Genomic DNA, 144,179 nt, shown 5'->3' with positions numbered 1-144,179 from the left:
CAGTGGATGGGAGCAGGCGAACAGTGTAGTCGCATTACTTTGAACAGAATGGCAAGCCAGATCTCCAAACCGCTAGACAGAAACTCCTGAGAGGTCCTGCTGAGCTCTCTTGAGCAGCTCAGCCTGGTACAGTGACTAAGACCAGCATAGGATCCTGGGGAATCTCCTTTGCCAGAATAGTAGATGGTGGTTTGGAAAGCGTTGGGTTATAGGGTGCTATTTCCACCTCAAAGTGGAATAAGTCACACCTTTCTTCTCGGATTAGGTAAAAAAAAAATATCTTCCTATGAGCTTAGTGTTGCTCAGAGGACAAGTCAGACAGAAGAGAGAAATGTGTTCCACAAGGCGTGGAACACAGATGATGTCCCAGCAAAATGATGATTCTAGGATCCTTCTCTTCTTGGGTTCAATTTAGGGACAAGCTGGACAGACAGACCATCGACATCACTCACACAGATTCCCTATGTCTGGTGCCATGACATCTTGGGACCATCTAGGGAGAAAAGGACACAAGATGAGATCATACTAATGTGACTGTAGAATGGACAATAATAGCTCCCAGAATCTCTCCCAGAGGATGTGCAAAAGGCCACTTACCGGTAGGAGGACAAGCAACTTGCAAAGACACAGAGAAATGGAAGCATCTTATGGAAGCCACCGTCCCCAGCAGAGAGCAGACTGTGGCTGCCATTAGGCAGGGGCTAGAGGAGGTTGCTGCTACCTCATAAAGGTTTCAGGTTGACCATGATCAGGACATCCATCATTGCCTAACGTTGTGGCAAGTGGTGTTGAGTGCAGAATCCAGTTGCCACTGTGAATTGTGGCCTTGAAGAAGCATGCATGGAGAGGCAGTTGCTGATTAACCAGAGGGTAGAAATAGGGCAGAGAGAAGACTCGGCCGCCCTTGGAGTCATTCCATGGATGAGATTTTCCCAAGCTTTACTCTGAGTGGGGTCTGAGGACTCAGGTATTGGAACTTGCTGTGATGACTTTTGGAGGTTTTTGCAAGTGGTTGGAAGGAGGCGGCCCTCTGGAGAATTCTGCAGGGCTGCCTGCAGGAGACTTTCTCAAGCTGGGATCACACCTTTCTTGTGGCACATGGGACAAGCTGACTGGGAATACTGTCCCTGGGCGAAAAGGCTCACCCCATGGAAAAGACCATATTCCCTGTAAAGGAACAGGGAGCAAAGGACAGTCATTACCCAGAGGGCAGTATGTGATGTTTATTTTCCCAGGTAGGGGAGAGGGCAAGGGGCTATTTTTGTTCCACAAGACCGCCTCAGCCACCTTAGGAACTCTGCCCTGCCCTCTGAACAAGACACCATGGAAAGCCTGCCCCTTCTGCCAGGGATTTTACCTGATGAGAGCTGAGCTGGGGTGGACAGCTGTTCTTCCTTTGCAGGAGGAGCCTGTGGACACTGCCTCCTGGACATCTGGCCTGGCTTCTGTAGGGGCTGTCCACATCTCAGCCAGACCAGTCCCCAACCCGTGGCTCACAAGCCATGGAGCTGGGGCTGGACCTCTTCAGAACTACGAAGTAGAAAGGCACAGGAAGGAGAACCTTAGTGACTTTGGACACAGAGAACTTACTGTGATGGCCCTGAATCATCTAAGCAGCCCACTGGTCCTCCAAGGAATCTCTGCTTCCTTTGCCCATGCCCCCATCTCCTGCTCTCCCTACTCTGATCAGCATCTGTGCTGTCCAATTGTAGCTCAACAAGCCCAAGGTCACACTTGAAGGCATCCTCTGGGATTGTTCTTTCTGTAGGGACAGGTTGTTAAGTTCACAAGGATGCCACAATTGGGCACAGCCATCCTCTGTCACAAAGGAGAGCAGGAAAAGAACGAATAGAGAGGATATTTGCCCCACCTGGATCTGTGGGTGACTGCAGGATCCCGTGTCTTTGGAGCCAGGGTCTTGCAGGAGTCCTGTCTTCTCTTGGCAGGTGGCAGGCAGCAGCAGCACATGTGTCTGAGGCAGTTGACCATGATTTTCTTAGCCCTCTTCCAGCCTGAGCGCCTCCTGTTTCCAGAGGAAGCTGGGCCAGCATCCTCAGGCTGGCCATGGGTGATGGCCTCCTCCTGTGTGATGGTGCGTTCCTGAGTCAGAGCATCCTCAGGCTGGCCATGGGTGATGGCCTCCTCCTGTGTGATGGTGCGTTCCTGAGTCAGGGTCCTTAACTGGGCCACTGTCTCTTCCATAGTGATCGTTGCTTCCAGAATGATATCTTCATGCTTTATGATGGTCTCTTCCTCTGTGATGGACTCAGTCTGAGTCATGCTCACTCCATCATCCATGGTCATTTCCTTTGTCGTGGTCTTCTCCAGAGTCATGGTCACTTCATGTGCCATGTCCTCTTCCTGGGTTATGGTTGGGTCTTGTATTATGGCTGCTTCCTTGGTTATGGTCACCTCCTTTGTTACAGACACTTCCTTGATGTTTGTTGCTTCAAGGCCGCAGTCTCCCCCAGGAGACTGGTGTTGGAGAATCGGGTAAGTGGCCATCACCTGGTTGTACTTTTGGTCTCTCAGAGAATCAATGATTTCTTCAGACTTATACCCCATGACTGTCATGGTGCTGACAATGCCACGGCTCACGGTGCCAGGGTGTTTCTGTGTAGACATAGGTGGTGAATGTGGCTTGCCCTCCCTTATCATGGGGCACATCAGGATTTGGTCAACGGTGGGCCTCCTGTGTGGCTTGATCATCAGCATTTTGACAATGACATTGAAAATATCTCTGGAAACGTGTTCAGGTATTCTTACGTTTGCAGCCAGGATTTGACGCCTAACACCTTCAGAAGAGCTATCCTGGAAGGGAAAGCGCCCTACCACCATGAGGAAGAGGAGGACACCTAAACTCCATATATCTGCGGCGCAGCCATCATAGGCCTTCTCTAACAACAGTTCCGGGGCACAGTAGAGCAGAGTGCCGCAGAAATCCCTCAGCTTCTGCCCTGGGGTCACTTTAGCAGCAAGGTCAAACCCAGAAAGTTTGGCATTACCCCTGCAGTTGAGTAGTATGTTATTGGCCTTAATGTCTCGATGCGCAATATGGTTAACATGGCAGTACTGCATTGCAAGGAGAATCTGGGTAAAGAGCCTTCGTGCCTCGCTCTCCTGTAAGGACCCCAGTTCCAGAATGTGCCGAAGATCTCCCTGTGATGTGTGCTCCATCATTAAGTAGGTGGTGTCTCTTGATTGGACCATACCAAACAACTTAATAATGTCCGGATGCTGGAGAGATTTCATAATGCTGACTTCAACAAGAGAGGCGTTCTTCTTCTTCATTCGAAGAACTTTTACAGCCACACAGGTTACAGTAGGAACATGGAAGGCCAGTTTCATTTCAGAAAAATGACCGTGGCCTACACTCATCATCATCTTATCGTCAGTCATGAAGGACTCCTCACAGGAGTAGCAGACCTCCCTGCCTTGCTCCATGATCAAATCCTTGTTGACTGGCTAGAACCAAATTCACAATGGGGAAGTTGAAAGAAAAGGTTCATATCGGGCCCAGGAGAATGGTGATAGCTGATAATTCCTATGTCCCAAAGAAAGATACTCAGAGACATTGCAGAAAACCTAACCAGGTCCTTAATGCTCACAAGGAGAAGAAAGCACCTTCCACAGCATTGGAGTACAGAATATGACACCAATAGGGTTGGCAGGTATCAACCGGAAACTCATAGAAGTAAATAAAGGTCACAGAAGCTAAAAGCCAACATTGGGGAGGACCATGATCCTCTACCTGTACCCAACACTCAGAGACAAGACTCTAATAAAACCAGAAGCAAGAACAGTTGCCAAGACAACAGATACCCCAAAACCCAGTGTTACTGGGTGGAGAGATGGCTCGGGAGCATTCACTCAGAGAGGAGGCAGCTCCTGAAAACATTAGGATGTAGTGACAAAATCCTGTGTTCTGTGACATCCCAGGGCTTGGGACTAACATCTGTGGTGCTTAAAGATGACATCATTCATCATATGATACCCCTTAGACCTGAAACTTCCCAAGGAAGCCCAGCGGTCTGATACATTCAAAATGATCAAGAAAATATTTGTCAGCCAGTACCCTAAAACAAGAGGTGTCGGAGATGGAGCTATATCCTGGCAGCCTGGGCCCTTATTCTCTCAAACAAAATGACTTAGTTATGTCACTTATAAACAACGGAAATTAGTTGGTTGTGTATCTGGACATTAGCAAAATAAGATCAAGAACCAGGTGACTGAGTGTAACAGGACTGCTCTCTACTCTAACTGGTACTTTGTATGTATTCCCCCATGATCAAGTAAAATCATGAACTCAGCCTATGAAGCCATTTCTTAAAGGCCACCTCTTCTACTGTGTGACAAGTCTTTAATGCTCCTGAGTCCCCATTTGTTAATAGAGTTGTTTTAGGATTACAGTTTCAACAGGGACCTTGCAGAACACAGATATGTATTTATTTATACACACACTACACATAAACTACACACACACACAAAAATACCTCTCTCTCTCTCTCTCTCTCTCTCTCTCTCTCTCTCACACACACACACACACACACACACACACACACACACACACACACTAACACCCCACAATCAGACATGATCCAAATAGCTGTGCCAAGCCTGAGGAGAGCCCTGCAGTGTCAGCTGATACACCTTATATAAGAGCACAAGGGGAAAGCCAGCATACCTAGAGCCTGTGTGAATAAAAATAACCTTGGATCAGATGGTGGAGGCAGGAAATGGTTAACAGGAACTAGCTATAGAGAGGATGGAGAACTCAGGATTAGGGACAGAGAGATGTAACAGAATGAGTAGGGTAGGAGATAGAGATTCAGGTCATTTACTTTGGGAAAGTGGAGAGACACTTTAATTGTAAGGGATTGGCCCAAGTAGGAAGGTCAGCTGGTTGCTTCTCATTCTCTCAGACTTTCCAGATTTCCACCCTATGACTGACTCCCAATTCTTTATAGGTAAATGGAACAATAGAATCTTAATTAATCCTACATTTGGCAGCTACAGACAACCTGGTGACAACAGGACTGGATATCCTGCTAGGCCTAGGTCTGAGAGGTGGGTGCCAACTCTGCGTCCTTTGGTCACCAATGGTAGTTAAAAATATCTGTAGATTTAGGATCGGCTGATAAGCCAACTTAAAAACAACTAGGTGAGTACATGGCAATTATTAAATTAGGAAAGTGAATGCATGAGGACCAGCAGTTCAAGTCCTCTTTGGCTACTCAGTGGCCTTGAGGCCAGCCTGTACTACAGAAGACCCTGTCTCACCAAAACAAAAAGCAAAAGCAAAGAGCAGAAGAGCAAGGACTGCTTTGGTTTTGTACATATTCAAGGTTCTCAATGTTATAAAACGACATTTGCTGTGAGATACAGCTGATGGACTCAAGCTTGTGTGACATCAACAATTGAGTTGACAGGGCTGTCATCAGCCTTTTCCTTGTTCTTGAAGCAAAGCTACTGTTGCCTCCCATCAGAATTCTAACATGAAGTAATAAAATGTCCAGTGACTGATTTTGGAGTTCATATTTCAAGCTGAACATCAGGGAAAAAAGAGCAGGTTGCCACCAGCTTCTCACCTCTTCATCAGGCTGAATGGACTGATCCTGTCTCCATGAGCTCTCACCAAGCCTCTGACTTGTTAGTGGGGCTGAAGAATGAATGCCTCATATTGACTACATGTTCCTGTCTTTTATACACCTCTAGGTCTGGGATTAAATGTGTGAGCTATAATTCCCTTTTAGATTGATTCAATCTTGTGTAGATCTGGGTGGCCTTGAAATCTCTGAGATCCTTCTACCTCTTAATCCCGAGGCCCATTATTAAGATTGTGTTCCAGCACCTCCTAGCTTCTGGCTGCTGGGATTGAAGGTGTATATGACCACTGCGTGATCTGTATAGCTTGATGCTGATTTTGCTTTCTGAGTCCTCAGTCAAGCGTTAATAAATCCTAAACACAGAAGTCATCTGTTTAACACATTAAATGGACCTCACAGGACCTACCCAGAACCAGCCATGAAATATAAACCACAGAAACTGGACAGCCTTTACAACAGGTCAGGCAGATTCTTTCCTGTCAGTAAGACTTTCACACCACTGAAGGTATCCAGTGTGTACACATTCCAGACAAAAGCACTGCATACAATTCTAGCAAGCTACTTCACCACACGGTGAAAGGGAGACATGGGCACTGTCCAGCAATGGGCAACAGAACCCTACTTGCCAGTTCTCTGTCATATATGACATTTTTTTAAAGACACAGAGGATAGAGACTCTCTCATCCTCAGTACCTGGTGAAACCAGGAAAGAAGCTGAAGGACTTCCCTGTTGGACAATGAAGTTCCTTCTACCTAGTGCTTCTCCACAAAGGATGAAAAGATTAATTTGCAGGAGGTGGTAAATGCCTTTAATACCAGTACTTGAGAGGCAGAGGCAGGTGTATCTCTCTGAAATCCAGCCAGCCTGGTTTACAGAGAGAGTTAGAGGACAGCTAGAACTACAAAGAGAAACCTTCTATGGGAAAACAAAAAAAGAAAGAAAAGATAAATAGGAGTTTTGTAAACTCCAGCTTGGCAAGATCAGGAAGAAAGTTTTGTCCATAAAATGTCCCCATTTTTCAAAAGGGAAAGGTGTTTGGAGCAGTGTGGAGTCTCTCTCTCTCTCTCTCTCTCTCTCTCTCTCTCTCTCTGTGTGTGTGTGTGTGTGTGTGTGTGTGTGTGTGTGTGTGTGTGTGTGTGTATGCCGTTCTGGGCAGATGACTCCAACACTAGGTAGTTTTTGTTCCTGGACTTGTCTCTGAGGTCTATGAGCCCCAGAATGGATCTTTTGCTTCAAAACCATTATTGTTTCCACCCCTGAGCATGATAACAAACTAGCTTTAGGACTATAATGCCCCTTAAGATAGAAAATGAAAATGTCCCATGAAAGGACAACTTCAAGTCAACAGAAGACAGGAGATGGTAGAGGGACTTGTCCCACCAAAGACAGTTCTTTTCTTCCTGGAAGAACAGGCTCTCTTTACACTTTCATTTACTCTGTTCTTGAAGTCTTTTAGCTGCTCTGTTCATACATAATATCCAAAGAATGGGATCTGACTATTTCCTCTGACCTTGCCTGTCATGAACTTGAACTGCCAGGGAGATCCTCAGATAACCACCTAACAGGAGGCTTTCTGCCAAAGCACAGAGACATTGCTGCCCTTCTTTAAGACACCATCCAGTGTGGCCTGTCAGTCCTCTGAACAGGAGTCCACATGATTTGGCCTGTACTCAGCAAGTAAGAGGCTGAATAAAAAGGAAAACACTGAGGGACTTGGAAGAGGTGGACAAGAGGCAGTGAGATCAGGGGAATGTGGTCAAGTTTTGTACATGTATATACATGTGACTCTGACAATGCAGTATAGTTGATATAAACTAATATTTTTAAATGGTGAAAGAAAGATGAGTCCAAATAAAATGACACATTAAAATAGAGTAATAGTCTAATAAATTTTCCCACATTGTACCCCAAAACAAGGTAGAAGGAAGGAAGGAAGGAAGGAAGGAAGAAGGGTTATTTTAAATACAGAGAAACAAAGCTCTAAACCCAGAATCTATGAACTTAGAGGGCAACTCACTGTGTTCAGTCAACAGTTCAAGAATATCGACGTACAAGTACACTAATATCCAAATCTAAATTATGTCCAACCAGCTAACAGCTTCTGCACTGTAAGGACTGAAGTCAGCCTAAGCCAGAGCTGTTAGTGCATAGGTGTCTGTCATTGTGAGGTCTCGGCAAGAAATGGACCAATCACAGCTCAGCACACCACACTGGATTTCCTTACATTCTGTCACCAAGGACACAAAAGCTAGTATGGTCAGTGTGGCAGTAGGGGCCTGATTAGACAGGCTACACTCAAATGTTTGTCCCCAATGTTGCCCAGTGAGTCAGTTCTTTCTTTTAGGCCAACTTCCAGATGATGTCACCTGGTGGGAACTGTGTCTAAACACTTGAATCTTGGTGGCACATTGACACCCAAATTTTAACCAGGATGAGTTTCACTTTAATAAGAAAACAGTGAATCATAAGAATAAAAATGGGACCCACAGATTTGGGCCTCCCTTGGTTATGGACTCTGACAGTCTTCAGTTTGTAGGTGGATACTGTTTTGCTTTTCACTCTGACCCTAGTCTTCTGGGACAAGTTTGTAAAAAAAAAAAAAATCAGTATCTCTACAGTCAAAGTTTTTATTTTATTTTTCTCTAATGACAGATTTCTGGTTTCTATAGAATGAATATATTGAGATGTTGTGGCAAAATGCTGTTTCATTTCTCTCTATGGCCTGGGACTAACATCTATGGGGGCTAAAGATGATATCATTCATCACATGATACCCGTTAGCCCTGAGACTTCTCACCAAAGCCCAGGAACCCAGAGGCAGTTGCTTGATATGTTCAGAATTATCAAGAGAATACTTGTCTGCCAGAACCCTAAGACAGCAGGTGTGGCAGATGGAGGCATAACCTAGTACCCTAGGCTCTATGATGGCTCTGCACACCTCACGCCCACACACATGGCCCCATGGACAGGAAGGCTGGTGTGGTCAGAGGGGCAGAGGGACCAAGGAGGCTATTTGCACTCAGTTACCATTCTCTGTACCTCCCATGACCCACTTCCTCTTTCTAGGGTTGATTGCCCAGATTTTCCACAACTTCAAAAACAGGGAAGGCCAATTGATAGGGATCAAAGTGCAATCACAGGATCATTCCTTGGACATTTGACATCTAAACTCTAATACACACCCTCTCAACTTTAATACTTTTAGGTGGAATCATTTGAAGCATAACAGGCTCCAGATGTTGTCCTTCACTGGTCTATGGACGATGTATATCTGCTGCTGTGATAAAACCTCATGACCAAAAGCAATTTTAGGGAGATTTAGGACACTTTCACTTCCCAAATATAAGCTACCAGAAGTGGAGTGCTGCTATTAGAGGTGTGTCTTTCTAGCTTTGGGTTACCTCACTCAGGTTGTTTTTTTTCTAGTTCTGTCCATTTGCCTGCGAATTTTTGGATGTCATTGTTCTTACTACTGAGTAGTACTGCTTTGTGTAAATATGCCACATTTTCTTTATCCATTCTGATCTTTTAATCTTAAAGGTGGCTTATTCTCTGACACTGCTTCTGGGATGAGATTTGGGCCTCTAACTGATGCTGCTCAGGGCCTGTAGCTTGAGCCTACCTCTGACTCTGCTCCTGTGTCTGAGGCAGTGGCCTCCCTCTGAGGTTGCTTCCAGGTTCTGAGGCTTGTGGCTCCCTTGAAGCTGCTCTGGGCCTGTCAATATTGCTTTTTAATAATTTTTATCTTTAACAGACTCTCTCTCTCTCTCTCTCTCTCTCATCATTTTACCTCATATTAACCTCTCTCATCCTTGCTGAACCCCCTTTTCAATTGCAAAGAGCCCTTCTTAATTTAATGTTTTTTTTTCATGATCTGCTAAGTTTGATCAGTATTTCTTGAATAAGCATAGATATGTATGTAGTTATTTACTGGAGCACTAGTGATTATACCATTTACAAAAATTGCTCCCTCTCCTATAGCAGCCACTTACTTCTAATAGTTCCCCAGGAAGGGACAGGGCCTTTTGAGCCTATCCTCCATCCATGATGAAATATTGATGGGCAAGTCTTGTGCAGGTAACCAGTTTCCATGAGTTCATGAATGCAATGGCCATGTCCAGGAGGTAGCTTTTCCTGACATTCCTCCACAACCTCTGACTTTCACATTCTTTCCATCCACTCTTGTGAGATGTCCTCTGAGCCATGTAGGAAGTGATACAGATGAAACACTCAGCATCTACTTTTCTGTATTTTCATCAGTTATGCATGTCTATAAGTAATCGCTTCATTGCTTTCCGCTGCACGCAGAAGCTTCTTTGGCCAAGACTGAAAGCCTTACTAATCTAAAATCATGAACACACATATCCAGAAGGAAGCTTGACAGGTTAAAACAGTTTAGAAAAACAGCATTAGAAGATTCTCTGTAGCTTTTCCAGCTAAAAGTTTTTGACATGGTTTACAGTATCAGGCATGAATTCTATCCTGTAAAGAGTGTCTCAAACCCAACTTTTAAAGCTAGTTGGCTGCCACCCCAATAGTCATTCCCTACCGCACCATTAGGCACAGGTTTTGCTGGAAGATTGGTATTGTAGCTCACAAGGCTCACAGATGGATAAGACCACTGATGAATTTTCTTCTCCAGAAGCCCAAATAGCACTTTTGGTTACTAGAAGAGCTATCCAGCACCGAGGAAGCTTCCAGTTTCATTTCTCAATGTCCAGTGAGAAAAATATATACTGTCCTTGCAGATAGTGTCTACCATCAAGTTACAGTGTGTAATAGCAATAGCCTGAATTGTTTGGAGAGGGGCTCTGGTACCTCCTTGACCAATAACACAAAGGACACAAAGGGAGTCATTCCATATCTGGACTGGGATTTTTATTAAAACATAGTATTTAATGTGGCTTCTGGGAGTAGTATTATCAACTTAAGCAGGATATGTCTAGTCTAACTCTTCTAAAATGTATTATTTTGAGTTATCTTACAAAATAATAGGATTCCATGTTGTGCCATCTAGTTTTATTTTTATTTTTTCAAAGTGACATAAACTAGAGTCATCTGAAAGGAGGGAACATCAGTTGAGAAGAATGCCTCAAATGGTTATCATGCAGGCAAGCCTGTGAAACATGCACGTGCAGACACGCACACGCACGCGCACACGCGCGCGCGCGCGCACACACACACAGACACACAATTGATGTGGATGCGGCAATGCCTGGGCAGGTCCTGGGGTTCACAAGAAAGCAACATGAGCAAAGCATGGAGCACACACTAGGAAACAGCATCCCCCAAACAATATCCCCACGGCCTCTGCATCAGTTCCTGCCTTTTGGTTCCAGACTTAAGTTCCTACCCTGACTTCCTTGGATGATGGATTATAAGCTATAAGCTGAAATAAATCTTTTCCTTCACAAGTTGATTTTGGTCATGGTGTTTGTTTATTCATAGCAATAGAAACCCTAACACATGTGTTTTTTTTTTTTTTTTTGACCATACATACATGGTCTGGTTAACACCCTCCTCCCTCCCAGTGCTCCCCACTCTACTTTCATATAAATTGTTCTACTATTCCTGTCCTTTAAGTTCTCCCCCTCCCACCTACACAGTGGTCCCTTTCTACCCTCCTGACCTTTATGGGCATTTCAAGTTAAACATGCAAATCTAAAACTTTGAGGCTAGGATCCTTAGGGAGAATGTGTGGGGTTTGTCTTTCTTTTCCGGGTTACCTCATTCAGTATAATATTCTTCAGTTCCATCCATTTTCTTTCAACTTCCATTTTCCTTCCAGCTGAATGCGGTCTCACTGTGTGTGTAAACTTCAGTATCGTTATTCATCCTTGAGTTCATGGACATCTAGACTTCTAGACTTTTATTTAATTTAGACTTCTAGACATCTAGACTTTTATTTAATTTAGAAATGATATTATTTTACATATCAATCCCAGTTCTCTCTCCTTCCCATCCTCCCATACACCCCACTGATCCCCCCAATCCCACTTGTTAGCTGTTATGAACAGACTGACAATGAACGTGAATGTGCCAGTGTCTCTATCACAAAACAAAATCCTTGGGAAATGTGACCAGGAGTGCACAGATAGGTCATACGGCATTTCTGTTCTTTGCTTCTTGAGAATCATCCACACTGATATCCATAGTAGCAGAATCAGTTTACAGTCCCACAAACAGGGGATGAGGCTTCCTCTTTCCACACAAGTTCACTAGCGTTTGTTGTAGATGTTTTCTTGATGGCAGCCAGTCCGAGAGGGGTGGGATAGAATTGCAAAGCATTTTTCTGATGGCTATGGATGTTGACTACTTAAGAATATATTTTATGTGTATGGATGCTTTGCCTTCATGTTTGCTTGTGAACCACTTGCATGCCTGATATATTAATGTTAATTTTTACTTTATGAAACATGGTCTAAATGTATCCTCAGATACACAATCAGAATACACAGTTCATAAGAAAAGTGAACTAAACATAAACACAAGGTGGCTTTAATAAAGTATTTTCACTTTCACGGATTTAAATTTTTTATCTGATGTCCTTGAATATTATTCCTTGGGTGCCATTTACCTTGAACTCATATATTTTTATATTTTTATTTAATTTAGAAATGATATTATTTTACATATCAATCCCAGCTCTCTCTCCTTCCCATCCTCCCATACACCCCACTGATCCCCCCAATCCCACCCCCTCATTCACTCCCCAGGGAGGGTGAGGCCTTCCATGGAGGGGAATCATCAAAGTCTGTCACATCATTTGATACTGTATGCTGAGAGAGTATCCCTGCATAGGGAATGGGCTCCCAAAGTCCATTTGTGCACTGGTTCCACTGCCAGAGGCCCCATAGACTGCCCAGGCCTCCTAACTGACACCCACATTCAGGAGGCTTGGTTGGGTCTTATACTGATTCCCCGGCTGTCAGACTAGGATCCATGAGCTCCCACTTGGTCAGGTCAGCTTTAAAGTTATATTTTTAAATTCTTATTTATGTGTATGTTTATGTCTGTATGGGTATATGCCATATGTGTTTGGGTGCCCATGGCATCAGAACCCCTGAAGCTGGATTTACATGCTGTTGTGAGCTATCTGATGTGGGTGCTGGGAACTGAACTCTGGTCTTCTGGAAGAGTACCATGTTCTATTAACGGCTGAAACATCTTTACAGCCCTCCAGCATTGACTTTTGAGACAGAGTGTCTTATTAACCTAGAATGTGTCAAGTAGGCTAGGCTTACTGGCCATCTAGACCCAGGGATAGAACTGTCTCCCTTCCCAGCACTGGGGTTACAAGTGTGCCACCACCCCCATGTACTTTTATGTGGGTTCTGGGGAATCAAATTCAAGTCTCCAAGCTGGCAAGGCAAGGACCCACCTACTAACCTTCTCCACCAGATTTTTCGTATCTTTAAATTATACATTGCAATTCCTAATCTATCAACTCAAGAAGATTAAATCATAAAGAAATAGAAAACATAGGCAGACAAATAATGAAGAACAAGATTGAATATAAAGATTGCTTTATTTATTTATTATTTTAACCAAAGTACATAAAATAAAGTTATTAATTGCTAGCTAGTTCTGTTTTTCTAGAGACTCAATAAAATTAATTATTCCTGTAAAGACAAAATTGACATTTGTACTTTTTAAATATTGCATCGCTGGCTTCTCAGCCATTTGAAACATTAATCATAATTTTTATCAGTTCTGAATGCCCCTATGTAAGAACTTCAGAGATTATATGACCAGAGCAATTAAAATTTTCCAACTAAGCAAAAGAAAGCATGTTTAATTTCTGAGTGCTGGGGGTGGTGGTGGCACACACCTTTAATTTCTGATTGCTGGCTTTCTAATTACTTTCAACACATGGGGAATATACTGGAACACCTACTAATCAATCTTTCAGAAATGAGATTCACTTATCAAAACATTTTAAAATTTTAATTGACATACGATAATGTCGAATACTCATGGGGGTAACATGTATTGTTTCACTACTAGTATATGTTTTACAACGATATCAAATGTGTGCTCTTAGATGCCCACTTCCTCAAACATTAGCATTTCTTTATGGAGGATATTCAGAATCTTTCCTGATAGGATTTCTAAGTATACCTTGTATTGTTAGATAGAATCAATCCTCACAATGGAACACTTAATCCTACCATCTGTGGCTCTGTGGCTATGGTAGACTACAAGCCAAATCTTAATAAACAGAAGCTTGAAATTATTTTCAAATATCTTTGTGACCCACAATTCTATAACACAATTCAATAACAGGAATACCTCCAGAAGCTTTACAAACACATAAGGAGGAAGCATACTACTGAACCACTAACAGTGAGAAGGGAAAGTAAAAAGATATGGGCACATTGTGTAAGAGAGGAAGAAAGACTAAGGAAGAGTCAAAGGCTAAGAAGACTGCACTTACCCCCCACCCCGGAAATTCTCCAGAAAAGGCACCATCATTTCTTGGATCAAATGAGCATGTGTGTTTTGTCATTCTACATTCAAAGGCCTGGATCCTCCATAATTATTAACCATGAGAAATGACATCCATATAGTCCACACATGAGTCTTTGGGAGTCACTTTTCCCTCTCTACAGAACCCCTGGGATGTGTGCCCAGCTCTGAGCAGGGCTCACAGGGCTCCCTGTCAGTTATTACTTGTTTTGGTTCTAACTGCTTTTCAGCCTGTTCCTACCGACAGGCATTTTGTTACTTTCTGCTCTCCCCGACTCAGTATTTCGAACCCAGCAATGTATAAAAGTTCAGTTGGAAACTGAACTCTGGAGCAAGAATTCCAGGGCAATGCACCTCCGGCTGCTGCTTACATGTCCCAGGAGCCATACTGCTTCCTAAAGCGGTGAACGTAGAAGTGCAGGGTTGGAGTCCACGGACATGCATGATACCGTGGAAATCTCCTATCTGTAGCATTTATGTAAAAATTGCTTATACAGTTTTAAATTTGTCATCAGGGTTGGGGGAGACCAGAGTTGAAACTAGGAACCTATAGTTTTCCTCCCAAATCAGAGTACCCATTGATAGGGAGCCAGCAGTACAAACGATTTGCCAGACTCATTTTAGCTCTGAATCCTTTTCTATTTATCTGTGTAGACATATCAGAAAACAAAATAAAATAAAACAAGAAACAAAACAAAACAGAAAACAAAAAACAAAAAGCAGCTGCCAGGGCCAATTCATCTGTAGTGAGATTCCTGCAACCTCATTGTAGGCTAATTGCTGTGATCAGGTCAAATTAAAGCTTTTCATGTCAGGTCCAACACTATCTCCCAAAGCTGATTAGTTCTTAAGTGATTCAAGGATTCATTCTGTAACCTTGAGGCTACTGGTCAAGGTTGGAATAAAAAACATTGACTTCTTTTTTCTTAAAGGAAAGAACACTGTTTTGCAATGCTCCAATCTCAAGTGAAAGGAAGCAATGCATTGAGGTGCAAGGGCATACTGTCAATACATGTTTCCTCTTTCCAGGAAGTCTTGGGAAGCAATAAAAAGTTTCATTATTAAGATATTTAAACCTCCCAAACGTTGCTGAAATATTCAGGTAACTGAGATGACAAAAAGGCCTCTAGTTTGAAATATATACCTTGTTTCTCTTTTCCTTTCAAGGAGAAGGTCAACACCAAATATCTAAGGTAATTGATTATTTACTTACAAAAGAAGTAAGAGAAAAAGAAAACAGAAAGAAGAGGGAAATAACCGTGTTTTTTTTTGGGGGGGGGTGGTATTTTTGTAACTTCAAAATGAAATTGATAGTAACCTAGAGAAAAATGTACATCAATAGGCAGGGTTTTTCATCTCTCTGGCACATTTTCTCCCCAGCACAAATGGGAATTGTTATAGTATCTACTTCTTACAATTCATTTCTTTCAAATACCTTTTCACAATACATGCCATAACTGTATTTTAAATTAATTATTTTTCTTTTTTTATGAGTGCGTGTTCTCTTCTGTTCTCTTATAAAGAAATTTGCCATTGAATATAGGGTCCATATGCATTATCAAGGATAATATCATCCTGGAAATTTGAACTTCATAAAAATCTTCATTTTCCAATGAAGTCACATTCACAGGTTCCAGGTGCTAAGACAAAGAAGGGCATGCATCTATTAAGGGCCACCATTTAACCCACAACACAATCATTTAGAGTCTTCTTCCAATATTCCCAATCCCATCATTCCATACCATCTTTATAGCTCAAGTCCAGTTCAGTCACCAGGTCCCTTGTCTAAACTTTTGCAACCATTTAGTGTGTGTGGTGGGGGTGCTGTTTATGTTTCTCTATTGCCAGTTCTTCCTACATAGTAACTGGCCCTGTCTTTCAAAATGTAAATGGGATTGTCTCTCTACCCTCCTAAGACATGTTCAATGTTTTCCCTTCCAACATAAAGCCCAAAGAAACATCACCCTTTACAATTGCCACAAACAACATAAAATACCTTGAGGTAACGCTAACCAAAAAAGTGAAAGACCTGCACCGTAAGAATTTTGAGTCTCTAAAGAAAGAAATTAAAGAAGATACTAGAAAATGGAAGGATCTCCCATGTTTTTGGATAGGTAGGATAAACATAGTAAAAATGGCAATCTTGCCAAAAGCAATCTACAGATTCAATGCAATCCCCATCAAAATCCCAACACAATTCTTCACAGACCTTGAAAGGACAATTCTCAACTTTATATGGAAAAACAAAAGACCCAGGATAGCGAAAACAACCCTGTACAAGGAAGGAACTTCTGGAGGCATCACCATCCCTGACTTCAAGCTCTATTACAGAGCTATAGTCCTGAAGACAGCTTGGCATTGGCACAAAAATAGACAGGTAGACCAATGGAATAGAGTTGAAAACCCTGATATTAACCCACATACCTACGAATACCTGATTTTTGACAAAGAAGCTAAATTTATACGATGGAATAAAGAAAGCATCTTCAACAAATGGTGCTGGCAAAGCTGGATGCTGGCATGTAGAAGACTGCAGATAGATCCATGTCTATCAACATGCACAAAACTTAAGTCCAAATGGATCAAAGACCTCAACATAAATCCAGCCACACTGAACCTTTTAGAAGACAAAGTGGGCAGTAGCCTTGAATTTATTGATACAGGAGACCACTTCCTGAACATAACACCAGTAGCACAGACACTGAGATCAACAATTGATAAATGGGACCTCCTGAAACTGAGAAGCTTCTGTAAGGCAAAGGACACAGTCAGCAAGACAAAACGGCAGCCTACAGACTGGGAAAAGATATTCACCAACCCCATATCTGACAGAGGAGAATTGGTATTAGCTGTTCCTTGAATTTCATTAATAACTATTTTTGTGGCAGTGCCTCAGAAATGTCAGTGGGGCACAATTTCTGCTTAAGCTAATAGTGTGTAGGCTATCAGCTATTGTCCTATGGATATCTGCAATTATGTGCTTATGATTACAATCTTCGCATGACTATACACACCATTCTGAATAGATCAGGCTTATACTCTCTTGGTTGCCTTGACAAAGTATCTGTCTAACAGATCCCTTGAACTGATGCATTGGTCATGACTTATTAGTTTACACAGTTTTGTGGTGATTCCCATGAGATGAGAATCCATCAAACAAGCATATAGATTCAATTCTATCACATCCTAAATTGAAGCCTCAAAGCTGATTTCTCCCAAATGGTGGTATATCTGGTTTGTTTAGGGATCATTAGTGAGCAGATTAAGCCCATCTATGACTTCATTATCGAATTGCCTGTTTAATCAACAATACCCCTTTATTACTAAAGTCAAGGGAGTCATTGTTTGTATGAATGATCTTCAAACTTGATTACCCATGGTTCATCAGGGGGAATCTGATGTCCACACTCATCCAAATTGGGTACATTAGTATCTCAGAAGGTGGGCTCCAGATTCCTTATGCATTAACAATTCCCTGGTAATTTTAACATGTAGCTGGAGTTGAGAATTACTAAATACAAAAAGAGTGTTAAATGACAATATAATTTAATAATTTTGATAATAATAAAGAATACTCACCATATTTCTGCTATGTATCAGGCAACTGTCTCCTGCTGCCATAAATTACGTCAATATCATCTACTTTTTATATTGTTTTTATATTATTTGTATGTTGTAATTAATATTGGAATACTAACATTCCAATCCTCTTCATGTCCCTCTGGTAATATTGGCATCATCACTTGAGCTGCCAAAAATGAGGCACAGAAATTAGCTTGATTAAAGTGGGGCACATTTTAAGTGAGTCATGCTTTCTTTGCCCACTAGTTTGGCTGTGAAGCCCTATTGTTGCCCCTCTGTTCTTACATCTCCTGGGATGTAGCTTGGCTGTGGTGACAGCAGGCACTCCTGGGATACTCACATGCTTCACATGGAAATGAGCGGAGGATAAGAGAAGCCATCTGACACAAGCCAGCTCTGATTAGAACCTGCTTGGTTTGATGTGATTTATAAATTGTTCTTCCCTGTGAAAAAACCTCTTTCCTTCTCACCTACAGTCTCAGGGTCGTGGAAATTGAAAATCACTTCCTAGGAAATCTGTTTCACATGGCTTGCTTCTTTAGTGTACACTAATTGAAAATTGCCTTTCCAACATTCTCCATGGGCCTCCCATTAGTTTCCTTGACCACCGGGCCTTGAAGCATTGAGAGAGAAGCAAACTGGCTTTTTATTTAATTTCTCTCTCTCTCTCTCTCTCTCTCTCTCTCTCTCTCTCTCTCTCTTCTCTTCTCTTCTCTTCTCTTCCCTCTCTTTCTCTTTTTATTTAGAAACAATCTTATTTTACATATCAATTCCCCCATTCCCTCTCCCTCCCATCCTCCCATGCCCTTCACCGATGCCCCCAACCCACCCACCTACTCCCCAAGGGTAGTGAGATCTTCCACAGGGATCATCACAGTCTGTCACATCATTTGAGGAGGACCTAAGCCCTCCTCTGTGTATCTGGGCTGAAATAGTATCCCTCCATAGGGAATGGGCTCCCAAATCCCACTTTTGTGTAGGGATAAATACTGCTCTACTGTTAGATGTCTCGTAGACTAACAGTACCTGCTAACTATCATCCACATTCAGAGGGTTTGGTTCAGTCCAATGCTGGTTCTCCAGCTTTACAACTAGGGTCTGTGTGCTCTCACTAGGTCAGGACAGCTGTTTTTATAGGTTTCTCCAGCATGGTCTTGACTGCTTTGCTCATCCCCCCTTCCTCTATACAACTGGATTCCAGGAGTATGGCTCACAAACTGGTTTTTTAAAGCCTGCAGTGTGTAATGAAGAAGAAAGGAAATCTCTTGGCTGTAGACTTAAGAACTGGGACCTCTGACTGCCCTTTTTATTTGGGATCTACAGACATGTTCATTTTAGGAAGATGCCATGCTCCAATGAGCCTATTGCAAGTTCACATCATTGCATTTAACATGGCTGCTAGATGTCAGTGGTGAGCAATCCTGCACACTGTAGAGGAGTTGTTAATTTTTCAGATTACAAAGCTGGTGAGCCTTGCTTACTGCACTGCCTGAGACCTACAAAGACAGCACCACATGCTGCCTGCCTGGGAGCTCAATGTACTGTCTCATCTAAGTGGAGCTTGCTTTCTCACCATTGTAAAGTCAAAAGAGGTGAGTGCAACCATGCACAGGGACTGACATAGTTCAATCCACATGTGACATATATGTTCACAGTGCCTTGTGAGTGCCTGGCTGGGTTCCCTAATGTGAGATCCCCTCTGAGGATCCTCAGCTGATGCGAATGAGCTGCAGCCAAGCTGATCCCAGCAGAGCCCAGCTGTGATGCCTGGAGTCAGCCTTCTGTGAAGTGAACAGAACCGCTACTTGGTGTAACTTCACATACACTATGTCATTTTTGATTATGGCTTGTCCTTTGGTCTGCTCTTAAACGGTCTGTTAACTTGTTTCTTTACTATACTTTATATCTCAGCTTTAAGAACTGGGCTTCTATTTCCATTTTCTTGATACTTCCCTTCTTAGTCAAGAGTCTCCCATATCCCTAACCCAAACCAATGGCCCTTTCCTACCCTTTCCTATTCTCTTAAGTCCCATCGGATTCTGTCATCAGAGTCCCTAATTTTAGCTTCCAGGTACCTGCTGCCTGAGCTCCATGAAAATTATTTTTTCATGGCCTTCCTCCTATTGTCATGATATCCATTAGTTCATGGCCATTTATAGGCCTATTTTCATGACAGCCATTGTTTTATGGCCCTACTTCTATTGCCATACCGCTGTGGTCATCTGTGACTTTCTGGATGTTTTTTATTTTATTTTTTCTTACTGTGATTTGTAGCTCTAACTTTGTCTATTCTAAAAGTTACTTATTTTCAGGTATTTCTGCCTGTTGGTGTTCTCTATCAAGACCTACATCCTGGGCCAGTTCAGTCTGAGGTTTGGTAGTCTTCTTTCCACCTAACCTAGGGTTTGTAATAAATTATTTATATCCATATAAAATTTTGTTTTTTACTGAGCTATGTCACATACTTTTAGTCATTTTCCATGCCTCTATAGGGGAAATAGATACAGTTGAATTTTTTACTCAAGGGTCAGGTCCTATTTAGTAAATCATACAAGCACCTTATTTAAAAAGAAAAAAAATGGACAATTGAAATGGCTCAGTGCGTAAAGAACAAGCAGAGGAAACATGACCGCCTTGAGCTAAATGGCCAGAGCCTGGAACCCCCAGTGGAAGAACAGAACTGGCTCATGACTCTAACTTCTATTTGTCTGGTCTGTGGCAAGCTCAAGTCCACATTTATACACTAAGAAAAAGTTAAAGAGCAAATCTGCAGGCAGGCAACAATTCTTAGGGCATTAATATCACAGAGCATCACTTCCTCCCTCGTCCTTTCCAGGACCACTGATGAGAGCCTTCGATATAGGCTCATTATTCACTTTACCACGTGACTCTCCTTCTTGTGGCTTTGTCAAGGTCATTTTCCAACCAGTATTCATTCTTCAGGCTGTGGCTGAGAACTAGAGTGTCACCTGGTTCATTCTAAATGACATCCAAATGCCGCAGGAGAGATTGAACATTGACAGATTGATTCTAATGACCCTCTAAGCTTGGCAACCTTGGACTTAGGAACATTCAGACTTCCTTATTTCACAAGAAAGTGAAAAAAGCTCTGCCACCCAGAATTATCACTCTATCCTTTTATTCCTAATATATAACATTCCATGTGCCATATTTTGGGATGCCCATAGAGGACAGGAAATTACTAAAGGTTCATGGAGAGAGGCTTTAACAGGACCAGAGATAGAATGCACTGGTATAAGGTATTAAAAGGGAGAAATAAATTGTGGAGGGGAGGAAGGGCTGGGACAAAGAGGGAAACTGGGAAGGATAAGTAGAACTGAGGGTATGGGGGAGGGGTCTCGGCAAACATCAGGGCCAGTAAGGTGCTGATCTCCTGGAGGAAAGAAAGAGGTCCTATACAACAAAACTCAGTAGCTGGACTTGGTTCAAACTTCTGGAGTATGACACCAGATGGTTCATTTTAGGCATATTTAAGCACAGCACAATTCTAGGGAAAAGTTTCCTGATGATAATTCAATACCATTTGCACAACAAAGCTTGAGACATGCTTACATAGAAACTTTTTATAAAGTACTTATGACCTCTTCCATAAAATGGCTTATATTGACTGAAAGCAATGCTCAAGGTAAGTGTCCAGGGAGAATGACTAAGATAAACATAAAAGTCTATGGGGGTCAGGAGTGGCTTGACTCTACTGATTAGCGTAGAGATCATCTAGGCTCTGCTCCACTTGTAAAGTACTTGTGACATTTCCCATAAAGATGGGTTCTATTGACTGAGAAACAATGGCAAGATAAAGGTCTAGGATGGAAGAATCTGGAATAAACATAAAAGTCTGGGGAAGTCAGTTGTTACCTGGCCCTGGTCAGCAGGCTATACCATCCATTTCCAGCCTTCTGGGTGGGAAATAGGTTATATATCTCTTCCGTTGAAGAGACAACTTTGCGTGTTTAATATTTCTATTTTCCCCAGTTTATCTCTGTGTACAAGGACCTTATCTCCTCTGTATGAAAACTTTTCAAAAAAGTTATATGGAAGCCTACTACCAAATAAGCTTGCTAAAATGTCTATATACATACAAAATATTAAAAATGGAATTATCCAATAGTGGAGTAATAATGCCCCTACTAGATACAAGTGACTAACAAATAAAAGGACCAGTTCAAGGAATGCATTTCTTCTTTTGGACTTACTGGCCAATAAGATCCACTGACCCCAGAACATGAGAAGCCATTGCCAATGCTCTTGGTTGCCCTCCAGAACATTACGGCAACATCCTACTACAGAAGATATCATAATTTTGAATAACAGAACATGGAAAATCAAGCTGCTACTGACAGATAGACTTTATCTTTACTGGCTACCTTTCATGGTATTGGAAAGTGATGTGTGCATGCGCGTGCATGCGCGCGCGCGCGCGCACACACACACACACACACACAGAGAGAGAGAGAGAAGAGAGAGAGAGAGAGAGAGGAGAGAGAGAGAGAGAGAGAGAGAGAGAACGGGGGGAGGGAGGGAGAGAAGGAAGGAGGGAGGGGGGAGGGAGGGGAGGGAGGGAGGGAGGGAGGGAGGGAGGGAGGGAGAATCCATTTCTGGAGAAAATGTCAAAAAACTAACAAAGTAAATTATTCCAGAGGTCAGACCTAGAAAATTTTTGACCTCTTCTGGCATGTCAGTTCATCTCTTCTGTTTTCATATAGTGAGATGGGCACTTTTTCTTTATATTTTTCTTTTGCTCTCTATTCTCCATCAGAAGTTGTGAGCTGTTGTATGGTGTGTTCCTCTAACTTTTAATAATATCCCCTCTAATTTGAAACTACCTCTGGGATGGAAGGAGAGGCTCTGCTAGCCTGAGGAGGTAAACAAAAGATCACATGTACAGGAATAGAAAAACTTGGAAGATTCTCAAAGGCTCTTGCCAAATATATATAAATTAAATAGTTCCTTGAGGGTAGAGACTCTGGGCAGCTGAACTTCAGGAAGCAAGCAGTGTTGGACTGTTGAGCTTCCTGCAAGCTGTGTATACAGCTCCAAGGTGGCAGGTTTTAGGTGTTCTCACCTGTTGGAGTGGGCTTTCTGCTGATGCACCTGTTTTGACTTATCCCTGCTCCTAATAAGTGACCCCTCACCCACACAACTGCTAGTTATCACAGTAAAAAATGCATTGATTCACAAAATTGTACATGAGCAAAATCATTACTTTGGTCTGTTATGGGTTCCCTTTTTTCAGGACAGTTGACTGTGTGTTGTGTCATTGCAGGAAAAGTCAATTCCTCAATTGCTATAGCTTCCCGTAGATGAGATTTACAGGTAGAATATCTGCCTAGTTTTTGGGCCAACCTTATGTCATCTCCCTCTTTTTCTCTTGTTTTGTCCCTTTGTGTTTTTTAAAACACTTTCTTAGTAGTCAAGACAATGTGGGCTGGAATTTTAAAGGATGAATTACCTGACCTTCCCTGTGTGACCTGAAATAAATTCCAGATGAACTCTGTGTCTTACTTTTTCATCTGTAAGATGAGACTAGCAAAACTGCTGCAGAACAATCTTTTCACACAGCAAATATTCCATTACTGTCATTGCTAATAAAGGGCTGGCTGGCCGATGGCTAGACAGGATTTTGGGGGGCAGAGAGAATGCTGGGAAGAAGGACAGCAGAGTTAGCAAACAGAGAAGCAAGATGAACATGCTGTGTTGAAAGAAGGTACTGCCACATGGCAAAGGGTAAATGGAAATATGGCTTAATTTAAAATGTAAGAACTAGTAACAAGACTGAGCTATTGGTGGATTTTTTATAATTGATATTAAGCCTCTATGTGGTTATTTGGGAGTGGCTGCCAGGCACAGATAAACTCCAAGTACATAAAATGTCCCCTTCTCCCTCAGTATTTCTCTTTATTGAATTTTTTCTTATTCACTTCCTTCTTTGGTGTTTATTTGCATCCATTTTTATTTCAATTAAATATTTTTATAATTATTCTTTTAAATTCTTTTGCTGGGATTTCATTTAAGCCACTCTCATTGTAATCAATTTCTATAGAACTAGTATTTGGTGATTTCTCATTTCTTTTATCTCTGCATTGGGACTTGGTCAGCTGTCATAATCTCACTGGATGGATTTTTTATGTACCAGCTGTACCATTTCAGTTGAGGTATTTGCAATTCTCATTTTAGATTATATTGTAGTAGGCTTTTGGTTTCATTCCTATACAGACCCCTAGAAAATTGAAGAAAGAAAAGTAAATCAAAGGATGGATTTGGTATATTGTATCATCAAAGACTGAAAAATATAAAGCTATTAAAAGTTATATTTTTGTAGGGAAATGCTCATTTTCACAGGGCTCTGGCAGTCTCTATCTGTATTCATGTCCGTAGTCTTCACAAAGTTTCAGACTGGGCCAGTTTGGATGTAATGATTATGGTGGTGGCTGGATTTTGATTAGTTCTAGAGCCGGTTTCTAAGATTCTCATTGTACTAGTCACTAGCTCAAGCAGTGACAGGGCTTCTTGGGGTGTCACTCCAAAGATTTGAAGACTGTTCTGAAAAAGTTTGTTTAGATTATTTTTTATATACTGGAATTTGCCAATCATTACATATTGATAGATATTTATTTTCTTTCTCTACCATAGTCATACTGATGGATATTTTCAAGTCACAGGTGACATATGTATTTTTCAAGAGGATAATATCATATATTTTCTCATCTTTTATTAGTTCTTTGAGCATTTCATACATAATGAATAAATTTAGGTCTGATTAGCATATTTCATTTCTCAGGAGGACTGAGATCTCCAAAAGGAATGGAGATAACATCTAATTCCCAGAGATTTAGCTGCAGCCTGAGTTATCTGGAGAATCAAAGTAGGACCATTAGCACTTTGATGAGATCTTTGGAGGCAAAAATGGAGGAATAATGATATGAAGTACAGTTGAATAACTTCAGCACTTAAAGAAAAACAAACTAACAGCCAGGAGATGGTGGCACATGCCTTTAATCCCAGCACAAGGGAGGCAGAGGCAGGCAGATCTCTATGAGTTCAAGACCAGCCTGGTCTACAAGAGCTAGTTCCAGGATAGCCTCCAAAGCCACAGAGAAACCCTGTCTGGACCACGCCCCCCCAAAAGCTAATGTAATCCAGTTTAGTTCTTAGGGTTATTTTATAGTACAAGACCTGGTAAGATTTCATTTAAATAGGCTGAAGGATTCATTTTGAAGATCTGGTTGGGTTGGGAATCTGATTCTGAACATTTTAGGATTGCTAGCTAAGACACTACAGGTGTGGCTAGACAATGTAGATATCCATTAGCTATTTTTTAAAATTCTACAATAACTGATATTGTGTTAGATTCTGTCAGAGTTACTTTCCAATTGCTGTGCAGACACCATGACCAAAGCAAACTACGGAAGGAAGAGTGTATTGGGACTTAGTTTCAGAGGATTAACTAGAGCACATGACTATCATGTAAGGAAACATGGCAGCAGCCAGACAGGCATAACATGGCACTACAGCAGCAGCTGAGAGCTCCGTGATCCAGGGAGAGAGAGCTAACTGGGAAGTAGTCTGGGCTTTGGAAATGTCAAAGCCCAACACCAGTAATACACTCATTCAAACAAGGTCACACCTCCTAATCTTTCCCAAGCAGTTTTGCCAACCTGGGACTAAGCATTCAGGTATACAAGTCTATGACATCATTCTCATTCAAACCACTACAGAGTCCCCTTTTAAAATATAGACCAGTTTATTTATTTGGTTTTGTATTATTACCAACTACTTCATGTTGTGGTTATTGACTACTATAGGATATTCAAAACCATGTAGGTAACTGGAATTTAGGGATTATGCTTAGCTAATTGGAAAGAGCCTTCTGGGCTCATGTAGGTTTTTTTTTTTTTCCCTACCAGTCCTGTCCTATGTTGTTGAGGGTTATGCAGACCATATGACTTCACTTGGTAGCACTGAGGACATTTCCCTGTGTCATGAACTCCCTCACTGTAAAATGTACTCTCATTAAATTCCAACTTTGGATGTCTCCAGGATCTCCTACTCAAAAGATGGTGACTTCTAGAACATTTTAGAAAGCCCTATTATCCTTTAGAACTGGAATCAGAGTTGAAAACATTGCTTGTCCTTTTTGCCCCTTTGTCTACATAATAGACTTTGACCCTCAAGTATGATGGCTAACACCCAGAAGACCTGTTTTTCTAGTGGTTAAGAAGGTACTGTGGCTTTTAATTCCAGTTGTATAGCATTTAGCAAAAACTTGACAAAAACAATGGCTTTTTCATTAACAAGATTTTGAAAAAATTTGTTTTCTATGTATGAGTGTTTTGCCTTCATATATGTATGTGCACTGCACACATGTCTAGTGTCCAAAGAGGCAGTACATCCCCTTGTACTTAACTTACAGAAGGTTGTGAGCCTTCTATGGGTGCTAGGAACTGAACATGGGTCCTCTGAACATGTCTAGTGTCCAAAGAGGAAGAGCATCCCCTTGTACTTAACTTACAGAAGGTTGTGAGCCTCCTATGGGTTCTAGGAACTGAACATGGGTCCTCTGCAATGACAGTAAGTGTTCTTGACTGCTGAGCCATATTTCCAGCCAGCAGATAGCTTTTAAAGTACATATTGTCTCTGGTAAGACTCGATTTTCTGGTAGTTAAAAGTGCATCCAACTCAGTAAAAAATGTAAGTATTTTTAAAAAAGTACAAAATTACTGAGTTGTTCAATGTTAAGTGGTTTTTTTTTTGTTTTTTGCAAATACCATTAAGAATGGATCAATATTTTAGGACCATTATTTTTGTTCCGCCAATTTTTTAAAATTTAAATTAGAAACAAGATTGTTTTACCTGTCAATCCCAGTTCCGTCTCCCTCCCCTCCTCCTCTGCCCCCCACTAACACACTACCTATCTTATACCATTTCTGCTCCCCAGGGAGAGTGAGGTCTTCCATGGGGTTCTTCAGAGTCTGTCATATCCTTTGGGATAGGGCCTAGCCACTCTCCCACCCCTGTGTGTCTAGGCTGAGGGAGTATACCTCTACTTGAAATGGGCTACCAAAGTCCATTCCTATGCTAGGGATAAGTACTGATCTACTACAAGAGGCCCCATAGAGTTCCGAGGCCTCCTCACTGACACCCATAGTCATGGGGTCTGGATCAGTTCCATGCTGGTTTCCCAGTGATCAGTCTCGGGGCCGAGAGCTCCCCCTTGTTCATGTCAGCTGTTTCTGTGGGTTTCATCAGCCTGGTCTTGTCCACTTTGCTCATCACTTCTTCTCTGCAACTGGATTCTAGTTCATTTCAGTGGTTAGCTGTGGGTATCTGCTTCTACTTCCATCAGCTGCTGGATCTCATTATCAGGGGAGGGCATTTAAGGTAGCCTCCCCACTGTTGCTTAGATGGTTAGTTGGGGTCATCCTTGTAAATCTCTGGACATCTCCCTAGTGCCTGATTTCTCTTTAAAACTATACTGGCTCCCTCTCTGATGGTATCTCTTATTTTGCTTTCCTTTGGTCTTCTCCCTACACAGTCTTAGGACCATTATTCTGAGGAACTTTTAGCAGCAGACTTATTCACAGTTTTTTTGGTTGTATTTTTTGTTGTTTTTTGTTTGTTTGCTTTTTTTTTTTTTTTTTTTTTGAGAAACTGTTTCTCTGTGTAACAGACCTGAAACTCGCTGTGTAGATGAGGCTGTCCTAAAACTCAGAGATCTGCCTGCCTGTACCTCCTGAGTGCTGGGATTACAGGTGTTTAATTGCCAGCACCAAAAGGATTTAATTGCCACCATTCCTGACCTCAAACTTTTAAAAAAAATATTTTTTAGTGTGATATTAAATTAAAAGTATTTTTTTTTACTTTACAGTTATTTTTTATTGGTTATTTGGGAATCTCACATCATGTACACAGATCACACTTAACTTCTAGTCTTCCCATATCAGCCCCCCCTTCCCCCCTCCGACTTCTCCTCAAATTCAGTTTGTGTTGTCCATATATTCACTTGAGCATAGTCAAGTCCCTAGCAGCCAGTCATCTAAAGGAAGACAAGTTTTTCTCTGCCTGTATCTGTGCCAGAAGCCAGAAAAGCTGTGAGATGGCCTGAGCAGGGTGAGGTGATCTCTGCTGTGCCCAGACCACAGCCTGTACCACAGTGTTGTGGGCCGGCAAGGGGTTGAACTAGCTCACCCTCACCAGAGTTGACACCCTTGTGAGGGGCAGGACCAGCTCTCCCTCTCTCAAGGACATTAGCATGGCTTCAGGCGGTAGCCCAGACCACAGACATTCATAGGGCTTCAGTGGTAACCCAGCAGCAGACATCGACATGGCCCTTGGCCGTATCAGGACCACTGACTCACACTCACGGGCCTAGTGGCTGCACAGGCCATGAACCTGGCCGTCGCCTCAGATGGTTACACATGCCACTCATGTCAGCATGGCACCCTGAGTCCATAAAGCCTGAATACATCACGAAGACCTTGGGCAGCATCAAAGATGGCATATGGCCTCTGGTGGCATTGTGGGCCACAGTGGTCCTTCAAGGAAGTCCAATCCAGAAAGTGAATCTTTCCTCATCTTGGGCCTCCATCATTGTCCAGATCCAGGGTCCCATGGCCAGATGGTCAGGTTTGGGGGCTGAGTCTGCATCTTCCATCTTTCCCATCCCCCCCTTCTGTTCTTTGTAGTGGCGCCGCCAGGGCCCTGGGTCACATGGGTGGGGTGAGGTTGGCTGTCTTGATCCCAACCTTTGTCCTTCTCTCATTTTTCATTTTGGAGTATTCCTTAACTTGTAGAACAAAACTATATTTTGCCATGTAAAATATTTGTTATGGCAAAGAAAAATTCCTCTTTCACCAGAAATGTATTATGTAGCTGTAATTGTTTAATTTCTTTCTAATATTTGTTGGTTTTTTTTTTTTTTTTTTTGGTTTTTCGAGACAGGGTTTCTCTGTGTAGCTTTGGAGCCTATCCTGGCACTCACTCTGGAGACCAGGCTGGCCTCGAACTCACAGAGATCCACCTGCCTCTGCCTCCCCGAGTGCTGGGATTAAAGGCATGCGCCACCAACGCCAGGCTATTTGTTGTTTTCTTTCTCCCTTTCCTTTACAAAAATTTTGGTGTAATCTGAGTTTTTAAAGCCATAGTAATCTACACATAGGGCAGGTTGTTTTTTCCAACTAGCTACAGAATCACACTAACCTTTAAAATGCTAGCTAGCTGGTTTACTCTAACACATAATGGGCATTGCCAGGACAAATTGCACACATCAGGGACTTCTACCTTACTGAAATCATTTGTTTAGTAACTTTAAAAAACAATAAAAATATCAATATTTTCAGGTCACTTAAATAGGTTTTCTTTTAAAATTGGGAATAGAAATTGGGACTCAAAATATACCCTCATTTTGGAGGATACTTATGAACAGTGAATCAATGGGCATCCAAGGGGACTTTGCCATCTAGGAGAGACAGAAAGAATGGGAGGTGCACATAAAGAAAGCATGCCTTCTACCTGAGTCTTATAAAAAGTACAAATGGGGCCTGGAGAGATAACTCAGTGGTTAAGAGTACTGGCTGCTCTTTCCGAAGTTGTAAATTCAATTCCAGCACCCTCAGGGCACCTTACAACTGTCTTTTACTCCAGTTCTAGGGGATCTGACACCTGTACACAGATATACATGCAGGCAAAAGACCAATGCACATAAAATAAAAGTAAATAAAATTTTAAAAATAGAAGTGAATGATTAGGTGTCCTTCTGCAGCTTCAGGTCCTGGGAATCATATGTAATGTAGCTTGTGTGATGCTGAAACTTTCTTGACCAACAGAAGTCAACTTCTACAAGCATAGCCCAGGAACCATGTGAAATGTACTTGGCTCAATGCTGAACATTCTTGACTTGTGAGAGTCAAGTTCTGCAAGTAAAACCAATTAAGTATTGTGGCACACCCCTCACATTCAAGAGCTTCATTCATTTATAATTGGGTGTTTGACACCTTGTTTTATATCAGAAATTTATTGGCTGGTAGACCCTAAACTCCCTTTTTAAAATTATTTTATACATGGGAAAAGTAGAGTTAAATGTTTCTGATGTAGTATGGATTTTTCCTGTTAAGCTATGATGATTTCCTGTTAAGACATGAAGATTATTCCTTTCTTCAAAAAGGAAAAACAGTAAAACAAAAGCTTGAATACTCTGGTTAATAACAACAGGAGAATATCTGTACCCTTTCGGGACCCAGACTCACTCAGTAAGCATTTGATGAGTGTAGCCTACATGTTAGGAGGTTAATACCTGCATTAGGTTAGCATGGAGGTACCAGAAGATAGAAGTACCAGTGAAGCTGGAGCAGGTGACCTGAGGCTCATCTGAAGGAAAGAGGAAGAAATCTCAAAGGACATCAGAAGCATAAAGGGACAGGAAATTCCATGGGTTCACCCTAAACAATGTGAGTCCAAAACATGGTAAATACAGAATAAAGATGGCCAGGATATGGGGCAGAGGCTCTAATGGGTGTTGGTGTTTTCTTATTCTTCACTCCTCTTGGCTCCTTCCTCTTTTGCTGTTTGTGAAGAGTAAGAAGTACACAAGAAACACAGAGTATAGATGCAAAGAAAAGCAGAGTTATTGCAATGTGCTGCAGAACACACATGATGTCACATGAGCAGCACATCAGTGGGTGACTGGATGATGCCTAAGGGAACACTGTGCTAATCTATGTTCTAGATGAATACAGGAAAATTTCTGAATCCTTCAGCCCAAGCAGCCTTTTCTGAGAGGCTTGTCTTGTCTAGGTGATTGACAGGCCCATATGATTTGACTCTTACAGGAAACATCATATAAACCTCAGGGTTCCTGGAATCTGGTGTAGATAGTTTGTTTTTGTTTTTGCTTTTGTTTTTCTACCAATGATCTTCCAGGGAGTTCAAGATGTCACATCTCTTTCCAGGACCAGAAAGGACTAAGGTCCCATTCCTCTGAGCAGTAATTAGCATTCTGCTGTTTCAGTCCCCCATGCCCTCCAATCATGATAATATCCAATCAGATAGTAAGCTACAGTTTCATCATCAATTTTTTAAAATAAATTCTATTTAAATTAGAAATTATCTTATTTTACATATCAATCCCAGTTCCCTCTCCCTCCCATGCCCCCCACAAAACCCCCATCCCAAACCCATCCACTCCTCAGGGAGGGTGAGACCCTTCATGAGCTATCATCAAAGTCTGTCAAGTCAGTTGGGGCAGGGCCTAGGCTAAGAGAATATCCATTAATGGGGAATGTGGTCCCAAAGTCTGTTCATGCACTAGTGATAAATACTGGTTCCACTGCCAGAGGCCCTATAGACTGCCCAGGCCGCCTAGCTGACACACATGTTCAAGGGGCCTGGTTCAGTCCTATGTTGGTTCCCCTGCTGTCAGACTGGGTCCATGAACTCCCACTTGCTCAGGTCAGCTGTTTCTGTGGGTTTCCCCAGCATGTTCTTGATCTCTTTGTTTATCACTCCTCCCCCTCTACAACTGGATTCCAGGATTCAGCTCAGTGCTTAGCTGTAGGTGCCTGCTTCTTCTTCCATCAGCTACTGGTTGCAGGCTCTAGGATGGCATTTAAGGTAGTCATCAATCTCATTATAGGGGAAGGCATTATGGAAGCCTCTCCACTATTGCTTAGATTCTTAGTTGGGGTCATCCTTTTGGATCTCTGGATTTTTCCCTAATGCCAGATTTCTCTTTAAACCTATTATGGCTCCCTCTATTGAGGTATCTCCTTTATTGCTCTCCTCTATTCATCTCTCCACTCAATCTTCCTGCTCCCTCATGTTCTCCTCCCCCCTCCTCTTCGCCCCTTCTCTTTCTCCTACCTCTCTCCCACCTCACCTCATGCTCCCAATTTGTTCAGGAGCTCTGGCCCCTTCTCCCAGGGGACCATGTATGTCTCTCTTAGGGTCCTCCTTGTTTCCTAGCTTCTCTGGTGGTGTGGATTGTAGGCTGGTAATCCTTTGCTCCATGTCTAATATCCATATATGAGTGAGTACATACCATGTTTGTCTTTCTGTGACTGGGTTACCTCACCCAGGATGGTTTCTTCTAGTTCCATCCATTTGCCTACAAATTTCAAGATTTCATTGTTTTTTTCCCACTGAGTAGTACTCCATTGTGTAAATGTACCATATTTTCTCTATCCATTCTTCAGTTGAGGGGCATCTAGGTTGCTTCCTCATCACCAATTCTTTATGTGCTGGTCAGCATTCAGAACAGAGAATTGATTCTTCTATGGGAAACAAGTATCCTTTGTCTATCTCAGTACAGTCTTCCTTCTAGACCCATTCATTCTCTGCTTTCTTTATGACACATTTATGCTTTTGTCTTGGTTAGATTCTCAGGCACACCTTTTATGCCTACTCATTGAACTATGGGTATTGATATGGATATGTAACACTCTGTCAGAAGCTGGTAAACATTTTCCGTAATGCTTCAAATAGGAAATATTTTCCACTTTGGGGATCTTCCACAAATGATCAATTAATATACAATTATTATTGTAGACAATGTATGAATTAATTGACAGGGTTTATTCTAATAAAATTCAAATTTTTTTAATAGACATTGAACCTTGAATTTTATGAAACAGAGAATTTGGGACCCACACTTCCAAAGTTGGATGGAATCTTAGATAACTCTGGGAATATAACAAGATTTGACTTTTATATCATCAAGAGACTAGATAGGCAAGGAAACTTAAGATGCATCTTGGCAGCTATTTCCCGATGGTAATGATGCTCTCTTGTGGGTATCCTGGGAATTGCAGTTAAATCCTCATCACAGTACTTAACTCAAGTGCTAAGAGAACTCTCTCAGTTGCCACACATGCACACTAATAAAGGCTTTGCATACTAAGAAGAGCTAGAGCCCTCCCTCCCTCCTTCTCTCCCTCCCTTCTTCCCTTCCTCCTTCCCTCCTTCCCTCCCTCCCTCCCTCTATTCTTTTCTTTCCTTTTCTTTTCTTTTTTTTGAGATAGAGTTTCCCTGCACAGCTCTGGCTGTCCTGGAACTAGCTTTGTAGACCAGGGTGAACTCAAACTCAGAGATCCGCCTGCCTCTTCCTCAGCCTCTGCCTCAGTTATAGGATCAAAAGCTTGACCTACCCTTCTTGTTGCTATCTTTATTTAGAATTTCATTTGCATTGTGTGTACTGTCTCTCCTTTTGGGAAAAAGTACTCTAAAAGGAACTACTGACCCATAATATGGGGGTGGGGGGTGGGGGACACATTACTTACATGAATTTGCCTTCTCATAAATATTCATTAAAGCCCCTTTTGTAATAGCAATCTGAGAGTTCTCACTGTTAGCCACCCTGGATCAGCTGTTTGGAGTATGTTGTCACTTTGCCTAGTGAACTTCTACTTAAAGTGTCTGTCTGTCAACTGAATTTTTTCCTTAAAGAAGACGAGAAATGAAAGAAAACTGAAGGGACACTAGCCTACTCCAGCATGTGGCTCTGGCAGTCCTTGCCCTTCTTCTGGATTCCCTCTGTCTTGCTAAAAACTCTTAGATTACATTCTTAAAACTCTCCCCAATGGTCTATGCTCTTATCTGGCCACTTCTCCTGCGGCTGACTACCAAGGTCTAACAGAATAATGAAATCCAGTCATCAGAAGCCCCCTTTGTCTCACCTAATTAACACCCCCAATTAAAATTAAATACCTCATCCTGACAGGGGGTTTCCCACTTTGCCTTTATAAACCACAATTTGCCTATGCGTCTCCTCTGTCTCCTCTCTATCCAGAGGCAGTCCTTTGTCCTCCAGGACAAATATCCTGCCCCCTTCCCTTTGTTTCCTTCCCCTTCTCTCCCATCCTCTAGCTCCTGTCTTTATCTCTTATCCTCTGCTCTCTGTCCCTGTGGGACAAATAAATTTCATTTGTTCTGAGAAATTGGTCTTGGGGGGTCCCTGAGCTGATACTTTTCCTTTCGAAAATTGTAGCCCTTTAGCAATCAAAGTCCAGAAGCAGAGGAGAAAGAAGGTAGGGCTTTAAAAAATGAATGCAGAGGGCTGGAGAGATGACTCAGCAATTAAAAACTCATTGCTTTTGCAGAGGACCAGGATTTGTTTACCAGCCCCCACATGGTGGTTCACAACCATCTTAACACCAGTATCACAGGGTCCTACTCCTTCTCACCTCCATAGGCATAGGCACTCGTAGGGCTCACATACACACATGCAGGTAAAACATTCAAACACATAAAATCATAAATCTAAAAAAATTTAAAAAGCATGTGAAGAAATAAAGGCTAAAATGCCCAAGATATAGTGACAGATAGGACATTCTGAATTCAAGAGGCTCAGAAAATTCCAAATAGGATAGCCAAAAGAAGTAAGCATGAATATACATGCCATGTAACTGGCATGGCAGGGATGGAGATATTTTGGAGAGATACTTGTGTCCCTAACCCTGGGTTTCAGATTACTGAAACAATGGGCCTTACGAAACTATGATCCCCCAAATAATCTTGTGCTGGGAGAGGAGAAAACCAAAAGACTCTCTTCCACAAGAGACAAAATGGTCACTGGTGAGCAGGATCATGTGTGGACTAGGGGCCACTCATTTAAGCACTACTCTGTCTTCAGCATCATATCAGTACCCTGAGCACAGACTGGGACCTCATTTTTCTTCTTCCCAACTGGATCCCATTGAATAAATCTTTTTTTCTCCTTTTCACTGTTATTTGGCTCATTTAGTTGTTTTGTTTAGAAAGGGTGGTTGAACCTAGCTTGTCAAGACACAGGCTATGACCCCCAAATCTGGTAACACCAGCAAAACTTCTGACAGCCAAGGGCAATAAAGTCTTAAAATAATAGTAAGAGATGATATCACACCTGCAGGAGGATCAATCCAAGTAGCAATAGGTTTCACCTTAGAGACCACAGAAACTGGAGGGAGGTAAGAAAGTTTTTCAAGTGCTGGGGAAAAAAATTAAAAACCTTCCAACCCAGACATAGACAATAAAAATGTCCTTCAGAAACAAAGAGGAAATTTGAGACATTCCTTAGTAAAGAGAAATGGAGTGATTTTGTTTCTAGCATTCTTAAAACAGACAGAAAAAGAATGTCTCCTAAACATAAATAATAATAAAGAAAATTACCAAGGGCCAACAAGGTTCATTGGATAGAAACAAATGCCTAATGACTTGAGTCTGATCCCCAGACTGATTGCACTAGGTGGACAAAGAGACATGACTCTTGAAAGTTTCCTCTGACCTCCCTGTGTGTGTGTGCACGTACACGTGCAAGTGCACATGCATGCACACCCATGTGTTGGTGTGCATGTCTACATTATGTGTGCATATGTGTTAGCATGTGTGAGTGTGCATGTCTATATTGTGTGTGTGTGTGTGTGTGTGTGTGTGTGTGTGTTTTAAAAGGAAAAAAATTATTCAATAAGAAATCCAAACACAAAAAGAAAGAAGAGTAGAAATAAGAAGAATGGGAATAAAGTCAATAGATTTTCCATTTTCTCTTAAAAGTCTTGAATTTTTTAATGGATAGGATCAGGTCATTCTAAATGGCTGTAGAAGAAATACTTGACAGTTATATTTAGAAAAAGCTAAAGCTAAGATTTTTATATTTGGCTCATATTGGTACACCGACACCAGCATACTGTGGTAAGTTATGAATAAATAATGCAATAAACATAATTACTGATCTGTTTGTGTTCCCTATATAGTCCCACTGGAAGGGTACCCCAACTTCAACACCCAATTACCCAACTCAGCTTTAAGAAGTCAGATAAATCAAACTCTAATTCCTTAAATAGCAGTTTGGGTCATAGGGGCAAAGGATGAGAGAAGAACATGGAAACCAGATAGGCAGGTTAGTGCAGGGACCCAAAAGCAGCAAGGTCAGAAATGTCCTTGGTTCTCTAGTCAACAATGCCAGCCAGGAGCTTGGGTTCCTTATCTTTTGTATGAGCATCATGTCTGGAGGCTTTGTGTGAGGGAGTAACCAGAACATCAGTCCAGATACCAGCCCCTTCTACTGAAAAGCCTTGGAACTAGATCTCTAGGTTTTCATGGGAGAAATAGGCTGCATCCTCCTCAACTTTGGGCCATTTCTTAAATTATTTTAGGATGTGGTTGTGTGTGTGTATGTATATGTATATGTGTGTGTGTGTGTGTGTGTGTGTGTGTGTGTGTGTGTGTGTGTGTTACAGTAGCATTGGTAGCATTAAAGTTTTTCTTTTAAAGTTTAAGAGTACCCAAGAGTCCTTTTGAGACTCTTAAATTCCTTTCATGAGGCTAAGAATGCCAAGTGATGACCCTGATTTCACTGGAATGGAATCATCGCAAAATGTATAAAGCATGGTGACCAGAAGCAACATGGGAGGAGGGTTTATTTCAGCTTACAGCTCTCAGGTCACACTCCATCACTGAGGAATGCCAGGCCAGGAATCTGAAGGCAGGAACTAATACAAAGGCATGGAGGAGTACTGCTTACTGGCTTGCTCTCTCATGGCTTGCTCTGCTTGCTGTCTTTTTATTTTTTTTTGTAAATTTTTTTATTAGTTCAAATTAGGAATAAGCTTGTTTCACATATCAATCCCTTCTCCCCTCCCGCCCCAACTCAGACCTACCCCCCACCCCATCCACCCTCCACTCCCCAGGTAAGGTAGGGTCCTTGAGGGGGGCTCCCCAAAGTCCACCACATCATCCTGGGCCGGGCCTAGGCACTCCCGCATGTGTCCAGGCCAAGATGTGGGATGGGCTCTCAAAGTCTCTTCTTTCACCAGGGAAAAATACCAATCCACTACAAGGGGCCCCCTAGAGTGCAAAGGCCTCCTCATTGACATTCATGTTCAGGGGTCTGGATCAGTCCCATGCTGGCCTGCCAGACAGCAGTCTGGGGTAGATGTGCTCCCCCTTGTTCAGACCAGCTGTTTCTGTGGGTTTCACCAGCCTGGTAGGACCCCTTTGAACTTCATTCTTCCCTCTCTGCAACTAGGTCCCAGAGTTCAGTTCAGTAGTATATCTGTGGGTGACTGTCTCTGCTCTTCTCCCCTCCTCTTCTCCTCCTATCATTCTGGCAGCTCTCTCTTTCCTACCCTCCTGCTCCCAATTAGCTCAGGAAATCCTGCCCCTTCCCATTCTCTGGGGTCCATGATTTTTCCCTTAGAATCATTCTTGTTTCCTAGTTTCTTTGTTGAAAAGGATTGTAGGCTGGTAATCCTTTGCTCTATGTCTAAAATTCATATATGAGTGAGTACATACCATGTTTGTCTTTTTGTGACTGGGTTACCTCACTCAACATGGTTTCTTCTAGTTCCATCCATTTGCCTGTGAATTTCAGGATTCCATTGCTTTTTTCTGCTGAGTAGTACTCCATTGTCTAAATGTACCACATTTTCTCTATCCATTCTTCAGTTGAGGGGCATCTAGGTTGCTTCCAGGTTCTGGATATTACAAACAATGCTGCTATGAACATGGTTGAACATATGTCCTTGTTGTATGAAGTGCATTATTTGGGTATATGCTCAAGAGAGGAATTGCTGGATCTTGGGGTAGACTGATTCCCATTTTTCTGAGCAACTGCCATACTGATTTCCAAAGTGGTCTTACAAGTTTGCACTCCCACCAGCAATGGAGGAGTATTCCTTTTTCTCCACATCCTGTCCAGCATAGATTGTCATTGGTGTTTTTGATTTTAGCCATTCTGGCTGGTGTAAGATGGTATCTCACAGTTTCTTTGATTTGCATTTCTCTGATGGCTAAGAATTTTGAGCACTTTCTTAAGTGTCTTTCAGCCATTTCAGATTCCTCTGCTGAGAATTCTCTATTTAGTTCTGCACCCCACTTTTTAATTTCATTGTTTGGTGCTTTGGTGGCTAGCTTCTTGAGTTCATTGTGTATTTTGGAAATCAGCCCTCTGTCAGATGTGGGGTTGGTGAAGATCTTTTCCCATTCTGTGGGTTATCGTTTTGTCTTACTGACTGTGTCCTTTGCCTTACAGAAGCTTCTCAGTTTCAGGAGGTCCCATTTATTAATTGCAGATCTCAATGTCTGTGCTACTGGTGTAATATTCATGAATCGTTCTGCTGTGCCAATTTGTTCAAGAGTATCTCCCACTTTCTCTTCTAGAAGATTCAGTGTGGCTGGATTTATGTTGACCCATTTGCACTTAAGTTTTGTGCATGTTGGCAGATATGGAACTATCTGCAATCTTCTGCATGTCTGAATCCAGTTGAGCCAGCACCATTTGTTGAAGATGCTATCTTTTTTCCATTGTCCAGCCTTTCTGTTTCCAGCATCCCCTCATTCTGTGTTTTCTTTATTGTGTCTATTTCAGCTTTCATGCCTTGAACTGTTTTGATTGCTTCCCTCACTTTATTTTTTCTTGGCTTTCTTTAGATTCTTTAAGAGATTTGTTTATTTCTTGAATTCTTTAAAGGTCTCTATTATCTTCCTAAGGTAAATTTTGAGGTCCATCTCATCCTCATCCTCTGTGTTGGGCTTTTCAGATCTTGCTGGTGTAGATTCCGTAGATTCTGGTGGGGTCACATTGGTCTTTCTGATGTTGAGTGTTTTTATTCTGCCTTCTTTCCATCTCTTCTTCCAGTGGGTGCAGGTGGTGTCTCTCCCTCTCTCCGGTGGCAGACGGAGGCCTCAGCCTCTGGCAGCAGCTGGATGGCAGAGGGCAGTGGGTGGACAAGGGTGGGGTGTGTCGGGATTCAGGGTGGGCCTTCCCTGTCTGGGAAGGTCCACTCTTCCCTGGGTGGGCTCATGTAGTAGCAAGCAGGGATTGATTTGGGAGGTTGGGGAGCAAAGCAGTGCCCAGACTCACCTGAGCTTGGGCACCCACTGCAGGACAGAGGGCGGAGTGTGAACGGGGTGATGTGTGTCCAGACTCAGGGTGGGCCTTCCTGTCTGGGCAGGTCCTCATGTGTGTGGGGGGTTCAGGCAGAATCCAGCAGAGGTTGATGGGGGAGGTTGGGCAGGCAGAGCATCACCCAGACTCACCTGAGGCTTGGGTACCCACTGCAGGACAGAGGGCAGAGTGTAGACAGGGGTGAGGTGTGTCCAGACTCTCTGATTGCTGTATTATGCCATACAGAATTACATGCCTGTGGCGGCTCTGCTCACAGAGAGCTGGGCCCTCCCTTATAAGTCATTAATCAAGACAGCACTCCCCAGACTTGCCTATAGGCCAACTGGTGGAAGCATTTTCTCAATGGTTATTCCCTCTTCTCTGATGATTTTACCTTTGTCAAGCTGATTAAAAAACAAACAAACAAACAAACAAACAAAAAACTAGCCGGGACAACATGACATACTTGACAAACTTCTTGGTGCTTCCTATAATAGAAGTGCAAACTATATCCATTCCAAAACCATAGCAGTTTCATCAGTAATGGGCCAAAGCTGGAGACAACCCAAATGTTTTACAATAAGTTTCTGGGTTTGTACTGCAACCCCAAAATTTTTGAGTTTGTATTGTACTAAACATAGTTGAAGACAAGACAGAGAAAGAAAACTGAGCATGTGTCCGAGATCCTCTTTTTATGACTGCAGCCTCTCTTCTGTAATTACTATTTCAATGCAGAAAATGCTTAACCCCGTTTTGCCATGGGTAGTTGTGGCCCATCCATGATTGCACAAGAGCAGAACCAAGGGGCTTTCATAATCTCTACAGCAGGGAACAGGGTGGCTCTTGACAAGGAAGGATGCTGTATGATGGTTGCTTTGCAAAGGAGACAGCCCTCTAGGGGCTAGGGAGTATGCAGAGGGGCGGGGTTCAGCTCTACTAGGATCCAGAAAACTAGGGACCAAGAGGCACCGCGCCTCAGGAAGCTCTATAAGGTTTCTGCAGTTTCTGAGGACCCCAGCGCCAGGCTGGGAACTTTCTTAGAACTGCCAACTGTTTGGTGGGCAGACTTTGCCTTGGTCACTGCCAGCTTCTCTCGTGCGGCTCGCACCGGGCGTCGCTTCTCTCCTGTGCCTCCCCGGCCTCGGGTGGCTCCACGCGTGGTCGCCGCGTCTGTGGAGCCCAGCATGCAGTGGAACTTGACTGCCGAGCAGCTCTCTGCGCTGCTGCGGCTGCACAACCTGACGCGCGCACAGTTCATCGCTCGCTATGGGCTGCGACCACTGGTCCTCACCCCGCAGCTGCCCGCGCGCGCTAGGCTGGCCCTCCTGCTTGCCGGCCTGCTCATCTTCGCCCTGGCGCTCTTCGGCAACGCCCTGGTGGTCTATGTGGTGACCCGCAGCAAGGCTATGCGCACAGTCACCAACATCTTCATCTGCTCCCTGGCGCTCAGCGACCTGCTCATCGTATTCTTCTGCATCCCTGTCACCATGCTCCAGAACGTCTCTGACACCTGGCTGGGGGGTAAGGAGGTCCTTGTTCCCCTTTCTGACTGCCTTTTGTTTCTTCATCAAGAAAATCCCTGAATTCTTGGAACTTCCCTGCAGGGCTTACTTGCTGAGGAGACATTTGTTGCTTCTGTTGGGGCCAGCATACCTTCTTGTCCCATACATACATTGTTTGAGGTAAGACTTTAAGTGCAGTCCAAGGGGGTGATTCTTCATTTCAGCTCCTCCCTATAATCACACACACACACACACACACACACACACACACACTGTTTAAAATAAACCATTAAAATTTTAGAATAATCTTTCAAATAATAAAAAAAAGCCCAAAGGTGATAATATTTTTCTCCTTTTCCCCAACTTCCAGGCTTTCTTCCAGTTGCTTATGTGGCTTCTAGAGAGGTTCTTGAACATATTCACGAACACACAGACTTAAAACTGTTCACAATAAATATGCACTTCAGAAAAAGGTCTTGTCTTAGTTCTTTCCAGTATTTGTATTCATGGATTTATAAAGAGAGAAGGAACAACATACATGTCCCCTCTTGACTTAAAGGACACGTGGAATTGCCCTTCATTAGATCAAGGGGTAGAGATAGCACAGAAACCATAAAGAGACAGGAGCCGTGGTTGCAATCTAAGGACAGTAGGACACTGGGGCCTCCAAAGACCTTTAACAATGTTCTCCCCACAGCTTCCAGGCCACCTTGGACAGGAAGTGCTATTTCTGCCTTGCTTTCATGAGTGCCTGTATCCTGCAGGTGCCTTAAAATTCTCAGAAAGTGGTTGTGAATGCGTGAGAAATGGATCATTGTGACTTCTCATACTGTCACTTTTGCTCCTGGACTAATTTCTTTAAACACAGGGAGCCTGTCTTTATCTCTCCTTACCTACCTGTAGGGGATACCAGAGAATAATTTCATCAGTTGTGATTTTTATTAATTTGAGTTGCATTTATTGTTGGGGATGTGGATACTAAATTGCTGTCATTTCACCTATGATGTATTTTCTAGAAGGCATCAAACAATGAGTACATAGCATTGGGTTGAAGGTGTTCCAGGGTCTAGATCTTTGTAAATTGATTGTAGATTAGAAACTTCTTGTGTTCTCTGATAAAACAATTATATTTGAGCATCCTAGAGTTACCCAGCACAGCTAATTGCATCAAATTAATAGGAGAAATCATTATTGTCAAATAGAATGTGCTTTTTGAGAAGAAGTTATAGAGCTACTACTTTTCCTGCTCATACACATATTTAGGAACATGTTTGTTCTACTGGGTAGTAGTTATATTGTCATTGTGACAGTGAACACAAGCAGCAAGCATCTTTGCTGACTAATGAGGGAGCAGTTACTACTTTGCCTCTAACATTGGCTAACTGAACATGTCTGGGCCCCAGTTTTTAAATAATATGCTAAAGTTTGGAGAAGTTTTCAAGTAGACTGAGACAGATATACTTCAAGTCCCGTTGAGGGATGATGCTCAGGAAGGCCACAGATCTCCCCTAAAAGGTCACAGGTCAGAGCTGACTGTTCTCTCAAGCTTTCTGCTTCCCCCTCTTCCTACTTGGGGGAAGGACATGTCACTTTAGCATCTAAATACTAACCAAAGGTCATATGTTGCTCTTATATTTTATAGGGATGGTGGAAGAATAAATGTTAGCAAAAGTAGTTTGGAAAAGGTGCTTATCCCAGGTATGGTGTCACACACTTCTAATCCCAAGACTGAGGGAGGTAGACAGTCTGGGTGGCACGGTGAAATTGTCTCAAAAAGCAGAAACAAAACAATCAAGTGGTCATGTCATGGAAGTACAAGTTATTAAGAAGTATTTAATTATAAGTGACCTCTCCTTATTTATCCAGGACAAGACTTATGGAATAAATAATATTCCATATATTGAGTGACCAACAACAAAACTTGAGAGTAGAAGAAATGGCCTACAGAGGGACTGGTCAAGGATGTGAAAGAGAAGTAACTTGCATATTTTAGGTTAGCATAGTATTGCAAAATTCCTTTGACAAATTAACAAAAGACAATCAAAGGTAATGTAATAAGAGCCAAAAATTAATTCCTAATTTATTAATTTGATAAAGTGATTGAGAATCTGCTATATGGCAAACTATATTTCCTTGATAATATAAAAACAAATAAAGCTTATCTAGACCCTTGTGGAGCCTCAGAGAATAGAATATACCCCAAGTGAGCCAAGACAGTAGTTAGTATTTAGAAGATCAGTCTGCTCTTGGAGCGTGGGGGAGTTGGGAAGGCTTTCCTTGACTATGCCATTTGAGCTGGGTCTTGAAGAATGATTTAGGTTATTTTCCACAGAGGAGGATGGGCTATGCGGTAGGAACATGGTCAGTCCATAGTTTGGGGGAGAAAATGTTCTCATCTTTTAAGAACACCATTTCAGGAATACACAGCCAATGTGTGGAAAAATGTAGGAAATAAGAAAAGAAGGCTACAGTACCTGGGGAGGAAAATATGTTATGTAAAAGCCTAAAATATAAAACCTCTCAAATGCGTCAAGGGATGAAGTGAGACAGACAGTGGCAGGAGAAAGGCTGCTTCCTGGAAGGGTGACATAGCCTCCTCCAGAGCTGTGGGCCAGGATGTCACATTTTCTAATATAATCACTATTGCCATTTCTCTTCCTTTTTCCTTCCCTAAGAGAAGTCATGAACATAGATTTTCATAATACTGGCACCTCACTCAGATTTGAGGAGTAAAATGCATTTGGGTAAACTAAAACACCTGTATAGCTTTGGCCTTACCTAACCCACATGCTTTATGAATTTTCTTTTCTTTCTTTCTTTTTTTTTTTTTTTTTTTGGTTTTTCGAGACAGGGTTTCTCTGTGTAGCTTTGGAGCCTGTCCTGGCACTCTCTTTGGAGATCAGGCTGGCCTCAAACTCACAGAGATCCACCTGCTCTGCCTCCGGAGTGCTGGGATTAAAGGCATGCGCCACCAACGCCCAGCTAAGTTATGAATTTCCTAAGACTCTCTTATAGATATTTTTTGACAGCAGTAACCTGTGAATGATTGTCTTTCCTTCTAGTTCACTCCTCTCCTATCCTAGCTTGCCTTCCATTGCTGGGATAAAACACCATGACCATAAGCAACTTGGGGAGGAAAGGCTTTGTCTTACACATCTGAGTCACATTCACCATAAAGGGAGTCAGGAAAAGAGCACAAGGCAAGAGCTTGGAGGAAGGAACTGAAGTGGAGAGCATAAAGGACTACTGTTTGTTTACTAGTAGGTTGCTCTCTGTTTGCTTATATGGCCTAAGAGCACCTTCTCAGGATTGGTACTGTCCCTAGGTAGATCCCTCATATCAGTCTAATTAAGAAGATGCCACACAGACTTGCCTGCATGTGATCTGATAAAAGCATTTTCTCAATCAAGGTTTCTTCATATCAGACGGCTTTCACTTGTGTCAAGGTGACAAAGAACTAAGGAGCACATGTCCCCTCTTAGAGACTGCAGCACTTACTAAGTGTTTTACCAAGCCCCTCAGGTGATAAGTATGCCCCTGGAAGTCTAGTAAGCACCCCTGTAAGCAGTTATTCTCAGACCTGCCTTCATAGAGACTCTCCTTTTGGGCTCCTGGATATTGCCTGTGTCAACCCAAGTCCAGACAGTAACTCTCAACTGAGATTCAGCTTTCTCTGACCTTTGGAGTCTATGTTACCCAACAAGTACCCAGGGATTGTGCCAGGATATCTTGTTGGGGGCCTAAAATGATCCCTGCTAGGAGTATTTACACGATAGAAATCAACTACAAATTAGGCCTGTGAAACAAAGAGCCAAAGAAATGAAAACACCAGGCTGACTCTTGTATCAAATCACAGAGCAAAGACATTATTACCACCAACGACGGCCGAGTCAGTATACATATAAATATGACTTTATTTGCCTGAATTTCATTCCTTAGATGATGCACTGGATTTCCAGAAGTTACATTTACTGTTCAATAGAAGGTGGGCTGGTGTGCAATCCTCTTTATCAATCCGCTTCCCTAGCTGTTGTCTTTGGCTCATTCATCCCCTCCCTAGGAATGCTCAGAGCTAGCAGGAGTAGAGCTTTTCTGCTCTGGGTACCTTCAACAGTACATGTTTATTTGTTTTAAATGTCCTGATATTAGGATTTGGGTGGACAGAAATGGGTCTGGGATGTTCTGTGTGCTTCCTTTGGATCTGTTTGGTCAGATGCCAGGGCTGAATTGACCTGTAACTGTCTTAGGACTTCACATTCATCCGTCCTTATCTTGAGACTCCTCATATCATCTCTTCTTTCATTTTCTATCTTGCTTTACACTGTGTTAGGGATCCCTCTACCATCCCCAACCAAACACATTTTGTTTCTAGCTAAATTCAGAAGAATTGCTTTTGCTCTGAACAGTATACCAGATCTTCTTTCTCTAGTTTTTATTAACTTCCATATTCCATTTATTCCCTTCGCATTTCTATACCTTTTTATTTTTAACCCCTTTGTCTTAATGCATGGCATGGAAGCAGTGTGCCAGCTCTTCTTCATGATTCATTTCTGTGTAGAGGCTAATGCCAGACCTTAGATCTGACAGACTGTTGACTCAGTGCTAGTCATTCCCTAAGGAGTAGTCTTGCACCTGATGTGCAGCAGAGGCATTTACACCAAGATATCCTCTCAGCACCCAGAATTCCCTCATCATACCTTGTACTTCTTCCCAGTCTCAGCTATAATCACTGCAGCATGGACTACACAAGCATTCTGTACTTTACATGTATTCTGTAGGTATGAGAAAGCAGTGTTCTTGTGGACTGGTAAGAAGGGGAAGAAAGTGTTCAAGTAAGAGATAGGAGATGGAGGATTTGTGGCAGTCAGGGTCCCCAAAGCACAGTGCTGGAAAGTAAGGAGCAGGATCAGCAGAGAATGTTCAGAGCCTGATGTAGTGAGACAGGAGACAGGGGTGGGTCTAGGAGAGAGAAGTAACTAAGGGATATAAAAGCTTAAGGCACAGTGGAACTGTTCTGAAGATCTTTCAGAAGGAAATCAGTTCTAAATCCAACTACATTTTATGTTCTAGACATTGATGAGCTGAAATGGGAGTACTTGGGAGGAGCCACAGTGCCCTGTGGCCATTTCATCCTACCATGGTTGCAATGCAGACCAGGGGCTGTGCAATCATCTGAACACACAGAGCTCAATGGCTCCCCCCATAATCTTGTATGGAAAATAACCGTAATTTTTTATGGGAACTGGAAAATCAACTAAAGCAATTTTACAAAACAGATAATCAAAAAGTAGATGTTCCAAAAATGTCCTAATTGATGGTGGCAAACTCAAGGGAGCGCATATCCCAGATGGTCTCTGTTTGAAAGGTGCTTGCAGGGAAAGCATAGGTAGAATATTAAATTTCCCTTTGGCTGATCTGAGAATCCCCACTCAAGGAATGTTCCTAATCTTGACAACACATAGAACTCCTTGAGTTTTACAAGATAAAGATACCTAGTTCCCACCCCTAAAGATGCTAAACTAAGTGGTTTGATTGTGAGTATTGCTATCATGCTTTCCAAAGTTCCAGAGATCTGAAACCATTATAATTTACAGCTAAGACTGAGAACCATGGAGGCAGTGTAGATACCGATGGCACAAACACAGTTAAAATAAAGAAATGGTGGCTGTGGTGGCTTTAAATAGCACGGTCCTGTCCGCATGTACCAGGGAGGTTTTGATTTTAATTTACTTAAGGAATAGAACTTAAAACTGCTTGTAAAATTCAGAAAGTAGTATGTAAAAGAAACCCAGCAAAGATTCATGGCAATGGCATTGCATGCAGTTGTATCATTTTTTGTGGTCTTTCAAGATGACTTTGGAGTACTCAACTCTGTCTCTGTCCTCCACACATAACATACATCGGTGAGTGAGCATATTCCTATATACACATGCACAAATATACCACAACACCACATGTATATCATATGCACACACCATATGCTGTATACCCCCCTACACACATACACACATAAGTGTGCTCACATAGACAGGTTGGAATTCTAAACACACAAGTAGAATCATTATTTCCCTTTCTGGAGAACATGACTTCATTATAAACAAGCACACACCTCATATCAAAGATGTCCAGTCTATTTTACTCACAGCCACAGCTACTACTATAGGTGAATGGTGAAGAAGGATGACCCCCAGGCTTCATCAGAACAGCACCTGCCTCTCTTGTTACCAAGCAGAGCCTTGCATGTGCCTTTATGTGACATATGTAAAGGGATTTCACTAAAAGGGAGGGAGGGAGGAGAGGGGAAAAGAAAGAGTTAGAGCACAGTGTCCTGCATCAGGTTAGTGTTTAGAAATTGTATGACAATGAATGTCAAAGTTTGTTTAAAAAGTTGATGCTTATTAAGTAAGTGGCATTAATGAATAACCCATTAAGAGAGAGAGTCTGAGACTTTTCCAGCTTTATTACTGAGTTAGGGATTACAAAGCATCAATTATATTGGTTACAAGTGCCCTCTTTCTATATTTCAGAAATTTACATATGGTGAAATTGTTGTAATGTCAGGAGTACTATAGGTTTTTCTTTTTAAATCTAGCAATGAGAGTGCTGGTAACTGTTGGAAAGCAGTCCAGTCTCATTTTTAGAGAAGTATTAAAAAATGAAAAAATCAAAAGACACCCTCAGGAGTGACTCTGGATGGGAAGTGAGGATGTGTCATCTGGTGAGCCTCTGGGTGCGTTTGCTAGCATCAGTTCGGTACACATTTGGAAAGAAAATGGCACTATCAGCCAAGAGAACACTACGTTTTTCTGAGAGATAGAAGGGCAGCAGCAGCAGCCACCACTGCTGCCACAGGTTATATTTGGGAGAACCTCTCAACTTGGGTCAATAGTAGTTACAGTTGCATCATAGGAAAACTCAGCAATGATAACGCCTCAAAGATTTCCTTGTATACTGAATTTGTGGCCCAAACTATGGGGCCCTATTTTCAGATATCACTCCTGCGTTCTCTGATGGTGATGAGCTGCAGGAGGGATGGTGGGGAGGGCTTGGCTCACTCCTACCTGAGTAACTTGGGTAGAATAGATAGAGTAGGCAGGGTGTCTTTGCTGTGGCACTCTGGACGACTTAACATGTGTTCATCCAGACTAACAGGCTTTGCCATTCAACCTGAGTCTTCACAGAATTCCTAGCGATACCCCCCCTGGAGAAAGACACTACCCAAGATGGTTTCTTATCCCTTTCTTGTGGCAAACTGTTTCCAGCCATCTCCCCACTTTGGGTTAAGTTGATCTAAGAACTTCTCCCCTCAGTACAGGCTGTGCAAGAGTATGGGATACTTGGCTTCAGTATGCTCCGCTCCAGCAGAGTGAATCATGGACTATGTTACTGGTCATCTTGACCTTCAGGTTTATTGTCTTTGTCTGAGATCAGGAACACAAAGAGCTGATACCGTGCAGATATTACTTATTCTTTCTGTATAAGCAATAAACTCCCTGAATCTAGGTGATTTCATGAATGTGGGCTCATCACATTAAATGACTATATGGATGGCAAGTGTGCAAGCCAAGCTAACAGCTGCAGTGGAGACATGTGTGATCGCTCAGCCACGAAACTTCTGGGGAGTGCTTGGCTGCTGGACAAGAAGTTTTTCTGGAGGAGGAGGATGTGTAGGGCAGTCCAATTGTCACGTGCATCTGTGGGGATTAATTCAATTGATGGGGCTCTACGATCTTTGAATACACTGTCTTTATTTTTTGATGTTCTTCTTCATAGCCTAAGTTCCAAAGTAGGCTATTTGAGATCAAGATGGGACCCTATCAAGCTCTTCGGGTCTGGAATAGACATCACTCTCTGCCATTCCTTTTATGTTTATGTCCTCTGTGATGGACAGTTTTCTTGACTGCCTACTCTGCTGAGGCATCATGGTGGATGAAGTTAATACCTTCTTTGGCCAGTTCCCTTTCAGGTTGTGGTGCCAAGAAAGATGCAGCAGAAGCTGTGATCACATCTGTTCACATCTGAAGACTGCTGGTCCCCAGTGATTAGTACTGAAGTGCTCAGGTACAAGCTTCCTCTTTAATTAGATTTTTCCAAACTAAAATTAAAATAGAATTTGTTCATTCTTCCTGTAACTGAGTTTATAAGGCATTTTTTCTCATAGCAATGAAACTGTAAGTCATTGTGTAATGGAAATCTGAAAAGATAGTGTGTCTGCATCTTTCCTGGGAGAAAGACAAAGATGGTGTGGTGTAGGAAAACAAATGTGTCCTGTGGAATCACACAGCCTTTGCTGACAATTCTATTCCCCCATTCATTAGTTGCTGTATCAACCAGAGTCGACAATAAATGTCTTGACTTAAATCATCCCCAATTAGAAGACAAAGCAGAGAAGAGTCATATGATAATGCCCGATACTGCTCCTGCAGTGTTAGATGAAGCTGCAGAAGAATTATATGGCAAAGAAGTAAGTTGTACAACTTGCTGAATTTTAGCAAAACATATTAGTACCTATCCAGTTCTTAGGATTCCAGCTTGATTTTCACAAGCCTGTAAGAGTTACACCTCGGAGCTGGAGAGATTGCTCAGTTGCTAGTGTCTACTTGTTCTTACAGAGGGCAGGAATTGAGCTCCAAGCAACCATGTTGGGCCGCTCACAGTCATGGCTCACCGTAACTCTAGCTTCAAGAGATCCAACCCTCTCTTCTGGCCTCTGAGTACCTGCACACATGTGGCACATGCACACATACAAACACATACATAGACTCAATTAAAAACAGAAAGTAAATCTTAAAGGGTTATTTGTATTTTTCACCTACAAATCTCTTTCAAAGCCAGGTATGGTGGCTCATGCTTACAATTCAAGCACTTGGGAGGCCAAGGCAGCAAGATTGATGCAAATTTGAGGCCATCCCCAATTTCTGGGTGAGATACTGTCTAAATAAATAAATAGAGGAAAATCTTTAGTCTATTCACAAAAATAAATCAATACTTAAAAAAAATTATTTGATGGCATAGTCTTGTACCTGATCTGCAGCACAGGCATCCAGAATTCCCTCATCATACCTTGTACTTCTGCTCAGTCTCAGCTATAATCACTGCGGTATGGATCACACAAGCATTCGGCACTTTGCATGTATACTGTAGGTATGAGAAAGCGGTGTTCTTGTGGACTAGTAAAAGAGGGAAGAAAGGGTTCAAGTAAGAGATAGGAGATGGGGGATTTTGGTGGTCAGGGTTCCCCAGTGCACAGTGCTAGAAAGAAAGAGCAGGACTCAGCAGAGAAAGTTCAGAGCCTGTTGCGGTGAGCCTGGGCACAAGGGTGGGTTTAGGAGAGAGTGGTAACTAAGGGAAATAAAAGCTTAATGTACAGTGGGACTGTTCTGATGATCTTCCAGAAGGAAATGAAAAATCAGTTCTAATTCTAGCTGCATTTTAGATTCTAGACATTGATGAAATAAGATGGATCCAGACTTGTTGTTTGTACTGAGAAAATAGAGCACAGTGCTGCTTTTATTTGCTGTAGAGACAGCGGCAGATCCCTAGGGAGGGGTAATGGAGTGGGCTGTGGGGTCTTTGCTGGGGCTGGCACTGCTTTGATAATTAATACCTGCAAGGCTCATGTGGCTTTCCAAGTCACCCCAGACTTTAGGGATAATGTTGACATACCAGATCAGAATAAAGTGACCCTACTGACTTGTTACCCTGCCTTTTAATTCAACTAGTCACTTATGACAACGCTGTCTCTTTTCATTATGAGCACAAACCGTTATTTTCCTGTGAACGTCCTTGCTGTCTGATTCTTGGCCAGGAAAGGAGATAAGGTCTTGCCACTTTGACCACCAGGTCCAGGGGTACTGTGACACAGTAATACTGGTCCCATGGTTTGGACTGCTTTCCCCACTACATGGATTTTCTCGATCTGGACAGTCACAGGCTATGCTGTGAACTTCAGAGCAGAGGGGATGACAAGAGTGACAAGGATAACCAGCTCTGCATGGAGAGTTTCCCATGTACTAGGTAAATTATCTTCATTTCACAGGCAAGAAAAGGATGCCCAAATGTACTATTTTATCAATTATATGTTCTGTGCTATAAGCCACTCAGAAGTAGGGTGGTAAATGAAACCACTGTTCACATTCTGCAGGTCAGCATTGTCATCTTGGCCCAAATAGGGGTTCTCTGATATCACTCCCCATACTACATTCATCTAATGACCTGTTAGGCACTAAATATGTTAGATGTCCTAAGCAAGGAACAAGCCATCTCTGCCGCAGGTGGTTTCCTCCATCAGGAGAGCCCAGAGTTCTTTTCGTGGAGATACTTCAAGGAGGCTAACACAAGGGCTTTCACAGTGTCTTCCATCCCAGAATTAGAAGTTTCACAGTGTCATCTTGTGACAAAGAAAGTCATATTTGTGTTGCAGATTAAGAGATCTGAGGAGCCTGCCCTGCTTCTTCATGAGAAAGGTAGCCAAATCTACAGAGGAAGGGTGGAATTTGTAGCCGGCTCTTTCTTTGTCCTGTAGTAAATAGCCTATGCTCACTCAGGAAGTAAGTGCTTATGGCAGGATTTGAACCCAAAGAGTCTGTTTCATTGGAGTTTAACTACAGTGGCTTTACTAGAAAGCTGTCTGTAGCTGTTCTGCCTCTTGCAGTCAGGTGCTAGCTGTGGATCTAGAAGAAAAATTCCTGAAATGAAGAATTTACATATTCTTAGAAACTTACATGCAATGGCTTTCTGTTGACTAGCTTCTCTTGGCCCTGCTCAGGCAGGGATTCCAGCATTTGGACATGTCTGTATAACTTTGTGTTAACACAGACACAGAGGTAACCATGTGCTAGTTAGTATGTAGTACTACATGCTTCATTTTAAAGAGTTTCTTTACTGCAACATCCAGAAACAATAAAGGATTTATTGTTAATGGTGGGTATTTTATTGGATTAAAAACTAATTTGAGTATCACGATGAGCCTGATTCAAGCAGTGGCTTCCTCAGTAGGTTCTAAGGAAGAGACATGAGTAGACTTTGAGACTTTCTTAATGGTAAAGTAACAAAGCCTTGGAAACTAGCAATGGCCCCTGTTAAAAAATCATTTAATTTAATGAAACCAAATAAAACTCCATTTAAATTTATATTGTAGTACAATCACAAAGTATAGTAAGTTGGCAAGATGCTGGCAAGGAGCTGGTTGATTTGGTGAACACATTAAAAATTCAAATTAAACTTACATTTTTGGTATTGAGGAAAAACACATGTGGATAATTTTATGACCTTGTGATCATTTGCTTCTCTAGTTTGCATTTCACTCCCCACCCCCAGCATATAAGTACTGCAAGGCCAGAAGCAGGTCTGTTTAATCTAACAAGCCCATTGAACAGTTTTTAGCATAGACCCTAGAAGCTAGTTCGAATGAATTAATGAATATCATTTTCTATTATAATCACATTTGAAGGTTTTGTGGGATCAGTATTCATTTCCATGATGGCGTATAAAATTGCACCTACTTTTCCTGTATTTTGTACAGGCTTTATTGGGTCATGAGGAACAAAAAATTCAATTTACTTCAAGTAATTGATGTCATATGATGGCTTATTTTGTGACAGTCATGAAGGAGGCCAATGTCTTTTGAAAATAAGGTGAGAAGCAGATAGCTGTCATGGAAACTGAAGTAGAACTCAGGGTAACAGCTCCATGAAGCTCAGCAGAAAGAATTCACCACCTCTAGGCTCAGCTGTCAATGCAACTTTTGTCCTCCTCTAGAGTGAACCGAGGACTACTTATTAAAGTTGACTGCTTTCTATCACCAATTTCTACTCTTTTGATTTATTCTGTCTCATTAAATTTCCTAGCTTCTGCTTTCCCTTTTATTCATGGAAGGGTGAGTAAAACTGTGCCCTCAAGAATTTGCTAAAGCACGATTTAAATTCAACTAAATGTGGTTCAATGAACAACACTATGTAAATTAATTGTACTGTTTAATTATTTATTGAAAGGAAATTTACAGGGCTTTCAATTGGTTTCTCACCAAAATCTATTTTAATAACACAATTTTTATTGATTCTTTGGGAATTTCACATCATACATCCCAACCCTACTCACCTCTCAGTCCCTCCATGTCTGTAGTATCTCTCCCAAAAGAACCCCCCCAAATTACTTTAAAACAAAACAAACAAAACTCCCATCTCAGTCCATCTTTCCCATCTCTCCAAGCCCTCTTTATTTGTTCTAGTGGAACTGGGAGCTGTAGTATGTCACGAGGTATATATACCCTTCTGTCTAGTCAGTTCCACCAGCAAATGTTCATTGTAATCAGTCATTGGTCTAGTTGTAATTCAAATATATAATATAAAATAAATAAAAATCAAGGCCTTTGACCTCTAGCACACCACCATCACCAGACCCTCACCAAAACTCCTTTCGGATATCCTGCAGCTATGGTTCCACAGGACCAGTCCCTTCAGGCACTCCAGCAGGTCATATAGATGGGATAGATGTTAGGGTGGACCTACTCAAGGCCCAGGTTGTGGGTCTGGGTGGTAGCTGAGTTGCTTAGTTTAGGCCACTGAGACCACACCTCTCAGGTGAGGGGTAGAGCCAGCTCTCTTAGGCCCATGTCATTGGGGCCAACACACCCATACCTGTGGTGAGGCAGAGGGCCATCTCTATTGCATGAGGTGGGCCAGCTCTCTCATGATGGGCATGGCTAGCTCTCCTGCTGCAGTGTGAAGCAAGGGGCAAGGCCATCTGTCTTAGGACCAGTGAAGGGTGGGGCCAGTTCAGCACAGCCCTTGGATTTCAATGTGCATGGTTCCTATGACCACCTGTATAAACTATAGAAATTTCATAAAACTGCTTCCATGTTGGAACATGGAACTTGGTGTAGCCAAAATCTGTGTTCTTGGGTCATGGTCACTCAAAATGACTCCAGAATAAACTCTCTCTATTCCCTTAAGATGAGAACTGTGGTCCTAGCACCAACATATCAGTACCTCATGTCATCAAGTATTAATGCTTATTTAAATTGTGTTTTCTGCTCCCAGTAGTGCCTAGCAGAAGTGCTTAGCTTCTCTAAAGGTTAAGGCAGGAGGATTGCTGGAGTACAGGAAGGAGAGATTATACAACACAGTTACTGTATAACTTTCCACTCTTACTTTCTCTCAAGAAGAATTGGATTTCTCCCCCTCAGATAACAAGTGTTTGGGGAGGGAGTCAAAAGAGAAAAGACAATTAGGAAAGGAAGATCTCTTCTTGATGAAACCATCTTGCCTCCATTAGAGCACATAGATAGTCAAGGGGCTTGAACACTAGTTTGTGGCCCAGTAACTTTGGTTATAAAAACACTTGGGCTTAGAAGACACTTCTTGGGAGCAAGTAAGAAGTCTCAAGTATACCTCACATTTTTCCTTTATTACATGATGTGGGACTGAGTGGTGTTCACAGCAAATAATTTTATTTAGCTTGCCATCCTGAAGGCCCAAGGACCTACATTTGGAAATGGTGTTCTTCCTCACAAATTCTCCAGATGAGTATGGTATTGTAGGGGATATTTTTCTCTCTCTCTCTCTCTCTCTCTCTCTCTCTCTCTCTCTCTCTCTCTCTCTCTGTGTGTGTGTGTGTGTGTATGTGTGTGTGTGTGTGTATTCTGTGATCTGTCTCCCTCAAGCTATCTCTAGTCAGTCATGGAAACTTACCCTGATGGCTTTATGGAATTGTAACCACCTAGGAAGGCCCCACTTTTACATACTATCGTCAGATTTGTTCCACCTTCTCAGTACTTCATGATCAACGTGAACTTGAACATGAGCTTCTGAAGGGAAAAATTACAGCTTATTTTAGAGAATTATCATTTCTCATAATTATAATTAAAGAGACAGAGTGTTTTTTCTCCATTCTATAGCCTTTATGCAGGTGCTCAGGTTGGTGTTCAAGAGACATTGTCAGAGTGTATTCTTCTGAAGATGTTCTGGTAGACATCAGTAATCTGGATCAAAGAGTTTAGAGCGAGGAGTTATAATGTGTTAAGGAGTTAGGAAGTCTTTTGATGAGCATTATGAGCATTAGCCATTTTTTTTTAAAAAAGAAGTGTCTAATAACAGAAAACATCAGAGCATATTCATGTAAAATTTTAACTATGAATACACATTGCTACATATTTGCTAAGATTTGAACTTCAAATATCCCCAAAACACTAGTCATGTGTTAAAGGCTTGGTCCTTAGGTTGTCACTCTTTGGAGATATTAGAACCTGTCTGAAGTGGGAGCTAGTGGGAGATCTTAGGCCACTGAGAGCATGACTTAGAATGGGTAGTGAGAGCTCAGCTCCTTCTTACTCTGTAGCTAATTTTCTGGCATGAGGTAAGCAGATTTGTTTTGCAATATATTCCCAATGTAATGGGCTGAGTGGGCTGATATACCCCAAAATCAAGGTGGGGCAATTCTTCATGGGCTAGAAGCTTCAAAATGAGCCCAAACAACCCTTTATCTATTATCTTAGGCATCTGTTCGACTCTAACAGTTTGAGTGATATAAAGCTGGCAAGCACTGGGTCATAATCAAACCCCAAAAGGGAGTTAGCAAACGCAGTTGACTGTAGCAAATTAAATGTGGTGGTGATAGTTTAGCAGGAGGCACAGCCCAGAACTACTGGCAGCAGACTGTAGGAGTTCCTTTAGCCTTTACAGACCTCTACTCGGTTAAAGCTGCTTCTTCACTTGACCACAAAAAGGAATTTCAGGACAAGTTAAGATGAAGAAGATTTGGAGTTTATTAGGAATAAAGTTTAAAGAAGATTTAAGGAGGGGGTGGTTAATAGAAAAAGAGGCTCTCAGAAAGAATAGGGCACCCTCAAGAAAGCAGTTGTGGGCTTCTCAAAGGGCAGTTATACTTGAATGATTTAAAAGTGGTTATTTGTGGGCTTTGGGGGATTACATTGTCTCTGAAGGACTTTACCCCACATCTTTTTCCCTTTTCTATAAGCAAAATTTTAGGGTGGCTCTAGAGCTGCCTTAGGTAGGACTGTAATCTTATGATAAAACCATGGATCATAAAAGTGCAACAGGAGGCTTAATACTGGTATTTTACTACAAATTAATTTTTTATGAGATAACAAGAAAATCAGAGGATCTAAGCTGGAAAATGAGGAAGAGAAAGCCATACAAGTTTAATAGTTAAGCATAATTTATTGTTACTTTAAGTCTTATTTTAAGTGTCTCCTGTCTTTATATGCTGTCTTTTGCAGCAAGTGCTGTTAATTGTCTTGGAATTCATGACTTTCAACTGATTCAGCAGACTCCAGGATGAGGAACTCATTTCCTTGCCATGTCCCTATAACTTTGACTGTCTTCCTCTTCTGAGATCCTGATCTCTTTATCTTAAAGATGGCTGATTGCTGAGGATCCATTTTCTATAACTTCTCTATGCTGCTGGGGACTGATCCTGCCTGTCCAGGGATTGAAAGTATCAGCCTGCTTGGTCTAAGTGGGCACCAGAATATATGAGGATCTAGGAATCAGTGGATTCTCATTCAACCAAATCTGGAAGACATGATGTCATTACTCAAGACACCAAACCACATAAACCATCCACTGTGTAGCAGATTGTTATACCCAATGTTGATTGTTGTTCAAAATGTCAAGATATATTCTACCATAAGATCACTGAAAACTGGAGTGCTAGTAAAAGCCACCATAGCATAAGGCAGATGCTGACATAGATTTGAGTATGCAGATCTTAGAGAACTGAGGACATGTTTCTGGAAATGCCAGGTATATGTATCCAGCTCTTAATAAAGTCACAGGTTCCCTCTTGTGCTGCAGTCAGTATATGTAGGCAATTTGATCTTATAGTACAACTATCTTTAACATTTGTGTTTAGGTATGGGATCCCTTGAGCTATAAATAAACACACTGATGTTTGTGTATTGGGAATGTGCCAAGCATAAAAGAATAATTCCAAGAAACAACTCAAGGGTGGAAGGGACAAAAAGAAATGGAGTATGAGATTTTAATTATTGGACACATACTATGCCAGTAATGCTTAAAAGGAAAAAAATTAAGCAAACAAAAACAAAAATCAAGAATACTACTGATAAATATATTAAGTGAGGCTTCTGGGATACTACAAATATTATTGGCAATTGAACCTGCTGTTGGTTGCCTGCCAGAACTAGGTAGTAAGAATCCATCATTGAAGATACCAAATACCTGGGTTGCATGACATGGAGAGATCAAGCTGGAAATGAGCTTGAATTTTTATTCTTTCTTATTAGCCCCCATATCGCCAGAGAGTACTATATAGGATAACTGTCTTCAGCAGTCTAATTCAGGTGTGGTCCCTGCATACTACACTGGTAACCAATCAGGCATGATGTGTCCATGGGGCAATAGTGACAAACCTTATACAGTAAGAAACCATGTTCTAATTGGAAGCAAGGCTTATACAAAGGAGATATTTCATGTCTGGTGCTAGAAACCTAATCAAAAATCCCACAGCTAAGAGATCACAGGCCCTACTGTGGAAGCCATTGCTGCTGATTTGGAAAATTGGCAGAATACTTCTGTCAAGCTGCCTTCTAAATAATTAGCTTTATGGTCATAGACAGAGCTGTTGTCACCTTTGGATAGAGAAGCTTCTTATTGCAGTGGACATTATAGCTCAAGAGACTCATAACTTGTGCAAGTGCTATGAATTAGTAATTGCTGAATGCCTAGCCATGAGTGATACATCTCTGTCACTCTCTGCAAGGTTCAGAGGACATTATGTAAGAGGAGACAGAGTGAATGTAAGAGCCAGATGTAGGGGTAGAGTGTTGTCAAGTCTCCATGTCAAGTGTCTCAGGCAGAGAGCTGTGACATAGGCTGCTACCAGGAGCCTCAAATCTCAACACCTAGGCATTCAAGCAAGCTGCATCACCAAGTATTGTTAGCAGCTACAACCTTGATTTCTAGCTCCAAATAAGATCTGTTGCCTCTTGGGCTCAGGGTCCTAGTATCTCATACTTGGACGTTAATTGCAACACTAGAGGGCACCATGTGATGCCACTCTCACCAGCCTAAGCCCAGCAAATTGAGACTGTCTCAACTTGCACCTGTGCACAGCCAGATAATTAACAATTGCAAACTCCACATCCTTTATTGCTCTCATTAGAAAACAAACAGGCATCTAAAGTAACAATAACAACAATGAAAAATAAAACAAACAAACATGAGTAGGATAAAACAAACATTCGAACAGAAAACAAAGCCAAAGTAGAAACACAAAAAGACATATAGATGCAGACACACACACACTGGCATGCACAGATATCCTCTAAAAACACAAAACAGGGAATCACAGTGTATAAGCAAAACACCTGTAGGGTGAGAAAGAAAAGAGAGAAAGAAGAAAACAATGCCTAAACAAAGCATTATGAGATAAGAAGCCTCCAAAGATACCATTGAGTTTGTTCTGCGTTGGCTATCTAGTACTAGGCATGGGGTCTGGTTTGTATAATGAGACTCTACAAAATGCAGTGAGACTCCATTGGAGAAAACTAAATTTTAATTTGTGAGTGGTTGGAGATAGCTTCTGAGTTAAGAATGTGGGCTTGTGTCCACTTGTCCTCTCAGCTTTGGGGCCTCATCTGGTGCAGACCCGTGCAGGCTCTGGGCATGCTACCACAGACTGTGAGCTTATATGTGTCCTGATGTATTTGGAAGGTCTTGTTCACTTGGCATTCTCCATCCCCTATGGTGCTTACAATTGTTTTTCTGCCTCATCTTCCACAGGGTTCTCTGAACTGTGAGGGGAGGGAAATGATTAAGATATATGTTGCAAGGTCTCTTAGTTTCTGCACCAGCTGTGTGCCTCTGTTTCTATCCACTAAATCAGTACAGTAGATTGTCATTAGGAGTCATTTGTTGCTACACTCCTTTAGCAGAACAGTAGTATTTAGTTTTCTAGTCTCAGGTTCTTGGTCATCCAAGCAGTGTTGGATACAGATTCTAGCCCATGTAGTTGGCCTTAAGTCAAATCAGATATTGGTTTGTTAGTCCTACAAGCTTTGTACCCTACTAGCTCTCTAGCACATTTTGCAGGCAGGGTCACCATTAGAGATCAAAGTGTTTGTATCTGGGTTGGTGTTTACCTTTCTCCTTTGATATCATGCTGAGAAACTTTCAGTAAACAAGTCCCTTTCTATGAAAATAAGTCAGTAGGAATGAAGGCTCTACCAATGTGTGTTAAACTGAAAGAAAATGACCCCTCATAGGCCCATAAGGATTGGCACTATTAGGAGGTGTGGTCTTGGAGCAGGTGTGGATTTGTTGGAGGAAGTGAGTCATTTGGTTGTGGGCTTTGAGGTCTCAGAAGCTCAAGCCAGTTTACTTCCTGCTCTGCTGCCTGCCAATCCAGATATGGGACTCTCAGGTCCTTCTTCAGCACCATATCTGACTGCTGCCTGTCAAGTTTCTCATCATGATGATAATGGACTAAACCTTTGAAACGGTAAGCCAGCCCCAGGAAAATGCTTTCTTTATAAGAGTTGCTCTAGTCATGGTGCCTCTTCAGAGCAATACAAACCCTAGCTAAGACAGTAGGCATTAGTTCAACTTGTCCATGTTTCATGAGTTGTGTAGGTGTTGTCTTCAGCAATAGGGCCTTACCATCAGTTAGTGGAGAGCAACCTAGAGTTGGCAATAGTCTGGGTTGTTTGGGGATGCCAATTTGGCCCTTTTTACCAACCAGTTGGTTAGATGTAATCCATTTCCAGAACTGGAGGCTTGATTTGTTGACAAGAGATGTATAGTTGGGGCTCCATTTCCTCCATTATTTGGTGATTCAGTTTAGACCACTTCCATATGTGTAAATATTTTAGGGAGCTTCCACTCTATTAGGCTTCTATACAAGGCCTCAAAAGGCCCTTCGTTTTAACTATCCCTTCTCGAATTCCCTCAATAGCCCCATTTTACCTACTCCTCCATGGTATGATCTTCCTATTCCAACCCCCTCTGCCCATCTATGCATAATTGTTTCTCATCCCTAGAGTGACCCAGTTCTTTTCCTAGTCCCTAACTGTATAGTTAACCTTTGTGGTTATATGGATTATAGCCTACTTACCAATGATTTAACAGCTAACATCTCCATATAAGCTAATACATGCCATGTTTGTCTTTGGGGGTTTGGGTTACCTCATTCAGGCTGACTTTTTTCTAGTTCTATTCATTTACATGCTAACTTCACACTTTCATTTTTTAACAGCTGAGTAGTATTCTATTGTGTAAATGCACCACATTTTCCTTATCTACTCATCTGTTGATGAACATCTAGTCTGTTTCAAATTGCAGGTTATTATGAATAGATCAGTAATGAATATGGTTGGGCCAGTGTTTCTATAGTAAAAAGTTGAATCCTTTGGCTATATGCCCAAGAGTGGTATGGCTGGATCTTGATATATACAGATTCCCAACTTTGAGGACCCACTATACTGATTTCCATGGTTGCTGTACAAGTTTGCATCCTTACCAACAATGGACGAGGGTCCCTTTTTCTGCACATTCTTGCCAGTGTGAGCTGTCATTTGTCTTATTAATCTTGGCCAACGTGATTGGTATAAGATGAAATCTCAAAGTAGTTTTGATTCACATTTCCCTGATGAGTGAAGATGTGAACAGTTCTCTAGATGCTTTCAGCCACTTAAGCCCCTTCTTTTAGAATACTGTGTTTGAATCTGTACCCCATTTTTAAAATCAATTATTTGTTTTATGTTCAGTTTTTCTGAGTTCTTTAAATACTTTAGATATTAACCCTCTATTGAAATGCATAGTTAGTAATTTCCCATTCTGTAGCTTGCTGCTTTGTTCAATGATGATGTCCTTTGCTGTACAGAAGCTTTTCAACTTGTAAATTTTTAACCTTGATCTCATATCAGTGTTCTGTTCAGAAAGTCCTTTCTTGTGCCAATGAGTTGAAAACTATTCCTCACTTTCTCTTCTTTCAGGCTCAGTCTATCTGGACTTATATTAAGGTATTTAATCCATTGGGAGTAGAGTTTTGTGCAGGGTGATAAGGATGGATCTATTTGGATTCTTCTACATGTAACCATCAAATTTTACCATACTATTTGTTGAAGATGCTATCTTTTTTCCAGTGTGTATTTCTGAATACTTTATAAAAAAAAACAGGTGTCCTTAGATACTTGGATTTATGTCTGGGTCTTTCATTTGATGTCATTGATCAATGTGTCTAATTTTATGTGAAAACTACTGTTTTTATTTCTATGACTCTGCAGGAATAGAGTTGTTCTTTTAATCAGAAAAAGTGAAACCACATGCAAAAGGCATGGGATCTTATAGGACTTATTAGGGGGAAGTTTGGGGACAGAAGAGTCCATCTGCAGGCCAGCTCCTCTACAGTCAAAAGTGGCAGGTGCCAGTGGGTTTGGTATGTTGATCTCCTCGTCAGAAGATTCCACGTGTGTTGCTTTATTTACTCTTCACTCTTTTGGGGGCCCACTACCCAGCTCCCAAATAAACACACGGAGGCTTATTATTACTTATAAATGCCCCGCCTTAGCTTAGATTATTTCTAGCCAGACGTTCTTATATTATCCCTGTCTGTCTTTTGCCTCTCAACTCTTACCTTTCTCTTCTGTAAATCTTACTTTCACTTTTATTCCCATGGCTGGCTGGGTGGCTGAATGACTGCCCCATAATATCCTTCCCTCCTTTTTCTCTCATTCCTCCTTTTTTTCTCCCAGATTTCTCCTTCTATTTATTCTCTCTGCCTGCCAGCCCTATGTATGTTTTCCCCTGCCTCATGATTGACTATTTAATTCTTTATTAAACCATCAGATGTTTTAGACAGGCAAAGCTTCACAGAATTAAACAAATGGAACATAAAAGAATGTAACACATCTTTGCATCATTAAAACAACTTTTCCACAGCATAAACAAATGTAACACATTTTAAAATAATATTCCACAACAGCTAGGCATTGTTCTGGAGTAGTAGCTGAGAGTTCACATATTGAACCATAAGTAGGAAAGGGGGAGAGATAGCTGGAATGGCTTGAATCCTTTACAACTTCAAAGTCCACCTATAGGAACACTGGGTAATGGGTGTACACTATTGTGCCTGGCAGTTATGTGGGTGATGAGACTTCAAACTCAGAGCTGTCAGGTTTGCTCAGTGAGAGTTTTATTCATTGATCCATTTCCCCAGCACTGGATGTCTTCAAAAAAGAATTTGGAGGACATGGGAGATGACTCAGTAGTTGAGAGCATTTGCTGCTCTTGTATAGGATTTAGGCTTTGTTCACATTGCTTTCATGGCAGCTCACAACCATTTGTAACTCCAGTTCCAGGGGATCTGATACCCTTTTTGGACCTCTAAGGGAACCAGGCACACTCATGGTATACAGACATGCCTGTACACCCATACACATAAAATAATAAATAAAAATTAAATTATTTGGACTGAGGCATAGTTACCTACTATGCTGTGTGTGTGTTTGTTTTTTTTATTTTTTCAGTTTATCGCTCTTTTGAGCTCTAAGGAGAAAATGAGATCTACATGCCAATTGTGGCTGGAATTCTGGCTGGATTTAGTTCAGTAACAGAAAAATCCACTAGAATTCAATAAAATAGAATAGAGCCTAGGAAGGTTTCTTACAATGGACTGTACTCATTTGTCTGCCAGTGTTTCTGGAGACAGTTTGATTTCACTCAGGCAGGGTGAGCTCCTGGTAAAGATGCCCATCCTTACAATATATTGGCATGATGGTGAAGTTGTCAGCTCTCTGAGAAACATTGTTTATATATACAATATTTATTTCATATTTAATTCCTAGAGCAGTGTTTGTTTCGTGTTTTTGTTGGTGTGTGTGTGTGTGTGTGTGTGTGTGTGTGTGTGTGTGTGTGTGTGTGTGATGTGGTGATGATGTCGCACGTCTCTGTGTGTGCCCCGCCCATTGTCACCGGGAGGGGTCAGCCTGGTGATTCAGCCCCCAACAATCTCATCTCTTGTTATCATTAAAAGGTGGAGTTATCTTGTTATCATTAAAAGGGAGTTGGGCGTGGCAGGTTAGGGAGCAAGGACATTGAGTTCTCAAGACTGCTTCCTGCTGACCTGGGGGTGGGGCATTGACAATCTTTGGGGGACCTGAGAAAGTTGGGGTGTTGCCACATCCTTGGGTAGCTGATTGTTTCATCACAGTTTCAGCACCAAATGTGATCTTGTTTATGTTTAACAATATAAAAGAAAGGCACAAGAGATGAGGCATGGAAACGAGAGATACATTAACCATAGTGTTTTATTCCAGTGAGGGAAGGGGAGAGCGGGAGAGAGGAAGGCAAGAGAGAGAAGTAAGTAAGAGAAGAGAAGAGAGCAAAGAGAGCATAAGGGGGCAGGGATCTGTCTTTTAAAGGAGTCCTTTACACCTCCCTGCAGACTTAGTTCCCATGGAACTCTGGACTGACCAGGATACTGCCTGAGTGGATTCTGCTAGGAAACAGGGCCAAGCCAAGTGTAATGCCTGAACCTTTCATTACCCACATAAAGAAGGGGACACACTGGTCCACACCTAGAATCGCAGCACTCCTAAGGTGAAATGGAAAGTATACACAAAAGAATTGTCTAGTAACTCTTGAGCCAGCTAGTTTGGAGTGTACAGTTTGGCAGGAACAAGAGAGACCTGTCTCAAAAGCAAGGTGGAAGGAAAGAAAGTTGTCTTCCAATTGACACTCATGCCATGTTGACACATATTTACACTCGAATCATGTACATTCATATCATATTTCTGCATACACACATTAAAATAAAACATTTAAGTTGGAAAACTCAAGCAACTATGTTTTCACTATTCATCTCTCATTAAGATTTTATGTCTTCCTTCCCTATAATTTAAAAGAATAGTATTTTCTACTCTGCCTCCAACTCAATTATACTTTAAAATAGTACTTCTATTTGTTAGGAATTTAGAAAATAATCCAGAAATGACAATCACTCAGCATTCTTTTTTTGATTTATTTATTTATTATGTATACAGTGTTAAGCCTGCACCCCAGAAGAGGGTACCAGAAGAGGGTACCAGATCTCATTATAAATGGTTGTGAGCCCCCATGTGGTTGCTGGGAATTGAACTCAGGACCTCTGGAAGAGCAACCAGTGCTTTGAACCTCTGAGCCATCTCTCCAGGCCCCATTCAGCATTCTTGTAAAGAAAAACCACTCATTAGCATCGACTGTAGTCTCTAAGAGTTTGATATTAGACACTGTAGAGTAACTTCATTTTACTGAGTATGCAGCTACTTCAGAACTTTTTATAAATGATAATGAAAGACCCCCCAGGTCTTCTAAATATTTAAATTATATAGATAAGTATTTAACAAAGTAGACAATATAAGATGGTCATGCAGTGCTATCATTCATGATGGCCAAATAACGCACTGATTTCTTTAATTCAAACACATTAGATTCCCATTCCCATGTTTTTGCTTAAGGCCTTAGGTGTGTTAGGTTTCCTCTGATTAAAGAAGCCTCTCTCTGTATAGATCCAAAGCAGTCATTTGTGTGCTGTGGATTTTGCTGGTTTTGATGAATAAAGACCTTCCTTTCCTGTAAGTGAGGGAACAGTGAAACCACAGAACAGGATCACTCTATGCATACATGAAAAGAAAGGTTTATTGTAGATATGGAACTGCAGCATGGCTATCTGTTGGCTTGTAGGGAGAGAACAGCCAGAGGTGTTTGGGGAGTCAAGAGCAGTCATGGTTACCTCTTGAGGACAGATAGAGAAGCAAAATGGGGGAAAGCCTTGTTGGTTTAAAAGAACAGGTTGTGGGAGGAAACTATAATCTGACACAGCCTGGAGCTAGTATAGTGGGGGAGACAAGAAGAGCTTGGTAGTGTGGGGGATTTAATATGTGTTCCAGGTACTAATTAATAGGATCCTGGAGGTTAGTGTGGGGCTTTATATGCAACTAGATGCCTCATTTCCATGAAGTAGGAAGATATCAGGGAAGTAGCTCTTCTTGACAGACAGAATCTCATTTCACAGGCATAACATGCCTGAGGAATGTTGAATGCAGGTTTTTATCTCTCCACCAGCAACCCTGTGTCAGCCTGAGACTGTCATCTTGAGACCCAGTAGACCCAGTAGACCCAGTCGGTGATACCGACTTTTGGAGTTTGGGACCTAGCACTTACTATTTCTGTCATAGAGAAGTTTCTGTTGGTTCTAGTAAATGTACAATTCACTCAAATTTGCATCTCTAGAGAAAAATCCCATTGCTTTTAGACTGATGAAAAGAAATAATTTGTGTTCGGGGACAAATTTGACTCATTAGCACTTTAATTTAGTTAGCCATTCTTCTACTTTTGACATTAATTCTGTTGGCACAAAAACTATACCTTCCGTTTTAAAGAGAATATAAAGTAGTTTTTTCTGGAGCCATTCTGAGTGACAATGGCCCAGGAACACAAATCTAGTTTACCCCAAATTCCATGTTCCAGTGTGGAAGAAGTTTCATGGAGTTTTATAGTTTCATAGAATAAAGAAAGTTATAAATAAAGGTAAGTTTAAAATATACTGGTATTCACAGAAGAGTTGAACATACAATGAAACGGGGAAGTTTTTCCATAGGTTCAAGATCACTCTTCTAGCTTTTGGGTCAGTGGAAGCTAGTGGTCTGCTAGATTCTAATTTGTTTGTTTGTTTTGTTTTTGTTTCTATTAGTCACAAGATATTAGTTCTGACACACAGGTGACACGGAAAGGATCTTCTGGAAGGCTAGAGCTAGCCCAAGATGTTGAAATTAGTCTCTGGATCTGCAATCATGATATAGCAGTTCTAATCAGTCTCTGCAAGACAGAGAGTTGTATATTTGGTAAATGTAAATAATGAGTTACATAAAATCCCTATGCAATCCTATATCTTAAGGCATTACTGACGGTCACAATATAATACATTTTGTTGACTCAACAAATTCCTTCTAATGCTTACTCTGAGAATTTCTGTTCATTTCCTAGTATACAAAAAGTTAATTCCCTCCCCATTACTTCACAATGGGTTACTTTAACATTCTCAACATAATGAAACCATTATGTCTGATTTTTGTATTATTGACTTAATGTTTAACCTGAGCTCATTTTAGTCTGTTATTTTATGGTCTAATTTTTGGTCATCAGTGGGAACTGGAAAGCAATTCAGTTATTTTCAATAGCATTTTTAGCTATTGGAATGACAAAAATTAGAGGCTACTATTATAGTTTCATTCTGCTGAATTAGTCTTTTGGTACAGATCCATCAGAGACATTTATTTGCAATTGAAGGAGCACCCTGAGGAGAAATACAGAATTCTAGTGAGCTGCAGGCTCACAAGCTGAAAACCTCCTGGTCTGGAACCCCTGAGGCCCTCAGTGTGGGTCCATCTGCCTAACCTGGCTTCTCAAAGAGAAACACTTCTTTGTCCTGCTTTTAGACACATGAGTGTTGTAGGTGTGTCTGAGTCTGGAGAACAGGATCCAAGGGGGTAGAATGGGGGTCCCAGATTGGTAAGACAAGATCTGTAGGAATCTGTTATGCATCATTAATGTAGGACTTGCATCTCCCAGGTTCATATAGTGTGAGTTTTTCTGAGCATGTACCTTTGGTTGAATGAAGCCTAGGTAAGGAAGGACTTTCAGGCTTTTCACTGGTGCAGCTCTTCACACTTCCTATTCTGCTGTCTCATGAGAACAGCAAGAGATTGTTGGACAAAGAAAGAAACATTTCAGAGTCAAAGAGAACAAGACAGACAAATGAAGCCTGGAAAGGAGAGATTTCATTTGTTTGGTTTTTACAGAAGGAAATTTAGAAGCAAACATTAATTTGTGATTTTACTTCAGTGAGAAATTTTAATAGGTCTCTCCTTAGTTGATATTTTCCCAATGGGATAGTAGAGTTCTTGTTATCTTCTGAGATGAATGTGTCATCCAGTGTTGATGAGTATATAAGACTAATATGGGGCCCGAAAGATGGCTCAGCAAATAAAGACTCTAGCTGCTATAGTTGACGGACATGCTTGATTGGCCACAAAGTGAAAGGAGAGAATGGCCTTACTCAGTTATTCTATCATTTCCCCCCACACACCCACACACAAAATTAAAAAATAATAATAAAGAAAAAGTGCCCGCCAAATTAATAAAACATTCTAACCAAAATTACATATAAGAACATTCTCAATCTATCTTCCAAATGAAGGTGCAATAACATCCAGATCACAAGTAATTGTTTTGGAAAACATGTCTGATGTTCTCAAAGGGAGGTCTGTGCTTAGGGTTAATGAGACAAGAGGAGGATGTGCTACCTCATTTGACTCAGTGTGAGATGTTCTTTGCAATTGTTATTTAGTAAAAAAGACTGGCTTTAAAGGAGTCAAAAAATTGTAAAGAATGGTTCAGTGTCATGCTGGGAAACCAGATATTCAACTTCCTTTAGAACACCTAGCTGCAAAAGTTAGGCACAGTGATAACCTGGGATGTATCAAACCAATGAACCTCACTTGTGGGCTACACAGCTAGAGTGACAAATTTGTTCTGAACTTAGTAGCCTACAATTGCTTAATTTTCCTTATACCAATATTCAATGAATTCTATAAGCAAGAGTTTGAGGCTAACTTAAAAGTAGCTCTTTAGTTTTTCAGTCTTAAATGACAATGACTTCTGAAAAATCTATCTAGAGGTCTCAATTATGATGTAAAGAAGGTAAGGAATGTGTCCCTGCTTGAGGTTCATTAATTTGCTCCCTTCTATCCAGTTACACATTGCCACCCTTCATACCTATTACAAATGAGAAAATCTTGACTTGTTCCAACTTCTCCTTTCAGGCTTTCAGTTTGCTTTCCTTTACATGAATTACAGGCCACCTGTTGCCCTATTTCAATTGCAGGTTTTACCTGGATCTCATGACATGTTTATTAATTGCTGTGTGGTCACTGTTCTGCCTTGTTGGAAACATGTTACTAATATAGAACCTCAAATTATTTTATTTTATTCTACTTTTTAAATTTAAATTAGAAACAAGCTTGTTTTACATGTCAAGCCCAGTACCCTGTCCCTTACCACCTCCCCCACTAACTCCTTATCTCATCCCCATTCTGCTCCCCAGGGAGGAGAGGCCTTCCATGGGGATCTTCAAAGTCTGGCCTATCATTTGGATTATGGCCTAGGCCCTCCCCCTTGTGTCTAGGCTGGGACAGTATCCCTTTATGTGGAATGGGCTCCCGAATACTTATCTACTACAAGAGGCCCCATTGATTGTCAAGGCCTCCTCACTGACACCTAATTTCACAGGGTCTGGATCAGTTCTATGCTGGTTTCCCAGCTATCAGTCTGGGGTCATGAGCTCCCCCTTGTTCAGGTCAGCTGTTCCTGTGGGTTTTACCAGTCTGGTCTTGACCCCTTTGCTCATCACTCCTCCCTCTCTGTATCTGGATTCCATGAGTTCAGTTAAGTGTTTAGCTGTGAAAGTCTGCTTCTGCTTCCATCAGCTATTCAATGAAGTCTCGAGGATGGCATATAGGGTAGTCATAAATCTCATTATCAGGGAAGGGCATTTCAACTATTGCTTAGATTGTCAGGTGGTATCATCTTTGTAGATCTCTGGACATTTCCTGAGTGCCAAATGTCTCTTTAAACCTATAATGGCTGCATCTATTATGGTATCTCTTACCTTGCTTTTCTCTATTCTTCCCCTGACTCAGCATTCCTGATCCCTCATGTTCTCCTCTTCTCTCCTTCTCTTTCTCCTAAATCTCAGTCTCCTCCCACAGGCTTCCAATTTGCTCAGGAGATCTTGTCCCTTTCCCCTTCTCCTGGAGGCCATGTATGTCTCTCTTAGGGTGCTCCTTGTTCCCTATCTTCTCTGGTGGTGTGCAGTATAGGCTGATAATCCCTTGCGCTATGTCTAAAATCCATATATGAGTGAGTACATACCACGTTTATATTTTTGTGACTGGGTTACCTCACTCAGGATGGTTTCTTCTAGTTCATCCATTTGCCTGCAAATTTCAAGATTGCATTGTTTTTTCCACGGAGTACTACTCTATTGTGTAAATATACCACATTTTCTCTATCCATTCTTCAGTGGAGGGGCACCTAGGTTGCTTCCAGGATCTAGCTACTACAAATATTGCTGCTATGAACATAGTTGAACAGTTGTCCTTGTTATGTGCATCTCTTGGGTATATGCCTAAGAGAGGAATTTCTGGATCTTGCTGTAGACAGATTCCCAATTTCCTGAGGAATGTCCTTATTGATTTCCAAAGTGGCTGTATGAGTTTGCACTCCCACCAGCAGTGGAGGTAGTAGTTGGTGTTTTTATTTTAGCCATCTGACAGGAGTAAGATGGTATCTCAGAGTTGCTTTGATTTGCATTTCCCTGATGGCTAAGGATGTTGAGCAATTTCTTCTTTTTTCTTTTTCTTTTTGGTTTTTTGAGGCAGGGTTTCTCTGTGGCTTTGGAGACTGTCCTGGAACTAGCTCTTGCAGACCAGGCTGGTCTCTAACTCACAGAGATCTGCCTGCCTCTATCTCCAGAGTGCTAGGATTAAAGGCATGTGCCACCAATGCCCGACAGGATGTTGAGCAATTTCTTATTTGCCTTTTAGCCATTTTAGATTCCTCTATTGAGAATTCTCTATTTAGTTCTGTATCCCACTTTTTAATAATTATTTTGTGTTTTGGAGACTAGCTTCTTGAGGTCTTTGTAAATTTTGGAGATCATCCCTCTGTGGGATGTAAAGTTAGTGAATATATTTTCCCATTCTGTGGGCTGATGTTTTGTCTAGGTGACTGTGTCTTTTGCCTTACAGAGAAGCTTCTCAGTTTCAGGAGGTCCCATTTATTAATTGTTAATCTCAGTGTCTGTGTTACTGGTGTTATCTTCAGGAAGTAGTCTCCTGAACCAATTCATTCAAGGGCACTTCTCACTTTCTCTTCTAAGAGGTTAAGTGTGGCTAGATTTATGTTGAGGTCTTTGATGCATTTGGGCTTAATTTTTGTGCATGGTGATAGATATGGATCTATATGCAATCTTCTACTTGCTATCATCCAGTTATGCTAGCACCATTTAAAGATGCTTTTTTCTATTGTATAATTTTAGATTCTTTGTCAAAATCCAGGTATTCATAGGTGTGTGGGTTAATATCAGGGTTTTCAATTTGATTCCATTAATCTACCTGTCTATTTTTGTGCCGATACCAAGCTGTTTTCAGGACTATATATAGCTCTATAATAGAGCCTGAAGTCAGGGATGGTGTTTCCTCCAGAAGTTCCGTTATTGTACAGGGTGGTTTTGGCTATCCTAGGTCTTTAGTTTTTCCACATGAAGTTGAGAATGTTCTTTCAATGTTTGTGAAGAATTGTGCTGGGATTTTGAGGGGGATTGCATTGAATATGTAGACTGCTTTTCAAAAGATTGCCATTTTTACTATGTTGATTCTACCTATCCAAGAGCATGGGAGCTCTTTCCATTTTCTAGTATATTCTTTAATTTCTTTCTTTAATGAAAGAAATTAGTTCTTGCTATATTGGTCTTTCACTTGTTTGGTTAGTGTTACCCCATGATATTTTAAGATGTTTTTGCTATTGTAAAGTGTGATTTTTGTCTGATCTCTAAGCCCATTTATCAAATGTATATAGTAGGGCTACTGTTTTTTTATTTTTTTGTTAACCTTATATTCTGCCACTTTGTTCAAGGTGTTCACCAGTTGTAGGAGAGCCCTGGTAGAGTTTTTCTGGTCACTTATGTAAAGTATCATATTATCTGCAAATAGTGAAAGTTTGACTTTTTTCTTTGCAATTGTATCCCCTTGATCTCCTTTTGTTGTCTTACTACTCTAGCTAGAACTTCAAGTACAATATTGAAGAGATATGGAAAGACTGGGCAGCCTTGTCTTGTTCCTGATTTTAGAGGAATCCATTTGAGTTTCTCTCCATTTAGTTTGATGTTGTCTGTTGGTTTACTGTATATTGATTTTATTATGTTCAGGTGTGTTCCTGGTATCCCTGATCACTCCTGGACATTTATCATGAAGAGGTGCTGGATTTTGTGAAAGGTTTTTTCAGCATCTAATGAGATTATCATGTGGTTTTTCTTTTTCAGCTTGTTCATATAGTGGATTACATTGATAGATTTTCATATGTTGAATCATCCCTGCATCCCTGGGATGAAGCCTACTTGAACATGGTGGATGATTTCTCTGATGTGTTCTAGGATTCGTTTGTCAGTATTTTATTGAACATTTTTACATCAGTGTTCATGAGGGATATTGGTCTGTAGTTCTGTTTCTCAGTTGTGTCTTTGTGTGGCTTGGGTACCCAGGCAATTGTCTCTTTGTAAAAAGAGTTTGGCAATGAACCTTCTCCTTCTATTTTGTGGAACAATTTGAGGAGTATTGGTATTAGCTGTTCTTGGAATTTCTGGTAGAATTCTACACTGAAACCATCTGGCCCTGGGCTTTCTTTTGTTGTTGTGAGACTTTTGATGTTTGCTTCTATTTCATTAGGGGTTATGGGTCTGTTTAAATTGCTTATCTGTTCTCGATTTAATTTTGGTAAGTGATATCTATTCAGAAAATTGTCCATTTTCTTTAGATTTCAAATTTTGTGGAGTACAGGTTTTCTAAGAATGACCTGAAGATTCTCTGGATCTCCTCAGTGTCTCTTGTTAGGTCCCCCCTTTTAATTATTGTTTATTAGTTCTAATTAGGAACAAGCTTGTTTCACATGCCAATCTTTTCTCCCTCTCCCTCCCCTCACCCCACCTCTACCCCCTATCCACGACCTTCCCCCCACCCCATCCACCCTCCACTCCCCAGGAAGCAGCGTAGGGCCCTCAACAGGGGCTCCCCAAAGTCCACCACATCATCCTGGGCCAGGCCTAGGCCCTCCCCCATGTGTTCAGGTGGGATGGGCTCTCAAAGTCCCTTCTTACACCAGGGAAAAATACTAATGCACTACCAGTGGCCCCCTAGAGTGTAGAGGCCTCCTAATTGACATCCATGTTCAGGGGTCTGGATCAGTCCTGTACTGGCCTCCCAGACAGCAGTCTGGGGTCCATGTGCTCCCCCTGTACAGGCCAGCTGTTTCTGTGGGTTTCACCAGCCTGGTGGTGACCCCTTTGATCTTCATTCCTCCCTCTCTGCAACTAAGTTCCCGAGTTCAGTGTATATCTGTGGGTGTCTGCCTCTGCTTCCATCAGCCACTGGATGAGGGCTCTAGGATGGCATAAAAAGTAGTCATCAGTCTCATTATAGGGGAAGGGCATTTAGGTTATCCTCTCAACCATTGCCAGTCTGTGTCATCCTTGTAGGTCTCTGGAAATCTCCCTATTACCAGATCTCTCCTCGGACCTATAATGGCTCCCTCTAATATGGTATCTCTCCTCCTGCTCTCCTCTATTCTTCCCCCAACTCAATATTTCTGCTCCTCCATTTCCCCCTCTCTTCTTCTCTTCTCCTCCTCTCATTCTGGCAGCTCCCTTTCCCCTACCCTCATGCTCCCAATTAGCTCAGGAGTTCCTGCCCCTTGCCATTCCTGGGGTCCATGCATTTTTCCCTTAGAATCCTTCTTGTTTCCTAGTTTCTTTTGTGAAGAGAATTGTAGTGATTGAAAGTTTTGCTGGGTACAGTAGTCTGGGTTGGCATCCATGCTCGCTTAGTGTTTGAAGGACATCTGTCCAGGACCTTCTGGCTTTCAAAGTTTCCATTGAGAAGTCAGGCATGATTCTGATAGGTCTGCCTTTATATGTTACTTGGGTTTTTTCCTTTGCTGCTCTTAATATTTTCTCTTTATTCTGTAGGTTTTGTGTTTTGATTATTATGTGTTGAGGGGACTTCTTTTTGTGGTCCAGTCTGTTTGTTGTTCTGTAAGCTTCTTGTACTATCATAGGTATATCCTTCTGTAGGATGGGGAAGTTTCTTCTATGATTTTGTTGAATATGTTATCTGTACCTTTGAGCTGTATTTCTTCACCTTCTTCTATACCTACTGTTCTTAGGTTCAGCCTTTTCACAGTGTCCCATGTTTCCTGGATATTTTGTGTTAAGGATTTGTTGGACTTGAGATTTTCTTTGGTCGATGATTGTATATCCTCTAGAGAGTCTTAAACAACTGAGATTCTTTTTCCATCTCTTGTATTCTATTGGTTATACTCACATCTTTAGTTTCTGATCATTTATCCAGCCTTTCTATTTCCAGCACCCACTCGTTCTGGGTTTACTTCATTGTGTCTATTTCAGCTTTCATGCCTTGAACTGTTTTGAGTGCTTCTTTCACTTTTTTGGTTATTTTTTTCTTGGTTTTCTTTAGATTATTTAAGAGACTTGTTTACTTCTTGAATTTTTTGGTTTGTCTTTTCCTCCATTTCATGTAAGTTTTATTGTTTTTTATTCTATTTCTTTAAGGGATTTTCTTGTTTCCTCTTTAAAGGTCTCTATCATATTCCTAAGATAATTTTTGAGGTCCATCTCTTCTTCATCCTCTGTGTTGAGCTTTTCATATCTTGCTGTTGTGGAGTCCCTAGATTTTGGTGGTGCCATATTGTTTTTTCTGTTGTTTGAGTGTGTTCTTATTCTGTCTTCTTCCCATCCCTTCTTCCAGGGACTGCAGGTGAGGTCTCTCCCTCTCTCTGGTAGCAATCGGAGGGGTCAGCCTCTGGTGGCAGCTGGATGGCAGACTGTGGAGTGTGGACAGGGGTGAGGTGTGTCCAGACTCAGGCTGGGCCTTCCTGTCTGTTCAGGTCCACTCTTGTCCGGGGGCGACGGGGGTCAGGAAGAAGCGAGCAGGGGTTGATGGGGGGAGTTTGGGAGGACATAGCAGTGCCTAGACTCACCTGAGGACAGAGCATTATGTCCCCCTTTTAATTTCTGATTTTGTTAGTTTGCATGTTCTCACCCTGCCTTTTGGGAAGGTTGGATATAGGTTTGTCTACCTTATTGATTTTCTCAAAGAACCAAGTCTTTGTTACATTGATTCTTTGTTTCCTTTTCTTTGTTTCTACTTTTTTTTCCCCCTGAATCCTCGAGAGCCCTTTTAAAGGGGCATCAAGGATTTATTTGGATAAACTCATGGATATACAATGAGGTAAGCAGCTGCCACCATGGTCTTCCATTCTGACCAGGGGTAACTGAAACCAGCACTCAGATCTCTGTCCATCACACAAGAGAGAGAGAAGAACCACCCTCCCTTTCCTTTTAAGAGGTCATGTCTACAGACCAAATGTACAGCCTCTATCGGGCCAGACAGCCCAAGGTCATGGGCAGATTGAATACCCACTATACTTACCCCTTTTGTCTAAATAAGAAGGGTATAAACCTAGTTAAAAAACTATATACAATAATAACAAGTACTTTCCAGGTGAAAGAAAGGGTAATAACATACAGAAAAATAGAACTACAAATAACAAGAACAACATCAAGCAAGAAACACATACTAAATATCCAGGCTATAGGGAACTGGCAAGTAGCAGATTATTCCAATCGTTGTCCTATCCTGAAAAGTCTAAGTTTTGTACCTAATATACCTTAACTAAGATAAGAGAGAATAGTAACTCTGACTATCTAGTCTTCAACCTCATCAAATACCTGAAAAGGAAAATAATATTACCCGAGTAAGCAGGAAGTGCAAGCAAGCAACTTCCAAAAGATACAAGAAATGACAGAAACAGCTGGCTGCATGGACAGTCACCCAAAGTCTCTCTGCAACATAGAGGCAACCAGCTCTGGATTAGGCCTAGAATATCTGACACACCATTTTCAGAAGCAGGGAAACCAGAAAGACTGTCCTACCCTGTCTTGGACAAGTTTCAGCAGTCACTTTTCCTTTATCCTGCTTGTCCATTTTGGACAGCATGCTTACTGTCAGCAGTGGAGACAAGGGCAGTTTTTTGCCCAATAGGCCAGTTTTGCCAAGAGGAAAACAAGCCCCATTGTAGTGTCTTCAGTGTTTCAGGATCTGTGCTACCAGGAGCACTTGTGTCTCACATCAACAGACTTTTAAATTATTAAAATATTTAAATGCCGTATTCTATAGAAGATTACTTATCTACTCAGAGTACATGTTTGTGCATCTAGAGAACCTAACCAACATAACTATAAATATGACAAACATGGGTGACTATTAACCTATAATTCTTAATAGCCTACATAGCTTAAAGACTAAAGCTTTACATTATAAAAAACGATCTTTAGACATATGTACAGTGTAAGAAAATTATCTCAAAATTGTAACAATATATAAAAATATTTTGATCACAGGCAGAAGTGTAATTGATTTTTATCAATATATAAATTAACTTAAGCAGAAATAGAAACATACATACAGAATGACAAAAATAATTTTACATTTGCGTACAAAAATATTGTAAAAAGAAATAGAAACACACACACACATTATGACAAATATGTTATTGAATTTGTATCAATATACAAGTTATCTTAGACAGGAATACAAAAATAGTTTCACATATATATGAACCAGGGAGAATCATTGTTGTAGGGCCCCATCCTACAAGTAGAAATATCACAAGAAGACGTCCTCTTATTACATATGAGTCATGTATGGTTCCTATTCCAGTGATGATTATTGTTTATTTATTATTTTTTATTAGTTCAAATTAGGAACAAGCTTGCTTGACGTATCAATCACTTCTCCTTCTCCCTCCCCTCCCCAAACCCCAACAGCCCCCCTACTTCCTCCCACCTGTGCTCCCCATGGAAGATAGGGTCCTCCACAGGGGCTCCCAAAAAAATCCACATCATCCTGGGCCTGGCCTAGGCCCTCTCCCATGTGTCCAGGCAGAGAGAGCATGCCTTCATTTGGAATGGGCTCTCAAAGTCCTTTCTTACACCAGGGAAAACTACTGATCCACTAACATGGGCCCCATAGAGTGCCAAGGCCTCCTTGTTCACATCCACTTTCAGGGGTCTGGGTCAGTCCCCTGCTGGCCTCCCAGACAGCAGTCTATGTGTTCCCTCTTGTTCAGATCAGCTGTTGTGGGATTCACCAGACTGGTCCTGACTCCTTTGATCTTCATTTCTCCCTCTCTGTCACTAGGTTCTGGAGTTCAGTTCAGTGTATAGCTGTGGGTGTCTGCCTTTGCTTCCATCAGCCACTGGATAAGGGCTCTAGGATGGCATATAAATTTGTCATCAGTCTCATTATAGGGGAAGGGCATTTAGGGTAGCCTCTCCACCATTGCCTAGATTATCAGTTCGTGTCATCCTTGTAGGTTTCTGGAAATCTCCCTAGTGCCAGATCTCTGCTCAGACCTATAATGGCTCCCTCTAATATGGTGTCTCTCACCCTGTTCTTCTCTATTCTTCCCCCAATGTAAACTTTCTGCTCTTCCATTTCCTCCTCTACCCTCCTCTTCTCCTCCTCTAATTCAGCCAGCTGCCTCTCCCCTACCCTCATGCTCCCAATTAGCTCAAGAGATCCAGGGGTCCATGCAGTTTTCTCTTAGAGTCATTGTTTCCTACTTCCTTCAGTGAAGAGGATTGTAAGCTGGTAATCCTTTGCTCTGTGTCTAAAATTCATACCATGTTTGTCCTTTTGTGACTGGGTTACCTCACTCAGGATGGTTTCTTCTAGTTCCATCCATGTGCCTGCGAATTTCAAAATTCCATTGCTTTTTTCTGCTGAGTAGTACTCCATTGTATAAATGTACCACATTTTCTCTATCCATTCTTCAGTTGAGGGGCATCTAGGTTGCTGCCAGGTTCTGGCTGTTAGAAACAACACTGCCATGAAAATGGTTGAACAGATGTCCTTGTTGTGTGAAGTGCATTATTTGGGTATATGCCCAAGAGAGGAATTGCTGGATCTTGAGGTAGACTGATTCACATTTTTCTGAGCAACCGCCATACTGATTTCCAAAGTGGTCTTACAAGTTTGCACTCCCACCAGCAATGGAGGAATGTTCCTTTTTCTCCACATCCTTTCCCGCATAGATTCATTGGTGTTTTTGATTTTAGCCATTCTGGCCAGTCTAAGGTTATATCTCAGAGTTGTTTTGAGGGATGTTTCTCTAATGGCTAAGGATTTTGAGCACTTTCTTAAGTGTCTTACAGCCATTTTAGATTCCTCTGTTGAGAATTTTTAGTTCTGCACCCCACTTTTTAATTTCATCGTTTGGTGTTTTGGTGGCTAGCTTCTTGAGTTCATTGTATATTCTGGAGATCAGCCCTCTGTCACATGTGGGATTGGTGAATATCTTTTCCCATTCTGTGGGCTATCATCTTATCTTACTGACTGTATCCTTTGCCTTACAGAAGCTTCTCAGTTTCAGGAGGTCCTGTTTATTAATTATAGATCTCAATGTCTGTACTACTGGTGTTATGTTCAGGAAGCAGTCTCCTGTACCAATTCGTTCAAGGGTATCTCCCATTTTCTCTTCTAGAAGATTCAGCGTGGCTGGATTTACATTGAGATCTTTGATCGATTTGGACTTAAGTTTTGTGCATAGTGACAGATATGGATCTATCTGCAATCCTCTGCATGTCCAAATCCAGTTGAGCCAGCACCATTTGTTGAAGATGCTATCTTTTTTCAAAGGCTTTTTCAGCATCTAGTGAGATGATCATGTGGTTTTTCCTTTTCAGTTTGTTTATATGGTGGATTACAGTGATGAATTTTTGTATGTTGAACCATCCTTGCATCCCTGAGATGAAGCCTATTTGATCATGGTGGATGATTTTCTGATATGTTCTTGGATTCGATTCGCCAATATTTTGTTGAGTATTTTTGCATCGATGTTCATGAAGGATATTGGTCTGTAGTTCTATTTTTTAGTTGCATCTTTGTGTGGTTTGGATACCAAAGTAACTGTAGCTTCGTAAAAAGAGTTTGGCCAGGTCCCCTCTTCTTCTATTCTGTGGAACAATTTGAGGAGTACTGGTATTAGCTCTTGTTTGAATTTCTGGTAGAATTCTGCATTGAAGCCATTTGACCCCAGGTTTTTTTCGGTTGGAAGGCTTTTGATGACTGCTTCTATTTAATTATTGGCTGTTGGTCAATTTGAACTGCTTACTGTTCTTGCTTTAATTTTGGTAAATGATATCTCTCCTGAAATTTGTCCATTTCCTTTACATTTTCAAATGTTGTGGAATACAGGTTTTAAAAGTATGACCTGATGATTCTCTGGATTTCCTCAGTGTCTGTTGTTTTATCCACCCTTTCATTTCTTATATTTTGGTTGTGAGCCTAGCCTTTAATGGCTGAGCTATCCCTCCAGCCCACATTTCTGATTTTGTTAATTAGCATGTTCTCCCTCTGCCTTTTGGTTAGTTTGGATAGAGGTTTGTCTATCTTGTTGGTCTCCTCAAAGAACCAACTCTTTGTTTCATTGTTTCTTTGTAATACTGCCCTAGTTTCTAATTTATTAATTTCAGCCCTCAGTTTGATTATTTCCTGGCATTTAATACTCTGTGGTAAGTTTGCTTCTTTTTGTTCTAAAACTTTCAGTTCCTCTATCAATTCTCTGCTGTGACTATTCTCCAGTTTCTTCATGTGGGCACTAAGTGCTATGAACTTTCCTCTTAGCACTGCTTTCAGAATGTTCCATAAGTTTGGGTATGTTGTGTCTACATTCTCATTAAATTCTAGGAAGTATTTAATTTCTCTATTTATTTCTTACTTGACCCAGGTATGGTACAATTGGGTGTTATACAATTTCCATGAGTTTGTTGGTTTTCTGCAATTTGTATTGCTGTTAAATTCTAATCTAATGCGTGGTGATCTGATAAGATACAGGGGGTCATTTCAACTTTTTTTTTGTATCTCTGGAGGTTTGCTATGTTGCCAAGTATGTGGTCAATTTTAGAGAATGTTTCATGTGGCGCTAAGAAGAAGGTATATTCTTTTGTGTTTGAATGGAATGTTCTATAGATGTCTGTTAATCCCAATTGGGTCATAACTTCTGTTAGATCCTTTGTTTCTTTGTTAAGTTTCTGTCTGGTGGTCCTGTCTAGTGGTGAAAGTCTTGAAGTCTCCTACTATACATTTGTGTGGTTCCATCTGTGGTTTGAGCTTTACTAATGTTTCTTTTACAAATGTGGGTGCCTTCATATTTGGGGCATAGATGTTTAGGATTGAGACTTATTGATGTATTTTTCCTGTAATGAGTATGGCATGCCCTTCTTTATCTCTTTTGATTGATTTTAGTTTGAAGTCTAATTTGTTAGATATTAGGATTGCTACACCAGTTTGTTTCTTGGGTCCATTTGATTGGAAAAATCTTTTCCCAACCCTTTACTCTGAGGTAATGCCTGTCTCTGAAGTTGAGGTGTGTTTCTTGTATACAGCAGAATGATAGCTTCTGTCTTCCTATCCATTCTATTAGCCTATATCTTTTTATAGGCTGGTCAAGACTATTGACATTGAGGGATATTAATGTCCATTGATTGTCAGTTCTTGTTTGTTTTGGATTGATTGTTGGTGGTGTCATTGTGTGTGGATTTTTCCCTCCTGTTTCTTTTTTTGATTGGTAATGTTGGATTATCTATTGCCTATGTTTTTGTGAGTGTAGTTACCTTCTTTGGCTTTCCCTCTAGAACTTTTTGTAGTGTGGATTTGTGGATATGTATTGCTTAAATCTAGTTCTGTCAGAGAATATCTTGTTTTCTTCATCTATAGTGATTGAAGGCTTTGCTGGGTACAGTAGTCTGGGTTGGCATCCATGTTCTCTTAATGTTCGTAGGACATCTATTCAGGACATTCTGGCTTTTCAAGTTTCCACTTAGAAGTTGGAAAGAGTCCTTTTCTGCTCTTAATATTTTCTCTTTATTCTGTAGGTTTTGTGTTTTGATTATTATGTGTTGAGGGGACTTCTTTTTGTGGTCCAGTCTGTTTGTTGTTCTGTAAGCTTCTTGTACTATCATAGGTATATCCTTCTGTAGGTTGGGGAAGTTTCTTCTATGATTTTGTTGAATATGTTATCTGTACCTTTGAGCTGTATTTCTTCACCTTCTTCTATACCTATTATTCTTTGTTTCTGCCTTTTCACAGTGTCCCATATTTCCTGGATATTTTGTGTTAGGGATTTGTTGGACTTGAGATTTTCTTTGGTTGATGAATGTATATCCTCTAGTGAGTCTTCAACAACTGCGATTCTTTCTTCCATCTTTTGTATTCTATTGGTTATACTTACATCCTTAGATCCTGATTATTTACCCAGCCTTTCTATTTCCAGCATCCTTTCATTCTGTGTTTTCTTTATTGTTTTTATTTCAGCTTTCCTGTCTTAAACTGTTTCAAGTGCGTCTTTCACTTGTTTGGTTGTTTTTTCTTTAGATTCTTTAATAGTTACTTATTTCTTGAATTTTTTGTTTGTTTTTTTTTCTTCTATTTCTTTAAGAGATTTTCTTGTTTCCTTTTTAAGGGTCTCAAACATCTTCATAAGTTAGATTTTTAGGTCTGTCTCTTCTTCTTCCTCTGTGTTGTGCTTTTCAGATCTTGCTGGTGTAGAATCCCTAGATTCTGGTTGTGTCATATTGGTCTTTCTGTTGTTGTGTTCTTATTCTGCCTTCTTTCCATCTCTTCTTCCAGTGGGGATTCTTTATCTCTTCTTACCGAAGGAAGTGTGAGGTATTTCTAGATTCAGGGAGGTTCTTGCTGTCTTGGAGGGTCCACTCTATGCAGGCACAGGTCCAGAGAGATCCTGGGATGATGCAGGCCTTGGGCATGAGAGGGCAGGAGCAGGTACACTCACCTCAGAAGAGGTTGGGCCCATGAAGGGGAAATCAAAAGTGAGGTAATTCCAGACTCAGGGAGGTCCTTCCTGTCTCAGGAGAGGTCTGGGTCAGGAGAGGTCTGGCTGACCAAGGGCGAAGGAAGAGTGAGGTATTTCAAGACTCTTCTTTCTACTTTTTTTTTAATTTCAGCCCTCAGTTTGATTATTTCCTGGTGGTGAGTTTGCTTCTTTTTGTTCTAGAGCTGTCAGTTGTGCTGTCAGTTCTCTAGTGTGACTATTCTCTAGTTTCTTCATGTTTCCTACTTTCCTCTTTGCACTGCTTTCAAAGTGTCCTATAAGTTTGTGCATGTTTTGTCTTCATTTTCTTTGAATTGTAGGATTTTTTTTTAATAACTTCATTTACCCAGGAATGGTGCAATTGTGTGTGTTCAATTTCCATGAGTTTGTAGTGTTTCTGAAATCTGTGTTGTTGAATTCTAACTTTAAACATGGTAGTCTGATAAGATACAGGGAAGGTTATTCATTTTTTTTGTACCTGTTGAGGTTTGCTATGTTGTAGAGTATGTGGCTGGTTTCAGGGAAGGTTCTAGGTGGTGCTGAAAAGAAGGTATATTCTTTTTTTGTTTGGATGGAATGCTCTATCCATGTCTGTTAAACCCAATAGGGTTATAACTTCTGTTAGTTCCTATGTTTCTTTGTTAAGTTTCTATCTGGTGATCTTAGGTGGTGAGAGTGGGGTGTTGAAGTCTGCCACTATAATTGTGTGAGGTCTTAAGTGGGATTTGAGTTTTAGTAATGTTTCTTTTATCAACGTGGGTGCCTTTGAATTTGGGGCATAGATATTCAGAGTTGAGACTTCTTCCTGATGGATTTTCCTGTGATGAATATGAAATGACCTTCTTCATCCTTTTTGATTAATTTTAGTTTGAAATCTAATTTGTTAGATATCAGAATATCTATACCAGCTTGTTTCTTTGGTCCATTTGATTGGAAGATCTTATCTCAACCCTTTACTTTGAGGTAATGTCTGTCTGTTATGATAAATCTTTCTGCCAAAAGCCGCCCGAGCCCCACCGTCACATGTGAGCTTTACGCCAGCTGCCCGTCTGAATTAGGGCCCAAATGAATACACAGAAACTTGTATTAGGTTCAAAGCTGCTTGGCCAATGACTAGGATTCTCATCTGCTAGCTCAGTCTTAATTATCATAAATCAATATATTTTATAAGACTTATCTTATTGGATACCTTGTTGGCATCCCTCCTTGCCAGTGGATCACATTGTGTTGCTGAAGCAGGAGCGGAGGGGAAAAGAGGGCCCTTCGTGTTTCTCCTTCACTTAAATATGAGTCTCCTTGCTATGTCACTTCCTGCCTGGATCAGCTCTTCTCTACTACATTTCCCAGAATCCTCTTTGACTCCTAGTCCTGTCTAACTTCCTGTCTCATTGGCCAAACAGTATTTTATTAAACAATCAATAAGATAAACATACACAGTATATTCCCCATCATCTGTCTTTGAAGTTGAGATGTGTTTCTTGTATGCAGCAGATGGATAAATTCTCTCTTTGTATCCATTCTGTTTTCCTGTGTCTTTTTATAGCCACGTTAAAACCATAAATATTGGAAATTAAGGACCATTGAGTGTAAATTCTTGTTTGATTTGGATTTGTTGGTGCTGGTGGTATTGTGTGTGGATTTACCCCATTGTTTCTTTTGGCATTTGGTAAAGTGGGATTATCTTTGCCTATGTTTTTGTGAGCGTAGTTAACTTCCTTAGGTTGGAGTTTTCCTTTCAGTACTTTCTGTAGGGCTGGACTATTGGATATGTATCATTTAAATCTGGTTTTGTCATGGAATATCTTGTTTTTTCCACCTACAGTGATCCAAAACTTTTCTGGGTATAGTACTCTAGGCTGGCATCCGTGGTCTCTTATTGTTTGTAGAATATCTATCCATTACCTTCTGGCTTTCAGAGTTTCCAATGAGATGGCAGGTGTAATTCTGATAGGTTTGCCTTTATATGTTACTTGACCTTTTTCTTTTGCTGCTCTTAATATTCTTTCTTTCTTCTGTATGTTTGATGTTTTGATTATGTGGTAAGGGTTTTTTTTTTTTTGTAGTCCACCCTATTTGGTGTTCTGTAAGCTTCTTGTACTTTCATTGGCATGTATTTCTTTAGGTTGGGAAAGTTTTCTACTATGATTTTGTTGAATATATTTCCTGTGCCTTTGAGTTGGATTTCTTTACCTTCTTCATTTTTTAAAATTTTGTTAGTTCAAATTAGAAATAAGCTTGCTTCACATGTCAATCACTTCTCCCTTTCCCTCCCCTCCCCCAACCCCCACCAGCCACCTACCTCATTTCCCCTCTGCTCCCTAGGGAGGGTAAGGCCCTCCATAGGGGTTCCCTAAATTTTGTCTTATCATCCTGGGCAGGGCCTAGTCCCTCTCCCTTGTCTTCACCTTCTTCTATACCTATTATTCTTTTGTTTGGGCTTTTCATGGTGTCCCGCATTTCCTGGATATTTTGTGTTAGGGATTTGTTGGACTTAAAATTTTCTTTGATCGATGAATCTACTTCTCCTTGCATATCTGCAATGCCTGAGATTCTCTTTTTCATCTCTTGTATTCTGTTGGCTATGCCTACATCTGTAGTTCCAGATCATCTACTCATCTTTTCAGATTCTAGCATTCCCTCAGACTGTGTTTTTTTTTTTTATTGTCCTTGATTCTTGCAATTTTTGGTTTGTCTTTTCTTCCAGTTTTTAAAGGATTTTCTCATTTCCTCTTTTAGGGTCTCTATCATTTTCATGAAGTTGTTTTAAGGTTGCTCACTCCTGTGTTGAGATGTTCAGGTCTTGCTGGTGTAGACTCTGATGGCATCATATTCGTTTTTCTGTTATTGAATCCGTTTTTAAATTTTAGTCTTCCCATCCCTTCTTCCAGTGGTTGCAGGTGGAGTCTCTTCCTCTCCTGGTGGATACAGGTCCAAGGTTCTCTTCCTGTGGGTGCAAGCAGGTCCAACACTCTGATGGGTCTCATGGTGGGTGCAGGCAGGTCTGAGGCACTCCCTCTCCTGGTGGGTGGGAGCAGGACTAGCACAGTGATGTCAGAAGACTTTTAGCTGCTTGGTCAGCCTGGGGCAAGTTGACCTGCCTGAAGTCCCCAGGCCAGGAGATATCAGAGTGGGAAATCAGAAGTTGGGCCAGAGATAGGGGCCCAAGCTCACCTCTCCCCTGAGTGGGAGCAGGAATAGCCCAGCGATATCAGCAGACTTGTGGTTGCTTGGTCTGCCGGGGGTGAGTTGACCTGCCTCCAAACTATTTTATTTTAAAAAAAGAACTTGTAATAATTTTGTCATCAGAGAGAATGTTAGGTCCAAAGGAAACTCTAATTCCCCGAACTCCAAAAGTTGTCCAAATATCTTGAAATGAGCTCAACCTTCCTTCCCTCAGCTACTCATTCCCCTTTAGCCATACTATTCTCAACATGGTCTCATTCTCTCCCTCTTCCTTCCTCCCTTTCCTCTGCACTGCTCCTGCTTCTCTCACTGCTTTCTCTATTCTCTATCCTCTGCTATTCTCTCCTCTACCACAGATAGCCCTGGGCAGGCCCAGCCTGCTGGCCATGTTCAGACTGCTTTCTTTCTCTTTCTTCTCTGGACTTTTCCAGATGCTTCTGGCTGTTCACATTCTTATCTACACTAAAAACCTTCCTTTAGCCACACCATGGAGTCAGCCACACCATGGAGTTCCCAGGTATAAACCAGGGAACTATTTTAAGAATCTCTCATATTGAATGTTAGTCTTCCTGTGTTTTGGTTATATCAAATGCAATCTGTAGGGAATGTGACATTTTAAGGGATCAGAGCCACTCTCACATAGACTATTGCACTTCCAGCGATAGGTTACTATGATGACATGCTGCCACCTGCTTTAAGAAGATAGTGACTTTGCAAATCAGAAGCAATTTCCTCTAGAAAGATTCTCAAGGGCAAGAGAAGGTGCTTAACAGAGAAAGTGCAGGTGCTGAAAGTGCACACAAAGTGGAAGAATTGTCAAAGGCAGAGATTTTACACAAAGGAATGTGCTCTGGAACATAGAAGGATCTGATCAATAAGAATACTACCAAAATGCACAGCAAAAAAGGTCTCCAGATTTAAAAAGAGCATCAAAGCCAAGATGAATGAGAAAACAAAAATAACTCAAAAAGCAAACCAAATTAAAGAGGAAAGCGTGCTTCAGCATGCCATTATTTCAGAATTCTAATAATAAAAAAATCAATATAGGCCTCCTTAAATAAACCAGGATATTTGTAAAGAAGCAAAAAACAGAGTGACAATGCTTACCATTAGCACTAACACTGCATGGCAAAAGGCAGTAAAGCCAGGTTCTCCACATTCTCATCAAAAAGGGAGACAATATTGAGTATGCCATCACAGTAACGATTTTCAAATAGCTTATTTTGCTCAGTTTTCAAAAGTTACTTGGAAAAGACTTCTTAAGTACAAGAAACATATCCCTGCTGCTAGGGTTGAAAAGTGGTGCAGCCACTCTGGAAATCAATGTAGAGAATACTCAAAAAGCTAGAAGTAAATATACCATAAGACAGAAGCATATATGCAGCCAACAGGTTGCTAAGGGCAATGACACAAAGTTTCAGCTACTTCTCCAGGTCACCCTGTTTCAGATAGCAAGCAAAGTCACGATTAACAAATAAACAGCACCAGCAGTGCTCTCAGTCAGGCACTAAATCAATTAGTCCATCAGCATTTAATAACTGGTCTTTTCTACCTTAGTTTGCATCACCAGCTATACCACTCCGGGACATATATCCAAAGGACTTGACATCCTGCTCCAGATATGTGCTCAGCCATGTTCATTGCTGCTCTATTCACAATAGCCAGGATATCAGAAAAACCTAATATCCTCCAACAGATGGAAGGATCTGACTGGATTTAAGATTCATCAAATGACAGGGAACCTGTGCCTGACACCGCTCATGTGGCTCTGACTACACGTAAGGACATGGGCCTAGGAAGAATCAAACCCTACTATTCTATTAAAGGAACCTAGTAATAAAACGACTCCTAACAACATTCTGCTATAGCCATAGATTAGTGCTTTACTCAGGCATCATCACAGAAGTTTTTTTCCTGCAGGATATGGTAGCTAATACTGAGACCTACAATGGGACAATGTGCAGAGTGGGAGACCTTGAAACATTCAGTCCTAAGTGGGATGTCTTTCTTATCACCTCCCTCCTCTCAGGACTCAGGGGACTCTGACAAAGAGGAAGCACAGAGATTGAAGGAGCTAGAGAGATGGAAGACAACTAGGAAGCAGTGCCTTTCAGACACAACAGGGTTGACACACATATGAATTCACAGAGATGGTGGAAATATGCATGGGGCCTGCGCATTAGGGTTTCTATTGTTGCGATGAAACAGCATCACCAAAAATAACTTGGGATTAAAGGGTTTATTTGTCTTACACTTCTACAGCACTGTTAATTATCAAAGGAAGTCAGGACAGGAACTCAAACAGGCAAGGAACCTGGAGGCAGGAACCTATGCAGAGACCATGGAGGGGTGCTGCATTGCTCCTCATGGCTTGCTTCTCATGGCTTGCTCAGACTGCTTATGATGATCATCAGCCTAGGGATGGCACCACCAACAATGGGTTGAGCCCTCCCCTATCAATCACTAATTAAGAAAATGCCTTACAGCTTGCCTACAACCAGATCTTATGGAGACATTGTCTTAATTGAGGTTCCTGAAAGGTTTCTGTACCCAATATTAAGTCTCTCTGCTGATGCAATAAATCAGATCAGGCCAAATTAGTAAATCCAGGGTTAATCTGAACAAAGCATTCCTGGGTGGTTCTAAGGGAAGAAGAGAAACTACAAGGGGAAACCATAAGGGGGGTACTTTAGATGCCTCCTGTGGGTGGAGCGGCCCATTCTCAGGGGAGGGGTCTGGACTGGGAAGAGCAAGACTGGGCAAAGCTTCCCAAGAGTTCCCTCTTCTCAAATGACTTTAGCCTGTGTAAAGCTGACATAAAACTATCTAACATAGGGTCCCAGTGCTGAGAGGGGAGGTAGACAGTCCCCATCCCTAGCCCAGAAGCTGTCTCCAACTGATAACCACTCACAAAGAAAAACCAGTTTTCTTCAATGAAGACTCACTGGGAATAAAAACGATACTTAACAGCATCTGTCATGACCAACAATAGATGACAGACACAAAACAAACTCAAAGACATGTTTTGAAATGTTTTATCTTATAATGCTTTGTTTGAACCTTACTTGTCTTTTGCATATCTATTATGGTTTCCAATTTTCTGTTTTGTTTTTTTTTTTTTTTGGTATGGTGAGTGAGTGAGTCAGTGTGTGTGTGTGTGTGTGTGTGTGTGTGTGTGTGTCTACATTTCTTATGATTTTTCTTTTTTTTCTATTTGCTTTGTTTTATTATGGTTTGTCTGTTTTTTGTTTGCCTGTTTGTTTTTTAAAGAGAGAAAGAAAGAAAGAAGGCATGGAATTTGATGGATGTGGAGGTAAGGAGGTTCTGGAAAGAGATGAGGAAAGGGAAACTATGATCAGATTATATACTACATTAAAATTATTTTAATAAAAATATGGTACATATACACAATGGAATACTATTCAGCTATAAGGAAAAATTAAATAACAAAATCTGTATATAATGGATGGAACTAGAAATGATTATACTGAGTGAGGTAACTCAGACCAAGAAGGACAAATGTCTCATGTTCTCTCCAGTCTAAAGTTCCTAGGTACAAATCTTCAGATGTGGCTACATAACTGGAGTAATGGCAGAAGCCATGCAAGTTAAAAGGACCATTGTGGATTTTGGAGGTGGAGAGCAATAGAGAGGGAAATAGCATGGTTTGGGGAAAAGAGGAGACATTAACTAGGGAGGGGGGGAGAGAAGTACTGAGAAGGATGGAGGAGGGTAAGATAACAGTAAGGCCATTCGAAAAACTCACAAAGAACCACACTCTTAACCATCTCTATAAAATACCTACAATACACACAAATTAGTGTATATGTATTTTGAATGAAAAGTTCCCATTTGGGCTCACAGTGCTACTTCTGATAGCTAAAGACCTAACAAAAGCCTCAATACAGGCATGAGAAGCCCACTGTTGAGTGGATGGTCAGAGCTGTTTAAGAGAATCCCAATACATCACAGACTATTGCTATTAATTACCCTTGGTTGCTCCCCAGAGGCTGAAGGTGAGTCCCTATTGGTAAGGACTTCATGCACTTCAGAAACAGGGTCCAGAGGCCCTTGAAATGAAATTGAGCTCAAAGCCTCCTCCTTGAGGACTATCTTTAATGCTACCAGAAGGTACCATGCAAACTTCCAGAGGAGGAAAGCAGCCAATAGTCCTATACATCTATAACACCTATGAACCACATCAATAACCAATAACCAGCATGGTACAGTAACTCTACAGGAACAAAAGTGGCACACATACATTGGCAGGAGCCAACAGCTCTCTAATTGCACTTAAGACAAGCCCAACAAGAGGGATACCATGCCTGGTACTGAAAACCTAACAAACCTGTGCTAGTGAAATCATGATTATTGGAGAATAATCTACAACCACTAATTTATTAAATCAGCATAATCCATAACAATAATCTATAAACATTTGTCCTTATATCCACAGGTAAATGAAGTCTTCACTTTTCATCAAGGAAATTTCTTTTGGCAACACAAGGGGATTACTATAGAAAAGCACAACCAGTCAATATGCGGAGTTGTAGAGTCCTGCCAAATGGATACTTCTAGAAAAACCTCCCACCACTTAGGCTCAGGGAACACTGTGGTGGTGAAAAGATTACAAGAGCCGGAAGTTCAGGGATTTTTACTGATATTGTGTACTCTAGTAATAACAGGAACTACACCCATAAAATCTCCCCAACAAGGACAACTCAAATGGGAACTGAATAGGGCACCAATGAACATGCCATGTGCATGGAGAGAAGCCCACAAGGCCCCAAGCCCACAAAAACCAATAGCCAGTTGAGGAAAACTGGAGCAGGAGAGGTGGCCCTCCCTAGGGAAAAGCACATCAATTCATTGTCCAGTGCCAAATGGTCAGCCCTGAAAACATACATACAGGTAGCATTTTATGAACTCAAAAGGCTATACCTGGGAATATATATACAAAACACATATGCATGCAATAATAATTTATGAGAAGAGCAGCTATTAATTTGGAGGAGAGCAGCGGGGAGTGTATGGGAGGGTTTGGAGGGAGAAAAGAGAAGGGAGAAATGTTGTAATTAAAATATAGTCTCAAAAACAAACCAAGAAATAAAAGAATACACAGTGATGTATTCACTGTGCAAAAGATGCAGCAGCTTTTCTTAAAAACAAATACACAGTCACTAACAAGTTTAGAAATAGATTTGGGATATTGATCTTAAACAAGTGAAAACTTGTATTCACAGCAAAATCTGTGTCAGTTTCAAAATTGATATACTTGTAATAACAACTGGAGTATTCGCTGATCTCCTTCAGTGACTAGTGATTATAAACTGTGGCACAGATGCACTGTGACATACTACTCATTAGTATAAAGGAATGAACTGTTAAAAATTGCAATGATTTCTGTGAGTCTAGGGGACTTCCTGAAATGTTATCATTACTAGTGGCTCCAGTTATGTAATATTTTTATGAGAGCTTTCATATGTATTTTTATAACTGCATATGAATATTTGTCTCATTTCAAGAAATAAAAAATAAACCTAAGGATATCTGTCACAGTAATGGTCACATGGCAAACAATTATTTTACTATAGGCATCATGATACAAATGCAGCCATCTGTATCTTCTCAATGCCAGCAGTACATTTTTTGTTTCTTTCCATGAATTCAGGAAACATTGCTACTTATGCAGCTCATTTCCACCTGCAAGTTTTCTGTGGCAGCCTGCTATTTCTCCTTGTGGTTCTGGGAAACCAGAGGATTTTGTCTGCAGAAAACCGGGCCTCTGATGCCTCCTTCTTTGTCCTTCAGGAAAGTTTTCTTTCCTGTGATAAAGCCCTCTCCATCTCCTCCTGCATCAACAGAACATTAGCAAAAGTTCACAAGTCATGAGACAATTGTATCAAGAAGGTTGAGGCTAAGAAGAGGCAGGCAGCCCATGTTTTTAAATACATTTAATAGTATGTTTGTTTTTGCTGTGAATAGTTTAAATCAGAGGTTCTCAACCTGTGGGATTGTGACCCTCTTGGGGTTTGCATATCTGGTATTTACATTATGACTCATAACAGTAGCAAATTACAGTTATGAAGTAGCAATGAAATAATCTTATGGTATCGGTTACCACTGTAGGAAGCCGGTTCCTGCATTATAATGTTGCCTGAAGACACCAAGGTGTGAATTACTTCACAGGCGCTGGGTAATCTCCATTCCTTTGATCTCTGCCTATCCCGTGGCTCATTTTTGCCTGAGGAGCTGAAGCCACTCATAGGGTAATACGTCCCAGGCGGCTGGTCAGCCTTTTATAAGGGATGGTTTTCTTAGTTTACAGTCTCTGCTCAGTCTCTGTTCAGTCTCCACTCTGGTAAAATGCATTAAAGCTTGTCTGCAGAAGGATCCGAATGTCCTGCGTGTATTTCTTGCTGGCGAGGAATACAGAGCGGGCGCGGGACATATGGTGCCGAAACCCGGGAATCTTAACATCTCCAGCACCACGGAGACCCCTTGGCTACAAGGCGGATTCAGAACTGCAGGATGGTAAATTCGGAGAGGTATGATTTTTCTGGACTTTGGCTTGGGACAATCTTAAAGAAGTCCAGAATTACATATCAGAAACCGAATGTAATGAGAGAAATTCGGAGAGGTATGATTTTTCTGGACTTTGGCTTGGGAATGTTGCTATTGTGGGAGGTTAATATAGAGGCTTCTATGCTTTTACTAGGAGCTATTTTGACTTTTCTCACTGTTGTAGCAATCTTAAAGAAGTCCAAAATTACATATCAGAAACCGAATATGGTGAGAGATGGGGCGCGCCTAACAATAAAATATAAGAAAAAAGGACCTCCCGGAATGTCTAGTGACATGGGAATGTGTGTAAGAAGAGAAACTACAACGTATAAGAAAAAAGCACCTCCCGGGGTGTCTAGTGACAAGGGAGTGTATATAAAAAGAAAAACTACAACAAAAAGCTCAAGAGATAAAGTTTTAAAAGGAACAGCTCAGCTAGATGAGGGAGAGACAAAAAAGGAGGGAGAAAGAATGAGAAATGGCCAGTCACACCCCGGTAAATTTAGGAGAGATGAGGAACCTAGCCTCTGCCCTACAACGAAACTGGAAGCCTTGGAGCTGAGCAGCTCAGACTCTAAGATTTTAGACTCTAACAAGAAAACAGAGCTAGAGGAGGAGCTGCCAAAAGTAAAAACAAATATGAGGCCATCGCCTGTTAATTCAGCGGGTGTACTTCTATCAGCACACCCACTATTTGGAACCGACTCCTTCTTACCATCAGAGGAGCGGAGAAAATTACAGATGGCTTTCCCAGTCTTTGATAGGGGAAAAGGCCATGCCTGCTATTCAACACTTCTTAAAGGCCTGGAATGCCTGGGGCTTTAAAGCCTCATTAACATTGACGCTCGGGCCAAGCGTCTCACCTCAAAAACTAAAAGGCCAAAAGGAAATGGTAAAATAAAAAGATATCTTAACTGATTTTTAGAAAGGCCCGGATCCTATTCTCATAAGATCCAGGGGAGCGATATTATGTTTTCTCACAGGATAAAGAGAATCCCCTGTGGATCCCAGAAAGATTCAACCTAAAGAGCCTCTACAGACCTTCAAAAGTCGAAACTCCACCCTCTACCCCCGGGAGTTGAGAGCCGCTATTGTTATCCAGATTAACTCCTGTCCTTGGCGGAGAGATGGCAACTAATTAAGGGGTGGGGGTAATTGTTTGATGCAGCCGCTTACGGATTGCTGTTACTTTTGACTGGCATGTAAGCTCCAGGGCTCAAACCAAGAGATCACCCAAGCGCTTATATTTTGGCTAAGCGATAGGCCGCCGGCCAGACAGCTCTTACACACCCGGAGCCTAGGCTCACTGCACAGGGTAGAATGTCTGGTTTGTGCAGCCCCAAAGAGGGATGCTGAGCATAGGCATCACACAGAGTTGCCTATTATACAGGCTTCTCTGGGAGGTACGTTGACCTACATAAGGGTTACCTGCCCCGAGTCTCCCTTTCCCAGAAAAACGGCAGAGGACAGGTCAAGAGCGCTTCGGGTCAAGCTAACAGCCTGATGGCGACTCCCGTACACAGTCTTAATGTTTGATTTTGGGAAGGTCAACCTCTACCTCTATCCCTCAACATATGGGTGACCTATTTGCTTGTAATAATATAAAGCCTTTTCATTAATTAATAAAAAAAGGGGGATATGTAGGAAGCCGGTTCCTGCATTATAATGTTGCCTGAAGACACCAAGGTGTGAATTACTTCACAGGCGCTGGGTAATCTCCATTCCTTTGATCTCTGCCTATCCCGTGGCTCATTTTTGCCTGAGGAGCTGAAGCCACTCATAGGGTAATACGTCCCAGGCGGCTGGTCAGCCTTTTATAAGGGATGGTTTTCTTAGTTTACAGTCTCTGCTCAGTCTCTGTTCAGTCTCCACTCTGGTAAAATGCATTAAAGCTTGTCTGCAGAAGGATCCGAATGTCCTGCGTGTATTTCTTGCTGGCGAGGAATACAGAGCGGGCGCGGGACATACCACAACATGGAAAACTGTATTAAAGCATCGTCACAGAATTAGGAAGAGAACCACTGGTTTAAACTCTCATGATATCCCAATGTCTATTGTAAAAGCTCATATTGGGTTTTTATAATACTCTCTTTAACTTGGAGCTCACTCACATAATGAAGTCCAGGTCCAATCAGAACTGTCCCAGTTGAGGCAGTACTAGAGCTTGGGGGCTCCTCTCCTTGTCTGCTTTGGCTTGACCCTTCTTCCTTCTGGGCTGCAGTAACAACCCCCATGCAGAACACCACACACCTTGGGAAATTAATTGAAAATCACCAGAAGGAATGGTTTCAAGGGGGCTTTCCAGTTGAGGAATGTATAGTTAGTTCTCCTTTGGCTTTCTGCTACAGGTTGCATAGATAGCAATACTGATTTTGACTGTATTTGATTTGTTCCCTACTTTCCTTCTATAGGATATAATTGAGCAGAATGAATAAGGTTCAGAATTTGGTAAATAAGAACAAAACTAGGAACTTAAGGGTGTATTTAGACAAAGGTGTGCAACTTGTAAATATGTTTGCTCATTTGGAATAGGAAAGTAAAGTACTCACCTGCTAGACTGTCCGATATTCTTCTGAGCTGTTATTGTGTACAGAGCTGATATAGAGCAGTCTTTACTTGTTCAAACTGCAAGTGTGGGGACTGGAGACATGGTCAGCAATTAGGTGTACTTGCTGCTCCTTCAGAAAATAAAAGTCCAACTCCCAGTCTCCACATATGGCAGTTCATAACTACCTGTAACTCCAAAACTCCAACTCCAGGGGAACTAACACCTTCTTTTGATCCTCTCTCTGTCTCTCTGTGTCTCTGTGTCTCTGTCTCTCTCTGTCTCTGTCTCTCTGTCTGTCTCTCTCTCTCTCCCCGTGTGTGTGTGTGTGTGTGTGTGTGTGTGTGTGTGTGTGTGTGTGTGTGTGTGTGCCCAGTTGTGTGTTTTTTCCCTACATCACAGAAAGCCACAATGCAATTATAGAACATTATACCATCTTCTCAATGGTTTGACTCTTGTCTACAGATGGCTACTCTAATTACAACCCTAGTTTTCTTTTTCTTTTCATTTTTTAAGGATTTATTTATTTATTATATATACAATGTTCTGTCTCCAAGTGTCCCTGCAGGCCACAAGAGGGCACCAGATCTCATTATGGATGGTTGCGAGGTATCATGTGGTTGCTGGGAATTGAACTTGGGACCTCTGAAAGAGTAGCCAGTGCTCGTAACCTCTTAGCCATCTCTCCCACCCCCACAACCCTAGTCTTCTACATTGGAGAAAATCAGATAGCAATATCAAGTGGGTTTAGTTTATTTCAAACAACATTTGATAACAAAAAAAGCTTAAGGGGATATACTGGAAGGTATTTTGGAGGCCTATGTGATCAGCATAAAGATGGAGCAATGGACTCTAAACAGGCAAGGCCCAAGAGTGAACAGAGATAAATGGTAATACAAAGTAGAGATCTGCCAGTATGATTGCAACCATACTACCTCAACCCCCCTTCTATTTCTTTTACACTCTTTCAAAACACAGCTGAATCTCACTGTGCTTGCTCAGTTTTCTCTCGTTAAGGCTTAAAACCCAGCCTGCATATGGTGCAGAGCTGTGGTTCACAAAAGAACACACCCTATACTGGGTGTTCATAGCATTTTATGAAATACATGGGTTCAATGGCAGATAAATATTACTAATACCTATCTATAAAGGATGAAATTTTCAGGATGGCTATTCATGTAAGTTAGGGTCAGAATACATCCTAGTATCAGGAATTAATTGTCAGGTACACCATCTTAGCATGATGTATAAAATGAATGTATTTATAATGAAATACACTGCAAATAAGATTCTGATTTATTTGGGTAGTTACTCCTAAAACACATTGACAATTAATGTGTTTATAGGATATGTCATCTGGTTTTTCTTCTATCCATGAGCTGTCTCAACATTTTTTCTTTTTTCTTTAAAAAAAAAAAAAAAGAGATAGGGTTTCTCTGTGCAATAGCTCTAGCTGTCCTGGAACTAGCTCTGTAGACCAGGCTGGCCTTGAACTCAAAAAGACCCACCTGTGTCTCCTCCTAAGTGCTGAAATTAAAGGCATGCACCCCACCACCATGCATCTCAACATTTTATATAAACAATTTGATCAAAAGAGTAGAAAAAAGTTTGATCAAATTATCCTTAAAATGGGTTTATAACTGGGCATTGGTGGCAGTGGTTCATGGCAGGCCAGAGACACAAGAAAGTTTCCCTATCTGCCCTGGCTGTGTCTAACTTGAGTTTACTGGTTTAGGACTTAAAAGGTCTGAAAAGTGTATCAAATTAAGAACACGAGCCAATTAGAAAAGACAGGAATGACAAAAATATACAAGGAGCCACATACATGATTTAAGAAGGGATTCTTGGCTTTTTCTGAGACTCTGAAAGCAAACTTTGAATCAATTGGAACTAAAAAACACATTCTTCGATCAGAACTTCCCACATTGAATGGAATGTTCTTGCACATTGAGAGCTCCTTGTAAGTCATTGTCTGCAGCTGGAATGCTTATTGAGCTGTTCTAAATGTTAGAGTACATCAGTGGATAAAATCAACAAATATTCTTGTATTAGGAGTATTTATCAATACATAATAAAACAAACAAAATATATTTGCACCATCCATCTATTCATATGCATCTACATAGCATTAAAAGATGTGTGACCCGCCTTTGGTCCTAGCACTCTGGAGACAGAGGCAAGTGTATCTCTATGAGTTCGAAGGCAGCCAGATCTGCATAGGGAGTTCCAGGACAGGCAGGGCTGTGTAGAGAGATCCTGCCTCAAAACAAACGAACAAATATAACAACAAAACCCCCAAATAAAAACAAAAATAAGTATATTTTACACTTGCAGAGGGTATATAATTCAAATTACTCACATTCCGAATTTTCAACAGCTGCAAGACCCATGGATAACATTATTAGAGAGTTCATCTGGCCTTGAACTCACTCTATAGCTAAATATTACCTTGAACTCCTGATCTTCCTCCCAAGTGCTAGCATTGTACGCATGTACCATTTATATCTGGCCCTCTGTGTTTTCTCCTTGGTGCCCTTCATGGTTTACTTTTGTTTGTTAATGAAACAGATTCTCTCTGAAAAGCCTTTGCAGTTCTGGAACTCCAGAGCAGGCTGACCTGAAACTCTCAGGGGTCCACCTGCTTCTGCCTCCAGTGTTGGGATCCAATGTGTGCACCACCATGGTCGGCCCCTTGTTTGTTTTTACCTTTTAACTTTTACCAGTTCTTTACTTTTTTTAACTTAGGATTGAACCCAAGCAAGTGCTCTGTCACTAAGTTACACCTGTGTTTTTTACCTTTTAATAACTAAATTTGTTTTGAGTTAAATGTAAAAAATCAACATTCCAGCATAGAGAGAGGAGTTACTGACCCCCACGCCTCAACTGGGGAGCTGTGGACCATTGTTGGCTTCTGAGAAAAAGAGAGCCAGTTTTCTTTAAAGGTGTAGCTCCTGGTAGGTCAACCATACTCCAGCTGAAGACCACATACCTAGGAGTATATGGAAGCACAAATTGGTTCCAGTGGTTCTTTATAAAAGAGAACATGGAGTTTGGAGATATAGGGAATTACAGTGGATCTGAAGAAGGAGTAGGGTGACTGTGATCAAGTACAGTCTAAGACATTCTCAACAAGTTACAAAATTAAAAGAAAACTACAGTTGTTAAGATGGGTTGGCTTCATTGTGAAAATGAAATACATGAATTCAATGTTATCCAGAGAAACAGAATAAACAGGTAATACAGAGAAATATACAGGAAGTTTATATATATATATATATATATATATATATATATATATATATATGAAATATATACAGAAATATACAGGAAATTTTGAGTGGCAGGCTCACTCTTATTCAGGCTAGTGTATCCCATTATCTGCTTTCTGTAAGCTGGGGGGCTCAAGAAACCTAGTGATATAGTTACAGTATAAACCCAAGAACCTTGGACCCTGATGTTCAAGGTCAGGGGAGGTGTATCTCAGGGATCAGGTTTGCCTTCCTCTAGCTTACTTTTCATGTGAGCACCCAGCACATTAAATGGCCATCCACACTGGAGAGAGAAGATCTTTATTTGCTTCACTTATCAAAAGGTTAATTTCTTTCAGAAATATATCCACGGATGTAGTCAGAAATACTGCTTCACCAGCTAAATGTCTTAAATAAGACATCCATTATCCCAGTGAACTTGGCATACGGAATTAATCATCATAATGACACTTGAACAGATATTTCTGTTAATTATATGTGGAAATTATTTTAGAAGAAACACTTCAAGGTGAAAGACATGCCTTGCAAAGGCCTCAGATGGGTGTATACAAGGAAGCTACCACAGAGTTTTGCACAGCTTGGCAAAATGTTTGTGAAAGGTGATGGGAATTTGTAAGAAATTTTCAAAGGATTATGAAAATGTTTTAAAATACTGTCGTTAAAGTGAGTTGGGTTCATTGTGAAGGTAACTATAGGAATGCAATTTTATCCAGAGAAGAATTGATATGGTATGAATTTGGGTTACAGAACCTCTCAGGTCTCCTCCGTGAGCTGGTGCTTCTCTGATAACAAAGAATAATTAAGAGGAAAGGGGTGGGAAGGCCAGATGATCTATTAGTCAAGGTTCTTTAAAGTAACAGAACTTATAGAATCAACCCCTCTATATGTAGAAAGGGGATTTGTTAGAATGACTTACTGGTTTTGGGTCAGCTAATCCAACAATGGCTGGCTGTAAACAAAAAGTCCAAGAAACTAATAGTTAGTTGCTCAGAGCAGAAGGCTTGATGCCTCAGCTGGTCTTTAGTATGTGCTGGAAGAATCAGACTAATGCCACTGAAGAAATGTGTGAGAACAAGCAGGCAAAGAGCAAAAATGCCCCTCTTCTATGTCCTTACATAGACTTCCAGCAGAAGGTATGTTCCAGATTGGGTCTGGTTTAAAATGCGTCTTTTCCCAGCTCAAAGGCTTTGGATTAGAAGTGGCTCTTCCTACTTCAAATTAAGCAAAGGCCTCTCATTCCTTAATTCCATACGTAGTTAAGTTGTCAAGCAAGAATAGCCACCACAGACATCAAGAACAACAGACATGTCAGAACAGGGCTTTCTGGTAAAGGACCAGAAAGAGCAGATTGACATCAAATTGTTAGATTCTAGCATGTTTAACAACACATTAAATTATTTGGAATTACCACACAAATCGCATGCAGAGTGTTCACAGTGCAGCATCTTGGGAAGCCACACTAGAGAAAACACAGTCAGTGGTAAGGATAGTGATAGAACACTTTATATAAAGCCTTGGACAGAGATCCAAAGGAAAATAAATGGTAAGAGCTGAACTTTGGGACTCTGATGGCAATTATTTCCTGGTTATGATTTCACAGAGAAGCTAAAGGGGAGGAAACAGATGACCCAGCAACTCAGACCCTAAGACCACATCATACTTTCCCCTTCCCTGAGCAAGAGTCAAGGTGGTGTCATCCTTTGTTTTGCTTCTGAATTTATCTCCTGAGTGCTAGGAAGTTTGGTATGTTCCACCATCTCTACCTACTCACATGGGCTTCTCCTGCCTGGTGTTAGTATCTAGGTCTGAATTGGTCCTCCATTGCTTTAGTATGCATACTTGTTTGGCCTTTAGAACATTGAAATCAGCTAGAGAAAGAAAACATAAGCCCACAACACACTTATTTTGTGTCTGTAATATAGTTATAATCATGAAGCTTTGAGTAGAGGCTCAGAATTAATTAATGTGACAGTTGAAATGAGACAGACTGCATATCACCTTGTTTTTCATATATATATATATATATATATATATATATATATATATATATATTTCTTTCCTTATCATAGGGGCCTTCATTTGCAAGATGGTGCCATTTGTCCAGTGCACTGCCATTGTGACAGAAATCCTTACTATGACCTGCATTGCCGTGGAGAGGTACCAGGGACTTGTGCATCCTTTTAAAATGAAGCAACAGTACACCAATCAAAGGGCTTTCACAATGCTAGGTATGTTTGTCACTTTGTGGCACTGTGATAAAGCATCTGAGTTGAATAACTCTGACAAATTCTTATCTTTGCTTACTGGTTCAGATGATACTCCTTGGCTATGTTGTTGCTGGGCCCTTGTGTGGTGAGGAAAAGCACATGTTGGGGAGCTTGTGCCAGATTGGGTGGCTTACCTCTTGCTAGACAGGAGGCAGAGGGACAGAGAGTAATGGTCTAGGGACATGAATGTCTTTTAGAGTCAAATAATCAGTGACCTGTGCCTTCTCTCTGGTCCCACCTCTTAATAGACCATTCTGATTAAGTTTATCAATGGAGTAATCTGCCTTTGAAGATAGAGCCCTCACTTCTCACATTCATCAGCTGACAACCAGGCCATTAACACAGGAATCCTTAATTTCAGATGCAAAGTATAATACTAGGTAAGAGCACCAGGTATGCCAATTCTATGCTAATGTCATTTCTCATTACAGAACACACCGTATCCACGCACTTTTAAGAGTAGTTTCTCACAATGTGTAAGTATTTAGGGTGTGGTTTGAGGTGTCCAGTCTTTTGCATATACCCCATCGGTTCGCTCCTTTCTGTCTCAATCTTGATACATGTTTTGGGGGCTAAAGAGATTGCTCCTCTGATAAGAGAACATACTGCTCTTTGAGAGGACCTGATTTCCATTCTATTTAAGTTGGATGGCTAACTACTGGCTGTAACTCTAGCACAGCCTCCATAGGCACATCCACTCACACATACACATAAATAAAGCAATAAAAGTAAATCTTTTAAAATGATACATGTATTTTAGAATTAAAGAAGAAGTAATAGAAGATGGTCTATAATATATTTAAAAGTTATTCATTTAGGGGCTGGAGAGATGGCTCAGTGCTTCAAAGCACTGTCTAATCTTCCAGAGGAGTGAGGTTTGCTTTACAACGCCCACATGGTGGCTCATAACTGACTTCAATGCCAGCATTCACGCAGACAAAATATCCGTACACAGAAATAAATTTCAATGTGTATGAAGTTATTCATTGATCCAACGAACATTGATCAGCTCCTACTAAGGGCTGAGAATTTTCCTTAGATTCTCATTGAAGATATTGTCTTTGCCCTGCAGCATGTCAGGGGAAGTTGAGAAGACATGAATAAGGGTAGGTACAGAACCACTAGAGAAGCAGAGTTTGTTTGGAAATGACAGCAATCTTCAAGTCACTTAGGGAAGGTGACTTCTGAGTTATCCTGGAAACAAATCCACAGATGGACAGTGATGACAGAATGACCCATGCAAGGCACAAATATGATGTCGAACAGGGCAGGGCTTTCTGGGATGTAACCATGAAAATGAGCCACTTAATCCTTCCCCAGCAGGGTCTAGGTGGGAAAACACGCCCTGGTAAAAGGAGAAAATGAGGATATATCAGGCTGTTGCTATAGAATGTGGATTTTTTACCCTCTAGGCAATTCAGTCATATAAAAGAGTTTTTAATACTATAAAATATGCAGGGGCTGGGAAGATGCCTCAGAGAGTAAGAGTGTTTGTTGTACAAGCATGAGGACCCAATGCCCACATAAAAAGACAGGCATGGCCAGGTATGTCTGTAACCCCAGCACTGGGGTGAGGGAGACAGGAGAATTACTGGGCATTTTGGCCAGGGAGTCTAGCTGAAAATAGTGAGCTCTAGCTTCAGTGAGAGACTCTATCCCAATGCAATAATGTAGAAAGTGCTAGATCATGATATCTGATGTTCTTCTCTAGGGTCTTCACACCCATGGGAGAACACAAACATATGTGCTCATGCACACACACACACACACACACACACACACACACACACACACACACACACACACACACTCTTTTAGGAAGACCCTTGCAAAAGCATTTTAAAGACAGAGACCCTTTGAGAAGATAATTGCTCTACCCCATGGCAGAGAAGATGGGAGCAAAGTGAACCAGGCATCGTTATGATTAGAGAGTTAAGCATGCATGTAGCTTACCGATCTGTGCTCTGTTTCGATAACTGCCATATTTTTGCAGGTGTGGTGTGGTTGGTGGCCGTCATCATAGGATCACCCATGTGGCATGTGCAGCGACTTGAGGTAGACTCAGAACTGAGATATTTTCTCAACCCTCTTCCTTGTATTCATTTTCTTTCCTTTCAGAATACTGTGGTGAATATATATGATCTCATCCATTTCACTGAAATTAGATGATGTTTTAAAATTGTCTTCCCTTATTTATTCCCTTATGTCTACTGGATACTGCACTGCTAATATTTAAAGTTCAGGTTACAAAAAGTTAAGTTCCGAAATGACCTTCTCTCCATTTTCTTAGCTTAATGTGTTTCTCTTAAAATATTCCAGTCTAGTTACATGAAGTTTAATGACTTTTTATTATTATTATTATTATTATTATTATTATTATTATTATTATTATTATTATTTTCTGAGACAAGGTTTCTCTGTGTGGCCCTGGATGTCCTGGAACTTACTCTGTAATCCAAGCTGGCCACAAACTCAGAGATACACCCACCTCTTCCTCCTGAATTCAGGGATTAAAGATGTGTGCCACCTCTGCTTGGCTAAATTTCTTTTATTGTAAGTCACTTAAAACTAACAGATTGTATCCTTGCTAGCAGATTTTCCTGTTGTCCTATCCATTAACAAATTGAAATCTGAATTAGAAGCATGTCCAGGTCTTAATTTTCTCCCTCTTTCCTCTTTTCAGACACCTTTTGTGAGATTCTTCTGCCATGTGTAGGGATTTACAGTAAAAGAACAGGTTAGAATAGTGGGTATGCACAGCTTAACCTGTTTACCTGGAACATTAGCATGGCTTGTAGTGTAAAACAGACATTAGTCTTCAAAGACAATAGGGCATCTATCACCCAGCCTGGAATAATAAATCTATGAAGCAGTATATTCATTCTTTTGTACCCTTAAATAGAAATAGGCAAATCTGAATCCTTCCTGAGCATGCCCTATTTTCAACGAGGATTCCAAATGAGACCTGAGATGAAAGAAAGTACATGAAAGAAAGTACCCAAGGGTGAGGGCGCTATCCCAGTGTTCCAGAGCTTGCTCAGCAAGTGCACAATCTAATACTAAAAATACAAGAATAAATAAAGTGTCCCAATATTTTTTGTGTAACTGATATATTGAGCAGGCTAGCCTCTGTGAGAGCAAAAATTAGCTTTATTCTGTTGCGACCTGTGAAAATATCACCTGAGAACTTCATAGTGAAATATGGATGGAAATTTGATTAGGCCCTGCAACTCTTCCAGTCATACAGATAATTAAATTCTTGTGGCCCTGTCAGTCACAAGCACTGTATCTGCTCTGCTATAAGATGCCCAGGACAGTGCCGAGGTCACACAAAATCCCAATAATGACCACTTTAAAATGTGGTGTTTGCTCTGGAAGCACACATACTAAAATTGGAGTTATTAAAAATCCTGTCTTTCCCTTAACTTGAGAAGCTTTCAGGCTTCTCTGCACACTCTTAGCACCTCTCTCCGAAAGCAAGAAAGAGAGGAGGGAGCCTGAGCCGATGTCTTGGTCCTGGCATGGGTGCCGCTCAGGGCTGATTATTTCTGTCTAGCTTTTTCTGATAACACATTGGAGGCTCTGGCTACACTTCCATTCTCCAACCCATTACTCATTCTACCAACTGCCTTGGCCGCCTCTTTCTGGTGACACCACCCATACCTCCAGCAGCATGTTTTATACAAGACAACATCTAGTGCTCAATCCTGGAGCTCATTCCCTGCCAGAGAAATCAAACAGATTTACCATTTTAATAAAATACTCATCACATATTCTAAATACATAAACCATTTAATTTGTAGAAAATGGATCTGTCTGCTTGCATAGACAACACCATGCTCATTGCTAAACTCAATCAAAATCTATTTGCTTCTTGTGGGAAAAAAGCCAGATTTCAGTTTTGAAATAAATATATCAATGTGCATCCCAGTACCACAATCATTTTGAGACTCCATTAGTGAGAACTGAATTGAGTTTGAGAGCCTGAGCCTGTTCCTGGGTGATAGACAGCATCAAAGCCAGTCTTTGCCTTTCACAATCTTGCTCTTTTGCTTTTTTCTCCCTGGGATCTCTCAGATTGTGAATTGACTCATAATCTTCAGAGATGGAAATGGGAGGATTCAGTATAAGTGTTCTTATTTAACCCCTCAGTGAATAAAAATGCAACCCACAGCACCCTGAACCTTATCAAAATGCCATGTTTCCCGAACTGCTTTCTAGACTGCTTTGACCAGAACTTTACTCAGGACAGGAAAACATAGAAGACTAGCCCAGTATATCTGTGGTTTCTGGAGGAGGGTACCTTTAATGACATGAGTCATTTGAATTGTGCTCAACAGCAAGGTTTGGCATGGATGTCGGATATGGCTGTTTTGAGTTGGAGTAGGTGGTGAAGGGAATGGAAATATAGATAGAGCTCAATCCCAGCCATAGTTGCAAACAATGAAAGATTAGAGAAGTGTTTGCTTGAATATAACAAAATCAGGGTAGGGGTGCAACTCACTGTTAGTGCACTTGTCTTGCATGTGTGCAAGGCCCAGAGTTTGTTCCCTATGGCCATAAGAAATGGCAAAGAGAATCTGAAACTGGTTTCATGAATCCATCTTAATATATATTTGGAGAGACAAATATATATTTGTCTATCTCTGGCATAGTATGAATCCATCTGGAGATTCACAGTTTAGCCCTGAGCTTTTGGGATGTGTCAGTACATGGCCACTATGGCCACTGACCCTTGTGAGCTCTGCCCACAGAAGTCAGAAACAATTCATTTTCAAATATGTTTTCTTAAGTGTTATCATTCATAATCATGATCATTAGTAAAACCTGAACCACAACTCAAATTGTCTTAACTTTTGAACTGATGTTGAAGACTGATGATGAGATTAAGCAGAAATATGTCCTCAAGGAACTCCATAGTGACAGAGATTTAATAGTGTCTCCTTTGTATTCCTATCCCAATTGTAAGACTAAGTATATACTTTAGATGCTTACTTTGCCTCTTGAAAGGAGCCTTTTAGCATTTGATGCTGTCTATCATGGTTGTGAACAGCGAATTAAGAACTTAGAAGGTGAGTCTACAGACTCAGAACAGCAAATAATTAAACAAATACAATGCAAACATCTATAGAGTGGCAATACTTTAAATCCAGCATCTTGTTCTTTTCATCATTTGAAAGCTACCAGCTTTCATGTCTGGTGGTTTTCACATGAAATAATGGTAGAAATATGGCTGGGTTACTCTTACTTTGAAGGAAAAAATCATGCTTGCCAAGTCTGTTTCATCAGAAGTTGAGAAAGCAAATGTATTAGTTGAATTAACATTAAACTGGCTAGGTTATGATATTTTTCCATGTGTACTTTCTAGCCAACTGAAAACACCACTGGTAGTGAGGGAGGTGTGAGAGGTTTTAAGATGTCTTAGTGGAATGACACTTAGCTGTGTTCTGCTCTTTGGATGCTGATTATTGTGTTTTGTGACAGAACTGTTCTTACTGTAAAGGTTAAATATGACTTCCTATATGAAAAAGAGCACATCTGCTGTTTGGAAGAGTGGAGCAGCCCCATGCATCAGAAAATCTACACCACCTTCATCCTTGTCACCCTCTTCCTGCTGCCTCTCTTGCTGCTGCTTGTCCTCTATGGTAAAATTGGTTACGAGCTTTGGATCAAGAAAAGAGTGGGGGATGGCTCAGTGCTGCAAACTATTCATGGAAAGGAAATGTTCAAAATAGCCAGGTCTGTTTATTAAAGTGTTCACCAGTGTTCAAAATGTGTTTGATTAGTTGTGCTGGAAGGGAAAGTTGCCTGGGTAATTCATCCTGGGCATCATTTATAATTCAGTTTGAGAGCCTGGACTTACTTGAATCCATGATGCTCTGCATTGGTGTCAAGACTCACTGTCCCCCCTCACCACCAGTGGTGTTAGAAATATGTCTTAGTCTTTCCCACTTGAGAGTGAGGTTAAAATACTGGCATGGCATGGAAATCCTTTGAAACCCCAGAATGTGGCTTATTTTAAGTGACTATAATTGATACTTTGTATTTTAACTCAAAGGCAGTGTTATCTCTATTTATTAGCATCAATTTCAAGACAAACTTTACTGCTGTATTTGTAGTTCCCATGACATAATTTATGTTGAATGACTGTTAAAACAAACAAGCTGTACCTTGCCTAGATCAGCGAGTTGACTGGATTACTTGAATTCTTCAAGTGTGCAGTGACCTCTAGTGACCAGTTAGGAAAAGTTGCCTCTGTGCACACACTGGAGCTTGAGGATAGCGGAGCACCTCCAGACCTAGGGGAACCACTTCCCCAGGAGAAAGGGTTGCCAGACTGATATGGCAGATGATGAGCCTGGACTTTTGAAACCGAAAGCACCAAGCACATACATGTGTAGATCTGTGTAGATGTAAATCTAGTTTGGGGAAATGAAAAAAAAAAACTCAGCTTGAATTCATGGTTGATCATATTTAAAGTTTTAATTCTATCCTTGAATTATAAGTACTGCTATTTATTTGCTGGATGTATGGAATGCTTTACACACATGCTGAGGGAATGGATCCCATGCCACTGAAGAGACACTTGTAAATTTAAAACCAGAGGACATCATTTATTAGCCACCCCATTGTGAATTGAAATTCTCTCTTCCCCAGTTTCTGCCTCTGTCCACTGGCTTATTGGGAAAATGAAAGCCATACTGTATGTCTGCAGTCTAATAGAGTTCAGACCCAGGTTGAGCATTTTTCACAGGGAAATGTAAGGTATGAAGACTATAAAGATGGAGGAAAGCTGATAATCTGCCCACAGACAGCCTCAACAAGTTCACCAACACTTGACAAAGTGTGGTTAAGTGAAGTAGCCTCACACAGTGATGGTTTTGCTGTCACTCTGACACATTTGCTGAGGCAAAGCTAACCAATGTTTCTTGGTCGATCTAGGAAGAAGAAGAGAGCTGTGATCATGATGGTGACAGTGGTGGCTCTCTTTGCTGTGTGCTGGGCACCTTTCCACATCGTTCACATGATGATTGAATACAGTGAGTGCCCGTCACTCTTCTGTTTTCTTTTTGGGGGGAATTTCTAGTTCATTTCCCACAGAACACACATGAAATCATTGATTTCTCACTGGTTGCCATTCACTTGGATAATCAAATGTCAAAGAGAAAACATTTCTTTTTTGTGTTAAAGAGCATCAAGCCATATTGTGCTGGGCAACTGTGCATGACTAGGACTAAGTCATTCATAGTTAGAAAAAATAAAGAATAGCTTTTTGAGTTTCTCCTATCTTGCCCCTCCTCTCCCTAAGCTGTTCAGTATGGGGAGGCACCTCGAGAGCCTTCTCTGTTTAGAACCTTGGCTTGTGCTTTGTGAATTTAATGTACCTAGGATTCTAGTCAGATGTCTGGAAGTAGTTATCCTTCATGTGTTCTCTGGGACTCAACAAGATTGTTTCTGGAATGGAAGAGAACATATAAAGGGTAACTGTGCTATGTGAAGCTTGGTGTTATTGAGTTGAAAGTCTTCGAATCCTATAGAATATGCCAGGCACCAGCCAATGCATGGGTGAGCACATATTACAAAAGTGTTTTTATCCTGACACCAGATGCCTTTTTCAAAGTAGTGCATGAGAATGATTCATATCCTTAGCTAGCCACTTGCACAAGTGCAAAACTTTGTAAATACTTCTGATAGAAATTTACGGTTATCTCTTAGTCAGCTCAATAAGTGTTCTAAAGTATTGCTTTATTTCAGGTAATTTTGAAAAGGAATATGATGAAGTCACAATCAAGATGATTTTTGCTATAGTGCAAATAATTGGATTTTTCAACTCCATCTGTAATCCCATTGTCTATGCACTTATGAATGAAAACTTCAAAAAAAATTTTGTGTCTACAGTTTGCTATTGTGTAGTAAAAGAAACCTTCTCTCCAGCACGGAAGCATGGAAGTTCAGGAGCTATGGTTATGCAGAGGAGAGCAAAGTTAGCTAGCAGAGAGAATCCTGTAGGGATCAGAGAAGAGGCATTTGGGAACAACAACATCAGTGTCAAGTGGTGTGAACAGCCAGAGAAGAAGAAGAAGAAATCACAAGTGGCAACTTGTCCTCTTTAGTTCTGAATTTCTGAGACCTCTGCTATAGATGTGGACATTAATTATAACAGTTTCTTCAGAATCAGCACCCATCGTATGGTAATTGAAAGAAAATTATGTTGAGAAAAGTAGAGAGCTTTCGTATTAAAAATGTTGACAAGCACTTAAAAGGTGGGAGTGGGAATTGGGAATTTAAAATAATCCTCAGCTGCATAATGAGTTTGAGGATAACCTGGGCTACAAGGGACTCTGTCTCAGGAAGCCAAAATAATAACAACCATTGATAGTGACAAAACACTTCTCCATTGAAAATACATATGAACTATCACTTTTAAAAATTATTTGGCCATTCTTGTGATTGCTAGGTGGAGTTTTTTTTAACTTTAAAAAATTTGTTTTTGTTTGTATGCGTGTGTGTATGTCTGTGTACCACATGCATGTCTGGGTGCTGACAGAGGCCAGAAGAGGGGACCCTGTTTCCTGGAAATGGACTTGCAGATGGTTGTGTGCTGCTACATGGATCCTGGGAATCAAACCCAGGTCCTCCCTGAAGAGCAACCATCTCTCCTGTCTTAAAGTGGAGTTTTAAAAATCTTGTATAAAACTTGCCAGGTGGTGGTTGTGCGTGCCTTTAATCCCACCACTGGGGAGGCATAGGCAGGCAGATCTCCATGAGTTCGAGGCCAGCCTGATCTACAAAGAGAGTTCCAGGACAGTCTGCAAACCTACATAGAAACCCTGTCTTAAAAACAAAACAAAGCAAAACAAATAATCTTGTATAAAACTTAATGTTCTTGGCTAGTAATTTTTGTTTCTGTGATATGCCTTTCTATGTGTTGCTAAATTGAATGAAAACATTAACAATGCAACTTATTCCTAGAATATTAATTTAGTATTGGAGTATCACTTGTGACTGTTGAAATTGTGCTCATTCTTTTGCAAATGAAGCCCATACCACAGTCTAAGAAAACACAGAAGCAGCCAAGTGTCAAGTGCAACTTAGCAATATAGTACACAGACTGGAGTTTCCTAAAGACCCAAGTGACCATTTCTGTGGTGACTGACAAGTCTCTTTTCTTTTTTTAGTTTCCATTTGTTCCTGTATAAACTGAGGTTGATACCTGCTCTACTTCTTAAATTCATCATGGAAACTAGATGAGACACAATTAGAAAAGAAATTTGAATAATAAAGCAGTCATGTCTTCTGAAGCATTGTCCTGCTCATGTCCCCAGGTTCCCCTCTTCCTGCTGAGTCTTGTCTTGACCCTGTCCAACTTGTCCCTCCTACTTACATTTTATTTCTCTACTTGGAATAATCACTTGAGGGACCTAAAGAATTGGCAGGACATACCCACTCTCTCTCCCCCCATACACACACACACATAATTTAAAATACAAATATTTGTATCGTTAAACCATTTATTTTCATTAGTGGGATGAACAATCTTTTCTTATATAAGTGTAATAGGTTGACTACAGTTGAGGTATAACTGAATGCTACTTGTGAAATTTTCTGTTCCGGGGCTGCCCCAAGACATGGATCAGGGTACTGAAGAGATTTGTCTACCGAGATTTCTTCCCTCCAACCCCCTCTCTTTGGTCTTCTAACTCGAACATGTCACAGACTCAGAGGCCACCATCAGAACACCAGGCCATTTCCCTTCCATCATCTAAGATTTTCAAAGTCTAGTCATAGCCTTGTAGCCTAAATGTTTCTTCTGCCTCCAGTTTCCAGTCTTGATTGCTCTCAGCTGCTAGTAAAAATGCCAAGAACACTAAGGCTGTTTTGTGGTGTAAGCTTTAAAAATTGGGAACCAGAAAACTTAGGCTACCAGATACTTGGTACAGACTGTCAGTGTGTCAATGAAGCATTCATGGAAAAGATGAAGATGAAAAAGTGTGTTGTATTGGGGGAGGGGAAACGCCAATATGATAGGGAAATTAGCAAACCAAAGAGAGGGAGGCTTGTGTGTGTGTTTGGGAATGGGTTGTTTGGGTTCTGTTGTCAACTGTCAGCCTGTATGCCTGTGAGCCTGTATGCCTAGCTATCCTGTTGCTCATTAAATACCGAATATTACCATGAATCTGAATCACTGACTTTGGTTACCTTTATCATTGGCTGTATTTGTAAAACTTCTACTCTAAATATGAAAACATGTTAAGTCAGCAGTTATTAGCCTCTCCATTATTGAACACTAAAGGATTTGAAAGCAGTAAAGAGCTGAGCCTAAATATTTAGATACTAGAAAATAGTGAATATTTAAAATTGTAGCCAGCCTATGAGAGTGTCTGATGTCTAAGAATGTTGAGTGCTCATTCAGACATTCACTGATTAGATTCTGAATTTCTTCACTCAACAGCCATCTAGTCAACCATTAACTCATTTATTGGGGATTTAATTTGGGAAGATCATCATAGATTCAGGATATTAATGTCATTTTATCAAATGGTGGAAAATTTACTTTAAATGTTGTGCACTCGCTACTCCTATAAATAGTCCTTCAAATTTTTCTAATATGGAAACTGTTTCCTAATTTATATGTTTAACTTAAATGTGTATTAAAATATTTTGTTTTATCCTGAGAGCATTTTTTTTAAAGAAAGGCATCTCATTTAATGAAGATTTAAAAAAATAATGAATAAACACACTCCTTTGGCTAAAACACTGGAAATTTAATAAAAATAAATGCTCACTCTGAAACGTGTGTGTGTCATGAAAAAAGCATTCAGATGGAATACACAAGTTAAAAAAAATAATTTGGGACTCGAAAGAATTGCCTGTTTTGGAATGGGGATTGTTGGAGATGGTGAGGAATGGGAGTCATGCATAAGGAAGAAGATGCAGAGCTGACCATAAACCAGAAGGCAAAAAGGCCTGAGATAAGCAGTGATGTTCTTAAAGCGTGAAACATACTTAGCCAGAAGCCAGTTTATGAGATGTAAGTTTCTGTGCTCTGAAACTTTTGATAGTGTGGGGATATTTCTGCCTTCTGCTATTTATTTACTATCCTGGTTCAAAATTTTTCTGAAATATTTTCTTCAGTTCTCTTACAAGTGACAAAATCCAGATAATACCAACTTTCTGTTCTTTGAAATGTTTTAAGTGTGAATCTAATGATGTTAAGCACTTCTGACGTGCATCCATATACACCACCAGTTTTCACGTGTATTCTAGATTACAAAACTAACCGTAAGTGACATCTTCTCACTTTCTGGTCCAGCAGCCACCTCTCGCATTCCCTTCATATGCTTCTGACTCCTCTCATTTTCTCTGGGGAAGGAATCCTGAGAGCATGTTTAAAGAGACAGGTTTACAAATAAACTATTTGAATTTATTTCTTCTCAGGTTGCCTTTCATTTCCCCCTCTAATGCAGGTAATACAGCTGCAAGAATTGCATGGTAAGAACCTGACAGCACATAGATTATTGGAAGTCTATGTAGTGACTGGTTTATTCCTAATTTTGGCATTTCTGACATAAATTTATAATTACACACAATTATGCTATTTCCTCTGGGTTTTTAGTGTACAGCGTCAGTTTAAGAACTTTTGACAGGCATTGAAAGTCCCATAGTGTCCTTGTTTCATGTTACCAGTTGTCTTTGGTGACCCTAGATAGCATTTGGAAAAAAAAAAAAAAAAAGCTAGAGCCCTCAGCCTTTGGACTGTGTGAGGTATTAAGAAGGATGAGAGTTCTGTATGTGTGTTTTGTGTGCGTCAGCCTCTGAGGATGCTTGTGTTGTGGGCTGAGATGTACTTCTCTCTTTAGGGAAATGGAAAGGATAGAGCAAATTGGCAACAGTTGGTGGGTGACATACTCCATACATGGAGTAATGTTCTGGTGATGGATTTTCCCAAAGGGAATCGAATTTCTTAGCATACTGTTTTTCATATTTCAAAAAAGTGGTTTTTCTTTTCTCTCTGCCACAGGGGGCTTTTTCCTGTTTCTTCATTGTGAAGCACTGGGACTTCTTGGCGGTAAAAGCCATAATATTCTGTCCCTCCATCAGTATTGCAGCAACCAGGGATTTCTCATTCATGTTAGTGGCATAAGAACATTTAGCTTGCCCACATTTAATGAATGGTAATCCTACGAGTGATAGCACAGTATGCTCACGTGGCCACCCATGCTCAAAGGGTACAGAAATGCACAAAAGCAAAGCTTACTAAGAACAATATTCAAATTCTGTCTCTGCAACGTGACATCTCAGCAAGCTGAGTTGGTGGGGACACAGAGTCAGTCTGTGTTCATCAGGAACAGTGCTGTATTCTCTTCTCTGAAGTGATTGCCAGAACCTAAAAGTTTTCTTTTACAATTCAATTAACCTTTCTGACCTTCAGTTTTTTGTTTAATAGCATCATCCAACATTCTTGTTACAAGGGTTTGTAACATGATGTTTGTTAAAATCTTATTTGTGAGGCGCTTGTAAATTATACCTATATCTGAATTATAAGAACAGTTTTAGTACAAGTGACTTTGATTTTCTATGGGATAGGAATGGGTAGAATGAGCCAGGTTCCCATTCCCCTAGAAAAAAAACTATGATGGAATGTACTGTTGTTATCACAGTGCTAAAAACGGACATGAAACTGAGAGCCCTAACATTGTCTTCTGGCTTTTAAAGGGGCATTGCACTATGTCTGTCTGCAAGAGAAGAGTAATTTTATGAGTACTTTTTAATGAATATTATGAATAACTACTCAGAAGAAAAAAATGTTGCCAGAGCCTCATCTCATACAACTACAATAAAAACAATAGTTTATTTACATGATTCAATGCCACTACTAGCCATACCATGGTGACCATCCTCTTTCTGGAGAAACCTTGAAAGCCTTCAGGTAGTTATTTGTTTGATTTGTCACTGATTTGTGCTTCTCAGGTGGGCAATGTTAACCAACCACGTCTGTGCTTCAACTTCTTCTCTCTATAGTAATAGTTCAACCATATTTGTATTCCCTTGATCTCCTTTTGTTGTCTTATTGCTCTAGCTAGAACCTCAAGGACAATATTGAAGAGGTATGGAGAGAGTGGACAGCCTTGCCTTGGCCACGATTTTAAAGAAATTGCGTTGAGTTTCTCTCCATTTCATTTGATGTTGGCTGTCGGCTTGCTGTACATTGCTTTTATTATGTCAAGTGTGCTACTGTTATCCCTGATTTCTCCAAGACTTTTATCATGAAGGGGTATTGGATTTTGTCAAAGGTTTTGCAGCATCTAGTGAGATAATCATGTGGCTTTTTCCCCTCAGTCTGTTTATATGGTGGATTACATTGATGGACTTTCATATGGTGAACCATTCTAGCATTCCTGGGATAAAGCCTACTTAATCATGGTGGATGATTGCTCTGATGTGTTCTTGGATTTGATTTGCCAGTATTTTATTGAGTATTTTTGCATCAATGTTCATGAGGGATATTGGACTCTAGTTCCCTTTTTCGGTTGTGTCTTTGTGTGGCTTGTGTACTAAGGTAATTGAAGCCTCATAAAAAGAGTTTGGCAATGACCTTTCTGTTTCTATAGTGAGGAATACTTTGAGGAGAATTGGTATTATCTGTTCTTTGAATTTTTGTTATAATTCTGCACTGAAACCATCTGGCCCTGGGATTTTTGGTTGGGAGAATTTTGATGACTACTTCTATTTCATTAGGGGCTATAGGTCTATTTAAATTACTCATCTGTTGTTTATTTAATTATTCTAAGTTATATCTATCCAGAAAATTGTCCATTTCCCTTAGATTTTGGAATTTTGTGGGGTACAGGTTTTCAAAGTATGACATGATGATTCTCTGGATTTCCTCTGTGTCTGTTGTTATGTCCCTCTTTTCATTTCCGATTTTATTGATTTGCATGTTCACTCTCTGCCATTTGGTAAGTTTGGATAAAGGTTTGTCTATCTTGTTGATTTTCTTGAAGAACCAACTCTTAGTTATATTGATTCTTTGTATTGTTCTCCTAGCTTTCATTTTATTGATTTCAGCCCTCAATTTGATTATTTCCTGACATCAGCTCCTCCGGGGTGTCTTGGCTTCTTTGTGCTCTAAAGCTTTCAGTTGTACTCTTAATTCTATAGTGTGATTATTCTCCTGTTTCTTCTTGTGGGCACTTAGCACTATCAAAGTGTCCCATGAGTTTGGATATGTTGTGTCTGCATTCTCATTGAATTCCAGGAAACCTTTAATTTCTTTTTTATTTCTTCCTCAACCCAGGAATTTTGCAACTGTGTGTTACTTAATTTCCATGACTTTGTAGGTTTTCTGCAATTTGTGTTGTTGTTGAATTCTATCTTGAAATCATGGTGGTCAGATAAGATACAGGGGGTTAATTCAATTGTATTGTACCCATTGAGGTTTGCTATGTTGCCAAGTATGTGGTTGATTTTAGAAAAGGTTCCATGTGGTGCTCAGAAGTAGGTAAATTGTTTTGTATTTGGATGGAATGTTCTATAGATATCTGGTAAGTCCAATTGCACCATAACTTCTATTAGTTCCTTTGTTTCTTAAGTTTCTGTCTGGTGTTCCTGTCTAGTGGTGAGAGTGGGGTGTTGAAGTCTCCCACTATAAGTGTGTTTGGTTCTATGTGTGATTTGAGTTTTAGTAATGTTTCTTTTGCAAACGTGGATGCCTTCATATTTGGGGCATAGATGTTCAGAATTGAGACTTTATCCTGGTTGATTTCTCCTGTGATGAGTAGGAAGTGACCTCCTTCTTCTCTTTTGATTAATTTTAGTTTAAAGTCCAATTTGTTGGATATTAGGATTGCTACCCTCACTTGTTTCTTGGGTCCATTTGATTGGGAAATCTTTTCCCAACCTTTAATTCTTAGGTATCATCTGTCTTTGAAGTTGAGGTGTGTTTCTTATATGCAGCAGAAGGATGGATTTTGTCTTCTTATCCATTCTGTTAATCTGTGTCTTTGTTTGTTTGTTTGTTTGTTTTCGAGACAGGGTTTCTCTGTAGCTTTGGAGCCTATCCTGACACTCGCTCTGGAGACCAGGCTGGCCTCGAACTCACAGAGATCCGCCTGCCTCTGCCTCCTGAGTGCTGGAATTAAAGGCTTGTGCCACCAACACTGGGCACATCTGTGTCTTTTTATAGGAGAGTTAAACCATTAACGTTGAGGGATATTAATGACCATTGATTGTTCATTCTTGTTTGTTTTGGATTTGGTGTTGGTGGTGAAATTACGTGTGGGATTCTATCCCTTGTTCCTTTTGACTGTTGCTAAAGTGGGATCGCCTATTGCCTATATTTTTCCGGTTGTAATTAACTTCCTCGGGTTGCAGTTTTCCTTTCAGAATTTTCTGTAGGGATGGATTGGTAGATATGTATTGTTTAAATCTTGTTTTCTCATGGAATATCTTGTTTTCTCCATCTATAGTGATTGAAAGCTTTGCTGGGTATAGTAGTCTGGGCTGGCATCTGTGGTCTCTTAGTGTAGGTAGAATATCTATCCAGGACCTTCTGGCTTTCAGAGTTTCCATGGAAAATCAGGTGTAATTCTGATAGGTTTGCCTTTATATGTTACTTGACCCTTTTCCTTTGCTGCTCTTAATATTTTCTCTTTATTCTGTATGTTTGGGGTTTTGATTATTATGTGGCAAGGAGTTCTTTTTTTGGTTCAGTCTATTTGGTGTTCTGTAGGCTTCTTGTACTTTCATTGGTATGTCTTTCTTTAGGTTGGGAAAGTTTTCTTCTATGATTTTGTTGAATATGTTTTCTGCACCTTTGAGTTGGATTTCTTCACATTCTTCTATACCTATTATTCTTAGGTTTGGTCTTTTCACAGTATCCCATATTTCCTGGATATTTTGTGTTAGTGATTTGTTGGACTTAAGATTTTCTTTGGTTGATGAGTCTATTTCTCCTAGTGTATCTTAAACTCCTGAGATTCTCTCTTCCATACCTTGTATTCTGTTGGTTATGCTTGTGTCTGTAGTTCCTGATCATTTACCCAGCTTTTCTAATTCCAGCATTCCCTCAGATTGTGCTTTGTTTATTGTCTCTATTTCAGTTTTTAGGTCTTGAACTGTTTCCTTGAGAGATTTGTTGATATCTTGAATTTTTTGGTTTGTTTTTTCTTCCATTTCTTTAAGGAATTTTTCTCATGTCCTTTTTGAGGCCCACTATCATTTTCATGAAGATGTTTATAAGGTCACTTGCTTCTGCTTAATCTGCTTTGTGATGTTCAGGTCTTGCTGGTGTATGGTTTCTAGTTTCCAGTGGTGTCATATTGGGTTTTCTGTTGTTGAATGTGCTTTTACATTGTCCTCTTCTCATCCTTTCTTCTGGTGAGTGTAGCAGGAGTCTCTTCCTCTCCTGGTGGGTATGGGATCAAGGTTCCCTTCTGGTATATGCAAACAGTTCCAATACTCTAATATCTGTACTCTTCTCATGGATGGAGGTAGGACTGTTACTGGGGCCTTAGCAGTATCTGGGTGTGTTGAGACCCGAAGCCAAGTTCGGGTCTGGTGAGCAGACCCCTGGTGTCAGGTGTCCCCAAGCAGGACAGCAGAACCCGAACTAGAAACAGCCCCTGACTTACCTGGACTGGTGGATGGAAGTGGGTCTGTTACGAGGGCCTTGGAAGTTTCTGGGTGTGTTGGATCCCACCACCGAGTTTGGAGCTGGTAAGCTTCAACCATAAACTTTTGACCAGTTTATAGTATCAGACATGTATTCCCTCCTGTGAAGAAGACCACAAATCTAATCAGACATGGTTGTTTCATTCAGGAACAAATTTTAAAAATGGCACCACTTTTGCCTTTTTTGCACCCTGCCTCATTATAGCCACTATTCCATGGGGAAGCCAAATTACCACATACAAAGGATATGCAAAAGCTTTACTGGTCGGGAGCCCCCTGCCCCACCAATCTGCTAGTACCCCATTCTTACATTCCGCCGCCGCAGACTGACCTGGAACTAGGTGAGTGAGCTCCTGCCTGCTCCCGACTCCAGGCCAGAACACCCCACCACCCCCATCCCACCACCCCCTCCTGAGCCTGCCGGCTTGGGCCAGACACGCCCAGAGAGGGAGGAGCCCTCTGCCCCACCAATCTGCTAGCACTCCATTCTTACATTCCGCCGCCGAAGACTGACCTGGAACTAGGTGAGTGAGCTCCTGCCCGCTCCCGACCCCAGACCAGAACACCCCACCACCCCCATCCCACCACCCCCTCCTGAGCCTGCCGGCTTGGGCCAGACACGCCCAGAGAGGGAGGAGCCCCCTGCCCCACCAATCTGCTAGCACCCCATTCTTACATTCCGCCGCCGCAGACTGACCTGGAACTAGGTGAGTGAGCTCCTGCCCGCTCCCGACCCCAGACCAGAACACCCCACCACCCCCATCCCACCACCCCCTCCTGAGCCTGCCGGCTTGGGCCAGACACGCCCAGAGAGGGAGGAGCCCTCTGCCCCACCAATCTGCTAGCACTCCATTCTTACATTCCGCCGCCGCAGACTGACCTGGAACTAGGTGAGTGAGCTCCTGCCCGCTCCCGACCCCAGACCAGAACACCCCACCACCCCCATCCCACCACCCCCTCCTGAGCCTGCCGGCTTGGGCCAGACACGCCCAGAGAGGGAGGAGCCCTCTGCCCCACCAATCTGCTAGCACTCCATTCTTACATTCCGCCGCCGAAGACTGACCTGGAACTAGGTGAGTGAGCTCCTGCCCGCTCCCGACCCCAGACCAGAACACCCCACCACCCCCATCCCACCACCCCCTCCTGAGCCTGCCGGCTTGGGCCAGACACGCCCAGAGAGGGAGGAGCCCTCTGCCCCACCAATCTGCTAGCACTCCATTCTTACATTCCGCCGCCGAAGACTGACCTGGAACTAGGTGAGTGAGCTCCTGCCCGCTCCCGACTCCAGGCCAGAACACCCCACCACCCCCATCCCACCACCCCCTCCTGAGCCTGCCGGCTTGGGCCAGACACGCCCAGAGAGGGAGGAGCCCTCTGCCCCACCAATCTGCTAGCACTCCATTCTTACATTCCGCCGCCGCAGACTGACCTGGAACTAGGTGAGTGAGCTCCTGCCCGCTCCCGACCCCAGACCAGAACACCCCACCACCCCCATCCCACCACCCCCGCCTGAGCCTGCCGGCTTGGGCCAGACACGCCCAGAGAGGGAGGAGCCCCCTGCCCCACCAATCTGCTAGCACCCCATTCTTACATTCCGCCGCCGCAGACTGACCTGGAACTAGGTGAGTGAGCTCCTGCCCGCTCCCGACTCCAGGCCAGAACACCCCACCACCCCCATCCCACCACCCCCTCCTGAGCCTGCCGGCTTGGGCCAGACACGCCCAGAGAGGGAGGAGCCCCCTGCCCCACCAATCTGCTAGCACCCCATTCTTACATTCCGCCGCCGCAGACTGACCTGGAACTAGGTGAGTGAGCTCCTGCCCGCTCCCGACTCCAGGCCAGAACACCCCACCACCCCCATCCCACCACCCCCTCCTGAGCCTGCCGGCTTGGGCCAGACAAGCCCAGGCAGGGAGGAGCTCCCTGTGCCCCAAATCTGGTAGCACCCCACTCTTCCATTCCGCCGAACGACCAAGAAACTAGGAACTAGCGAGGAGACCACCAGGAGCGTCGAGATCATCTAGAGTTGTGGACATCGAATTCCTAGCCCCCACACACCACTGGGCCACAAGAGGAGATAGAGAGAACCCACCCGCACCCACTAAAAGGATATGGGGAGAAGACAGAATAAGATTTCACTCAACAACACAAAGACCAACATGACACCACCAGAACCTAGGGACTCCACTCCGGCAAGAGCTGAAAAGCCCAACACAGAGCATGAAGATGAGATGGACCTCAAAAATTATCTCAGCAAGTTGATAGAGACCTTTAAAGAGGAAACAAGAAAATCCCTTAAAGAAATAGAAGAGAAAACAAACAAAAAATTAAATGAATTGGAGGAAAAGACAAACCAAAAAATTCAAGAAATAAATAAATCTCTTAAAGAATCCAAAGAAAGCCAAGAAAAAACATCCAAGCAAGTGAAGGAAGCTCTTGAAATAGTTCAAAACATGAAAGCTGAAATACACACAATAAAGAAAACACAGAATGAGACCATGTTGGAAATGGAAAGGTTGGATAAACGATCAGGAACTAAAGATGTAAGTGTATCCAACAGGATTCAAGAGATGGAAGAGAGAATCTCAGCCACTGAAGACTCGCTAGAGGATATACATTCATCCACCAAAGAGAACCTCAAGTCCAACAAAACCCTAACACAAAATATCCAGGAAATATGGGACACCGTAAAAAGGCCAAACCTAAGAATAATAGGTGTAGAAGAAGGTGAAGAAATACTGCTCAAAGGTACAGAAAACATATTCAACAAAATCATAGAAGAAAACTTCCCCAACCTACAGAAGGATATGCCTATGAAAGTACAAGAAGCTTACAGGACACCAAACAGACTGGACCACAAAAAGAAGTCGCCCCGACACATAATAATCAAAACACCAAATCTACAGAATAAAGAGAAAATATTAAGAGCAGCAAAGGAAAAAGGCCAAGTAACATATAAAGGCAAACCAATCAGAATCACACCCGACTTCTCAATGGAAACTCTGAAAGCCAGAAGGTCTTGGATAGATACCCTACAAGCACTAAGGGAGCATGGATGTCAACCCAGACTACTGTACCCAGCAAAACTTTCAATCACTATAGATGGAGAAAACAAGATATTCCACGACAAAAACAGATTTAAACAATACATATCAACAAATCCAGCACTACAGAAGGCTCTGGAAGGAAAACTCCAACCCAACGAACATAACTACACTCACAAAAACACTGTCAGTAGTTAATCGAATTTCACCAAACACAAAAAGAAACAGAAGGGCAAAATCCACACGCAATGATACCACCAACAATAAATCCAAAACTAAGAAGAACCAATGAACAATGGACGTTAATATCCCTGAATGTCAATGGTCTTAACTTACCCATAAAAAGATACAGGCTAACAGAATGGATACGAAGACAGAATCCATCCTTCTGCTGTTTACAAGAAACACACCTCAAATTCAAAGACAGGCGATACCTCAGAGTAAAAGGATGGGAAAAGATTTTCCAATCAAATGGGCTCAAGAAACAAGCTGGGGTAGCAATACTAATATCTAACAAATTAGACTTTAAACTGAAAGCAATCAAAAGAGATAAAGAAGGGCATTTCATACTCATCACAGGAAAAGTCCATCAAGACGAAGTCTCAATCCTGAACATCTATGCCCCTAATACAAAAGCATCCACTTTTGTAAAAGAAACATTACTAAAGCTCAAACCACACATAAAACCACACACACTTATAGTAGGAGACTTCAACACCCCCCTTATACCACTGGACAGAACTACTAGACAGAAACTTAACAAAGAAACAAAGGATCTGAAAGAAGTTATGACACAACTGGGTTTAACAGATATCTATAGAACATTCCATCCAAACACAAAAGAATATACCTTCTTCTCAGCGCCACATGGAACCTTCTCAAAAATTGACCACATAGTTGGCAGCAAAGCAAACCTCCACAGGTACAAAAGTATTGAAATAACCCCCTGTATCTTATCAGACCACCATGCATTAAAGCTAGAATTCAACAGCAATACGAATTGCAGAAAACCTACATTTACGTGGAAAATGAATAACTCCCAATTGCACCATTCCTTGGTTGAGGAAGAAATAAAAAAAGAAATCAAAGACTTTCTAGAATTTAATGAGAATGTAGACACAACATATCCGAACTTATGGGACACCCTGAAAGCAGTGCTAAGAGGGAAGTTCATAGCACTAAGTGCTCACATGAAGAAACTGGAGGAAAGTCACATTAGAGAATTGACAGAACAACTGAAAGCTTTAGAGCAAGAGGAAGCAAACTCACCAAGGAGGAGTAGACGCCAGGAAATAATCAACCTGAGAGCCGAAATCAACAAAGTAGAAACTAGGAAAACAGTACAAAGAATCAATGAAACAAAGAGTTGGTTCTTTGAGAAGATCAACAAGATAGACAAGCCTCTAGCCAAACTAACCAAAAGGCAGAGAGAGAGCATGCTAATTAACAAAATCAGAAATGAAAAGGGAGACATAACAACGGACACTGAGGAAATCCAGAGAATCTTTAGGTCATACTTTGAAAACCTGTATTCCACAAAATTGGAAAACCTAAAGGAAATGGACAATTTTCTGGATAAATATCACTTACCAAAATTAAATCAAGATCAGATAGACAGTTTAAATCGAACTATAACCCCTAATGAGATAGAAGCAGTAATCAAAAGCCTCCCAACCAAAAAAAGCCCAGGGCCAGATGGCTTCACTGCAGAATTCTACCAGAAATTCAAACAAGAGCTAATTCCAGTACTCCTCAAACTGTTCCACACAATAGAAGCAGATGGGATATTGCCAAACTCTTTCTATGAGGCTACAATCACTTTGATACCCAAGCCTCACAAAGATATGACTAAGAAAGAGAACTACAGACCGATATCCCTCATGAACATCGATGCTAAAATACTCAACAAAATATTGGCCAACCGAATACAAGAACATATCAGAAAAATCATCCACCATGATCAAGTAGGCTTTATCCCAGGGATGCAAGGATGGTTCAACATACGAAAATCCATCAATGTAATCCACTATATAAACAAACTTAAAAAGAAAAACCACATGATCATCTCACTAGATGCTGAAAAAGCCTTTGACAAAATCCAACATCCCTTCATGATAAAGATCTTGGAGAGAACAGGAATAACAGGAACATATCTAAACATGATCAAGGCAATATATACCAAACCAATAGCCAACATCAAAGTAAATGGAGAGAAACTCAAAGCGTTTCCTCTAAAATCAGGAACAAGACAAGGCTGTCCACTCTCTCCATATCTCTTCAATATTGTACTTGAAGTTCTGGCTATAGCAATAAGACAAGAAAAGGGGATCAAAGGGATACAAATTGGAAAGGATGAAGTAAAACTTTCACTATTTGCAGACGACATGATAGTCTACATTAGTGACCCGAAAAACTCTACCAGGGAACTCCTACGGCTGATAAACACCTTCAGCAAGGTAGCAGGATACAAAATTAACTCAAAAAAATCAGTAGCCCTACTATACACAGATGATAAATCCAATGAGAAAGAAATCAGGGAAACATCACCTTTCACAATATCCACAAGCAACATAAAATACCTGGGGGTAACACTAACCAAAAAAGTGAAAGACCTGTACAATAAGAACTTTGAGACCTTAAAGAAAGAAATTAAAGAAGATACCAGAAAATGGAAAGATCTCCCATGCTCATGGATAGGTAGAATTAACATAGTAAAAATGGCAATCCTGCCAAAAGCAATCTACAGATTCAATGCAATCCCCATCAAAATCCCAACACAGTTTTTCACAGACATTGAAAGAACAATACTCAACTTTATATGGAAAAATAAAAAGCCCAGGATAGCCAAAACAACTCTTTACAATAAAGGATCTTCTGGAGGCATCACCATCCCCGACTTCAAGCTCTACTATAGAGCCATAGTTCTGAAAACTGCTTGGTATTGGCACAAAAATAGACTGATAGACCAATGGAATCGAATTGAAAACCCTGATATCGACCCACGCACCTATGGATACCTTATTTTTGACAAAGGTGCTAAATCTATACAATGGAAAAAAGACAGCATCTTCAACAAATGGTGCTGGTACAATTGGATTCGGACATGCAGAAAATTACAGATAGATCCATACCTGTCACCATGCACAAAACTTAAGTGCAAATGGATCAAAGATCTCAGCATAAATCCAACCACACTGAATCTTCTAGAAGAGAAAGTGGGAACAACCCTTGAACAAATTGGCACAGGAGACCACTTCCTGAACATTACGCCAGAAGCACAGACATTGAGGTCTGCAATTAATAAATGGGACCTACTGAAACTGAGAAGCTTCTGCAAGGCAAAGGAAACAGTCAGTAGGATAAAACGACCACCCACAGAATGGGAAAAGATCTTCACCGATCCCACATCTGACAGAGGACTGATTTCCAAAATATATAAGGAGCTCAAGAAGCTAGCCACCAAAACACCAAACAACGAAATTAAAAAGTGGGGTGCAGAACTAAATAGGGAATTCTCAACAGAGGAATCTGAAATGGCTGAAAGACACTTAAAAAAGTGCTCAAAATCATTGGCCATCAGAGAAATGCAACTCAAAACAACTCTGAGATACCATCTCACGCCTGTCAGAATGGCTAAAATAAAAAACACCAATGACAATCTATGCTGGAGAGGATGTGGAGAAAAAGGAACACTCCTCCATTGCTGGTGGGAGTGCGATCTTGTAAGACCACTCTGGAAATCAGTATGGCGGTTGCTCAGAAAAATGGGAATCAGTGTACCTCAAGATCCAGCCATTCCTCTCTTGGGTATATACCCAAATAGGGCATGTACTTACAACAAGGACATATGTTCAACCATGTTCATAGCAGCATTGTTTGTAATAGCCAGAACCTGGAAACAACCTAGATGCCCCTCTATTGAAGAATGGATTGAGAAAATGTGGTACATTTATACAATGGAGTACTACTCAGCAGAAAAAAGCAATGGAATCTTGAAATTCGCAGGCAAATGGATGGAACTAGAGGAAACCATCCTGAGTGAGGTAACCCAGTCACAAAAAGACAAGCAAGGTATGTACTCACTGATATATGAATTTTAGACATAGAACAAAAGACTACCAGTATATAATGCTCTTCACCAAAGAAACTAGGAAACATGAAGGACTCTAAGGGTTAAATGGTCCCCAGGAATGGAAATGGCATGAACTCCCGAACTAATTGGGGGCATGAGGGTGGGGGGGGAAGGAGCTGCTACAATAAGAGCAAGAGAAGAGGAGAAGAGGAGAGGAAATGGAGGGGCAGAAACATTGAGTTGGGGGAAGAATAGAGGAAAGAGAGCAAGATGAGAGAAACGATATCAGAGGGAGCCACTGTAGGCCCGAGAAGGGATCAGGAACCAGGGAGATCTCCAGAGACCTACAAGGATGACACGATCTGACAATCCAGGCAATGGTGGAGAGGATAACCTAAAAACCCTCCCCCTAAAATGAGATTGATGACTTCTCTTTATGCCATCCTAGAGCCCTCACCCAGTGGCTGATGGAAACAGAGACAGACATCCACAGATATACAATGAGCCGAAATCGGGAATTTAGTTGAAGAGAGGGAGGAATGAAGAACGAAGGGGTCTGTACTAGGATGGAGAAACCCACAGGAACTGTTGGCCTGAACAAGGGAGAGCACATCGACCCCAGATGCTGTCCAGGAGGCCTGTACAAGACTGATCCAGACCCCAGAACATAGATGTCAATAAGGAGGCCTCTGCACTCCAGGGAGCCTCTGGTAGTGGATTAGTATTTTTCCCTGGTGCAAAAAGGGACTTTGAGAGCCCATCCCATATGAAGGGTTACACTCTGGCCCTGGACACATGGGGAAGGGCCCAGGATCAGCATAGGAAGACTTGGTGGACTTTGCTGAGCTCCCGTTGAGGGCCCTACCCTGCCTGGGGAGTAGTGGGTGGATGGGGTTGGGGGGATGGGCTGGGGGTGGGGGAGAAAGTTTGGGGGTGAGGGGAGGGAGAGGGAGAAGGGACTTGAAATAAGCTTGTTCCCTAACTAGAACTAATAAAATAAAATAAAATTAAAAAAAAAAAAAAAGCTTTACTGGTCATATAGCCATCCATTTGGGTGATTGCATAGTGGACTTCAGACAACTTAGCCCCAGCCTTGATGTCATGCTTGCGCTGAATCAAATAGATGTCTCCTTGATCAAATGTGAAGACCTATTGTTTTCAGGGAGGGTGTGGCTTGTTATACAGCAGTAGAAAATGACAGTATATCACCCAACCCTAGATCCAACATGGGTGAATTTCTTTTTTGCTGATATTACCAAGGATGCCATAAAGATTTTGTTCATTTACCTCTGCATGAAAAAAATACACAGCTCTGTTTTTTACACACACACACACACACACACACACACACACACACAGAGAGAGAGAGAGAGAGAGAGAGAGAGAGAGAGAGAGAGAGAGAGAGAGAGCTTCTGAGTTTGTTTTTGAGATCATCCCAAGAAGCATTACCTATATTTGATTTGTTTCAGTTACTGAGTAGTCCCAGTCTCAGCTATAGGCTGATGACTAAGAGCAAGAGTCTTGGAGATGTCATCTGGAGATAGCACAGCTGATTATAATAGTAGGCTTGACAGGACAGAGAGATTCTGTTTCTGGCAATCATTAGTATCTTGCTGTGACTCACTGTGACTTTGGACAGATCTTTCACCTTTAAATATCAGAGACATTTTGCCCCTATACAGTCACATTTAAAGAACAGGTGACTAAACAGTGATTCTTCTGGCTGCATACACATGGCCCAATGTGATGAAATCAAACCTTTAATGACCCACTTTTTAATCTGATGGTCTTCACTTTAAATAACAAGTATTTGGTTCCTTTTTGGTGTTAGGAACTGTGCTAGTTATGAGAGACCACCTTGAAGAAGGCACTGGCAGAAACACACAATTTCATATGAATGAGGAAAGCATTAGTGAGAAAAGGTTTCTAAACCACTTGAGCAGTGCCTGTTTTCAGGAAGACTTTCTGAAGAATATGTGCTCTCAAACCAGACTGTAAGGAAGATTAGGAGAGAGGAATGGAATGTCAGTATAGACTGGGTGAAGACAGAGATAGGAGGAGGCTAAAGGAGGATGAATTACAAACCAATCTTATGGAAGCATTTTCTCAATTGTTGTTCTAGCTTGTGTCAAATTAAAAACTAAAACCAACCAACTAACCAACCAACCAACCAAACAAACAAACAAACAAACAAAGAAACAAACAAAAAACAGCCAGGAAATACACACTCCAGAACTCAATCAACCAACTCAATGCCTCACTTTCTTACCTTGTCTTTCATTTAATTCTGCTGTCTTAAATAAGGAATGAAAAATAATTGCCCTGTTTATTTTGTAATAACTATTTATGAGATAAATACAGACCATCAGATCATCTCACCTGGTTCCTTCTGAACAACCCCAGTCCCTTCACAAATGCAACTGCATCTTCGGTGTACTTTGAAGTATACTAAGCATGAAGCAAAACAGATACTTTGACAACTAACTACTGCAAAGGAGATGATTTGCACAATATTAAAAATTGGTGTATTTTATTTCTAACAATTAACTTAAAATACCAAGATACCAAACCTATAGTCATTTCCTATCATTATTCTGACATTTGCCAAGTAAATGTAAGAACAACAGAAGTTATATGATACATAACTTAAAGAAGGATTGTTTTGTTGTTTATTCACGTGTATGTATATCGATGTACACATATGTGTACATGTGTGCGGGTGCCCCCTGGAGGCCAGAAAAGGATGCTGGATTCCCAGAGACTGGAGTTATAGACAATTGTGACCTGCCTGCAGACAGTGCTAGCAACTGAACTCTGGTCCTCTGGAGCATTCTTAACTGGTAAGCCAACTCTTCAGCTCCAGACCCTGTATAATTCTGAAGCCTGTTCACAACATTTATACTTCTTTAGTGGGTCCATTGTGTGTGTGTATGTGTGTGTGTGTGTGTGTGTGTGTGTGTGTGTGTGTGTGTGTGTTTCACAAATGCTAATTTAGAAGATAGCAGATTTAGACCTTTCTGAAAATGGGCTTAACAACATTTGTTGGCTTCAGTGTGTGTGAGTCATGCACAGTGTGTCTGTAGTGGAGTTACAAGATGCATCTAACCCTGCTAGGGTGGAGGGGGCACCCACAAGTGTTCCTCCTGTTCATTGCTCACTTCTCAGTAGTGATGGAAAACTGTTCCATTGGGCAAGTTATTTGGACAATTAGTAATTTCTTTTCTTTTAATTGTTAAGTCTACAAATTTATTGGGGTCCCACATTAAAAGTTGTCTTTTAATAATTTGAGCAATTTTTACCCACAGTAAGAAAGTATTCAATAAATAATTTCAATAAATGTCAGATGAAGGTGAATAAATTATTCATTTCCATTCTTGGTTATTTAAAATCTTTTCATTTGTACATACTCTTGCTTCCTTCATTTTTATGGTGATTTTTTTAATTTAAATTAGAAACAAGCTTGTTTTACATGTCAATCCTAGTTACAGCTCCCTCCCTGCCTCCCCTGCCCCACAACAACACCTTATCCAACCCCCTTTCTACTGACCAGGGAGGGCGAGGTCTTCCATGGGGGATCTTCAGAGTCTGTCAAATCCTTTGGGATAGGGCCTAGGCTTTCCCGTGTGTGTCTAGGCCGAGAGAGTATCCCTCTATGTGGAATGGGCTCCCAAAGTCCATTCGTATACTAGGGATAAAACTGATCCACTATCAAAGGCCCCATACATGCTCAGGCCTCCTAACTGACGCACCTTCAGCTGGTCTGGATCAGTCCAATGCTGGTTTCCCAGCTATCAATTTGGGGTCCATGAGATCCCCCTTATACAAGTCAGCTGTTTCTGTGGGTTTCTCCAGCTTGGTCTTCACAGCTTGGCTCATCACTCCTTCCTCTCTGTAACTGGATTCCAGAAGCTCTGCTCAGTGTTTAGCTGTGGGTGTCTGCTTCTGCTTCCATCAGCTACTGGATGAAGTTCTAGGATAAAGTAGTCATAAATCTCATTATCAGAGAAGGGCTTTTAAGGTAGCCTCTCCACTATTGCTTAGATCATTAGTTGGGGTCATCCTTGTAGATCTCTGGACATTTCCCTAGTGCCATATTTCTCTTTAAATCTATAGTGGCTCCCTCTATAATGGTATCTCTTTTCTTGTTCTCTTCTATTCTTCCCCCAACTCAATCTTCCTGCTCCCTAATGTCCTCCTCTCCCCTCTTCTCCCCTTCTCTTTCTCCTAACTTCGCCTCCCATCCCCCACGCACCCAATTAACTCAGGAGATCTTGTCCCTTTCCCCTTCTCTTGGGAGACCATGTATGTCTCCTTCTTTCCTAGCTTCTCTAGAAGTATGTATTGTAGGCTGGTAATCCATTGCTCTATGTCTAAAATACATATATGAGTGAGTACATACCATGTGTGTCTTTTGCGACTGGGTTACCTCACTCAGGATGGTTTCTTCTAGTTCCATTCATTTGCCTGCGAATTTCAAGATTCCACTGATTTTTTCCCACTGAGTAGTACTCCATTGTGTAAATGTACCACATAATCTCTATCCATTCTTCAGTTGAGTGGCATCTAGGTTGCTTCCAGGTTCTGGCTATTACAAATAATGCTGCTATGAACATAGTTGAATAGATGTCCTTGTTGTATGAATGTGCTTCTTTGGGTACATACCTACGAGTTTTATTGCTGGGTCTTGTGGTAGACTGATTCCCATTTATCTGAGGAACAGCCATATTGATTTCCAAAGTGGCTGTATGAGTCAGCACTCCCACCAGCAGTGGAGAAGTGTTCCCTTCACATCCTCTCCAGCATAATCTGTCATTGGTGTTCTTTGATTTTAGCCATTCTGACAGGAGTAAGATGGTATCTCAAAGTTGTTTAGATTTGTATTTCCCTGATGGCTGAGGATGATGCACACTTTCTTAAATGTCTTTCAGTCATTTTAGATTCCACTATTGAGAATTCTTTATTTAGTTCTGTAGCCCACTCTTTAATTGGATTATTTCATGTTTTGGAGACTAGCTTCTTGAGGTCTTTGTGCATTTTGGAAATCAGCCTTCTGTCAGATGTGGGGTGAGTGAATATCTTTTTTCATTCTGTGGTCTGCCATTTTGTCTTGTTGACTATGTGCTTTGCCTTACAGAAGCTTCTCAGTTTCAGGAGGTCTCATTTATTAATTGTCTATCTCAGTGTCTGTGCTACTGGTTCATGAAGCAGTCTCCTGTACCAATTTGTTCAAGGGTACTTTCAATTTTCTTTTCTAAGAGGTTCAGTGTGGCTGGATATCTTTTGAGGCCTTTGATCCATTTGTACTTAAGTTTTGTGCATGGTGATAAATATGGAACTATCTGCAGTCTTCTACATGCCAGCATCCAGTTATGGCAGCACCATTTGTTGAAGATGATTTCTTTTTTCCTCATTGTGCAATTTTAGCTTCTTTGTCAAAAATCAGGTATTCACAGATGTGTGGGTCAATATCAGAGTTTTCAATTTCATTCCATTAGTCTACCTGTCTATTTTTGTGCCAATACCAAGCTATTTTCAGGACTATAGCTCTGTAATAGAGCTTGAATTCAGGGATGGTGATGCCTCCAGAAGTTCCTTTACTGTATAGGATTCTTTTGGCTATCCTGGGTCTTTTGTTTTTCCATATAAAGTTGAGTATTGTTCTTTCAAGGTCTGTGAAGAATTGTGCTGAGACTTTTTAATGTGGATTGCATTGAATTTGTAGACTGTTTATAGCAAGATTGCCATTTTTACTAAGTTGATCCTTCCTGTCTAAGAGCATGGGAGCTCTTTCCATTTTCTGGTATCTTCTTTAATCTCTTTCTTTAAAGACTAAAAGTTCTTGCTATACAGGTCTTTCACTTGTTTGGTTAGCAGAACTACAAAGTATTTTATGTTGTTTGTGGCAATTGTAAAGGGTGATGTTTTTGTGATTTCTATCTTAGCTCATTTATTGTCTGTATATAGTAAGGCTACTGATATTTTTCAGTTACTCTTTATCTTGTCACTTTGCTGAAGGTGTTTATCAGCTATAAGAGTTCCCTGGTAGAATTTTTTGGGTCATTTATGTAAACTATCCTATCATCTGCAAATAGTGAGAGTTTGACTTCTTCCTTTCAGATTTGTATTCCCTTAATCTCCTTTTGTTATCTTATTGCTCTAGCTAGAACCTCAAGGACAATATTGAAGACGTATGGAGAGAGTGGACAGCCTTGTATTGACCCCGACTTTAGAGGAATTGCATTGAGTTTCTCTCCATTTCATTTGATGTTGGCTGTCGGCTTGCTGTATATTGCTTTTATTATTTTGAGGTATGTTACTGTTATCCCTGATCTCTCCAACACCTTTATCATGAAAGGGTGTTGGATTTTGTCAAAGGCTTTTTCCACATCTAGTGAGATGATCATGTGGGTTTTCTTCCTCAGTCTGTTTGTATGGTGGATTACATTGATGGATTTTCATATGTTGAACCATCCTTGCATCCCTGGGATGAAGCCTACTTGATCATGGTGGATAATTTTTCTGATGTGTTCTTGGATTTGATTTGCCAGTATTTTATTGGGTATTTTTGCATCAATGTTCATGAGGGATATTAGACTCTAGTTCTCTTTCTTGGTTGTGTCTTTGTGTGACTTGTGTACCAAGGTAATTGAAGCCTCATAAAAAGAGTTTGGCAATGACCTTTCTGTTTTTATAGTGTGGAATACTTTGAGGAGAATTGATACTATCTGTTCTTTGAATTTCTGTTATAATTCTGCACTGAAACCATCTGGCCCTGGGCTTTTTTTGTTCAGAGAATTTTGATGACTGCTTCTATTTAATTAGGGGCTATAGGTCTATTTAAATTACTCATCTGTTTTTTTCTAATTTTCATAAATTATATCTATCCAGAAAATTGTCCATTTCCTTTAGATTTTCGAATTGTATGGGGTACATGTTTTCAAAGTATGACCTGATGATTCTCTGGATTTCCTCAGTGTCAGTTGTCTTGTTCCCCTTTTGCTTTCTGGTTTTGTTAAGTTACATGGTCTCTCTCTGACTTTTGGTAAGTTTGGATAAAGATTTGTCTATCTTGTTAATTTTCTCAAAGAATCTACTCTTTCTTACATTGATTCTTTGTATTGTTTCCTAGTTTCTAGTTTATTGATTTCAGACCTCAATTTGGTAATTTCCTGGCATCCACTCCTCCAGTATGAGCTTGCTTCTTTTTGTTCTAGAGCTTTCAGTTGTGCTGTTAATTCTGTAGTGTAACTATTCTTCATGTGGGCACTTGGTGCTATGAACTTTCCTCTTAGGACTGCTTTCAAAATGTCCCATAAGTTTGGGTATGTTGTGTCTTCATTCTGACTGGATTCTAGGAAGTCTTTAGTTTGTTTTTTTATTCCTTACTTGGCCCAGGAATGATGCAGTTGTGCACTGTCTATTTTCCAAGCATTTGTCGTTTTTCTGTATTATGTGTTGTTGTTTAATTCTAACTTTAAAGCATGGTGGTCTGATAAGATATTAGTTTTTTGTACCTATTGAGGTTTGCTATATTGCCTAATATGTGGTCAAATTTAGAGAAGGTTCCATGTGGCACTGAAGGTATATTTTTTTGTGTGTTTGGATGGAATGTTCAATAGTTATCTGTTAAACCCAATTGGACCATAACTTCTATTAGCTCCTTTGTTTCTTTGTTAAGATTCTCTCTAAGGGCCCTTTCTAGTGGTGAGAGTGGGTTGGTGAAATCTCCCACTAAAAGGGTTTGAGACTTTATGTGTGATTTGAGTTTTAATAATGTTTTTATTTTATGAACATGGATGTGTTTGTATTTGGGACATAGATGTTCAGAATTGAGACTTCATCTTGATGGATTTCTTCTTTGATGAATGTGAAATTCCTTCTTTCATCTCTTTTGACTGATTTTTGTTTAAAGGCTAATTTGTTAAATATTAGGATTGCTATACCGCTTATGTCTTGGGTCTATTTGCTTGGAAAACCCTTTCCTAACCCTTACCTCTGAGATACTATCTGTCTTTGAAGTTATGTTTCTTGTATGCAGCAGAAGGATGGATTCTGTCTTTGTATCCACTCTGTTAGCCTGTGTCTTTTTATAGGTGAGTTAAGACCATCAATATTGAGAGATATTAATGTCCATTGATTGTTCATTCTTGTTTGTTTTGGATTTGTTGTTGGGGTGGTATTTCCCCCTTTTTTCTTTTGGCTTTTGGTAAAGTGGCATTATCTATTGCCTATGTTTTTGTGGGTGTAGTTAACTTCCTTGGGACAGAGTTTTCCTTCCAGAACTTTCTATTGGGCTGCATTAGTGGATATGTATTGTTTAAATCTGGTTTTATCATGGAATGTATAGTTTTCTCCATCTATAGTGATTGCAATCTTTGCTGTGTATAGGAGTCTGGGCTGGCATCAGTGGTCTCTTAATGTTTGTAGAATATCTATCAAGGACCTTCTGGCTTTCAGAGTTTCCATGGAGATGTCAGGTGTAATACTGATAGCTTTGCCTTTATGTTACTTGGCCTTTTTCCTTTGCTGCTCTTAATATTCTCCCTTTATTCTGTATGTTGGTGTTTTGATTATTATGTGGTGAGGGGACTTTCTTGTGGTCCGCTCTATTTGGTGTTCTGTCAGCTTCTTGTACTTTCATTGCCATGTCTTTTTTTATGTTGAGAAAGTTTTCTTCTATGATTTTGTTGACTATGTTTTCTGTACCTTTGAGGTGGATTTCTTCACCTTCTTCTATACCTATTATTCATAGATATGGCCTTTCATGGTGTCTCATATTTCCTGTATATTTTGTTTTAGGGATTTGTTGGAATTGAGATTTTCTTTAGTCAATGAATCTATTTCACCTTGTGTATCTTTAATACCTGAGATTCTCTCTTCCATCTCCTGTATTCTGTTGGTTATGCTTGTATCTTTAGTTCCTGATCATATAACCAGCTTTTCTATTTTCAGAATTCCCTCAGTTCATGTTTTCTTTATTATCTCTATTTCAGTTTTCAGGTCTTGAACTGTTTGAATTGTTTCCTTCATGTTTGATTGTTTTTTTCTTGGCTTTTCTTGCTTTCTTTAAGAGATTTGTTGATTTCTTGTAATTTTGGTTTGTTTTTCTCTTCCATTTCTTTAAGGGATTTTCTCATATCATCTTTGAGGCTCTCTATCATTTTCATGAAGATGTTTTTAAGGTCATTATTTTCTGCTTCATCTGGGTTGGAATTTTGAGGTCTTGCTTGTATAGAGTCCATAGACTCTGGTGATGTCATATTGGTTTTTCTGTTGGTGAGTGTGTTTTTACATTGTCTTCTTCTAATCCCTTCTTCCAGTAGGTGCATGTGGATTACCTTCCTTTCCTGGTGGTTTCTCTTCTGATGGGTGCAAGCAGGTCCAATACTCTGATTGTTCTCCTCTTCCTGTGAGTGGATGCAGGACTTCTCCCATGAGTGGAGGCAGGACTAGGATTCTGGTAGGCTCTGGATGGGGTGGTCTTCTTGGTTGGCTTCCCCAGTGCACAGTCCCCAGGCCTCAGGAGGCTCCAGCAAGACACCCACAATTAGTAATTTCTATAGGAATGATAGATGGCTACTTTTTGCATTTGTTTTGAAGATCAATTAAGATTATAGATGTAAATTACCTAGTACAGTGCCAGGCCTGAGGTGGGCAGTCAAATGATGTCAGATGTGATCAAGAGTTTTAAATGATACAAGCAGCATGGAAAGACAGAGCAGAGAAAAGCTTTTCAAGTTATCAAGTAATGTGGCCTATCTATCTATTTATTTATCATCCCAACCAAAGTTTCTCCTCCTTCCCCTCATCTCATTGCTCCCTCCCCCTGCTGCACCCGTCCACTGCTCCTCTGTTTCTGTGCAGAAAATGGCAGGCCTTTCATGGGTACCAGCAAGCATGGCATATCAATTTGCCATTTGAGATTCTTCTATTGAGAATTCTGTATTTATATCTATAAACCATGTTTTTAAAAAATATTTTACATGCATTGGTGTTTTGCCTGCACATGTCTGTGTGAGGATTTCAGATCTTGGAGTTAGAGACAGCTGTGAGCCACCATGTGAGTGTTGGGAATTAAATCCAAGCCCTCTAGAAGAGTAGTCAGTGCTCTTAATCACTGACCCATCTCTCTAGCCCTTGTAACACATTTAAAAAAATTGCATTATTTGGGTTTTGATATCTGGTTTCTTGAGTTCTTTATATAATTTTGAGATTAGCCCTCTGTCAAATGTGGGGTTGCTTAAGTTCTTTTCCCATGCCGTAGGCTGCCATTTTGTATAATAGTGAGCACTCTGGACTCTGTGACCAGATTTTAATTTGACGTGGATACATTGCTTCAACTCTGAGCATCTGACCCTAGGAGACTGATTATGTCCTCAGATATTTGACCCTGAGAGAGTCATCTCTAACCAGATTCAGAAGGAAAATAAGACAGAAGGAAATATCAGTAGTGTGTTGAGTTCTGTTCAGTATCTTCAATGAGTCAGATTTTATGAACTACATGCTTTGGGGACTGATTCTATTAAGCCTCATGACTGTTGTATAACACAGGCCAGGATGAACTCTTTCTTTGCTGTGTTGAACCTCCAGTCTTATTTGAGTCCTTCCTTGAATAAAAGTAATGCAATTGCAAATCCATGTATAATTATCAGCTTAGATGAGAAATCATTACAAATTCTATATATTTTAAAAGATGGTTAATATTATAAAATAAACCAGCATAATTTTATTATATCATTGCCAAGTTACACATGTAGCATCTTTTGGTGTAATTTTCATGGTATAGTTTTTATTCACCTTTTAAGTATTTATAATTTTATCATATTATTTATGGAGTATACAAAATTGCCTCTATTTCATCCCAACCTATTACCTTTGCCATTTATCTGTGTGAAGACCTGCATTTTGACTTTGGACTTGACCACATATAGTGGTTAGGTTTTTGTTAATTTGACACAAGCTAGGGTCATCAGGAAAGAGAAAACTCCAAACTGAGAAGTGCCTCCATCAGACTGCCTCTAGGCAAGCCTATGGGCCATTTTCTTGATTAATGATTGATGTTGGAGGGCAAAGTCCCTTGTGGATAAACTATGACTGTCAGCTATGTTAAATGCATTTTTTGCCTTACAGTGTTTTCAACTGACAAGGGAATGCAACCCCATTGTGAGTTTAGTAACTTCTGTGTAAGATTAGAAGTTAAGGACTCTGATGAAAGCCTTAAAAGTCTTTGGGACAACAGTGAAATCTAGACTTAGTGAGAGTTGGGAAGATGGTCTTGGGTGGTATAGGAAAGCAGGCTGTGAAAGTTGTGGGGAGCAAGCCAGTCATCAGTGGTCCTCTGTGGTCTCTGCTTCAAGCTCCTCCCCTGTCTTCCCTCAGTGACAGAATTGTAACCCAGATAAACCCTTTCCTCACTGTCATAGTTAGGGTTTCTATTTCTGTGAAGAGACACCATAGCCATGGAAACTCTTATGAAGGAAAATATTTAATTGAGGTGATGGCTTACAGTCCAGATGTTCAGTCCATTATCACCATGAGCATGGCAACTGCAGGCAGACATGGAAATGGGTACATTTTGATCATAAGGTAAAAGAAAATGTTCTGAGACAATGGACATGGCCTGGGCATATTTAAAACCTCAAACCACATCCCTGCAATGACATACTTCCTCCAATAAGGCCGTACTGACCCCAACAAGGCCACACCTCCTAATAGTGCTACTCCCTATGAGCATATGAGGGTCAATCACTGTCAAACTATGACACTCACCAAGTTTTTGGGGGGTAGTGCTCTGTATCTCAGCACTAGTAAGTAAACTGGGGCCATGTAGCTAGAGCTAGTTATAGGTGTTAGATTAACCTGAGCCTAGTAAGTAAGCTTGAGTGGCACTTGCCCTACTGTGCTCTCCTCTTGAAATTCTGCTTTTGCAGCAGGATATACCTAGAGGATACTGGAAAGACATGCATAACAGAGCCCAGTCACTCTCATTGTCACATCTGAAGCTGGACAGCAAGCCAGGACCCAAAGCCATTGCCCCTGGATTCCATCCTTCAGAAGTGGGGATGCTCATGGTTGAATGTCATGAGGTAGCACAGTTTTATGCTACATAATCTTAGTGAGACAATGTATAAAGTTAAGCAACAACAAAGTTTTATTATTGATTTAGAAATGTAAGGAAAAGTTTGGGTAACATTAGCATTTTCAAGATGTCATTATTAGAAAATTGATGGGATGAAAAAACTAGTTTTGAAGTTTCAAAGAAGAGGAAATTGTGAAAAGGAAAACAAAAACTTCTACCAAAGTAGTAAAGAATTTTATGATTTCTACTCAAAATCTATTATTTCCAACTCTCACTAAGTTTAGATTTCTCTGTTGTCCCAAGAGCTTTTAAGGCCTTCATCAGAGTCCTTAACTTCTAATCTTACACAGAAGTTACTAAACTCACAATGGGGTTGCATTCCCTTGTCAGTTGAAAACATTGTAAGGCAAAAAATGCATTTAACATATCTGACAGTCATAGTTCAGCCCAGACTAGCCTACATAGTCTCAGAATGCTGGTTTGTATTACACTAATGTTATACAAAATATCTGACAAAATATCTATTTTATAATCAGTTTTAAATACCTTGTGAAAAGTATTAAAAATCAAGACTCAAAGTTCAAAGTATGTTTTCGTCACTGAGCCATGATGTCATTACATCAAAATTCTCCAGCTGAGTCTTCATGACCCAGTAACATTTTCAGTAATGCTTCCTTCTGAAGAGTCATTAGGTTAAGTTATCTCGTTTTCAATAACAGCGTCTTTAAGTGCACTTATTCATAATCCTGCAATGATAAGGAACAGAACTTCATGCCTGTGAGAAAACTACATTGGTGTGGTTATGTTAACTGTGGAGGACACCACATCCATTCGTATCTGATGGTGATTTCAGGACCTGCAAAGCCTGAGCTTCTCAGCATCTTCAAAGTCAACGCTGTTGCTGCCCATGAGCCTATACCCACAATTACTAATTGGAGGGCTAACCCAGATACACTTGTCCTCAGGAGACAGTGCCAAGGCTCCCTATCTCTATGTTCACAATGAGCCCCAACCTCTATTTCTTCGAAGTACTTCACAGGAAGAACTATAGTAAGCTAGATTTGTGTGCTGACGTGGCATTTTGTCTTCATTTGTCAAATGGTGTAATGGAGGACCATCTTTTCTTCAGCTGCTTTCTGTTTAGATTTTAACATTATCTTTTATTTTCTCTTATGTGAAAGAGACCTCAGGTTAAAAGGGAAATTGAGTGTCAACAGCAGTCTGAGTGACCCTCCTCTATCCCTTGGCCTACTTATTAGTCTTGCTGGTCTTGTCTTATGAAGAGACAGAGAGAGAGAGAGAGAGAGAGAGAGAGAGAGAGAGAGAGAGAGAGACAGAGAGAGACAGCTGTGACCATAGGTTTCATTTCTGAAGCTTTAAGATATCATTCAATCATAATACAAATGGTGCCATGTTACTGGTCTCCCGAGAAGAATTTCAGCTGATGTCTAAACTTTGAACTGAGCCATGAGATTGTCAGTGACATAAAGGATTCAAATCAAACATCTTTCAGGGAAAATGTCTTGTTATCAATTTAGTGCAAATTGGGTTATGTTCACTAAATTTAGAGACCTAATCAGAGTTGCCTGTGGGAGGTCTTCTCTGTCTAATAAGAATAAAATAAACCATATTGTAGAGAGATAATTTTAATGCAAAACTATGTGTTGGACATTATCCATTTGCAAATCATTTTAAGCTTTACAAATTTTTTCATAAACACAATCAACTACTATATGTAATAGGGCATGCATTATTGCTAGTCTGTATACAATGAGGTTGGGAATTTGTATTGTGAATGTCACTTAGAAAAGACCACATAACCAGTAATATGCAGAACCCAGGCTTTCTCCCAGGCCCCCATCCTTTACCAGTGGCCTTATGTAGTAACCCCCATCCTGTATTTATTATGTTTTATATTTTAAAGTCTTGGGATTCTAGAAAGATTGCCCATCTGCCTGCTAGCTGGTTTCTAGAGAGATAGGAAACAACTTTATTTTGCCACATCAACAACAAATCTAAAACTTTACCCCCTCAAACATCTCCTTTTTTCACTTACTCTGTCCAGTATTTCCCTCCTTCGAGTCCCACTCACTATTTTCAAACCCTAAACCACTACAGTGCCAGGTACCTGATGACTAGGGACCATCCTGTATCCTGGATCATATTAACATTATTCACACTAACCAATGCCCAACTGCTCATGTTGCATTGCCAATTTCTCCTAGAAAGGACAGAAAGAGTCAGATAAAAAGGACTAAAGGAAGAAGGAAGAGAAGGAGGGGAGAGAAAGGAAGGGAGGAAGAAAGCCTTCTATCGACTAATCAGTGAACTGAAGATTCTATGTCTTAGAATAGACCCGATCCTGGGTCTATGTTTCTTTTCATTCTTGTTTGGTTTTTATTGTTGTTTTGTTCAACAATAGGTACTTTGCATTCTACCATAATTACCATGGGGGTAACTATGGGTAACAGCAATAGGACATAAGTTTTGGGAGGCTCTGACAGCTCTTGCTGACAACTCAAAAGAGGAATTTTTTTGAAATATTATTTGCTTTTATTTTATGTGTCTGTGTTTTAAATTAGAAATAAGCTTGCTTCACATGTAAAACCCAGCTCCCTGTCCCTCCCCTCCTCCCTGCCCCCTAATCCCCTGACAACCCCACCCCATGCTCTGCTTCCCAGGGAGGGTGAAGCCTTCATGGGGGATCTCCAAAGTCTGTCATATCATCCAGGGCAGGGCCTAGGCCCTCCCCTATGCATCAAGCTGAGAGAGTATCCCTGTATGTGGAAGGGGCTCCCAAAGTTCAATCATACCCCAGAGATAAGTACTGCGCCAAGGATAAATACTGATCTTCTACCCAAGGCCCCATAGATTGCCAAGGCCTCTTCACTGACACCCAACTTAAGGGGGTCTGGATCAGTCCCATGCTAGCCTCTCAGCCATCAGTCTTGGGTCCATGAGCTCTCCTTTTTCAGGTCAGCTGTTTCTGTGGGTTACACCAGGCAGGTCTTGACTCCATTTCTCATGACTCTTCCCTCTCTGTAACTGGATTCCAGGAATTCAGCTCAGTGCTTAGCTGTGGGTCTCTGCTTCTGCTTCCATCAGCTACTGGATGAAGGCTCTAGGATGGTATATAAGGTTGTCATTAATCTCATTATTGGGGAAGGGCATTTAAGGTAGCCTCTCTACTATTGCTTAAATCGTTACTTGGGATCCTTGTAGATCTCTCAGTATTTCCCTAGTGCCTGATTTCTCTATACGCCTATAATGGCTCTCTCTATTAAGGTATTTTTTCTTGCTCTCCTCTCTCCTCTGATTCAATCTTCCTGCTCCCTCATGTCCTCCTCCTACCTCCTCTTCTCCCCTTCTATTTCTCCTAAATCCCTCTCCCCTCCCCCCATGCTCCCAATTTGCTCAGGAGATCTTGTCCCTTTCCCCTTCTCCAGGGGACAATGTATGTCTCTCTTAAAGTCCTCCTTTTTTCCTAGCTTCTCTGGAGGTGTAGACTGTAGGCTGGTACTCTTTTGCTCTATATCTAATATCCATATATGAGTGAGTACATACAATGTTTGTCTATCTGTGACTGGGTTACCTCACTCAGTATGGTTTCTTCTAGCTCCATCCATTTGCCTTCGAATTTCAAGGTTCCATTGTTTTTTGTTTTGTTTTGTTTTGTTTTGTTTTGTTTTGTTTTGTTTTTGCTGAGTAGAGTAGTACTCCATTGTGTAAATGTAGCACATTTTCTCTATCCATTCTTCAGTTGAGGGGCATCTAGGTTGCTTCCAGGTTCTGGCTATTATAAATAATGCTGCTGTGAACATAGTTGAATAAATGTCCTTGTTGTTTGAATGTGCATCTTTTGGTTCTATACCTAAGAGTGGAATTGTTCAATCTTGTGATAGACTGATTCCCAGTTTCCTGAGGAACAGCCATACTGATTTCCAAAATGGCTGTATGAATTTGCACTTTCAGCAGCAGTGGAAAAGTGTTCCCTTTTTTCAACATCCTCTCCAGTATAAACTGTCATTGGTGTTTTTGATTTTAGCGATTCTGACAGCAGTAAGATGGTATCTCAGAGTTGTTTTGATTTGCATTTCCCTGATGGCTAAGGATGTTGAGCAATTTCTTGTGTGCCTTTTAGCCATTTTAGATTCCTCTATTGAGAATTCGCTATTTAGTTCTTTATCCTGCTTTTTAATTGGTTTATTTGGCATTTTGTTGACTAGTTTCTTGAGTTTTTGTATATTTTGGAAATCAACCCTCTCTCAGATGTGGAGTTGGAATATCTTTTCCCATTATGTAGGCTGCCATTTTGTCTTGTTGACTGTGTCCTTTGCCTTACAGAAGCTTCTTAGTTTAATTGTTGATCTCAGTGTCTGTGTTACTAGCATTATGTTCAGGAAGCATTCTCTTGTACCAATTCATTCAAGGTTAGCCACCACTTTCTCTTCTAAGAGGTTCAGTGTGGCTGGATTTATGTTGAGGTCCTTGATCCATTTGGACTTAAGTTTTGTACATGGTGATAGATATGGATTTATATGCTTGCAGTCCGAATGCCAATATCCTGCAACTACTGAGGACCAGACAAGGCATATGAGTTAGCCCACCCCAATATCCACCCCCTCTATGATCTGCTGGAGGACATAAGGGAACTATTCCCACACAGCCAAAGCTGCAGGATCTTCATGACACAGGGCAGGGCAGCAACAGGATATCCACGAGGAGTCCCAGTGAGGGCCCAGCATCACTCGTGTAGCAGAAAACAGAGGCCTTGAACCAGACCAATGACTCTTTGAAATGAACACTTGCAAGTAAAGATATAGGGATAAAGGTGTTTACTGCGTACTCACCGTGTCACGCAACAGCTTCCATGATGAAATTGATTTTTTTTCCTTTTTCTCTCTTAAAATTTATTTTATTTTGGAGGATGGGATTGCAAGGGCAGAGGACAGATACAAAGGGATGAGGAAATGAACTGGATAGAGATGCATTATGTGAAAGACACAAAAACTAAATAAAAAGAAAGTTTAAAGGGCAAGAAAGAAGGGTTGTATATGACATGTTTGGGGGATAGGTGAAGAGGATACTAGAGCTCCTTTTCAGTGAAAGCAAGAAGGCTAGAGAAGGCTGGTACATTGGTTGTGGAACCCAGGCTAAATTCAGTGGGTTGAAGAAAAAGTGTGGATGGGGAGGTCAGATATCCTCATTAGGCTAGACCATGGAAGAGTACACAGGAAGTCTGGATATTTAGCAGGGCTGTAGATGCAGCCCAGAGGGACCTATGTATAGTTGCAGGCAGAACACATGTTGGTCAAAGCCTAAAAGGTGGCTGTGGTACAGGCAGCAATGGTCAGACTAGGCTTGGGCAAGTGATGCCATACTCGGGCTAGATCTGGCAGGTTGGAGAAAGACAAGGATAAGGTGGTCAAGAGTACTCATCAGGGAAGATGGACATTAGAGGAGTATATGGCAATTCTGGGTATGGAGCAGGGTGGTGTGGATGATGAAGAAACTTTTTTTTGACAGATTGTCACACTGGCTTTGGAAGTTACAGTATAGGTGAGGCTGGCTGTCTACTGACCCCAAGGAATGCCTGTCTCTGCTCTCCTCTGTGGCACTGAGATTACAAGCTTGAAACACAGTGCAGGCTTATTTACATGAGTTCTGAGGACTGAGTGCTAGCCTTGATGTTTGTAAGATAAGCTGCCTCTTCACCTTTAATAGACCTTGACACAGACATAAATTACAATATAAAAATGTCAAAACACAGGCCAAGAAGATGGTCCAGCAATTAAAGTGCTTGTCTTAGAAGCATGAGTTTGTATCCTCAATGACCATAAAAATATTTCAGGCATCCCTGCACACATCTGTAGCCCAGCTGATGAGAGATAAATAGAAACAAGTGGTTCTCTGGTGCTTACTGGCCAGGCAGTTTAGCCAGTTGATGAGCTCCAAGTTCAGTGAGAAACTCTGAATTAAAAAATAAGGTGGAGATTGAGAGCTGGAGAGATGGCCTAATAGGTAAGAGCATTGTCTGCTACTCCAAAGGACTGGTGTTCAATTCTGCTACTCCAAAGGACTGGTGTTCAATTCTCAGCATCCATGTGGCTGCTTACAACCATCTGTGACTCCAGCTCCAGAAGATATGATGCCATCTTCTGGTATCTGATGGTACCCAGCATACATGTGGTGCACAAGCACACATGCAGGCAAAACACCCATTCACATGGAAAAAACATTTAAAGGTTGAAAATAACTGAGGAAGGCTCCCAAGCCTGTATACACTGGCATATGCATGTAAACATACATCTCTGTGCATATATGCACATGTTCATATAAGCATACACACATATATACACACTTAATCACACATGCACAAATAATAATATGGAAAACCAAAAGAGAAAGACATCGATGTCAACCTCTGGCCTCCTCATATATACACAATCTCACACATACATGCATGCACATAAACATGTATAGTCACACAATACACAAAATAAAAGCATTAGAGATGTTTTTGCAAATGGTAAGTTATTTTTCTCCTAAATATCCAAAATGTGATAACTGAAATAAAAAATAATGTTAAACATTCAAATAAAACTTTAATTAAGAATAACAGTTTAATCACACTTTCTTTCATTAAATTCCCATGATTTTAGAGTTCAATATCCATTCAGTTGCCAACATAAGAAGAAAGTGTTAATTTTACACATTGCCCTAGCAGTATTAACTCTCAACTTGACACAGCCTAGAACCATCTAAAAAAGGAGTCATTTAGAAAACGATTTGAGAATTTCATGTATGCACATGCTGTCTTTTGGTCAAATCCATCCCCATTTCATCCTCTCCAATTCCTTTTCCACTACTGACAGCAGTGGGGGATATAATGCCTGGCTAATGCTGTCTTGTACAGTCACTACAATTGGTTCTTATAATTTTTCTCGCCCCTCTCTGGAGATTATCCCTAAACCTTGGGCAGAAGCATGAAAAGGAGTTTTAGTTAAATGACTGTCTTTATCAGACTGAGCGTATCTGTAAAGTATTGTCTGGATGGATAATTGATGCAAGAGTGCTCAACGCTCTACTGTGGGGAGCACCATCCTAGGCTCGAGTTCCTGGGTTATATAAGATAGCTAGCTAACCCGAGTCTGGGAAAGAACCAGAAAGTAAGTCTGCAAGCAGAATTACTCCAGGATCCTGTCTTGAGTCCTGCCCTGGCTCCCTTCAGTGATTTACTGTCACTGAGCCAGATAAACTCTTTCCTCCTCAAGCTGCTTTGCTGATTTGGTCATGTTGTTTACAATAGCAAGAGAATACACTCACACATGTTATTTCTGGACCTGAAATGCACATTCATAAACTAATTATGAACTGTTTAATTATTTAATATGAATTGCTCACTCACTATATACAACTGCTATGCATTCCCAGCTAATTCATAAAACATGTTTCAGAAGCACAAGCTAGCACACACACACACACACACACACACACACACAGAGAGAGAGAGAGAGAGAGAGAGAGAGAGAGAGAGAGAGAGAGAGAAAGAGAGAGAGAGAGACTAAATAGAGAAAATCAGCACTTGATCTGCAAGAAACACTCCCTCACTTCTCACAGTGCCTGACACATAGTTGAGGAGCTGAAGACTGTAATTATTAGTAGTAACAATAACAAGGGTTATTAGCAGCCATAGCAGTTTTAATTCTGGTTTTATTTTGTGGTGTTATGGTTTTCCTTTGTTCTGTATTGCAGTTATTTTGGGACTAATTTAAATAAATACAATCAATTCAATTTCTCCTATAAATTTACTTAATTATATCCTTATTATAATCCAATGGAAAGATCAAAGAGTTACCAATTGTCTCAATTACCATCTTGGCTTTAAAGAAAAAAATGAATTTTATAGGTAAGTATTTTATTGATATATATATATTAAATATGGAAAGAGAGAATGATACAGAGATGGAGGAAGACTGGAAGGCAGGCTCTCATATGGCTCAGACTGGTATTGAACTCACTATGTAGCTGGGAATGAGCTTGAAGTCATGATCTTCCTTCCTCCACCTCCTAACTCTTGAGATTATAGATTATCACCATGCAGAAAAATGTTTGATTCTGATACATTTTGAGACAAACGGTCTGTATAACTTGAACACTGAATCTTGGCTTCTGATGTCAAAACCAAAGAAATGTTACCAACACAGTAAATGTATTTCAAACACAGACACATAATCTTTTACACAAGATCATTAGTAGAATCTGGGTTTATCATCTTTCCTGGGCATGAAAGTAGAGGCCTGCAGTTCTAGCACACAGGAGGCTGAGCAGGAGGAACATTCAAGCCAATGAGTTCAAGGCCATGTTGGCTAACACAGAAACCCTTTAAACAATCTTCATATTCAGTTGTCTTATGTCAGTTTTCATTTCATTGTTATTTGCCTTTATTAACTACAGTATTTTTATCATTCTTCTAAAGCCCACTCCCAACAACAACTAAAATAACCTTATTCTAAAACTTCCAGAAATATCTCTAAATTTCTGCTTAGAGGAACTGCTTCCACCAGATAAATAGAACAATTTATAGATACAATGAGGAGCATAGCAGTGTGAGGGATGTGTCTTTGTATTTTCCCAAAAACAGAAACTGAAAGGGGAAGATAGAGACTCTGTGGCCTTTTCTCACCATGGAGTAATTTTATTCATCAGACACTCCTAAAAATTACTCTAATACCTCCTGACCTGATAGAAGAAGGTCATAATGGCTTGTAGTAGATGGTTCTAAAAACCTAGACACATGAATAAGTCACTGAAAACTGGGGCAGTAGTATGCATGAATGGACCGTCCTGCTAGCCACATGGGTTGTAACTATTGCCTAGTATTTTTATTTTCAGTGCTTAGAACTCAAAGTCCTATAATGCAAACAAAAATAAAGTAAAATAGAATTAAATGAGACAAAATAAAGACAGCCAGCACACCTGTCCTGTCCAGTCCCTAAAAGTTTCATAACCTGGAATTGGAATATATTCTGGGGTTCTTTTTAAACACCACTCCCCCACATGAGAAACATGCTAGAAAGAGCTGATGACTTGAATAATGCCACATTAGACCTGCTGGCATCAGGAAGCAAAGTATGGCCACAAGTCAGTGGGTATGAAGAAAGACATAACTCTGCAAAACTCCAAGGTGGCTCTGCTGTTCCAAGAGGGAATAGCAACAGAACTAAGCCCATTCCAGTGTTCCCACTTTTGAGTGCAAAGCATCCTATCTCTCTTTATATTAAATAAAATGAAATGCCTGACACATAGATACTTTGTGAGCATAAGTGTTTTTTTTTTCTTTTACCAACCAAATGTTCTGTGAAGTACAAATCCTCACACAGGGTCCCATTGCTGGCACTGAAAAAAAGAATAATGTGTAGTGGTATTTAAAAAATATTCCTCTGACCTAGAAAGCTCTGAGAGCCTTGGTTGCAGTGACTCATTACTATGGGACTCAAAAGGAAGAAATGTGGTGGGAGGTCCCTATCAAGCACAGCAGAGTACAGATGAATAAAAGTCCATACACCTCTTACAGCATCTGCTGGTGCAGGGTTCAGCCATCCTGGCTCTGCTCTTTTCTGACTCATAAGCAGCATTAAGTGACTTCCTGCACTCTCCTGAAATGAGTGCTCTCTCTGCCCACCCAGCACCCTGCAGTCTGAGAACCTGCTTCCACTTCAGAGGTTGACTCACCTCCTTCCTCTCTACCAACAGATTTCTTCATCTAGTTTCAGGGAAGAAGGTAACTAAGAGCATGGGCAATAGCCTGCAATGTTTGGGGGCCAGTGGGACTTCACTGGCCAGCAATTCTAAAAGACGTGACCCATTATTGGCATTGGGCTTTTTATTTGTTAGCCTATGGTATCTAATAGGGACATTATTGCCCTGTTATAGAGTAACTCCATTTTAACTGTTTCTGTCTACCTTTATCTGTCTGTGTGTTTGTCTCCATCTGTCTGTCTGCCTGCCTGCCTGCCTGCTTCTCTCTCTCTCTCTCTCTCTCTCTCTCTCTCTCTCTCTCTCTCTTTTATAGTAGGTTACCCTCCAGAATTTACCATCTCAGTATCCCCAAAAGTGTCACAGTTCAGACATCAGACATAGGGAAGAGTCTCAGAAGTCTCTGTTAGACCCTATTGCTGAAGACACCACAAACCTGAGTCATAGAACATGGAGAAATCAGACTGGTATTAACCTGGATACTTAATCCCCGTAGAATAGTTTTCATAGTGCTGGCAATTGCTATGCATGCTACCAGAGGAGAAAAGCAATCATCAGGCTTACACACTGGGAATCTTGTGGGCTACAGTAATGACTGGCTATGCAAGACATGCCCATTTGTGCAACAGTAGCATCAACATTATAGGGATAAACAGTCAGAAGTTAGTTTTGAAGACTGAAGATCTGGTGTAGCAGTTAAGACTGCTTACTACTCTTGCAGAAGATCCAGGTTTGGTTTCCAGAGCCCACATGGCCACCTGTAACTCCAGTTCCAGGGGATCAGAGGTCCTTTTCTGACCTCCACAGGGTCTTGCATGCATGTGATATTACACACATACACATAAAATCAATCAATCAATCAAAAATAAATAAATAAATAAGTTCAAGTCCACTTTGCAAGATGTATTCGATTTCATTATGCTTTTA

General features: G+C 40.9%; 2 protein-coding genes across 2 annotated transcripts; one reads left to right on the top strand and one right to left on the bottom strand.

Annotated features, from left to right (window-relative positions):
- Window positions 1–1,821: 1,821 nt before the first annotated feature.
- On the bottom strand, window positions 1,822–3,661 carry LOC118237737 (sperm motility kinase-like). The gene has a single exon (XM_035449050.1). It carries the CDS (start codon window positions 3,442–3,444, stop codon window positions 1,822–1,824), a length of 1,623 nt encoding a protein of 540 aa, XP_035304941.1. The 5' UTR covers window positions 3,445–3,661.
- A 36,053-nt stretch (window positions 3,662–39,714) lies between these two features.
- Qrfpr (pyroglutamylated RFamide peptide receptor) lies at window positions 39,715–105,738 on the top strand. The gene is made up of 6 exons (XM_027430220.2): window positions 39,715–40,051; window positions 97,427–97,585; window positions 99,618–99,679; window positions 103,128–103,363; window positions 104,567–104,664; window positions 105,380–105,738. The coding sequence occupies exons 1-6, from the start codon at window positions 39,715–39,717 to the stop codon at window positions 105,736–105,738; spliced, it is 1,251 nt and encodes a 416-aa protein (XP_027286021.1).
- The last annotated feature ends 38,441 nt before the right edge of the window (window positions 105,739–144,179 follow it).

The sequence above is a fragment of the Cricetulus griseus genome, chromosome 8, assembly GCF_003668045.3.
Source record: "Cricetulus griseus strain 17A/GY chromosome 8, alternate assembly CriGri-PICRH-1.0, whole genome shotgun sequence".
NCBI classification, from domain to species: domain Eukaryota; kingdom Metazoa; phylum Chordata; class Mammalia; order Rodentia; family Cricetidae; genus Cricetulus; species Cricetulus griseus.
Note: the sequence above shows the minus strand (reverse complement) of the source record. Positions and strands in the feature narration are given on the sequence as shown.

What these genes read in the sequence shown, in the direction of transcription:
- LOC118237737 (XM_035449050.1), bottom strand. Translation starts at nt 3,444, where the DNA reads ATGGAGCAAGGCAGGGAGGTCTGCTACTCCTGTGAGGAGTCCTTCATG.
- Qrfpr (XM_027430220.2), top strand. Translation starts at nt 39,715, where the DNA reads ATGCAGTGGAACTTGACTGCCGAGCAGCTCTCTGCGCTGCTGCGGCTG. An exon ending in CTCTGACACCTGGCTGGGGG is followed by an intron (nt 40,052 to 97,426) that starts GTAAGGAGGTCC and finishes TCCTTATCATAG; the next exon opens with GGGCCTTCATTTGCAAGATG. An exon ending in GAAATGTTCAAAATAGCCAG is followed by an intron (nt 103,364 to 104,566) that starts GTCTGTTTATTA and finishes TGGTCGATCTAG; the next exon opens with GAAGAAGAAGAGAGCTGTGA.